Here is a 135714-nt window from a genome sequence, read left to right as displayed (position 1 = left end):
TTAGTGGTGACTATGTGCCAGGCACCACACTACGTAGTGGGGTAACAAATGAATAAGACAAAGTTCCTGTCTTCAAAGAGCTCCTATTTATTTGAGAAGATAGGTGTGTAAACAAAAAAGTTACAACACTTGGGGAACCAGGGTGACTCAGTTGGTTAAGCGTTTGACTCTATTTCAGTTCGGGTCATGATCTTGGGGTCCTGGGATCAACACTCAGAGGGGAGTCTGCTTGAGGACTCTCCCTCTGCCCCTCTCCCCACTTGTGCATCTTTCTAATAGATATTTTTTAAAATTTTATTTATTTGAGAGAAAGAGCACACAAGCAGGGGGAGAAGGAGAAGCAGGCTGCCTACTGAGCAGGGAGCCCAATGCGGGGCTCTATCCCAGGACCCTGGGATCATGACCTGAACTGAAAGCAGATGCTTAACTAACTGAGCCACCCAGATGCCCCATAAATAAATAAATCTTTAAAAAAAAAAAAAAAGTTACAACACTTAACAAGAGCAACAACAGAAGTATGTATATAGTTCCATAGGCTGAATAGAGAAAGACGTGACTGACTTCATGGAAGAAAGATACCTGGGAAGATGTGGCAGGCTGAATAATGGCCCCCAAAGGTACCCACATTCTAATGCTTGGAATTTGCGAATGTTACCTCATAGAGCAAAAGGGACTTTGCAGATATGATTATGGATTTTGAGTTGGGGAGATTATCCTGGATTATCAGGATAGGCACTACCACAGTGCTCATAAAAGAGGGAGGCAGAGGGACATTTGACTACAGAACTGAAAGAAATGTAACCACGGAAGCAAGAGGTTGGAGTGATACCAAGGAATGCAGGCAGCCTCCTGAAGCTAGAAAAGGCAAGAAAATGGATTCATCCCTAGAGTCCTCAGAAGGAACCAGGATTGCTGATACCTTAACTTTAACTCAGTGAAATTGATTTCAGACATCTGGTCTCCAGAACTGTAAGAAAAATAATTTGTGGTGTTTTAAGTCACCAAGTTTGTGGTAATTTGTTGCAGCAGACAAAGGAAACTAATACATAACGTTTCCCAAAGAACAAGACTGAGACCTGTCTGGCCTGGGTTTTAAAGAATGAATAGGAGTTCAACTGGCAGTTAAAGGAGGGAAGAACAGTCCAGAAAAGACTGAACTCTCCTTTTCTCTGACTCTCCAGACTCAGAAGATAGGAATTAGACCATAAAACCCATGATTGTCCACTCCAACTCTTGTGACATATGCCTCACTTTTTAGCAGTAAGAGTTGAAGATTTCCAACGTAGGTGTTATTTTTTTTCCCCTTTCCCTCACCTCTGGCTTTTCACATTGAAATTTAATCTTTGTTGTTACAAAGTTTCTTATATCTGGGAAAGAAGAAAAAACTCTCCAGGGAGAACATTCTTAAGAAAATAAATCTGATAAGGACACTTGTTTATTATTGGATCAAGCTTGGAACAGAGGGTGACAAAACTTCCTCCAAAGCAAGTAAAGGAACTCCTTGTTTTTTGGGACTAAGAGAAATAAAATAGTAAAAATAAAAAGTAAGAGCTCTAAACCAGGTATAATTGAAGAGAGAATAAGTTAATTGACTCAGAACACCATGCACACACACACACACACACACAAACACTCACATAGTTGAGAGAGGGAAGCTGTATTGAAAGCCATAACACATATAATGAGAATTCTAGAAAAATATAGAAAAATATAAAGACAATGATGGTGAAAGTGTCTGAAAACATTAAGAATTTTAAAGTGTGGGGGCGCCTGGGCGGCTCAGTTGGTTGAGCAACTGCCTTCAGCTCAGGTCCAGTCAGTTAAGCGTCTGCCTTCGGCTCAGGTCACGATCCCAGGGTCCTGGGATGGAGCCCCGCCACGTTGGGCTCCCTACAGGGAGCCTGCTTCTCCCTCTCCCTGCTGCTCCCTCTCCTTGTACTCTCTCTCTCTTTCTCTCTGTCAAATAAAATTTTTTAAAAATCTTAAAACAAAAAACAAAAAACAAAGTAATGAACGACCTCATATTTGTAATCCTTTGGCTCTACAGTTTGCTAGGGACAAACAGCAGTAATAGGAAATCTGCCCACCGGAATCCCAGGATCTGCCCACCGGAGTCCCAGGATCGAGTTCTGCAGCGAGCTCCCTGCTCAGTGGGGAGTCTGCTTCTCCCTCTGACCCTCACTCCTCTCATTCTCTCTGTCATTCTCTCTCTCAAAAATAAATAAAATTAAAAAAAAGAATTTTAAAGTGTCGATAAAAGATTTTAGGCCTCAAATTTTAAAAACAAACTCTTAGTACTAATAAAATAAACACATGCTGAAGCATATCATATGGATATTTACAAAATATCAAGGATAAAGAGAAAATGGTAAAAGCTATCAGAGATGTGAGAAAGAAACGGATTACCTATGGAATGACATTCCGTGTAAACTTAGAATTTTATTTCCAGCCAGACTGTCATTAAAGAGTGAAGGCAAAATACATTTTGATATGGCAGAAACAATGAAGGGATTTAAAAAAAAAAAACCTACCCAATCTCACTGAAAGACCTATTTATAAACAAGAATTGATAAAACTGCTTGGGAAAAACTTCCACTTCTGGCCATGATGTTATAACAGGACCAAATTTAGCCAGAACACTGGTTAAAATACATAAAGCAACAGTTTTCAGATATTGGATAGCGGGCAGCACACACAGGATAGGGGCCCCTGAGAGAAGGGAAAGGGAAACAAAGTAAATCCCGTGAGCACCCCAGCTTACTGCCTAGAGTTTTCAGGCCGTTTTGTGGAGAGAGGAAACCCAAACAGAGCCTGACAATATCATTGCATTGAGAAGACAGAGTTGAGAGTTCAGGGAGACCAAAGTGGCTAATATTTCCAGGGCAGAGAACCAGAAAGGATGGAGTTACACAGAAAAATAACTATGGAGCTTTGTAGAAGGATCCTCTCAAGATTTCTTTTGTGAACTGAGCTGAACATACACATGAGGAAACTACCAAGGCTGAGGAAAGAACCATTTGAGAGGAGTAGACAGAACAGTGGAAAGAAAGCCATTTTGGTGAACGGCGGGATTCCGGTGGGCAGATTTCCTATTACTGCTGTTTGTCCCTAGCAAACTGTAGAGCCAAGGGATTACAAATATGAGGTCGTTCATTACTTTGGGTTTTTTTTTTTTTTTTTTAAGATTTTTTAAAAATGTTATTTGACAGAGAGAAAGAGAGAGAGTACAAGGAGAGGGAGCAGCAGGGAGAGGGAGAAGCAGGCTCCCTGCAGGGAGCCCAACGTGGCGGGGCTCCATCCCAGGACCCTGGGATCGTGACCTGAGCCGAAGGCAGACGCTTAACTGACTGAGCCACCCAGGTGCCCCAGTCATTCATTTCTTTGAATGTGAGCCTCAGTTAAGAACGTTTGTCCTCACGATGACTACAAAAAGCTGCAGGGTTTTTCTAAGTAACACTGTGGTTTTCATGGGCCAGTCTGTCAGACTCAACTTGTGTGTCCTCAATCCTCAACAGCCAATATAGCAAGGGTTCTCTTACTAAAGGATTTCGAGGAATCCCTAAGGAATGGGTAAGTATGCCACAGATCCTCCCTGGAAATTACTGTTGCTTTTGCCAACTCTCCCTGCTCCCAAACACTGATGCTCTTGAACTTTGCCATCAGCTCCTACGGGCTCTCCACGTGGTCCCACCCACTGGACCTAGATCTCTTTACTTTATTCCCCAAAGCTTTAACTATTTAACAAGACACAGAGGCACGACATTAAAAACAAAGAGGAGCCCACAGCTGCCGCTAGACGTGGCTGTTCTTCAGATTCCTGATAAGGCCGAGCCGGCTCAGCTGGCCCACTTGTCCCTGCAGGAGCTCCAGGCTCGGCCACTTCTTGGAATCCTGATGCCAGCATTAGGCATGGGGCCAGAGACAATCTTTTCCAGTTCAAGGCCTGCTTATTCCCACTCTAGAATATTTGACTGAGGAACTGTCCTTTTCCTTAGGGAGAAAAACTCACCTCCAACGTTGGCCTGCTTATTAACACAATCCCAGGAGTCATGGACACTTTCCAGACGTTGGATAGTTTGGCTGTACATAACACCATTTTGTGATAGGCTGGTTGTTCAGGCCAGTCTGTTCTCTTATAGGAGGTGCAGAGGTAAGATTCACACACTCCTCAGGGGGGCTCCAGTTTTGTGATCACCTGTGAGCAAACACTTGAATAAAAACATACATAGGTCTCCTAAGAACAAGTAAGGATATTTTTAAGAGACATTCCAGTCTATATTCTTATTTAGGAGGGAAAAATCTCTTTTTTTCTGCAAACACACAGTCCTGCAAAACATTTTATGTTACTAATAAATAAATTAACTCCAGGGGCACCTGGGTGGCTCAGTCGGTCAAGCGGCTGCCTTCAGCTCAAGTCAGGATCCCAACTGGGATCGAGCCCTGCATCGGGCTCCCTGCTGAGTAGTCTGCTTCTCCCTTTGGCTCTCCTGCTCATTACTGCTTGCTCTCTCTCTCTCCCTCTCTCTTTCAAAAAAATACATAAAATCTTAAAAACAAAACAAAACTCCAGCATCTCAGTTTGAAACATCTGAATTTTGGTTATGTCATTTCAAGATTTTCTTTAGGATAAAGGTGGAATGTTTCCTTTATGTATGTGTAGAGGGCTCATTCTGGTGATTTCCAGGAGTAAAGGTGGATGGCTGCAAGATGAATTTATATCTGGCCTTCTAGAAAGACTGCAACTTTAATTTTTTTTCAAAGATTTATTGATTTTAGAGAGAGAGAGAGAGCAGGGGGAGGGGCAGAGGGAAAGAATTCTCAAGCCAACTCCCTGCTGAGCATGGACCCAACTAGGGGCTAGGTCCCACAACCCTGAGATCATCACCTGGGCCAAAACCAAGGGTCGGACACTCAACCAACTGAGACACCCAGGTGCCCCAGAAGACTGCAACTTTAAAATATAACACTTCTTTGACATTAAAAAAAAAAAGTTGCACTTATTGGGCACCTTTTAAAACTAAGGAGTACAAAGAGGAGTATGGGTTGGCCCAGAACCTCAGAAATGGACTCTTTCCCCTCTTTTTCCTAACGACGTTAAAATATTGCATTCCTTCTTTCTTAGCTCTAAATCTTGCCCCACACTTTTTTCCCCTTCCCTGGATCAATCTTTCACCTTTAATCACACACAGGAAAGAATATAGTATCAAAACTATTGAGCTTCTGGGGTACCTGGCTGGCTCAGCCATACATTGTGCAACTCCTGATCTTGGGGTTGTGAGTCTCATGTTGGGTGTAGAGATTGCTTAAAAATAAAATCTTAAAAACACACACACACAACTGCTGAGCTTCCAAAGACAATATCTTATGAATAGTATAATATCATCAGAAACAGGATGTGAAGGAAGTACATAAAGAGTCAAAAACAGAGTTAGGAGCTCTAGGAAAAGCCTGGGGAGGGCAGGGAAGCCCAGAAGGACTGACTTCCCAACTTCTCACCCTCCTCTCATTCTCTCCTCACTTAACATCTTCCATATGCAGGTTGAGTTTCTCTTTTTTTTTTTTTTTTAAGATTTTATTTATTTATTTGACAGAGAGATTGATAGCGAGAGCAGGAACACAAGCAGGGGGAGTGGGAGAGGGAGAAGCAGGCTTCCCGCGGAGCAGGGAGCCTGATGCGGGACTCGATCTCAGGACCCTGGGATCATGACCTGAGCCGAAGGCAGACACTTAACAACTGAGCCACCCAGGCGCCCGCAGACTGAGTTTCTCAATCTGTGGTCGGCCATCCTCTGGGGGTCTTGTATTTTCAAGGCACTATGAATTTTCTATGAGCATCTTAAAACTTTGTGCTTTAAGTTTTATAAGTGTGTTAGCTGATTTGGGATCATCGGGATTAACACTATATTTTGAGTGATCTTGAATTGAACTGGTATCACATTACACTCTGAAGTTAACCTTTTAATTTCAAGGCAATGTTGCTTGGCCTTGGGAGTGGGGTTCAGGGTGGGGAGGGGGTTCCTTGAATCTCTAGGGACCTGCATAAGTATGTCTCAATGGTTCATAATTTCTCATGTTTGGAAAACATGGCTTGAACTACCTTCTCCTGTTTTCTCCTTTCTCTCATGAGGCTAAAAGACACAAAACTGTTGACGAGTATTTGGGGGTGCCTAGGTGGTTCAGTCGGTTAAGCATCTGCCTTCGGCTCAGGGCATGATCCCAGCGTCCTGGGATGGAGCCCTGAGTTGGGCTCCCAGCTGAGCTTGGAGCCTGCTTCTCCCTCTCCCTCTGCCTGTCGCTCCCCTTGCTTGTACTCTCCCTCTCTGTCAAATAAATAAAATCTTTTTAAAAAAATGACTAGTATTTGTTAGTTTATCTTCAATGTCTGACCAATTTGGGAGCTAAGAAAATACAAGCAATCTAGTGATTTTTTAAGATTTTTTTTTTTTTAGATTTTATTTATTTATTTGAGAGAGAGAATGAGAGAGAGAGAGCACGAGAGGGAAGAGGATCAGAGGGAGAAGCAGACTCCCCACTGAGCAGGGAGCCCGATGCGGGACTCGATCCCGGGACTCCAGGATCATGACCCGAGCCGAAGGCAGTCGCTTAACCGACTGAGCCACCCAGGCGCCCCGCAATCTAGTGATTTTTTAAAATAAAGCAAAGGTGATACTGGGATTTAGAATTGTGAATATGTGTAGGAATTGCCAAATGCTTAGTTGTTTTCTATGTACAACAAACCAATCCCATGCCTTTATCTCTTGTTGTTGAATAAACTTGGTACATATTTTAAATATTTTATTTATTTATTTAGAGTGTGCAGGGGAGGGCATGCCTGCGTGAGCAGGGGAGAGGGGCCAAGGGAGAGAGAAAATCTCAAACAAACTCCCTGATGAGCAAAGAACCCCACTCAGAGCTAGAACTCATGACCCTGAGATCATGTCCTGAGCCAAAGTCAAGAGTCAGACGCTTAGGGGCGCCTGTGTGGCTCAGTCGTTAACCGTCTACCTTCAGCTCAGGTCATGATCCCAGAGTCCTGGGATGGAGCCCCGCATCAGGCTCCCTGCTCTGTGGGAAGCCTGCTTCTCCCTCTCCCACTCCCGCTGCTTGTGTTCCCTCTCTCGCTGTCTGTCAAATAAATAAAATCTTAAAAAAAAAAGTCAGTTGCTTAACTGACCGAGCCACCCAGGCACCCCAGCTTGCTATATATTTTAGAGACCATTTTATCATTGGGCCAGCCCCTAAAGTACATGTTCAGGAGCTTCTTCTGTGACTATGTTTGATCAATCACATTTTTGAAGCTCATAGCTTAAAGACTCAGGAAAATCAATCTACTAATATAATGTTTTGGGTTCTTTTTCAGTTAAAATTTTTTTTTGCTGCCTATCAAAGCATGAAATCTTTGTGTCCTTGGAATCATATTTTACTTGTTTGGGGGGAAATGAGGATAGATAGGGAAAGGATAATCTTAATATTCTCTCTTTTCCCATGTCTTTCCCTGAGCCCCCTTACAATCTCCATTTCCCCTCTCTGAGACACCGCCACCTTCCCAGTACCTTGCCTTTTTTTTTTTTTTTAAGATTTTATTTAACAGAAAGAGAACGTGCCTTGAGAGAGCACAGGCAGGGGGAGCAGCAGAGGGAGAAGCAACCCCCTTAAGCAGGGAGTGGTGGGGCTCCAGCCCAAGACCTCATGACCTGAGCTGAAGGCAGATGCTTAACTGACTGAGCTACCCAGGTGCCCCAACCTTGCTTTTTCTTGAGTCATATTTTTTCCACTTTTTTCCTTGTCTATTATTCATTTTGTTTCAGATCATCTATTTTTTTGTAAAATAATTTCAAATAATTTAATGTCATTTGCATCCCATATTTAGCCTGTGTACATGGATACTTAATAAATGGTAGTATGTTGTTGAATAATACAGCATTTATGCAAACTCAGCACTTTATATTCAGTTCCTCTTATCCTTAAAGCAATTGGAAAAAGTAGATATTGTGTGTCTATTTTCCATGAGGAACAAAGCCTGAGAGAGAATAACAATTTGTGAAAGACCACATAGGTTAATATATGCCAAAACTCGTGGTTTTTCTACAATGTCACATTCCATTGTTGGGAGGGGGGGAAGAGGCTGAGTAATTTCATGTTCCTGTTACACTGTCCTGTACAGAGATCTCATCTAGGTTCATTATGACTTACAGGCCTCACTAACATCTTCTACCTTCATAGCCTAACTTCCATCCAGTCTTTTCAATGCTTAGATATCTAGTTGTCACCTTAAATGGAATCCACCATTTTCTCCCCAAACTAGCAAATATACACCCACCCATGCCACACCATTTTCTGTTAATGGCTCTACCAATTTTTGTCATTCAGGGTCAAAAACCTTGGTGTTATTTATTCATTCAATGAAGATACTGAGCACATACAAGAATTGTGCTAGGGATTTTGGGGTATACGATCATTAAGTTTGATAGTTTTTGCCTTTCGTAAAGGCTTTAGGAAAGACAAACAAATGGGGAACCCAAACTAGTATATGGATATTAGAGAAGACTTGGAGGATGACGAAGGTGGGTGGTATGGAGATGTATTTCATAGGTAAAGGCACAGGAGGAGAAAGCATGGCTTTGGAGGAATCCAAAGATGTACTGCTGAAGCACTGAGTTGTAGTGGAAATGGAAAGCGGGAGAGATACGTGAGAATTAGTTCAAGCATGAAGGGTCCGGTAAACTATGTTAAGGAATTTGGACTATCTGAATAGCAGGAGGAAGTATAATTAGTTTTGAATTTTATTTTATTTTTAAATATTTTTTTATTTATTTGACAGAGAGAGCACAAGCAGGCAGAGTAGCAGATAGAGGGAGAGGGAGAAGCAGGTACCCTTCTGAGCAAGGAGCCGGACATGGGGCTCTATTCCTGGGGCTCTATTCCAGGACCCTGGGATCATGACCTGAGTCGAAGGCAGTTGCTTAACCTACTGAGCCACCCAGGCGCCCCTAGCTTTAAATTTTAAAAGAATCAATCTGCTCATAGTTTGGAGGATTTCTCCTTTCTCTTCCATTCCCTGAATCCAATCTTACTATATCCTGTTCATTTCTTATTGTCTCATTTTTCATCTCTATTCCCACTGCCACCACCTTAGTTCCAGCCCTTCTCATCTCATGCTTAGATTAAGAGCCCTTTAACCAGTTAGTCTCCACTTTCTTCCTCCAGTCTCCACTTTCTTCCTCCAATCTATTCTGCACACAAAGACTAGACCAACAGTCCTAAAATGCTACACCAGGATAACAGTGAAGTCCAAGTCACCCACCTTGGCGCTTATGACCATCTCTACCCTATCTAATATTACTACTTAAAATCGCTTTCCGGGGCACCTGGGTGGCTCAGTCGTTGAGCGTCTGCCTTCGGCTCGGGTCTTGATCCCAGGGTCCTGGGATCGAGCCCCGCATCGGGCTCCCTGCTCGGCAGGAAGCCTGCTTCTCCCTCTCCCACTCCCCCTGCTTGTGTTCCCTCTCTCGCTGTGTCTCTCTCTACCAAATAAATAAAATCTTTAAAAAAATAAAATAAAATCGCTTTGCAACGAGGCCAGCCACCTTCCTCAAAAATCCTCCGAAATGCAGTTTACATTCTTTTCTCACCCCTGCAATCTTGTAACATTATTCTCTTCTCCCAGGCATAATGCACTTGTGGGGCATCCTGAGGACGTCCAGCAACAGCTCGTCCTCCTCTCGATTTCTTCTCACCCAGCAGAAACCGTGCCAAACATTTCTGCATTGTATTAACTCGAATGATGTTACAGATTGAGGTTTTCATTTTCTTTTGTCAAAAAAGACTCTCTCTCGTAAGGCCAGGCCAGGTACTTCGTGCGCTGAGAACAAATATTAGTTAACTTTAATAGAGCCGGATCCGGCGGGTTTGCGGAGCCTGAGCGCGCTGTGGGGAGAGGGGACTGATACACTGGAAGATGGATCGGGAGCGCCGGGGCCCACACAAAAGAGCTTCGACCAACACGCGAGAGGCCGGGGTAGGGGAGCGAAGGCAGGGCAGGGGAGCGAGGCACCGCCGGGGAACAGCTACGGACGGCGAGCCGCTTGCAGGGCCGCGGGAGGCAAGCAGCGGCCGTTGGTAGGCGTGACCACGCCAATCTCGCGGGAGCGGCGGTTGGGCGGGCCGTTGTCCCCGCGGGCGGGGCGAGTTGCTAAGGAAATGACTGCCCGCAGCGCCGCGCTGTGCCGCGCCGCGCCGGCCGGGCGGGGTCTGGAGCGGCGCCGTTTCCGCTTCCGCTCCCTCTCTGCTCCCGTCCCGTTACCGCCTCCTGGCCGGCCTCGCGCCTTTCACCGGCACCTTGTGTCGGCCGTGCAGCCGGGCCCGCTCCTGCCACGCGCGCGCCCCCGGGGCTCCGGCTCCGGCACGGGTCGCGCCCCGCTTGCCTGCCCCTGAGGTCGCCGGCCAGCCGCCGCCATGGGTGCCTACCTCTCCCAGCCCAACACGGTGAAGTGCTCCGGGGACGGGGTCGGCGCCTCGCGGCTGCCGCTGCCCTACGGCTTCTCCGCCATGCAAGGCTGGCGCGTCTCCATGGAGGTGAGGCGGGAGAGGCCCAGAGGCGGGCCGCTGCAGGGCGGGAACCTGACGGAGAAAGGGAGCGGGGGGATGGGGTCATCCCCGGGGAAGGGTCCGTATCGGGAGCCTGCAGCTGCAGCTGCGGCGGCAGTTTGACGGGCGGCAGCGAGAGTGGGCCCGGGGCCGAGAGGGAACTGCCGGTGCCTGGGGACCGTGTGCCGGTGGCCAGTTTGGTGGCGAGATCTCGGCCATGTGGGGAAAGGCACCTTCCGCCCACTGACCGCCCTCTCCCCGTGCCTTCGCGCCATCCTCTCCTGCCAGCCCAGCCCTCCAGGCTCATAAACGGTGTGAGGTGTAGTGTGGGAGTGAGGATGAAAAGAGGGGCTATTTATTCATTTACTTTTGCGAGGACGAGGAGAATAGATGGGCATGACTACTTTTTTTTTTTTTTCCTCTTAAATATGTGCTGAGAGGCCTCTTTGGACGAGGAGTTTGACAGTGAAAGGAAGCCTGGGCAAGCAGTCTGTTTCAAATTCTTAAACACCTAGTTGCTTGCCTCTGGGCACCGAATGTTAATTTCAGAGGCTCGACCTGACCTCCAGGAATTGTCAGTCGTTTTATTCTCTTCAGGGCCTTTTACGACCTTTGGAAAACTTCAGTTGTGTCGATCGGTATCATTCCTTTTTTATTCTTGATATTTTTTCCTCGGGATTTTTCTAAAACTTAATCCGCAATTGTCATTTGCCTGTGCTTTTGTGGTTTATAGTTTCCTTGATTTGTGATCATTCCATCATAACCTATAAAGAACTTAACCTATAAAGAATTGATTTTTCTTTTCTAGAAAATTTTTTTCTGGATAAAAGGGAAAGGTGGGAAATTTCTGGATAAAAAGAAGTAGAATTGGGCAAAATGGATGTGAAACTACAAGGGAGAACAGGGAAAACCGTGCAGGAAGGAAAGGGAGAAAGACGTGTGTAAGACATGTCTTTGTGAAGAGTGTTGTGAGATCTAGGCAGAAGGGCCAGGGAAATGCTGTAATTATTTCTGGGATTAAGGGTTTATCTACTTGGTGGGCTTCAGGTAACAGCCTAATACTACTGTCTCCCTTGGGAATTTCTTCAAATCCCTCGCTCCTCCCTGTGGTTAGCTCTGGAATGACAGTATAAACTTAAATGGTTTGTTCTCAGACTCAAATTTTATACCCACAGCTGACTTTAAACAGTTCTGTCATTAGGTATAACATTTGAAGAATGAGGGGAATCCTATAGTTCATCGCATCTAGTTTGGCTCCCGCATTTTATAGCTGGGAAATTGAGGCCCAGAAAGGTTAGGACACTTGTGCCTTGGTGGAAAGAATCTGTGGGATGAAGTTGTTCGAGACACTTACTGGACACTGTTATCATAGTGTGTCAACCTGAAGTATAGCATTCATATTTCAGTGGGGTGCTCAGTATTGAGCTTACTGGGTGCTTGGTAAATATAATTGAGTGTTAGAAATATCTGGATTTAGCTTCAAAAGAAAAACCTTAATGTAAGGCTGGGGTTTGGGTTAGTTGCTAGTTTGGAGAGTCCATTTCTATGGCATTTTCTATAAATATTGTAAGATTTGAGGTGACTCATCTCACAGTAAGGCTTTTCCTTCAGGTTTCTCATTCTTTATTTTCTACTTCTCTGCTATGGTTTTTCTAGGGTTGTTGTTTTGGTTTGGTTTGGTTTGGTTTGGTTTTGGGTACCCTTCTTTTCTAGTTTTCTTTACTAACTTGAGTTGCTTGGATATTTAGTTTTCCAAGTTGTTTGCCCGGTGAGTCTGTTCTGTTTGCTTCTCTGCAGGGTATTTCCCTTTATTTTTGGTTTCTCCTTGGTAATTAGAAAATGACTTTTTTCATCAGCTGTTTGGTTTGTAGAGATCTTGTTAGACTATTCCTTAGATCCTAATCTTCCTTCTGAGAGGTAACCAGTTTGGGTTTTAAAATCTTCCTCTTATGCTGTTTCTCAGTTTACCTTTGTCTGAATGGTTATCTTTAATCAAATCCTCTTGAAGTCCTGCTTGGGATCCTTTTCTGCTGCATCAGTACTTTCCCTTCTGGCTTTGTTTCCTTTCTCTCCAAAGTATAACTTAGTTTCTTTGCTATGGCAAGAAAATAACTATGACTTGTAGGCTCTTGAGTGAATCTTACCTTTTCAGAAAGTGTACACACCTGTTCCTCTTAACCTTTAGGGCTCAATCCCACCTATTTATTAAGTCTGTTGACCTTATTTGCTTGGTCCTAATGATTCCTTTGAGGTAAGTTGATGCCAATACACATTACAGAGGTTGCTAAAATCCTAATGGATGCAGAGATTCAGCCTTAGATAGTACTATTTTACCCCTTCTCTTGAGGCAAGGATGGCAACTATCAATAGCTGGCATTTTATACTTTCTGCCTCTCTCCAGCCCCTCTTGCTGTGGAACCAGGGTGTTTTGAGGAGGGGTAAACAAAATACCACAGTTGATGTTCCCTTCCCTTCTTCCTTCTCCATGGTTTGGAGGGACCCTCAAGCTGGTTGAGGTATGTATTTTGTGGGTTAACAGGTAGGTTGTGGAAGGGTGCCTGAGAAATACATATGGAAAGGCTTTGAGTTTTTGGTGGCTAATGAGAAGTCCAATCTGAAAATGGTTTTAGTTGATGTCTTAAAGGGACATGGGTACTTTTAGTTTTGGGTTATGAGATTCTCTGGAAGTGACAAAACTGCTTTCTTTGGGGAGTTAGGATTTTTTTTTTTTTTAATTCTATGAATTATATTTGCCTTCTTTAAAAAGCAGGATCAATACCAAGGGTATACTTTTGAGTAGGCTAGCTGTTTACTGCCATATAGAAGCTGGCTTATCCGTGGTCATAGAGGTTCATCTAGAATTGAATGTAGATAATGTTAAGCAGAAAATTCTTAAGATACCTACATGACAATTTCAATCATTATGTTAATGGAGCAAAATATAAAATGGGATACTACAAGCTTAAGAGAGGGTGTCTGAAGGCTGAAGAGCATTTATTGTCCGATCCTCAGATTAATGCCTCATCTCTAGATCTTAAAGCACTTTTTACTTACTGAACCAGATCAAAATTCCTTTGTCTAGGATGCAGTTAAGCAACTTCTATAAAAGGGCATTCTTTTCATTTGATAAGCATGCAGTACCTAGTCACAATTCAGAGATAGTACGAAATGATACCAAATGTATATCCATGAATATGGAGAAATTGTTTTCTATTATGCTCTTCCTTTATAAGTTCTTAAGCAACTGGAAGTTAAAATCAAAATTTATTCCTTACGATTTCAAGAATATTTTACATAAATTATTTCTATTGCCCAATCCTATAGCAGATGTTACTACTACTTCTCCTCCCCAACCCTCTATTGGGTTATCATCTTGGAATTGTACTTTGAGAGGTAAGGTAAGGAACTGTACTTTGAATTTGAGTATAGAAGTTTAACAGGTCTGGTTAGTGGTTCTTGCCATTGTAAGCTATTTTTAAAATTATGCTGTCTGAAAGCATAAATCTTTAGAACTGATCTTAAAGCATCGCTGATATATAATGACATGCTTTAAACTGAGTACTGATTTCAGTGGAGTTGTTTTCTGTTTCCCTTTAGATCCTGTTCAAAGATGGAGTCTATCAACTTTTAATTATATGTAGTACCTAAAAATGTATATACAGATTTCTTACTAAACAATTTTATTGAGATATAGTTCATATACCGTATCCATTTAAAGCATACATTTCAGTGGTTAATATATTCAGAGTTGTACAACCATCACCACTATTGATTTTAGAACAGCTTTATCACTCAAGAAGAAAACTTGTAACCATTACCAGTCACTCCCTATCTCCCCTCCTCTAACACCTTGCAACCACCAATTCATATTTTATCTCTATGGATTTACCTATTTTTAACATTTCATAAAAATGGAATTATAAAAATGTCACCTTTTATGTCTGCCTTTTACTAAACAATATTTCCTTTTTTTTTTTTTTAAGATTTTATTTATTAGAGAGCGAGCAAGCGAGCACGACAGGGTAGGAGGATAGAGGGAGAAGGAGAAGCAGATTTCCTGCTGAGCAGGGAGCCCGACATGGGGTTCAATCCAGGACTCCAAGATCATGACCTATATGGAAGGCAGAGGCTTAACTGACTGAGGCACCCCTCTAAACAATATTTCTAAGAGTCATTCATGTTGTAGCATGAATTCTTTTTGATGGCCAAATAATATTCCATTTTATGGATATTTTGTTTATCCATTCATCAGTTAATGGATATTTAGATTTCCACATTTTGGCCATGATGAATAATGATGCTAAGAACATACATTTATAAAATTTTATGTGGAACTAAGCTTTTACTTCTCTTGACTATATTGTAGGAGTGGAATTGCTGGGTCATATAGTAACTCCATGTTTAACATTTTGAGGAGCTGCCTGTTTTCCAAAGTGGTCACACCATTTTGCATTTTTACCAGCAATATGTGAGGGTGTCAGTTTCTCTAAGCCTCCCTACACTTGTTATCTTTTTATTATAACCCTTTTGGTGGGTGTGAAATGGTATCTCATTGTGGGTTTGATTGTATTTCCCTGGTAGCTTATGATGTTTGAGCATCTTTTCTTGTGTTAATTTCCACTTACAGATCTTTGGAGAAATGTCTGTTTAGATCTTTTGTCTGTTTGTGTTGGGTTGTCTTTTTTTTTTTTTTTTTGAGATGTAAGAGTTCTTTATATATTTTGGATACAAGTCCTTTATCAGATAGGATTTGCAAATATTTTCCCCTATTCTTTGGGGTGCCTTTTTGTTTTCTTGTTAGTATCCTTTGAAGCACAAACATTTTTAATTTTGATGAAGTCCAGTTTCTCTATTAAGAGTTTTATAGTTTTAGCTCTTAAATCCATTGTGGGTTAATTTTTGTGAATGGTGTAAGGAAGAGATCCAATTTCTCAGTTTTGTATGTGGATATCTACTTGTCCCAGCACCATTTGTTGAAAAGCCTATTCTTTTCCCTCACTGAATTATCTTGGTATCATTGTTAAGATCATTTGACTATAAATAATGAGGGTTTATTTCTGGACTCATTCCATTCCATTGATCTGTATACTTATGGCCATGCCAGTACCACACTGTCTTGATGACCATTAGCTTTGTGGTAAGTTTTGGAAGTTAGGAAGTGTGAGTTTTCCAACTTTGTTCTTTTTCTTTTTTTCTTTTCTGGGTCCCTTGCATTTCCGTATGAATTTGGGATCAGCTTGTCAATTTCTGTGCAAAAGACACTTGGAATTTTGATAGGGATTGTGCTAAATCTGTAGATCCAGTTGAGTGTTGCTATCTTTAACAATATTAAGTCTGTAGTTTTGGTATCAGGATAATATTGGCCTCAGAATCAGTTGGGAAATGTTGCTTCCTCTTCTATACATTGGAAGAGTTTGTGAAGAATTGGTGTTATTCTTTTAAAAATATTTGGTAAAATTTACCAGTGAAGCCATCAGACTGGGCTATTCTTTGTGGGAGGTTTTGTGTGTGTGTGTGTGTTTTAATTATTTTATGTTAAGTTGTGGTAAAATATATATAACATAAAATCTACCATCTTCACCATTTTAAAATGTACAGCTCAGTACTGTTAAGTACATTCACACTGTTGGGCGACCAATTGCCAGAAGTATTTTCATCTTGCAAAATTGAAACTATCCCAGTTAAACAGCTCCCCATTCCGCCTGCCCTCTGCCCCCGGCCCCTGGAAACCATTCTACTTCCTGTTTCTATGAATTTGACTACCCTAGGTACTTCATAGAAAGACACATTTGTCATTTTGTGACTGACTTCTTTCACTTAGCATAATATCCTCAAGGTTCATCCATGTTATAGCATGTATCAGAATTTCCTTCCTTTTTAAGGCTGAATAGTATCCATTGTATCAATATACCACATTTTGTTTACCCATTCATCTGTTGATGGACACTTAGGTTGTTTCTTCCTTTTGTGTATTGTGGATAAAGTTGCTGTGAACATGGGTATAAAAATATATCTTCAAGACCCTGCTGCTAAGTCCGAGACTAAGGTGTCTGCTGAGGGCCCACTTTCTGGTTCATAGATGTCTGCCTTCTAGCTCTATCTTCAAGGCAAGGGAGCTCTTTGGGGTCTCTTTTGTAAGGGCATAATCTCATTCATGACCTAATTACCGCCCAAACACCCACCTCCAAATAGTATCATGTTGGGGATTACTTTTTTTTTTTTTTTTACACTTCCAGGCGTGGATTTTTATTTTCACAAAGAGACAACAATGCCTTCCCACATACAAGTATTTACAAAACCCAACTGATTGACCAAGCTAGAACCTGTGTTTTTTCCAGTTCTCAACATAGTTGGGAACATGGAAACATTCCCACACAATTCCCAGAAATGGAATTTATCTACCAAACAGTGTAGATTACCTAATAAAAGTGCACTTACCTGCATAACTCAGTCTAAAAACCTCAGTGATACAAACCTCATGACCAAGGTTTCATTAATCTATTTGGGGATTACATTTCAACATATGGATTTTGGGAAACACAAAATACTCTATAGCATTGAAGTAATATATGCATGTAATTTTAAAAGATAGTAATACATGACTTTTTAAAACCAAAAATGTAGTTCCCTTCCCAACTACCTTCAAACTTTTTGTCTTGGTTTGTAAAGATTTAGATAAATTTATGTATATAAATGTAAATGGTTGATCATCCAGTAACACAGGAACATTTGTGGTTGTATTTATAACCTTAGGAGATTGACATCAGGCAGGATAACGAGGATTTTATTAATACAGATCCATTGGTTGCCTAGAAGATCAGAAGGTTCTGTATGATACATGATTTTAAGTAAGGCAAAGCCTAAGGGCCCTGACTCAGGTGACCTGTGTATTCTGAGTCATCTCCTTCAGACTGTCAGCTGTTACTGTGTTATGATACATCTTTAGGTTTAGGGTAGGAAATGAAGGAGGAGGCATCCATGAGGTATTTGTCCTGAGGCAGCTGGGAACTCACCATCATAAATAAACATGGAAGTCCTACTATGTTGCAGAACATAGTTTTAGGCCTCAAAGCTGTGAAGAAATTTAAGACGGTCTTTGCTTTTGAGCTGGTTTACAATATAGTTTTGGACCTAAGACTCTCTTTTCCCCCACGGAATGCTGGATAACAATACAAGATAGTATATACTGAGTAACCATATTATTGGTAAAGACAGTAAATATTAATAGTTTAGAGAGAGGAATGATCATAGAGTATTGGTGTGATTGAGAAAGATCTCTTGGAGGTGGTGAGACTAACTGGACCTTAAGGAGAGAGTATAAATGGGGACAAAAGGAGAGGAGGAAAGTGGAAGGAGAAGAAGAAAAATATGGAGGGAGGGATAGGAGGAAAGACTTTGAGGCTTGCTTACTACTTCGCACGGTGCGGTGGTCAGTGTCAAGAGTGGAGTAGTTTATTTGGGGGAATGGTATGAAAATTAAGAGATCAGGTTATAGAAATGGGTAGGAATGATGATTGAGTGCTTAAATTGCCTGTAAATTGTGCAGAATTAATCTTATATCCAGTAGAATCCATCAAAGCTTTTAGCAATAAAGTGTTACGTTAGGAAGGATAATCTGGCATCTGAATGTATGTAGGCTGGATTACAAGGGCAGAGAGTAGAAGCAGGAAGGAGATAAAATGCTATTAAGAGTAAAGTAATCCAAGGACAAAGTTATAAAGGAAAACTTAGTAGGATTTGGTGATTGGATGGTAGAAGAGAGCCAGGAAGTCAAGGTGGACTGGTATTAAGTGTTGCCTAGGAAAGTTAAGATTCCATGAACAGAAATAAGACCTGTACGGAAGTTCTGATTTTTTTGAAGACTGCTGAGGTTCTGTTTATATATGTTAAGTTTGAAGTGAAGGGACATCCTATAGAAACAGGCAATTGGAACATCACAGAACCAAAGAGAACTTTCAAGAAAGCTGACATGTTTTTCACTATTTAATTATGTACAGTATTTGGGAAAAAATGAAGCCTGCAAAATGACTATTTGGGTTGCTATTATGGTTATTGCCTGCTCTGTGAAGTAAGATCTTGAAGGAAAATGTTTTGAGATTAGAAGTTTAAGAGGAAATATAAATCTAAGAAGGGAGGAAATAATTTTAACCAGTTTCCAATAAATGGTTCAGTACAGGCTTCATTGAATTAAAAGAAGAGGAGAAACAATGCTTTAGAGGCAGAAGTGGAGAGGTTAGGTAAAGCTATAGAGAAATTTTGAGGTAGAATAGAGATGAGGTAGTTCTTGAAATATGACCTTGATCTAAGTAAAGCAAGAGGTTAGCTCATCTGCTAAGAGTGAAAGAAGAGCATTGAGAGGGCTCCTGGGTGGCTCAGTTGTTGGGTGTCTGCCTTTGGCTCAGGTGGGATCGAGGTGGGATCGAGCCCCTCATCGGGCTCCCTGCTCTGCGGGAAGCCTGCTTCTCCCTCTCCCACTCCCCCTGCTTGTGTTCCCTCTCTCGCTGTGTCTCTCTCTGTCAAAAAATAAATAAAATCTTAAAAAAAAAAAAAAAGCATTGAGAACTTGAACAGTGTGGGAAAGGTTTGTGACTGACTGTGGTTAATATATTTAAGCGTCAATGCAGAACATGTGAAAACAAAATGCTGAATGGAATTAGGGTGCACAATCAACATGATTTCATGACATTTTATGACTAGCAATACTTAGTGACTCTGATTCAGGGGTAAAGAAAGCAGTTGGTCGGGTTATACAAGGTTGGATGAGTTTTTCTAGATTGCTAAGAGACAGTGTTGAAATACTTGGCTCTGGCTCAGAAAGGTCAGAGAGAAAGAAAAGCAAGGGTAAAGGTAGGGAGGCTCTGAACAGAGATGCAAAGGGGGAAACTAAAGTACTTAGAGAAGGTAGAACAGTTCCAAGTGATAAAATAGATCCAGATCCAGAGCCTTACCAGGAAGTGGAAGAGAAGGTAATGTGGAGTAGTTCTAGGAACTGAGACCTCAAGGTATAAGATGAATCTTTATGGTAGGCATTCCTCTTTGAGAGTAAGAATAGAGAAGAAAAATGTGAGGTAGGTGCTGAATTTCAGAACAGAATATTTATTATTAAATTCCAGTTTAAAAGGAGTTTTACATCTTTTGCAACTATTGCATCACAGTTCTGTGATAAGGGTAACTAAGGTAGCTATTCTTATTCCATATTATAGAAGAGAAAATGGAGGCACACCAAGAAATAGCTGGCCAGAAATCCTGCAGTATATCGTAGCATGGCCACTTTAGGACAGTTCATAGGTTCATTTTGTCATCCTTATCATTCAAACCAGAACAATATGGCATATTGTACAAAAATTTTTAAAGTTAAAAAATAGAAAATAATTGTTATCCAACTCTTACTCTCCACCCAGACTTCTAGCATATATATACAGTATATAGAGGTGCTTTTTATTTTTTTTCTCCTTTTATCACTTATATTGTGAACACATTTCCAAATGAACACATTCATTCTTTTTTTACTTTTTATTTTTTTAAAGATTTTATTTATTTGAGAGAGGCGGGGGTGGGGGACATGAGCAGGGGCAAGGGCAGAGGGAGAGGGAGAAACAGATTCCCCACTGAGCAGGGAGCCTCGATCCCAGGACCCTGAGGACCCTGAGATCATGACCTGAGCCAAAGGCAGATGTTTAACTGACTGAGCCACCCCCCACATATTCATTTCTAATAGCTGCATTCTATTGGAGGGATGTACCACTTGTAATCTAATTTCTTCATGGAAATTTGGATGTTCATAATTGTTTTTTATTATAAATAATGCTATAGTGAACATTCTTATACGTATCCTTGTACCATTGTCTTTCTTTGTACCTTTGTACTACTTTCATAAAATAAACTTTTGGAAGTCCAATTAGTAGATCAAAGGGCATGCACATTTGAAATTTTTATACATATTACCAAATTGTGCTCCAGGAAGGCTATACTAATTTATATTCTTGTTGGTCAGGCTATGAGAATGTGTTTTTACTTCACTCTTACTATCACTAGTTATTATTAATCTTTTTCATTATTCTAATTTGCACAAAAGGATATTTCCTTGTTTTTAATATTCATTTCTTTGATTGCTCTTTTTTCATATGTTCATATGAAGCTAGATCTGCTTCACATGCTTTTGTGAGGAACACAAAAAAAGATGGTTTGAGTATCGGTGTGGGTTCAAAAGAGATGGTACGGCTGTGATTTAGAGTGGCATATTGCAGGGCAGAGAATGATTGACCTGTTCCACTGGGAAGGAGTGGACAAGTAGACTGCTCTTCCCTCCCCTATCAAAAAGTGGAATTAGTTGGACCAATTTCTCAAATTTTAGTTTTACACTGAGTCTTTTAAAAATATCTAATTTAGGGGCGCCTGGGTGGCTCAGTTGTTAAGCATCTGCCTTCGGCTCAGGTCATGATCTCAGGGTCCTGGGATCGAGCCCCACATCGGGCTCCCTGCTCAGCGGGAAGCCTGCTTCTCCCTCTCCCACTCCCCCTGCTTGTGTTCCCTCTCTCGCTGTGTCTCTCTCTGTCAAATAAATAAATAAAATCTTTAAAAAAAATCTAATTTACTTTTGAAAAAAATAAACATTCCAATGGCTCATCTTGCTCCCATCCCTCTGTACCCTCCTGCTCCCCCTACAGTTAACTGCTTTTCTTTAGTTTTCTGTGTATCCATGTAGTATTACAGTGTGAAAAGACAAATATCTATTCCTGTGCTCCCTCTTCTTACACAAAAGCAGCTTACTAAATATGTCATTCTGTACTTTGCTTTCCTTCTGCACTTTGCTTTCCTTATTTAACAAAATATCTTGGAGCTCTTCCATGGATTTTTTTTTTTTTTTTTTTTTTTTAAGGAGAGCAATACTTGTGGAACTCCAGAATTCACTAAAACAATTTTAATTTGTTACTTAAATGAGTACAAACAGAACTGGGCATAAATTCCATGCCACCAAACCACACTACAAAATTAACAGAATTAAAATCAACATTAATATGACACAACTGTTTTGTTGATACTAATTAGATACAGCATGACTTAGGTAGTGACCGCTGAGGTACAGTTGCTTATGGCCTTAGCAAGCCTGTATCACACTGTCCCATGCCGATTCAGTTCTCCCGCCACTTTTCTGTAATCCAACTCAGTCCTGTTCTACCTTTCCTTTATTCCATAGCACCATCATCTTTCTATAGGAGTTATATCATCATGCTATATGATTTAACTATTTATTGTGTTTATTGTGTATATTCCTTGTGAGAATGTAAGTTTTTTTTATGAAGCGCAGGTCTTCATTTTATTCACTGATATTACCAAACACCCAGAACTGATCCTGGAACATAATGGATACTCAGATATTTGGTGAAGGAATAACAAATGAATTCTTAGGCACATTAAAGTCTGAGAACCACTGGTGGAGGATGCTGAGGCAATAGATAGTCATAAAGGCAGGCCAAAAGGTGCAGAAAGAGGAGAGGTAGGTCCAGTAAGGTCAACTAACCCTGGCTCTGAGGGAAGGGAGGCCAGTGTGGCTGGTGGTGGAGCGATTGGAAGAGGGAGAAGATGACCTTTGGTCTCTGGTGCTCTCCGGGTCCTGGGGATGAGGCTTAGAGGTGGTTGTTGACAGCTTTGTTAGATAGGCTATTGAGGGCCTTTCATGCAGCCCATTAGATTCTGGGACACTTTCTCCGGGAATCAATGAGAGGGAAATACAAAATAGTTATTTTTCCGTTCTCTCGTTTACTACCTTAAAATAGCTTTTGTTTTCTAGATTTGTATAATGAAAGCATAGTCTTATTGCAGGGACAACAGAAGAACCACTGCACTGATTTCCTGAGTAGTGATACAGCTAGAAAAGTTTAAATGCCTGAAAGAGGAAGGAGAACCATTAACTTTCACAAAGATAATCAGTCAAAGTAAATAGCTGATTATATTCTTTTTGTCTGTAGAAAGTACCTGACAGGGAGGTGGCGTTGTGTTCTAAGATGGGGCAGAGGAAGCTGCAGCACAGTCTCACCTGGGTTCAGCATCTTGGCCTGAATTATGGCATAGCCCGGAATATTTGTTCGGGGTGGCAGAGTTTTATTATTAGAAGAATTTGATCAAGCCCAGCCTTGAAACCGCAGTGTTGTTGCAGCAGGACCATTGCAGACTTCTCTTCAGGTGTGCTAATGCCATCAGCAATGAATGATCTCTTCTTTCCAGCGGGGGTAGGAGGTGGGAAGGCTGATTACATGGGGCATTGGAAATTCCAGTTAACAAATACTGAACACAGTGTAGTTTAATAACAGTATTTGTTGGGAAGATTCTTTTGTAAATATATCCTCTGCCTAGCCTGAGGGTAACTTATTGAGTGAGTTAAACTTTGAGAGAAGAGGGGAATAATTGGTTTGTTAGATGGTGCTTTGGGGAAGTAGTGGTATAAGTGTATATAGTTCCACAAATTTTAGTCCTTTCACTTATGTTGTTTTAGGATTCTCCTAGAAACTTGTCAGGCTGGTAATGCCCTCAGGTCTCTCTTTGCTATCTTCCCTAACATTTTTTTCCTTGAAGTTCACTGATTCATAGAATGAGTCTGGAAGTGACTTTAAAGATCCTTTATTCTGGTTCTTCCCATAGTTGCCACAAATCCAAAAGGTCAGGTCTAGAGTTCCAACAGCCAAACATTCTGCCATCTGGACTGAGATCTCCTAGGCTGAGGCTGCTAGACTGCAGAGGTAGTGACCTGATTCATCTCTCTCCCTTCCACCCTCCCCCCTTTCTTTCCTCCCCTACTTCCCTCCCTTGGCCCCTTTCCTTTCTCCCTCCCCTGTACTACTTTTCTTATTTTATCATCCCATTTTCCTTTCTTATTTCTAGGCCATGTAGGTCAGCCAGGGAAGGGTTAGTGAGGTTAAGGCGTGAAGGCGATCCTCACGACCTGAGGTGCACAAGGAAGAACATCCTTTGACCTTCAGAAATGCTAATTATGTTCTCTTTTTCCTAGGATGCTCACAACTGTATTCCTGAGCTGGACAGTGAGACAGCCATGTTTTCTGTCTATGATGGACATGGAGGTAACTTTAGCGGATCATATTGGTGACATTCTTGAACTCCAGTTCCAGACTTTAGGGGGCAAGAACAGGTCCTTTGTTCTTTTCCTTTCCAAGGTTCTGGTCCTAAGATATCATTTCCTTCCCAGTGCTGTTTTCTCTATTTTGCCATTCTACCTTCCTAACAGGATATTGTATTGGTTTATAATCTCACCAGGTCTTGTTTTAATCCAAAAAGCCTCTTCCTGTATTAGAATTTATTTTTTTTCCACTGAGAACTAAGTATACAGGTGAGAAAAGCAAAAAAGGTATATTAATTTAGCACTGCGAAAGTTGATGGTGAAATCTATTTTGTGGATCAGAACTTCCTAAACAATTATCTTTCAGATAGGTTTCAGTTGTATAAAATAGTTATTTCCTCGACCCTTGGGGTTCACTCCAGTAAGGCATATAAATATTATTTCACTTTATATGTGGGAAGCAGTGCTCTGGGTGACCTTACGTTTCTTCTAGGGGAGGAAGTTGCCTTGTACTGTGCCAAATATCTTCCTGATATCATCAAAGATCAGAAGGCCTACAAAGAAGGCAAGCTACAAAAGGTCTGTCTTTTCGTAATGCTCCTTCTCTACTTCTGTAGGCTTTCCCTTGTTTTCTAGTCCTTGGCTTTTTCTGTCTTGTTGCCAGTAAGCTGCTGCTTATTGCATTTCTTAAAGAATTCTATTTCCACTTGGATGTTTTTAGAGCTGCTTCATTAATCTCAGGTCTCTGAACTGTTTTTTATTTATATGAGAGTGTCTCCTTGTATGGTGGATCACACTGTAATTTGCATGCCATCTTTGTACCCAGGTTGTATATAGGCAATTCATGTTGTACCCACTGTACTTTTTCAACTTGCTTCATACTGTTTGGCTTATATACAGGCATTAGAAGATGCCTTCTTGGCTATTGATGCCAAACTGACCACTGAGGAAGTCATTAAGGAGCTGGCACAAATTGCAGGGCGACCCACCGAGGATGAGGATGAAAAAGAAAAAGTAGCTGATGAAGATGATGGTGAGTGTGGCATCCCTTGTTTGAGAGGAAATCAGCATTTTATTTATTTATTTATTTATTAAAGATTTATTTATTTATTTATTTATTTATTTGAAAGAGAGAGAGAGAGAGATAGTGAGCAGGAACACAAGCAGGGGGAGTGGGAGAGGGAGAAGCAGGCTTCCCGCTGAGCAGGAAGCCTGATGCGGGGCTCGATCCCAGGACCCTGGGACCATGACCTGAGCCAAAGGCAGCCGCTTAACGACTGAGCCACCCAGGCGCCCCAGAAATCAGCATTTTAAAGAACTCTTCTTTAATATATATTATGTGTCAATTCGAAGAGAGGATGACTTCTTAGGGACTTGGGGAGTCCTCACATTAAAGAACCCTATGTTCTCCTATACTACATGAGGTTATGAAAGGAGAAAGAATTAACCTTTGTACCTAGTGTCCATAGTTGTAAGCATTTTTTTATATATTATCTATTGTCATTGTGATGGGGTCTCTCTGGTTCCTGTTAATGTTTATGTGACCTTTTTTTTTTTAAGACTTGGAACTGTCATTAAGCCTGGGCTGTAGGCCTAAAACTAGCATTGTGGGCTTCCTGGGTCTTTAGCCATAATGAGGTTTCCAACTTATCAATCAAAAATGAGAGGTGATAAAAGAACTAGTATTCCTTTGACTAAGAATAGGGTGAAAGACCAAGACCAAAGGAAGTCTATGCAGCAGGTATTACTCGAGAAGGAAGCAAAGGGGTGTTCTGAGACTTGATAGGAAGCTTGATAGGAGCCTTAGGAGTGGGCGGTGGTGGGGAAGTTGAAATTCTACCTGCAAGGGTTGTGGAAGTGGGAAGGGGGGCTGATCCCATGAAGAGTCTGGGGTGGGGGTGCTGATTCAGCCTCTTCCCTGCAGTGGACAATGAGGAGGCTGCACTGCTGCATGAAGAGGCCACCATGACTATTGAAGAGCTGCTGACACGCTACGGGCAGAACTGTCACAAGGGTGCTCCCCACAGCAAATCTGGAGCTGGGACAGGCGAGGAACCAGGGTCCCAGGGTCTCAACGGGGAGGCAGGACCTGAGGACCCATCTAGGGAAGCTTCTTCAGAGGAAAATGGTCCCACAGCCAAGGCCCACACAGGCCTTTCCTCCAACTCAGAACGTGGGACTGAGGCAGGCCAAGGTGGTGAGCCTGGCACTCCCACTGGTGAGGCTGGGCCTTCCTGCTCTTCAGCCTCTGACAAGCTGCCTCGAGTTGCTAAGTCCAAGTTCTTTGAGGACAGTGAGGATGAGTCAGATGAGGCAGAGGAGGAAGAGGAAGACAGTGAGGTAAGGGCTTGTGGGAGCAGACAGATGCTGAGTCTGCAGAGAGGGTCTGTTTGGTCACCATGCATAGCTGTTGGCTCTTTTCCTTCTATTTTTTTTTTTAAAGTAATTTCTACACCCAACATGGGGCTTGAACTCAAGACCCCAAGATCAAGAGTCGCATGCTGTCCCGACTAAGCCAACCAGATACCCCGCCTTCTTCTATTTTTAGATCAGCCCCCAAGACCTACTATATTCCAAGATTTTCTTGAATTCATTATTTTCACCAACATAGGAACCATTAGCCTTCGAACCTCTTCCTTTGTTGGTACTATAACAAATAGATCTAGTTCTAGCCTTTCAGAGTCTGTCTCCCAGAGGGAGAACAAGAAGGTGGTGGTTGTTACTTTGGATATTTGGGTATCTCCTTCTCTGGGCCACTTATTTTCTGGCTGTGTTGCCTGGAAGGATAGTAGTTATACCCATCTAGCCTTCTCCCCTCCCCTAGATTTTTCTATCATGATCATATAGTTGTATCTTTCAGTGCTCTCAGAATCTGTGTTCAGTCAGGGCCTCTTGGTTCTGAGTGTGAGTTGGGGGGAGGGGGGCAGGGGGTCATCCCAGTCTCAGCAGCCTGGGATCATCCCTCTGGCAGGAATGCAGTGAGGAAGAGGATGGCTACAGCAGCGAAGAGGCAGAGAATGAGGAGGATGAAGATGACACTGAGGAGGCTGAAGAGGACGAGGAAGAAGAGGAGATGATGGTACCGGGCATGGAAGGCAAGGAGGAGGTATGTAGGGAAGGAGCAGTGAGTCTGGAAAAGCCAAGAGGCACATGTGATTCCCTGATTGTGATTTGGGGACAGGGAATCTCCTTGCTGCCTTAGTACTGAAGTCCTGGTTATGGGGGCATTTATGCTACAAGGGGAACTAGGTCTTTAGGATACAGTTAGCGCAGAATAGAAAGAGAGCATGCTCTAGTCTTTGGAAAGATTAAATCCATGCCTCTCCTGTTAAAGCTCTTTTGGTGGTCCCAGTGAGAGAGAAAGCATAAGCAAATGGTCAGGGGAGCACCAATGAGGAGCTTATGTCCGGAAGCTCCCATGATGCTCCCTTTCTTCCTCTTAAGCCTGGCTCTGACAGCGGTACAACAGCGGTGGTGGCTCTGATACGAGGGAAGCAGCTGATTGTAGCCAATGCAGGAGACTCTCGTTGTGTGGTGTCCGAGGCTGGCAAAGCTTTGGATATGTCCTATGACCACAAACCGGAGGATGAAGTGGAGCTAGCACGCATCAAGAATGCTGGTGGCAAGGTCACCATGGATGGGCGAGTCAACGGGGGCCTCAACCTCTCCAGAGCCATTGGTAAGTGCTAGGAAAGTGTGGGGAAGACTTCTGGGGTCTTATTCTCTCTTCCAGACTACCTGGTAGCAAACTTTAATCTTAATAGTCCCTTGTACCTTTTTCTAAGTCCTTTGGTATCTATGACCTTTGTCTGTAAAATGTGTCCATGAGATAGGTAAGATAGCTGTCATTTTTGGATGATTAAAAAAGGTAGTGACCTACCTAAGGTTTAGCAACCTGAAGATAGGGCTGAAACTAGAAAAACCAGAACTCAGTTTTCCATTCACTTAGATTATGGAACTTTGTAAAGAAGGGAAATGAATGGCAAGGCTCGACCAGCCTCGAGCACAAGTCTTTGCGGAGTGCTTAAAATACTCTTCAACCATTCCTTTACTTCAGGAGACCACTTCTACAAGAGAAATAAGAACTTGCCACCTGAGGAACAGATGATATCAGCCCTTCCTGACATCAAGGTGCTGACTCTCACTGACGACCACGAATTCATGGTCATTGCCTGTGATGGCATATGGTGAGCACCAGTGGAATGCCCTAAAATTCCCTCTTTTATTGCAGCATTACTTGTAGGGTTCTGAGCTGGTTTGGCTTTTTAATCCCTCTGATGGCTGCATTCAGTACTTTTCTCAAACTGCTAGGATTAGAGCCTAGGCAGACATCTTGGTGTCAAAACCCCCAAGCCTAAGGCAGAGCAAAGGACAATCTCCATAGGTGTTTACATTGGTCTTGGGGGCTATCACCTCTCTCTACATTCCTCTCTTTTGCCTTGGTGGGACTAAAGAAGAGTATTGTTTTTGACCTCAGGAATGTGATGAGCAGCCAGGAAGTTATAGACTTTATTCAATCAAAAATCAGCCAGCGTGATGAAAATGGGGAGCTTCGGTTATTGTCATCCATCGTGGAAGAGGTGAGTGCCTGGGTAGAGGAGAGAGGGCATCTGGTTTGCATAGCCAAGGTTTTGTCTTTTGACCTGAGCTAAGACCAGAGCTGGGAAGTGTCAGTAATTACTGATAGATGCCAAACCTGACTAGAAAGTTCCATTTCCTTCATTTCCCTGCCTTATTCTCATGCCTTATGCACTAGCAAGCGGGCTGTTCTGTGACGTCTGTTGCCTGTTCCCCTCCTTCTGCCACTGTCTCAGCAGGGTCAGCCCTCTTCTGGGAGTTTAGGTTCCTAGGAAGGTGTTCAAACCCTGAAGCTGAGCTACCTACCTTGTCCCTTTTGTAGCTGCTGGATCAGTGCCTGGCACCAGACACTTCTGGGGACGGTACAGGGTGTGACAACATGACCTGCATCATCATTTGCTTCAAGCCCCGAAACACAGCAGAGCTTCAGCCAGAGAGTGGCAAGCGGAAACTGGAGGAGGTGCTCTCTTCTGAGGGGGCTGAAGAAAATGGCAACAGTGACAATAAGAAGAAGGCCAAGCGGGACTAATGGTTGTCCAGACCCCTGCCCACCTAGACTGTTTTCTGAGCCCTCTGGACCTGAGACTGAGTTTTGTCTTTTTCCTTTAGCCTTAGCAGTGGTTATGAGGTGTGCAGGGGGAGCTGGGTGGCTTTACTCAGCCCATTCCAAAGAGGGCTCTCCCTCCACACAGCAGCCTGGGAGCCTCTGCTGTCTTCCCCAGCCTCCTCCTTGCTCCTTGGGGCTCATCACCGGTTCTGTGCCTGTGCTCTGTTGTGTTGGAGGGAAGACTGGCGGTTCTGGTTTTTACTCTGTGAACTTTATTTAAGGACATTCTTTTTTATTGGCGGCTCCATGGCCCCCAGCCGCTTGCACCCGCTCTCTGTTGTACACTTTCAATCAACACTTTTTCAGACTAAAGGCCAAAACCTAATTGTGCCAATGGTGTCCTTTTTTCAATAATGCTGTCCTGTCCGGCCCCCCGAGAATTCTCTGGCCCCAGACTTGACCTCTTTGGTGGCGCCTACCAAGCCCCTCAGCGCACTTGTGTGCGTGTGTGTGTGCGCGCGCGCGCTCGCCATGCATGTGTAGGGCAGAGGGGGCCCAGGTATTGCAGTTCCCCGAGCTGCTGGGCAACGTGGCCCAGCGTCGCGGCTCATCCTCCCCCCTCCCCCTCCGGGATCAGGAATAGTTTCCTAGTTCCTCTAGGTAGGGGTAAGGACCCGCTGGGCGGCTCCTAAGACTGAAAGCAGGGCCAGGCCTTCTCCTGCCCTCCTCACCCGCCTGGTTTCTGTCTAGTCTCTGATTGGCTCGCCCGCTTCCTTTCGTCACAATCACTTCCTGGTCACGCTCTGGACGTTTTCGCCGCTTTTGCTGTCCCCAGACTACGCGTCCCGTGTGGCTCTGCGGCAGCGGAAGCGGAAGCGAGGACGGAGGTACCAGCTGGTCTCCGTAGGGGGGGGGTAGGGGGCTCCATGAATGGACGCGGCGGCGGCGGCGGCGGGAGCGGCCTGAGCTGGGCGCCGGGGCCAGGGCCGGGGGCTGCCCGGGGCCCGCGCCGCTGCATGGAGGCGGCCCGCGGGCCCTGAGAGGAAGGGCGGGCGGGCAGGCCGGATTAGGAGGGGCGGGGCCGGGCGGCCGCAGGCCGGAGGCGCGGCGGGCTGGAGCCGGTCACGATGCCCCGAAGGAAGCAGAGCCACCCGCAGCCCGTGAAATGCGAGGGGGTCAAAGGTCAGGGGTCAGGGGCCGCGAGGGGGGAGGAGCGGGGGTGGGGTCAGTGGAGTGGGTTCAGGTCGGGGTGGAGGGGGACTCCTGAGGGATGGGGTGGGCGATCTGGACTCCTAGCTTCCTACCGAGGTACTAAGGGAACCCGAGAGGGTCTGCGAGTTCGGGAAGTACGGGCTGCGAGGGCTAGCTCCCGGGGTGCGGATGATGGGCACGGTTCCTGAGGGAGAATCTACAAGCCCCCTCCCCTCTTCAGTGGATACCGAAGACTCCCTCGACGAAGGACCCGGGGCCCTGGTATTGGAGAGTGATTTGCTACTAGGCCAGGATCTGGAGTTTGAGGAGGAAGAGGAAGAGGAAGAGGAGGAAGGTGACGGCAACAGCGACCAGCTCATGGGCTTCGAGAGAGACTCTGAAGGTGGGTTTGAGGGACTTGATCAAGGATTAGTGGCTCCTGGAACCTCAGCCCTTCAGGAGGCGGGTTAGGGTTTAGTGCCAGTGAGCAAAACACGAAACAGTGCCACAACCTAGGGATGATTTTATTTAGATTTGAGCTGGATTTTTTCACTTGCCTAATGGTCCAATGAGCTCCATCACTTCGTTGAAGTGAAGTTCTGGGGCCTGGTCCGAAGGTGGTATGAACAGGACAGTGGATGAATCACATGGAGCAACTGGTTAAAAGTTAATGCCCTTTTAATAACCTTGTTCTCCTGCCTAGCACATTCCTTATGTGAAGTTTAAGAGGTTCAAGGAAACAATTTCTAATTCAAATTAAGTTATGCCTAATCTAACTACCCTTTCACCTGCAGCATAAACCCTTTCCTATTGAGGTTTTGGTCCCTCCCCGCAAGTATTCTTGCACATTCCTTTTCCCTGTCAATCAAAACATCACCCCATCCTAATTTGCTGCACCACCTACCAACTTATGCCACCTATAAAAGGATGTTTTTGAAAATCATTGAGGGAATCCATGTAAAAGAAAATACGTCTTTTAGGCACATTACTTTGTATCCACTTCACTCCAGATTTTGCCTCACTCTTGACATAGTTTTTATTTTCTAATCAGCTCTGTACTAAAAAGGACCTTACTAACATAGAGCTTAGAATAAGGTCTCAGGCCTCTGCCTTGTGTATTTTTACTTAACTTTCTTATTCCAAGAAACCGCTAATTACATTATTGGTTCATTTAAGCCTGTGGTCCACTGTGAGCCTTTGATCTTTTTCCATGCAGTGGAATTAGGTACAGCTGTCATCACTAGGTTAGTACAGACTCAGAAGCAGATAATTCATACTGAATTTTTAGGATCACTGAAGTGAAGGGTGGAGCCAAGTAAGGGGAGGGGAGATACCACTAAGCGAGTTTGGAGCCTGGTCCTACCCCATGTTGATGTCTCTTCTCATGTCTGTCTTACCAGGAGACTCTCTGGGGGCCAGGCCTGGGCTTCCCTACGGGCTGAGTGATGACGAGTCTGGGGGCGGCCGGCCACTAAGTGCCGAGAGTGAAGTTGAGGAACCAGCCAGGGGTCCAGGGGAGGCCAGGGGTGAGAGGCCAGGCCCAGCCTGCCAGCTGTGTGGGGGGCCGACAGGTGAGGGGCCGTGTTGTGGGGCAGGAGGGCCGGGTGGGGGGCCCCCGCTGCCCCCACGGCTACTATACTCATGCCGCCTCTGCGCCTTCGTGTCCCACTACTCGAGCCACCTGAAGCGGCACATGCAGACACACAGCGGGGAGAAGCCGTTCCGCTGTGGCCGCTGCCCCTACGCCTCAGCCCAGCTCGTCAACCTGACGCGACATACCCGCACCCACACTGGCGAGAAGCCCTACCGCTGTCCCCACTGCCCCTTTGCCTGCAGCAGCCTGGGCAACCTGAGGCGGCATCAGCGCACCCACGCGGGGCCCCCCACTCCTCCCTGCCCGACCTGTGGCTTCCGCTGCTGCGCTCCACGTCCCACCCGGCCTCCCAGTCCCACAGAGCAGGAGGGGGCGGTGCCCCGGCGACCTGAAGGTAAAAAGCCAAAACCCAAAAGAACCTGGGCCGTGGGTGGGTGGCCCTAGGGATACTTGGGATTCATAGCTCAGGTCTCACTGTCCCCACAGATGCTCTGCTGCTTCCGGACTTGAGCCTCCATGTGCCACCAGGTGGTGCCAGTTTCCTGCCGGACTGTGGGCAGCTGCGGGGTGACGGGGAGGGCCTCTGTGGGACTGGATCAGAACCACTGCCAGAGCTGCTGTTCCCTTGGACCTGCCGCAACTGTGGACAGGAGCTGGAGGAGGGGGAGGGTAGCCGGCTGGGAGCCGCCATGTGTGGGCGCTGCATGCGAGGAGAGGCTGGAGGGGGTGCCAGTGGGGGGCCCCAGGGCCCCAGTGACAAAGGCTTTGCCTGTAGCCTCTGCCCCTTTGCCACTCACTATCCCAACCACCTGGCCCGGCACATGAAGACACACAGTGGCGAGAAGCCCTTTCGCTGCGCCCGCTGTCCCTATGCCTCTGCTCATCTGGATAACCTGAAACGGCACCAGCGCGTCCACACAGGAGAGAAGCCCTACAAGTGCCCCCTCTGCCCCTATGCCTGTGGCAACCTGGCCAACCTCAAGCGTCATGGTCGCATCCACTCTGGGGACAAACCTTTTCGGTGTAGCCTTTGCAACTACAGCTGCAATCAGAGCATGAACCTCAAACGCCACATGCTGCGGCACACAGGCGAGAAGCCCTTCCGCTGTGCCACCTGCGCCTACACCACGGGCCACTGGGACAACTACAAACGCCACCAGAAGGTGCACGGCCATGGTGGGGCAGGAGGGCCTGGCCTCTCGGCCTCCGAGGGCTGGGCCCCACCTCACAGCCCCTCCTCTGTGTTGAGCTCTCGGGGCCCGACAGCTTTGAGTGCTGCTGGTAGCCGGGCTCTCCACACGGACTCGCCCTGAACCAGGTCCTTCTCCCTCAGGGCCCTGTGGATTAGCCCTGCCTCTCCTGTACCTTTTATACAGATGGACCGGAAGCCACCTTCTACTTCCTCCCCCGCTGGCCAGGGGCTCCACAGACTAACCTAGGCACTATATGGACCAGCCCAAACCCCATGGGCGAGGGGCCCATATGGACCAGGGGGCCTTCCTTGACTGAGGCACTTCATGAGCTCAGTGAGAAGGGCCCTGCATTCACCTCCACTGCTCCCAGGGGCAGTAGAGGAACTGGCTGGGGGATTGCCCAGCCTCCCACCTGTTTATTTAACTTATTTCAGTGCTTTATAATAAAGGAAACACTAACAAAGCCATGTCTATGCTGAGTTGGCAGTGGCAAGCACAGCTCCACCTCACCCTTAGCACAGCAGTCTGTGCTGTGATGGGGGGGAGCCGGGGCAGTGAAGGGAAACAGAGGTAGGCAGCAATCAGGCTGAGTTTAATGACGGGGAGCTGGGCCAGACCATACACAGACCTCTGCCCATCCCCTTGGCCCATGGCCCCGAGAAGCCAGAAGCAGCCGCAGGGGAAGCTGTGTTTCCTCCCCAAGGCAGGTAGCCATGGTCCCTTGGACTTTGTGCAAAATACTAAATGCTAATTTGGCATTGAGGGCCAGCTCTGAAAAGAGAGAACAATCCTTTGTGCAGCCAGCCCAGGGGGTGGAAGGGAAGGTGGGTTAGGAAGCCCCTGGCCAAGAGAAGAAAGGGGAAGGAAGGAAGGAAGGAAGGAAGGAAAAAAACCCCCCTGGCTTGGGGGATAGAGGCACAGGGCAAGTTTCTGAACATTCCTCTGGGGTAGAGGGCAGACATCTGAGCACTGGAGATCACAGATCCTCATCTCCAATGCCCTCGAAGGCAAAATTGCCGTGGACGTCACTGGCACTGGCATCTGTGCTGGGACTGCCAATCCCCCGCAAGCTCACGGCACTCAGCTTGCTCTGTAACAAAGGCAGGGTTGGGGTCAGAGGGCTTGGGCCTCCCTGAGATCCCCCTACCCATGCCAACCTCACCAACCCTCATGGGAAACTCACTGAGAGTTTGACCGTGGACTCCCGGCTGGCATCGGGTGACTCCTGGGGAAGAGGAGGCAGAGGTGTCAGAGACCTCACTGGGGGAGTTAAAGGCAAGGCTGGCAGCTGGGGTACTGATCAGAAAGTGATACCTACAAGCAGGGGTGGGGACTTCACTGCTTGCTGGCTGTCTGAGCGTCTCAGGGTGCCCCCCACTCGCCGGCGCAGCATCTAGGGATGGAGACGTGAAGTGCTGATAAGAGCAGGATCCCTTTGCAATCCCCACCACTTCCCCTCTCTCTTGGGAGAAGCTTCACACTTAGGACAAGAGGCAGGGAGAGCACAACCACTCAGCTGCTTGGTCCACACCTGTTGCTTACCTTCCTGATGCTGCCACCAGATTTCTTCACCATCAGTTCATCTACCATGGACTGCAAGCAGATACTCATCATGATAGCCTGAGGGCAAGAAGAGAGCTCAGCCTGACCAGAGTGGTCATCCTGAGCCCAACACCCCTAAGGCAAGGGCTCCCACTCACATGGAGTCCTGGAAGCCCTAGACTTGGGTATCTAAGAGACGGTGCAATGGGCTCCAGAGGAGGCCTGAGGGTGGGCTCACACCTGGGGGCTGGTGATGGTGACCCACTGTAGCCGGTCCTTGCTCATGAGGTATTCAAAAGCCAGTTCCAGGTGCACCTCACCCCGGCCCCGGCCTGGGCTGCTTGTGCCTCCACTGGGCAGTGGCACCTGATAGAGAAAGGAGAGTCAGGCTGAGATTGTTCCGGCCAATCTGCCTCCCTCCTTGATCTACTGCAGCCCATTCCTGAAGCTCAAGGCTTGCCAGGCCACTATCCCAAAGGCCTACCCCAACTCACAGAGGAGGTGACCCGCCAGCACCGCATGCGGGTGACCCGGAAGGAGCCTTCGCGGAGCTGCTGGCCGGGCAGGCGGAGCTGGAGGCTGAGCTCACTGTTGCCTGCGCTCACCACCACGGGACAGTCCTTCTCTGGGAAGTCAGCCACACAGGCATCAAAGCGCAAGTAGCCATAGTGCCGCAGTGTCTGTGCCAGCCGCAGGAACTGAAACCCAGTCACCACGTGGGGTGGGTCAGGAGAGGAAGTGGGGTGAGTCAGAAAACAACCCTTGGAAGGAGACAGGGAAGCAGGCTCACCTCCTTCTTGGAGACCTTCTCTTGCAGAGATTTGAGCTGCCGGTGCTGCTCCTTGGTGACCAGAATCCACCCACGCTCAATGTCTGATACTGTCTAAGGTAGAGACAAGGGGTGGGGGGTTTGGTGCTTCCAATCAGAGGTCCAAGGAAAGTGTCCAGTTACCTCTGTCCAGCCTGACCCTTAGCCCCACGCTTGAGCAACCTCTTTGCAATGAATCCTTGACTAAATCAGCTTACAAAGTAGGGACAGTGCCAGGTGCCCTGCTAGTATTCTAGGAACTTTCCCGTGAACTGGGTGTAAAGACATGAAGAGTTTCCTTGGCAGAGTGGGACACCAGTATCTACTTCAGGGGAAGGGTTCTGAGGCAGCTCCAAGCTCACCTGAGCATAAAGCAGGTTCAGGCCAACCCGGTTCTCCATGACATCGTCATCATAGGCAGAGTCCCAATAACTGTGAGGCCAAGGGGTGGAAAGGGGTAATGGGGCTAAGCTGGGGTAAGGCAAGAGAGGTGGAATAGAAAACAGCAATCTGGAACTATCGGGCAAATACGGTGGTATAGTGGGAGGAAGCTTGGGAGGCCTGGTAGAAACACCCAGCGCTACCCCCTTGTCAAGGTTATTCTGTCTCAGCACATGGCCCAGTAATCAATCCAGCACCCTCCCCCTCCTCCAAGCCCAGCCCTGACCTCTTCCTTAGCACAATCTTATACTCTTGACTCCGAAGACTGGTAACAGATACATAAGGCAGCTCAAACTCTTGCAACTTCCGTACAACTATGGGTTAAAGAAAAAAAAAAAAAAGGAAAGGTCATAAGACTCAATTGGGGGGAAAAGTCAGGAGAGGAGCACTGAGGAAATGGCAGATTTGGGGAAGAATTAGCGGGACAAATTCACTACTAGAAGAACAGGGAAACAGTCACGTCCACAGAAACTCACAAGAAAAGGTTCCATCCTCTTTTTCTCGAACTAGAAAGAGACTAAAGTATCCGATCAAGTCATCTGGAAGATCCAGCTTTGCAGCCACAGCCTGGGAATAGGGAAGCAAGTACAGCTCATCATACTGACTGGTTCCAATCACCCCCAAACCTGGGACCCTGGGGTGCGGGGGAGGTGGGGCAGTGAAGTACAAGTGCCTCACCTCTAGGACATCTTCAGTCTGATCTGAAGTTAGCACATTGACCAGAACTTTCTGCCCATTGCTGAGCAGCACTTCCAAGGAAACCTCCTCGGTGGGGACCTGCTGTGTCTCCTGGTGTGAACATACATGAGAATGGAGGCACTGCCTTGTCAACACCTGCCCAGCGTCCAGCTCTGACCCATCCCCAACTCTCTATTTCTAGGTCCTTCTGGTGTCTTTATTTGCAATTGCTTAATTACAGGCTGGGTTTCCTTGATTTCACTGGTACAGCAGAAGCCGCTTCCCATAAAAAAAGGTACCAGGATGACTCTTCCGTAGCCACTGCCTTAAAATGACATGGCCCTACAGGAAAGTCCTTCCCTTAAATCTCGTTCCCACCCAGAGCCTTACCTGTTGTGCCCGACGCAGGAAGCTATTGAAGGTCTCACTGCTCCCAAGCAGCGGGTCTTGCCGAACTGTGGGGACAAGAGAACACTATTCCAGTAACTTAGGACTCCCTCTGGACTTCCCCCCGTTCTGTTCTTGGTAGGTTCCCCCCCTACCCCACTTCCTGGGCTGATGATGGCCTGTCATATCCCCCAGCTGGCCTCACCTCACTCAATGTTTGCATATATTCTTCACCTGCCCCACCCATGGCTGCCATCTAGTTGAGTTCAGTCTACAGAACTAGGGAAATAACAATGATGTTAATCTAAAGCACGTCAGATACAAATTAAGTTCTCCCCACCAATCTAAACTGCTTTAAGACTATGTAGTGTTACACTGGTATTTCCAAACTGTATTAGTATATTGACCAAATTGCTTTGCTGATACCTAGAGCAGCTCAAACTCTTGCAACTTTTTTTCCTAATTAAATAACAGATCAAACAAGAGGCTCCCCAGATGTAGAAATTAATTCAGGCCAGTCTACAGAACCAACTGCTTTGAGTCTCTTCCCATAGCTCTCAACACAGCCTAAAGTTCCCTCCAACCACTCACCAGCTTGCATGTACTTCTCTAACTGCTCTCTCCTCTGTTCTACCTCAGCAGGTGTCAGAGAGAAAAGCTTCTTTGGGGGAAATGCAGGAAGAACATTGGCCCCATACTCCTTCCGAAGCTATGTGGAGAAAGAGATACAACCCTTCATATAAAACATAGCAAATGAGAAGAGGCAATCCACACTCACAATGGGAGTTCTCTTGGGTTCCCCTTCTCTTCCCTCAGCTCCCCCCCTCCCCGCCCTGCAATCTACCCTGGTTATCCAGGAAATCATTCCTTTGGCAGAGGTAGCATACCAGTGGAGCTGTTCCTCTGTCCTAAATATAAGTTCTTTCCTATCTTACTATGTACAAGTCAGCCCCTTCACAGTGTGGCTAAGGTTTGTATAGGGCCAGGGCCTAGGGAATCCTTTGATTATTTAGCAAGACTGTGTCCATTGAACCCTCACCAGAAGCAAAGAACTTTATAAGGAAAATTTATGTTCCCAGTTAAGTACAGCTAAATACATTCAAAAAATGGGTTAAGACTTAAAGGGACTTTGCAGATCAACAAATACATTTTTCTTAGTCTTAGAAACTAAGGCCCAAAGAAATTAGGTAACTGCTCAGGGTTGCACAGCTAGTTATCAGTAGAACCAGGACTCTGTACTGAGTTGAAGAGACCTTGCAACCTGGTCAGGAGAACATAGAAACATTGCATCAGAGATACATAAGGATAACTGAATAGGTAGGCCCACTGAAAGGTGAATGAGTTGTCTGAGAAGGGAAAAGAATTTCAAGTTGCAGCTCAGATGACAGAAAAAAATGTGCTTTGGCAGCAGAGGGGGGAGGTCGGTTTTTCCATGCACAGGCAAAGGCTGAAATAAGACTGGGGACAGGGAAGCAAAAAGGCGGATGTGAGTATAAAGATGAGCAGTTAGAGCCACAGGCAGTAAGCTTCTTAGGGAGTTCCCCAGAAATGTCACTCGATAAGACAAAGTACCAGATCCTCCCCAGTGGCAGTGATTAAAGGGAAACTACACAATCTACGAGGAAGCCAAGAGGGGAAAAATGGAGACACTGATGCCCAGGTGTAGGAAAGATGTAGGAAAGCTGCCTCAAGGGGTGCTGGTCCCACCTGCTCGTGCAGGCCCAGAAGCTGGCTGTAGCGCACCCGGCAATGCAGGACTCCATTCACGTGAATGTTATAGGCCTGAAGACACAAAAGCAGGCATTATAGGGTCGCGATCTGGGCGACCCCCTTGAAAACCCTGGCCAGAAGTCGTCTGGCACAAGCTCCGCCTGAGTAACGCACCGAGATCGTCCGAGGGTTTATTAGTCTGTTTTCCCCAGGGCCAGGTCCTAAAGCAGAAGGATCAGCCGGGGGCAACTCGGGCGCTCACGCCGCAGTCTCCCTCCCCAAGAGGCCAGTGACGCCCACCAGAGCGGCCGCGGCCCAGCCAGAGGGAGACGACGCGGGCGAACAAAGGACCTGCGGGAGCTTGGGCGACCTTTGGACGAATCTGAGACGGGATATAAGCTCCCAGCGAGGCCGTCGGGAATCGGCGGCCTGGGACCAGGCCCCAAGGGTGGCGGCCAGGCCTCGGAGGCCGCTCCGAGAAGGCTCCGGCCCGTTATCCCCGCCCCTGCCCGGCCCGGCTCCGGCCGCTCCTCACCACGTAGGCGGAGCCGCCGCTGTCCCCGCTGCGGGACTCGGTTTCAGGAATGGAAAAGTGCATGTTCCCTGCGGCAGGGCCCAGCTGGGCTCCGGACTGACAGGGCCGCAGCGGCTTTACACGCTCGCCTCCGCCGCTCAGCGCGTCCCCGCTGCCTCACTCGCCATTTTGGGGGTGGGGGGCTGGGATCGGAGGTGGAAAGAGTGGTGGGACGTCCGCTCTGGGCGCAGCCCCCCTGGCATGCTGGGAACTGTAGTCTAAAGGGCAAGAGCCGACTGCCACGCCTGGGAGCTCAAAGCTGAGAGGGCCCTCCTCGGTGCCCGTAGTCCGGGGCAGAGCCCCAGTGCACGTCGGACATTGTAGTCCGCGGAGGGCTGCGCGCCGCGGGTGTCGACCCAGGTGGCGCTGTAGGCCCAGGGACTGCGGCGGGCGGAGCCTAGGACCGAGGGTGATGGCTGCCGTGGCTGTGGCTGTCCGTGAGGGTGAGTGAAGGGCGGGGGCGCACTCACAGGTACGCGAGCCGCCGGGCGCCAGACGGCTGCGGCAGAGCCCTGAGTCCCTCTGGGTCCTGTCGTTCCGTTCCGGCGCCTCTCCGGACTCTGGGGTGCACTGCCTGGGGCGCAGCCCCGCGCCGCGCGTACCGGCTGGCTCCGGCGAGAAGGGTGGGGGGCCCCGCTCGGCTCCCTCCCCCGCCTTCCTTTTGATCCTGCCGCGCATTGCGTCCCCACGCGGGTCCCTGGCTTGTCTCCCGCCTGACGGCGGAGCTGTGGTCATGCCGATCCAGCAGCCAGCCGCGCCGGGTACGAGCCCCTCCAAACCCTCCCGGAGCCTCTCTGGCTCACTTTGTGACCTGTTTTCTGATGCAGACTCGGGGTCTGGGATGAAGGCGGAGCTTTCTACTCGGCCTGGGGTAAGTGAGGGTGCCCTCCCAAAACGCCTGTCAAGCTCTACGCAGGAGGCTGTGTCAGCTTCATTCCGCCCCAGCCTCCATCCCCGTTTCACTTTATTTCTCAGGAAAACCAGATTTTACAGAATTCTTTCAGCCTTAACAGTATGTGACTCTGATCCTGGAGGAGAAGCTTCGGTCTCTATGGGATGTAAGCTTGTAACAGCTAGCTGGTTAGAGTTAGAGAGGATTAGGGGCTTTACCTTGTAGGAATCTTGGAAGGCACCAGTCGTGTTTTTTCGTCTTTGGAATTGTTGGGGAAGAGCAGTATTCTATGTTTGTGTCTCAGGCAGCAGGGAGGGAGATGACCCAAGAAGAGAAGCTGCAGCTTCGGAAGGAAAAGAAACAGCAAAAGAAGAAACGGAAGGAGGAAAAGGGAGCAGAACCAGAAACTGGCTCTGCTGTACCTGCAGTCCAGTGTCAAGGTGCGGAGGCTTTTATAAAAGGCTGGGGTGTGGAACTGGTAGAGGGATGTGTGGGAGAGAAGAGGAGGAGACAGGACAAAGTTGGTTTGAGCAAGAGAAAAGAGAAAAAGTTTAAGATTTTACTTATTTGTTTGTCAGAGAGCGAGCAAGAGCGCACAAGTAGGGAGAGCTGCAGGCAGAGAGAGCAGCAGGTTTCCTGCTGAGCAAGGAGCCCGATGCGGGGCTTGATCCCAGGATCCTGGGATCATGACCTGAGCTGAAGGCAGGCGCTTTAGGGACTGAGCCACCCAGGCGTCCTGCGAGGAAGTTTAGATAAGCAGAGAAGCTTTGGCTGGGGCATAGGTAGATATTACCTGCCTGGAGTTTGGGCACCGCTTCTATATTTCGTAGGCCCAACCAAAGAACTGCCAGGACTAGGCAGTCAGCTGGCTATTGCTGGAGAGAAAGTTCCAACTGGTCGAAGTAAAGCTGAACTTCGTGCTGAACGGCGAGCTAAGCAGGAGGCAGAGCGGGCCCTGAAACAGGCAAGGAAAGGGGAACAAGGAGGACCACCTCCTCGGGCCTGCCCCAGCACAGCTGGAGAAACCCCCTCAGGTACTTTCCCTTCATTTCAAGACTTCTATTTTGATTTTAATTCTTGTGTTAGCTCAGGCTTCCCCATGGTAAAACAGCTCTCCCTTCCCATTTGCCTTGGGACCAAGAGCTCAGAATTCTCCCCTCTACCTCATCCTGTCTTTATTTCTTCTATTCTTTTCTCCCCTGTTTTTCCCCTCCCCTCTGTTCAGTTTTTCTTGATGTCCCTTATGCTTTAAAAGCAGATTTCTCATTATTACCTACACTGTCCTAAAAACATGGTTATTATCTTTTAGGAGTGAAGCGTCTCCCTGAGCACACTCAGGTTGATGACCTCATACTTCTGAGAAGGCTTGCTAAAAAACCAGAGCAACAACAGGTAGGAAGTGGTTTCAGTGTGTGGCCAGAAATTGCCTAAGGGAGATGGGATGGTGGGGGTTGGCGGGGGGAGGGAGGGTGAGGTGATCGAGGCAAAGTGAGACCCTGGAGAATAATGGGAATTTGGGGCAAAGTAACCTCACTGTTTACTTGCTTTCCACTGCTCCTGTTCCCGTTTTGTCAAGGTTCCTACGCGAAACGATTATGGATCCAAAGTCAGTCTTTTCTCCCACCTACCCCAGTACAGCAAACAAAACTCTCTGACTCAGTATATGAGGTAGGATTCTATGAAACTGTCATATAACTTTTAATTTAAGTTCTAGGAGTTTTGGTGACTCAGTATTGAAAGTGACTGGAAATTTGAGATGGGGTCTGTGGGAAGAAGCCTGCACGTAAGGCAAAACTCTAGAGGAAAGGGGGGTGTCTGTGCTAGTGAAGGAAGTTCCTTTTCATCAGGGGCAGGTGGGCAGTAGGTGCTCAAGCTCCCTTGCAAAGTGTGTGACACCACCATCCCATCAGCATCCCATCCTCTGTGATCCACCCAGCCATGGTGCGACTCGGCCTGCAGTACTCCCAGGGCCTGGTCAGTGGCTCCAATGCCCGGTGTATTGCCCTGCTTCGTGCCTTGCAGCAGGTATGCCCCGTCCTGTTCCCTCTGTGGCCGAATCCCACCTTCCCCAACACTACCCCAGCTTCCTCTCACCCAAAGTAATTTCTGGGAGACAGAGGGAATGACTCTACCCTCAGAACACTTTGCTCAGTGAAACTTGCCCTCCCCCCCTTTCAGAGACCTTTATTAAGGGATGTTTTGCTGATCACTGTGTGTACCCTGTAGGTGATTCAGGATTACACAACACCTCCCAATGAAGAACTCTCAAGGGATCTAGTGAATAAACTAAAGCCCTACTTCAGGTAAAGACAACCACTGGAAGTCCGCTCGTACCTCCCCTTGTCCTCTTCTTGTATCCTTTTTCTTGCTCTTTTACCTCTTGTTTCATTTTTCTGTTCTCTGTTTTCTTTTTAAAGAAAACATTTTTAAGCACAAACGTAAGTTGTAGAGTCCCACAAACGTGAGGTATTGTCTTTGTAGCTTCCTGGCTCAGTGCCGCCCCCTGTCAGCAAGCATGTACAACGCCATCAAGTTCCTTAACAAGGAGATCACGGCTGTGAGCAGCTCCAAGCGGGAGGAGGAGGTGATGAATATGAGGAATGAGCAAGGCATGCACCTGAGGGTACAGCTGAGAAGCACATTCAGGACTCCCAGAAGGGACAATGAGGCCATTCTGCCCTGGTCCAGGGTTAAGGAAGTGGTTGGGCTGTCTGACTTGTGCCACCTTTGGGCCCCCATTAAGCCCCCTTTGAGCCCATCGTACGCATACTCAGGCATCTGGTATGATGATCAGAGGAAGATCAGAGGAAGAAATGTGTCCATTTTTTGTTCCCTAAGCATTTTAATCCATTTAGGCCAAATCAGAACTTCGAACAGCCATTGATCGGTATGTGCAAGAGAAGATTGTGCTTGCAGCTCAGGCAATTTCCTCCTTTGCTTGTAAGAAGATCAATAATGAAGATGTGATCCTGGTATATGGATGGTATGGTCCAGACCCTGTGACTGAGAAAATTAGGGGGTGAAACAATCTGAAGAAGGGAGTACCCTTTTGCTCTTTAGTAATGAGCTGGCTGGCTCTCAGTTAGTGACATCTATAACTGAATCCTCGTCTCCATTCACTCCAGCTCATCTCTGGTATCACGAATTCTTCAGGAGGCTTGGGCTAAGGAATTGCGGTTTCGGGTGGTGGTGGTGGACAGTCGGCCACAGCTGGAGGGAAGGCACACACTACGTTCTCTGGTCCGTGCTGGGGTCCCTGCATCCTACCTGCTGATTCCTGCAGCCTCCTATGTGCTCCCAGAGGTGAGGGCAGAGGAGAGGGACTCCAGAGTTGGATGTAAAAGGGTGTAGTGGTATAGACATAATCCTATCTTCCCAAGGTTATGATTATTTAAAAATACCAGAATTTTATAGCCTTGTTTGTATTTAATAGGAAAAATATGCAGCATGTTCTAGCAGTGTTGTTATTGTAAGGACAGTAAACTAGCAGCCACCAAGAGGAAACAGGACAAAAGTAACTTTGGAGTTTCATTTTCTTGTGGGAGGTGCAGTGGGTCAATGGTCAGGTGTTTTCCAAGAAGAACCATCATTAAGTTCTGTTATTGTCTTAATATTGCTGTCCTGAGCAGGAGTGGGGACCCTTTTGGTGCATTAATCACATGCCACATTTTCTCCCCCTCTCCACTGTTCAAAACAAATAGGTTTCTAAGGTGCTATTGGGAGCTCATGCACTCCTGGCCAACGGGTCCGTGATGTCCCGGGTAGGGACAGCGCAGCTGGCCCTGGTGGCACGAGCGCATAATGTGCCAGTGCTGGTCTGCTGTGAAACATACAAGTTCTGTGAGCGTGTGCAGACTGATGCCTTTGTCTCTAATGAGCTAGGTAAGGAGCCCAGGAGGGCAGAAGAGAAGGTTCCAAAGATCTGAGATTTGGGAGGGAGAGAGGGAGGGTAGAACTACAACTTGTTTTCTCAACGGACATAAATGGGTATGTTTCCCATTGCAGGTGACCCTGATGATCTGCTGTGTGAGCGAGGAGAACAGGTGACCCTGGCTAACTGGCAGAACCACCTGTCCCTACGGTTGTTGAATCTAGTCTATGATGTGACCCCCCCGGAACTGGTGGATCTGGTGATCACGGAGCTGGGGATGATTCCTTGCAGTTCTGTACCTGTTGTTCTACGAGTCAAGAGTAGCGACCAGTGAGTGGGGGAACCCAGGGTCAATAAATGACATACTCCCTGCATTCAGCAACTCTGCTGCCTTTGTACCTCTTTTAGTATCGCCATCATTTAGGTTACAGACACTGAGTTAGATATGAGGAGGAATATAGGGACAAATCAGAGAGATATCTTTAGTGTTTTAGGATTGTTAATCTAATACATTGATATGTTAAATTATTTCATATTAGTAAGTAGTATTTTTAGTGTTGAGTACTTATTATGTGTCCGAAACTGCTATAATCCCTTTCTGATCTGTTTAGGAAGGTTAAGATAACTCTATAAAAGGAAATTTTATGAATAAGAAAACTGAGACACAGAGGTTAAGTTACTTGCCAAGGCAACACAGCTAAGGCACAGAGAGGCTGAGTTACTTGTCCAGGGTAATACAGTAACAAAAGCAGCTTGTGATCTCTCAGGCATTACGGATTGAGAGACTGTGCCCCTAACTTTTATGCCATCTGCCATTGAGGAACACTCATCGTGGTGAAAGTAGACGGTATCTGCAGTATGAAAGAAGTTCCACTGGTTGTATGAACAGAGTTCCTAGGAGGGAACCACAGATGATGCCAGGAAACCTAATAAGGTCGGAGAAGACTTCACAGGGAGCATGTGACCTATGAGCATAGGGAGTTTCCTAGTTGGAAAAGAATGGGAAGGCGAATCTGCAGTGGGAATAGCTTGAATGCGAAAACAGTGGCCAATCCAAAGTGTCAAGTGGTGTGGTGAGGCTAGACCCGAGACTTAGATGGAGAGTGAGTGATAAAGAAGCAAAGGTAGGTTGGGCTGGGGCCAGATTGTGAGTCTTAACCATTGTGGTTAGCCTAAAAAAATGGGATAGTCATCTGTTTTGTGTGTACGTGTGTGTGTGTTTTATTGAAAAATTTCAAACAGAAGTAGAGTGAACTATCCTAAGAATCCCCGTCCCAGATACAGTAATTATTAAGACTGGCCACATTTGCTTTCTTTTTCTTTTTTTTACCTTGCTGAAGTTACTTTAGAGGAAATCCCAGATACTATATCATTTCACTCCTACAAACCTCAGTATGTGTCTCTAAAAAATATGGACGCTTACCATGTTATTGTTACACCTATTAAATTCTTAGTATTGTCCAGTCCATAATCAAATTTCCTTGACTGTCTCAAAAACTGGCTTTTTTGCAGTTGGTTTGTTTGAATCAGGACCCAAGCAAATCTGTACATTACATTTGGTTAGTAGGTCTTCAATTTATCATAAGCAATCTCATCAACCTCCCTTCTTTTCTCAGGAGTGACTTGTTCCAGAAATCAAGTTATCATAAAATGTTCCCCACTCTGGATTTGACTGTTGGCTTCCATGATGTGGTATCATTTAACTCATTCCTCTAACCCCTCTATTTGCATTCAACTTTTTGGGCAAGAATACTTAGTAAGTGGTGCTGCGTTTCGTATCGCCTCACATCAGGAGGCAAATAATAGCTGGTTGTCCCATGTTCAGTGATGAGTGGGTCCAGTTTTAAAGTTTAAAATTTTAAAGTTTTTCAACAAATTTTCATTTAGTGGTTTTATAACCACTGGTGGTTATTGCCTGAATTCATTAGGGGATGCAAAATGATTTTTCCCCCTAATTCTATGATTCTCTCCATATTTACTAGCTCGTAATCTTCTAAAAAGAATTCCTTTTCACTGTTTATTCTGAATTAGGGTTCATACTGGAAAGAAAGGATAAATGTTTCTTTCCTTTTATTTGCTAGTTTCCAGGAATTGATCACTACTTACTTCCAGTGCCATACAATGAGTAGTTATGGATTAGTCGGCTTTCTCTCTTTTTTAAAAAAAGGATTATCAACTCATGGATTTTTTATGTATTGAGCATATTAATCATTAAAATTAAGCAGAGGATCCACAGGGTCAGCTCCTTATTTTAGAAAGGTAACTGGTAGAGATGAGAGGCAGGGAACAGAGCAGTTGAAAGATTGCCTGTCAATCAAAATTACAAATGCACCAAAACTTTGGTCCAGCAATTCTGCCTCTAGGAATTTATGCTACCTACTTATATAGTTGCAGATGTTTGAGGTAACAAGATTATTTATAGCAGCATTGTTTATACTTGCAAAAGACTGGAAACCACCTAAATATCCATTAAGAACAAGGGACTGATTCAAATTACAGTTGACCCTTGAACAACATAGGTTTTAACTGTGTGGGTCTGCTTATATATGGAGTTTTTTGTTACAATACAGTATTGTAAATGTATTTTTTCCTCCTTGTGATTTTCTTGCCATTTTCCTTTCTCTAGCTTACTTTATTGTAAGAATACAGGATATAATACATATTGACATACAAAATATGTGTTGACAGTTTATAGACTTCCAGTCAACAGCAGGCTATTTAGTAATTAAGTTTTGGGGGAGAAAAAGTTAATATGCAGATTCTCCACTGCACAGGGGTCAGCACTTCTAACCCCTGTGTTCAGGGGTCAACTATATCTTACATTTATATCATTACTAAGCAGTCATAATAAAGAATGAGGAAGGTTTTTATGTACCGAAATGGAACAATCTCCAAGGTACACTCAGTTAAAAGAAGCCAGATGCAGGACAGTGTGTGTCATTGGTTTGAATTAAAAAGGGAAAGATATATATTCATTTGCTTATGTGTATGAATATATAAAGTATCTTGGATCTGTAACAAGGAACTGATTGTGTGGATGTGGAGACAGGTGGGAGTCTTCACTTCTAAGTCTTAGCTAGCTCCTCCCACGTTTTTCTCAACTGTTTTGTGTAACCAAGGGAGTTTTTTTATTTTTATTTTTTAAAAGATTTTATTTATTTGACAGAGAGATAGCGAGAGCAGGAACACAAGCAGGGGGAGTGGGAGAGGGAGAAGTGGGCTTCCCGCAGAGCGGGTAGCCCGAAGCGGGGCTCAATCCCAGGACCCTGGGATCACGACCTGAGCCGAAGGCAGACGTTTTAACGAGTGAGCCACCCAGGCGCCCCCAAGGGAATTTAATAGGTGAAATTTGGGGGGAAAAGACTGGTTTACTCAACCCTTTCCTGTCCCTATGTATACATCCTGAACTCTCCTAGTTAATATGCGGAGACCTGTAAAGTTTATATGGTTTTAAATGTCTCAGAAAGGGCAGAAATTTGTTACGTTCTTTGTCCACCCGCATCCCATCTCCCAGGGAGGGAGTGGGGCAAGGCCTATGCCCAACCAAGGCCAGGGGCCAAGCTTGAGGCTCATTACAGTGTAGCGTCCCCACGCCAGGCTTCTCTACTGGTTTCCCTTCCGGGTCCTTTTCCCAACCCCGTTTGTGTTTTTGTAGCGCCCATCCTTGGCTTCACGAGTGGCCGCCCGCGGCGGAGGCCCCAGTCATCCTCTGACAGCCGGCGGCTAGGCTTCCTCTGTCAGTCTGTGTCCTCAGCTCGGACGGCGCCGGAGTAGTTACTCTCACTCCAGCCGGGCCCTGTCCGCTACACGGCCGGTAGCCTTGACCGTTAGGCAGGCTTCAGCGGCGACGAGGCCTACGCGCGCCCTACACTCGAGGCTCGCATACAGGCCCCGTGGGAAGCCGCGGGGCGCGACGGCCGTCACCGCGCAGGCGTCAATCTTCCTTTCTTGACACTGCAATTCCCAGAAGGCCACGCAGCGTCCCCGGCGCGGGTAAAGCCCGGGAGCCTCGCCCGCTCCGAAAGGGCGCGGGACTCTCGCCGCACTGCATTATGGAATACATAGTCTGAGAAAACGTGTTCGGGCCAAAGTACCCACGAAACTCACGTGTTTGCCTTGTGCGTTGGCGGTAGGGGGGTGGGGGGAGGGGGTCAATAAAGAGTAGCTACCAGATTTCGTCATAAAACCGCGACCAGACAGGCGGCGCCATCTTCGAACTTGGACTTCCGGAAGGACTTTGGTGAGGGTGAGTGTACCGCAGCGGGGTGAGCGGGGGCCCCACGATTACTCCTCCTCCTCCTTTTCCCATAGCACTAAGAGATTGGGAACCAACTCCCGACCCCGCGGTTCCTTCTCTGCATAGCATCGCGACCTGCAGTCCCCGCGCTGCTACAGAAACTATCACACTCCCCACCTCCTCTGTACTGCAACCAGACATCCCTCATCCCTGCTAATCACGGCTCTTGCCTTCTTCCCCGACGCGGTGCGGTAACACGGCATCCTGTGTCCCGGCCGCGGCGCTGCTTACATTGCATCCCTCGGACTCAGCGAACCTACAGTAGTTCTGAGCCTCAGAAAACTCAGGGCTCGCTCCCAACGCAGGCTAGTGGTGGAAGCTACCCCCACACCCATGACGGAGAAAGGGCAGGCGATCACTCTTAGAGTGGTAGCGGGTTAGCCTCCTCATTCGGCTGTGTCCCAGCCTCTTCCTACATGAGGTTCTTCTAACCTCGGGGTTGTGCCCCGCGCGCTCCAACCCCATTGGCGCAGCCAAGGGCCAGTTATGTTTCCCTTCTGGTGCTTTTATCCCGCGGCAAGTAGGCTGTCTGATGGGGAAGGCGGAGGAGGCGACTTCAGCCCCACCCGTAGTAACTCACTTTGTTAGAGAGGTGTAGTGTGTATGACGAAGCCTGTTCGCCCTAGCGGCATATTGTTAAACTTAAGCCATTCCTGTTCCTTTGGTTACTTTGTGCCATCCCTTCTTATCTAATGTACTATTATTTTCTTAATAGTTTTCTTTAAATTGGTTTGTTTTTCAAGTTTAAGTGCTTTAGTTTCAATCTAAGCAAGACAGATGAAACCGTGGGTTTCATGGGCTAAAGTTTTTTTGTTTTTGTTTTGAGAGAGAGCGCGCGCGCGCGGAGGGGAGTTGGGGGGAGGGGTAGAGGGAGTAGGGAATCTTAAGCTGGCTGCAAGCCCAGCGGGGAGCCGGATTCCAGAGCTCGGTCTCACGACCCTGAGATCACGACCTGAGCAGAAATCAAGAGTCTGAGGCTTAAATGACTGAGCCACCCTGGCGCCCCCATGGGCTAGAGTTTTTCATACAAGTTAAAATAAATACAGTTAAATAAAGTTCATTTTTGTATCACTAAAATCATCCTGCATAGCACCAGCTGCACTATAGGAACACTTTGGGAAACAGTGTATTAGACCAGTGTGTTTAAAGTAATTCCATACTTTAGGAACTGTGTTAACTAATTATTTTCCTTGACTGGGGAAATCCTGGCAGCCTTGAAGCAGTATTGCAAACAAGTTGAGGTGCAGATGTAAACTTATATAAACTCGGGGCGCCTGGATGGCTCAGTTAAGCGGCTGCCTTCGGCTCTGGTCATGGTCCCAGGGTCCTGGGATCGAGCCCCACATCGGGCTCCCTGCTCCGCGGGGAAGCCTCCTTCTCCCTCTCCCACTCCCCCTGCTTGTGTTCCCTCTCTCGCTGTGTCTCTCTGTCAAATAAATAATAAAATCTTAAAAAATATATATAGAGAGAGGCTCCTGGGTGGCTCAGTCGTTGGGCGTCTGCCTTCGCTCGGGTCATGATCTCGGGGTCCTGGGATCGAGCCCCGCATCTGGCTCTCTGCTCCGCGGGGAGCGTGCTTCTCCCTCTCCCACTCCCCCTGCTTGTGAGTTCCCTCTCCCGCTGTCTCTCTGTCAAATAAAATCTTAAAAAAAAAAAAAAAAAAAGAAAGAAACTTCTGTAAACTCTAGCACGAATTTATTAAACATTCCTTCCTTGTGTCTAGAATTTGTATTGTGAAATCATAAATGGAAATTGACCACCATACCCTGCTGCTGCCTTCTACAGGAGTGAATCCTTAAAGGGATTTTTTGCAGCTTGAGAAGTTAGTCGTTAAATCAACAAAGTTTTAATTATTGCACTTAACCATGTACCAGGTTCTAGATTCAATAGTGAATCAGGCAAGATCCTTTTGAAACTTTTTTTTTTTTTAATATTTTATTTATTTGACAGAGAGAGACACAGCTAGAGAGGGAACACAAGCAGGGGGAGTGGGAGAGGGAGAAGCAGGCTTCCCGCTGAGCAGGGAGCCGGATGTAGGGCTCAATCCCAGGACCCTGGGATCATGATCTGAGCCGAAGGCAGATGCTTAACAACTGAGCCACCCAGGCGCCCCAAGATCCTTAGGAAACTTCCAAGTGAGACAGATATGAAGTACATAAATACCCATTTCTCTTATAATAGAATTCCACATGGACTGAAGAGCTACATTTAAGGGCACCTGGGTGGCTCAGTTAAGCGTCTGTCTGCCTTTGGCTCAGGTCATGATCCCCGGTCAGGGTCCCTGCTCAACAGGGAGCCTGTTTCTCCCTCTGCCTGCTGCTCCCCCTGCTTGTGCTCTCTCTCTCTCTCTCAAATGAATAAATAAAATCTTAAAAAAAAAAAAGTTACATTTAAGATTCAAACTAGAAAAAGTATTAGAAGAAAATAGGATATGTTTATATTAGGGTAGGAAATGGCCTTTTAAGACACAAAACAACTCATAAAGGAAAAGATTGAGAAATTTAACTCAGAAAATATAACTTCAGTTTAGCAAGAAACATTATAAACAAAGTTTTTTAAAAAGTAAAAACAAAGTGGGGCGCCTGGGTGGCTCAGTCGGTTGTGTCCAACTCTTGATTTCAGCTTAGGTCATGATCTCGGGGTATTGTCTGGAGCCTCCGGTATGGCTCCAAGCTCAGTGAAGAGTCAGCTTGAGATTCCCTCTCCCTCTTTCTCTGCCCCTCCCCCCCTAAAATAATAAATAAATCTTTTTTAAAAAGTAGAAACAAAGTATTTGCAACAAAAATAACAGCTCCAGGGCGCCTGGGTGGCTCAGTTGGTTGGGCGACTGCCTTCGGCTCAGGTCATGATCCTGGAGTCCCGGGATCGAGTCCCACATCGGGCTACCTGCTCGGCGGGGAGTCTGCTTCTTCCTCTGACCCTCCCCCCTCTCATGTACTCGCTCTCATTCTCTCTCTCTCAAATAAATAAATAAAATCTTTAAAAAAAAAAAATAACAGCTCCACAGATCAATAAAAGACTGATTTGTCCTGTAGAGGTATGGGCAAATTATATGTACAGGCAATTCATTAAAAAATACAGATGTCCCCCCCTCTCTTTCTCTCTCTCTGACAAAGAAATAAATAAAATCTTTTTTAAAAAATGGGGGTCCCTGGGTGGCTCAGTTGGTTAAGTGTCTGACAGCCTTTGGCTTAGGTCATGATCCCAGGGTCCTGGGATCTAGTCCCACATTGGGCTCCTTGCTCAGCAGGAAGCCTGCTTCTCCCTCTGCCTGCTGCTCCCCCTGCTTGTTTGTGCTCATGCTCTCTCTCTCAGACAAAGAAATAAAATCTTTAAAAAAAATGTATATAGATGTTCCAGGCGCCTGGGTGGCACAGTCAGTTAAGTGACTGACTTTTGGTTTCAGCTCAGGTCCTGATTTGAATGTTGGGAGATTGAGCCCCATGTGGTGCTCCACACTGAGCAAGGAGTCTGCTTGAGATTCTCTCTCCCTCTCCCCCTCATGCTTGTGCGCTTGCTCGCTCGCTCTCTCAAATCTTAAAAAAATATATATATATAGATAGCTAGATAGATAGATACATAGATGTCCAACAGATAAAAAGAAGTTGCTAACCTCAATCATTATCAGAACAATGCAAATAAATACAATAGGGAAGAATTCTTTCATGCATTAGATTGGCAAAAATTAAAGACTAGCAAGGGTGTGGTAAAATGGGTACAATTATAATTCTAAGGAACACTTGATAGTAACTAGGAAGAATGAGATATATATATGTGTGTGTGTGTGTGTACTGATGTGGAAAATCTTTTTTTTTTTTTTTTGAGGTGAAAGGTCTCGCATTTATTACCGAACCAACCTACTGGTGTGGAGGTGTAGTCACAGAGAAAATCATTTCCATGATAAGACAAGTCTACGGCCAGGTAGGAAGGATGTTTACAGAATGATAGAACACATGATCTTCACGCAGCTTAATTAAATATGTGTGCCAATTAAGTGTGTCATCTCATGATGGGTGACGCCTTACAGACCCAGCTTGGTTCTCCTCCAGTGCCTCCTCTTGGAGTTGTACCTGATCTTATTACCAGTTTTCATCCGAATCCACTGGGGAATGGGACGATTCTGCTTTTGTTTCTTGGCCAGGAATAGCTTGATTCTGAAAGTCTTGTGAGAAGACATGCTGAGAAGCAGCCAGCCATGCAGAGCAGGATGGCGGCGAAAAAGAGCTGATGTGGAAAATCTTTAAGGCATACATAGAAGTTCTCTTAACTGATACCTATTTAACTAGCTCCCTGTGTTAACTGACATTCCCCGTTTCCTCTGTAGAGTGTACAGACTGATGCCCATGGCACACTGAATGCTTGAAGCCTATAGGCTTTTCTCCTATAGGCCTGGTCATTCTCTCTCCACTGATTGAGTTGAATGCTTGCCAAGAGTCATTGTAATGGTTCTCAACATTTTTTATGTCAGTTAACTTGTCATTATATTTATATAATTGTGATATATGTTTAAATTTTAAAGAAATTTGAGTATGAAAGAATTACTGCTATTAAAACTTTGTTGAAATGTGGCAGAGAAATAGGTACTTTGTTATTCTTTACATTCTACATGTATTTACAAGTATTTTGTGTCAACTACAAGTTTTATAAAAACAATTCTAAAAAAGAAAAGAAAGCAAACCAAGTTGAATGCTTTGGAAAGAAAAAAGAGGTACATTTGCCAAGAAACAAAGAGGCTGCCAAATAGGTGTGAGTGAGACAGCTGTAAAAGATCGAGGAAGATTTTGTAAAAATCTGAAATTTCATTGCACTTAAACTGCCTCTGAAGAAAAGAGAATGTTCCGAGAAAGGTGTGGTCAGTAGCGATTGTGCTGCTGAGAGATCAAGTTAAATGAGACTGAGAAGTGCCCATTGCATTAGTTGACCCAGCAATTATTGATGACTTCAGCCTCAGTGATGAGTTGGAGGGCAATATTCTAGTCAAAATGAAGCAGGGTAATTAAAACATCAAGGGCAGACAGCTCTTTAAAAGTTTGACTGTGAGAGGGAGGAGGAATGTGGGTTGAAGGATTGTTGTGTGTGTGTTAAGATGAGAATTAGAGACATTTACATGCAGTTTGGAAACAACCAATGTAAAAGAAAAGGCTAAACAATTCCAGTGTCCTTAAGAGATGGGGGAGTAGAGCTAGAACACAAGTGGAAGTTGGGCTTAGAAAGTAGATGAGGGGTTCAGATGCAGGGAATGTTAGGCTCCTTGACCAGACATCGAAGTCTGTCCCACATAATGGCTTTGGGTTTTGTTTCGGAAATCAGAGGCAAAATCATCTGCTGAGAACCAGAGGATCAGAGGTTGGGGGTGAGGGAATGTGGGGGCTGACGAGAGAAAGGGTGATTGCTAGCACTCCGGCAGCTTAGATGCATGCGTAGAGAAAAAGGATGGTTGGTTCATCCAGGGCTTAAATTTTGCCAGTCCTGTGGAACAAAAAGACAAGAAAGGAACTTCATACTATCAACAAAAGTCTGATTAAAATAAAGGAATCTAAGGTAGATTGGATGTGGCCAACACCGGGAGAAACTGGAGAAATCAATGATGGTGGCTTGATATGGTTGAAGAATAGATAAAGTGATAGTAGTTGAGCAATCTAGCTATAATGATGGGAGGTTGTGATCAGATAGTAGGATGTCTTTGTGATTTTGGAGGTTAAAAGGATTTGTGAGACAAGGTCCAGTGTATTACAGTGAGTGAGTAGCAATGGGTTAGCTGAATGTTACGGACTTCAAAGGAACAGTTTTTACAAGATAGGGAGGACTGCTGGTCTACAGGTGCATTCGGAGAGGAACTGACAAGACACTGATCCCACCTTCTACAGTGTGGTCAGTGGGATGTGAGAGAAGGAAAAAACCTCCACTTGAGAGCCTGGAAAGCTAGAAATTTCAATTCCTGGAATTTTTTTCCATCCAAGATTTTGAATATGATAGGTCTTGCCAGTCAAATGCTCTCAAATTTGGACCCGAGTTTAGAGAGGAGAGAGGCAGGCCATACATTTTGCCAGTTCAGATTGTGGCAGGGGTATGATTGTTGACCTGGGAGCCGAGAAGGGTCTTCGCTCTTGAGTCAGGTCACTTTCTGATGAGTGCAAGGCAGTTCATGGAGCCATCAGCTGTGGCAGGAACTTCTTGATTTGCAGGTGCCTCCTCATCATGGCGTAGGAGAGGTCCTGTGGTTCTTGAACCAGCAGCTGCTAGACAACTTCCCATTTTGACCAGCCCTTATTCCTAAACTGTCCCTCCTCACCCCCAACCCTCCCAGTGATCCTGCTTGCAGGTGGTTCTCAAACTTGCATGTGCATCCAAATAATCTGAAGGGCTTTGTGAAGACAAAAAGTGCTGGCCCCATCCCAGAGTTTCTGATTCAGTAGGTCTGGGATAGGACTGGAAATCTGCATTTTAACAAATTACCAAGTGATGCTGATGCTGCCAGGACCATGCTTTAGGAACCACTGATGTGAACCATGCATGTAATATCCAGTAGTAAATCCCTTTTAGCTGAACTGGCTAGAGAGGATTCTGTTCTATGTGCTCAACCTTGACCAATAGAGAGGTCAAATAATCATTTTATTCATGTCTTCTCTGTCCTTATCTACTTGATCTGTCAGTGGTTAAAAGAAGTAGTTCTTGGGACGCCTGGGTGGCTCAGTCGGTTAAGCGTCTGCCTTCAGCTCAGGTCATGATCCCAGGGTCCTGGGATCGAGTCCCTGAGCAGGGAGCCCGATTCTCCCTCTCCTCTGCCTGCAGCTCCCCCTGCTTGTGCTCTCTCTCTCTCTCTCTCTCTCTCCTCTCTCTCTGACAAATAAAGTCTTTAAAAAAATAAATTAGTTAAAAAAAAAAAAAGTAGTTCTTGTATTTCCTGAAGATTTTGCTTTGTTTTGATGCTATGTCATTTGATGTCTTAAGAGTTCATGACATTTATCTTTTATATAATTTGAAGTTTTATTTATTATCAAGTATTCCCTTTTTGTCCCATTTAATACTTTTTCCCCTGAATTCAGCTTTGTTGTTAACAAAACTCCTGTTTTTTTTGTGCCTACATTTGCCCTATGTATTTTTATATCTTTTGACTTTTCAACTGTTTGAGTTCCTTTGTTTTAGACATCTCTTTCAAAGGATATAGTTTGGCTTTTAAATCAAATCTTTATTCTTTTTTTTTTTTTTAATGGATGAATTGATCTTTGGTTATTGTTATAGTCATATCTTATGTCATCTTGTAGGTTTTTTCTTTTGTGTTTCTTTTATCTCAGTCTCTTACTCTGTAGCCTTTAAAACAATTCCTTCTGGTTCCTGTGGCCCACTAGGCATTTTGGAAGCAACATCGTATACTACTTTTGGTTCTGTTAAACATCCTTAAGGCATATACAGATCTATGGGGGATTCCTTCCTGAGATTTGAGCTATTTCTCCTTTGTCATAGACAGGCAGATTGTTCTGGCCAAAAACTGGGCCATTGCAGAGTTCTGTGTTGCTCAGCTTTTTGGTTTGGTGTTCAGTGTTTTGTTTATCTCTGTCAGTTTACTTTTGCCCATGGTTGCACAAATGATTTTCTGGGTTTGGAAAAAAAGAATGAAGAGGGGCGCTTGGGTTACTCAGTCGGTTAAGTGACTGACTCATGGTTTTGGCTCAGGTCATGATCTCAGGGTCATGGGATCGGGCCCTGCCTTGGGCTCTGCTTCAGGCTCTGCGCTCAGCAGGAGTCTGCTTGAGACTCTCCCTCTCCTTCTTGCCCCTCCCCTGCTCTGGTGTATGCATGAGTCCTCTCTCTCTCTCTTTTTCTCAAAAAAAAAAAAAAAAAAAGATTCATGACAGTTTTTTAGTCCATTCTTCAATGTGGGAAAGGTCTCTTAATGTGGTAGGATGTTCCTTAATTATCTCCTAGCCATCCACCTCCCCTATTCAAGTAAAAGATTAATGGCAGGGCACTAGAGAACTCTTACTTATTATTAAATAAATCTATTCCTTGACTAGTATTCACAAAGATGGATATTAGCTCTAGGCATCCTCCTTCAATTTGGTCTAAATTTTATGTATCGGCAGCTATTTTTATTTATTTATTAACATATAATTTATTTATTTCAGGGGTACAGTTCTGTGATTCATCAGCCTTACACAACACACAGCGCTCACCACAACACATACCCTCCCCAGTGTCCATCACCCAGCCACCCCTCGGCAGCTATTCTTTGCAGTCTGTTCCTAGGAGGTTTAGGAAGATTTTTTCATCCTCTCTTTTTATTTTTTGAGGGGAAGACGGTGATTCATTTCATTGGGTTTTAAGGAAAGAAGTTGAATAATTGTTCATTCACTGCATTATCCTTACGAATAAACTTAAGAGCTTTAAATTAAACAGGCTGAAGAATATAATGCTTGGCACATAGTAAGCATTTAGTAAATAAATGGTAGCTTTCTTATTATCTGTTTATCGCTAGCTCTGCTAGTGTGTAAGTTCCATGAGGGCAGGGATCTTGTCTGTCTTGCTTATTGTCATGTTACCAGTTCCTAGAACGGTGCCTGACATAGAAGATGCTTAGTAATTGTTGCTATATGAATGAGTGATCAGGGAGTGATTGGGTTTCTGGCTGGGGGTGGGCAGTGGGTGGGATGAGAGGAGAAAAGATAGGAAAGTAGAAAAATCTGAGCCAGTGCAAATACCTTTTGCCTTCTACTCATGTGTATGTCTCTATGCAGGGGCAGCCATTTTAGGGGGTGCTGATGGATACCTGCGGGGTCGGCTGTGTTGCCCTGGGGGAGGCCGGCCCCGTGGGGAACATGACTGTGGTAGTCTCTCCTGGACAAGAGGTGCTAAATCAGCTTGATGTTAAGGCCTCTTCAGAAACAACTAGTGCTGAGGCTTCCATAGAGATGTCTTTACCTACACCTTTGCCTGGATTTGAGGATTCTCTTGATGAGAGGAGGCTCCCTGCAGAACAAGAAAGCCTCTCCAGACTTGAACAGCAAGGTATGTACCTTGTCCTTTCCTATTTTTATCTCCCCATGCTTAGCTTAAGATGAAAGAGAGCAGGGTGAGCTCACAGTATCTTACCGACCTGGGTATGGTATAATCTATTCCACAGAGGTTTGAACTCTTGTCTCATCTCACCCATATTCTTCTCTACAGATCTTTCTTCAGAGATGTCAAAGGTCTCAAAGCCTAGGGCCTCAAAGCCTGGCCGGAAGAGAGGTGGTAGCACACGGAAAGGCCCCAAAAGGCCCCAACAACCTAATCCTCCATCAGCCCCTCTGGTTCCTGGTCTCTTAGATCAATCCAACCCTCTGTCCGCCCCCATGCCTAAGAAACGAGGTCGAAGGTCCAAGGCAGAGCTGCTACTGCTGAAGTTGTCCAAAGACCTAGATCAGCCAGAGTCTCCACCTCCAAAGAGGCCCCCTGAGGACTTTGAGACCCCTCCTGGGGAACGACCCCGCCGAAGGGCTGCCCAAGTGTAAGGATTGTGGGGCGCACCTTGGTGGAGGGCGGTCGGGGTGAAGGGTTGGCGGGGGCAGATGTTGGAGAGCTGAGAGGCTGTGACGAGTTGTCAGATAAGCGGGGGGTAGCGTCTGGGTTCTGGGGACTTGAGCCATCTTCTAGCTCTTACCACAGCAACTTTTTTGTTTGTCCAGGAGATTGCTTTCTGTGCCTTGTATTCTGTCACATTTTTCAGTTTCCTCCAGGTCTTCATTGTGATTTTCCCTGCCCAGTATCTGTTGGTCTCTGTGTGCCCTTCCATTCTTCTCTGGGCTCTTACTGATCTCTAACTGTGGTAGAGTGCAAGTGCCTTGGACTTGGAGTTGGCTGACCTGGGTTCAGATTCCACATATGTGATCTGAGTCCTCTCTTGGCCAAGTCCCTTAACTTCCCTAAATCTCTGGTTCTTTATCAAAGGGGGAGGGGAAATGAATAGCTGCTTCACAGGGTCACTGGGCAGATCCAGTGAGATAATCGGTCAAGTGTCTGGAAAAGTGGGTTCTCAGTTAAGTGTTTGTGAGTATGGCTCTGACTCTGCCCTGTCCCGCAGGGCACTTCTGTACCTTCAGGAACTGGCTGAAGAGCTCTCAACGGCCCTGCCGGCTCCAGTGTCCTGTCCTGAGAGCCCCAAGGTGAGCAGCCCTGCCAAACCGAAGAAAAACCGGCAGCAGGCAGCCTGTCAAGGTGGAGAAGAAGAAGATGACACTGCACGGGATGAAGACTTCGTTCTCCAGGTTGAGGCTGAAGATGGAGATGAAAGCGAGGGCCCAAGTGAGAGCTCCTCTGACCCTGAGCCTGTGGTGCCTCAAAGCACCCCACGAGGATCCACTTCAGGGGTAATCTGAGTGAACAAGAAAGCAAATGGAGAGGTAGAGGGATTGTTAGGGGGGTCTGCAGGGTGCCCTAGCGGAAAGCTTTGGCCTAGTAACTAACTGATGACCAAAATAAGTAAACGAAGAAACGAAAAAACAGCTGAGCAGGCGGGGGCTGGGCATGTAAGTGCATGAGGTTACTCATTCAGCTATCAAGTACCTCCTCTGCACTAGGAAATGCACATGACTAAGACAGCCTCCTGCCTCACAGACTCCACTGTGTGATGAGGGCTTCACCAGGAGGGAACCAAATGCTTTTGGCGTGTCGAGGAGGGCAGTGAACTGCTGGGGCTTCACAGACAAGTGATAGCTGGGCTAGGTCTTGAAAGGTGAACAGGAGTTTGCCAGAGAGAGTGGTTTTCCTGGGAATTCCCAGGACAGGGCACTAAAGCAGGCAGAGCTGTTGAGAGCTCTCAGCAAGTTCCCAAAGGTATAGAAATGCCCTGCGGAACCAGCAGGGGCGGGGGATTAAACTTGAGAGGATGGAAGGACAGACTGGTAGGAGCCAACACAGGTGTTTGTATGTTTATTGAATTGTGGTAAAATACACATAACATAAAATTTGCCATTTAAAAATGTAAATTATTTTGGGGGCGCCGGGGTGGCTCAGTCCATTGAGCATCCAACTCTTGATTTTGGCTCAGGTCATGATCTCACGGTTGTGAGATCAAGCCCCGTGTCAGGCTCCATGCTAGGCGTGGAGCCTGCTTGAGATTCTCTCTCCCCTCTCCCTCTGCTCCCCCCAACCCCCCACAAAAAAATACAACTGAGTGGCATTAGGCCATTCCTAGTGTTGTGCAGCCATCACTGTTACCCATTTCCAAAACATTTTCTTTTCTTTTCTTTTTTAAGATTTTATTTATTTGGGAGAGAGAGAATGAGAGACAGAGAGCATGAGAGGGAGGAGGGTCAGAGGGAGAAGCAGACTCCCCGCTGAGCAGGGAGCCGGATGCGGGACTCGATCCCCGGACTCCGGGGTCATGACCTGAGCCGAAGGCAGTCGCTTAACCAACTGAGCCACCCAGGCGCCCCTTCCAAAACATTTTCATCATCACAGAAACTCTGTGCAACAAAGGTTTTTAAGTAGAAAAATAACGTGATCAGTTAGGACGATAGGTCAGAAGACAGCTTTGGTTATCCAGGTCATGATAGGGAGAGCCTGGATCAGGCTGTGAAGCAAGCCAAGGTGGGGGGCAGGTGCAAGAGACATTTTAGAGAGTTAGCGGCACTTGGCAGTTGCTGGAAAGGAAGGAGTAGGAGTTTCTAGCTTAGATGGTGCTCTTAAGTGCTGGACTTCGGGACAGAGGAACGGTGGGAGCAGGGGAGGAGTGAGGGTGAGCAGGGGAGGTGATGGGCTCATTTTCTGACATGCTGAGTTGGAGGTGCCTGTGTGCCATGAGCTGTCCTACTGGAGATGTCTGGTTGCCAGTCATGTGCATGGACGTGTGCCTTCCTTGTCTCAAGCACAACATTTAAGGGAACACCAAACCCCTCAGTAATCAAGATAAATATTTTGATGCAACATTTTAACAAATAAAGGTAATGCAGGGCGCCTCCGTGGCTCGGGCGGCCAAGCATCTGCCTTAGGCTCAGGTCATGATCCTGGGGTCCTGGGATCAAGCCCCGTGTTGGGCTCCCTGCTCAGTGGGGAGTCTGCTTCTCCCTCTCCCTCTGCCCCTTCCCCCGTTCGTGCTCTCTGTCTCGCACTCTCTCTCTCAAATAAATAAAATCTTAAAAAAAAAATGCAACAAATTTATGGTGAACAAAATATCAAAGTTTTAAATAAAAACAGGAACTGTATTACTGATTTTCCTTTTGCCTTAGGCTCTATAATATGGGTTGGCACCACACTGTAAAAGTCTAGAATTTGTAGGAAAGCTAAAACTGGGTAAAGTTTACATTTACTAAGAAGTCAACGATGGTAGTCAAAGCCGTGGACATGGGATGAGAGTATATGTATAGAGGGCTGAGGAGAAGACAGAGGGACTCTGGGAAACACCATCATTACCCAAACCTGTCAGAGGAGGGAGTGCCGGTGGGGGAATATCAGAGAGGCAGGAAGAATAAGGAGACGCTCTCCCATGGGGCAGGGGTTTCAGGAAGCAAATGGGAGTCCTCTGAACCAAATGCCTTGGAGACACCGAGGAAGGTGAACAGAAAATACGGAACAGGCTTTGCAGTTCTGATGGAGGAGTGGGAGCAGAAGGTGGAGAAGTCACTGTAATGGCAGAAACATCAGTCTTTTAAGATGCTGATAAGTCAGCTAGAGAGGAAGCAGAGCCAAGAAAAGTAGAAGCTGGGACAGCTGCCTTCTGGGGACTTTGTCTTATCTATAAAATTCTCTCCCTTATACTTTTTTCCCATTGGCTCCTCAGAAGCAGAAGCCACACTGCCGGGGAATGGCTCCCAATGGCTTACCAAATCACATCATGGCTCCTGTTTGGAAGTGCCTCCATCTCACCAAGGACCTGTGAGACTTGAGGAAGGGGGCTGGGGATGAGAAGGTGGTGGCGTGCAAAGGACCATCTGGAAGTGGGGCCATGGGAAAGAGGGCACTCCCAGGGCAGGACCCTGAAGACATTCATAGCTAAAAGGCACTGCTCCAAAGGCGAGAGCTCCAGAGCTGTGCTGTCCAACATAGTAGCCTCTGGCTGTGTTTGGCCATTTAAATGTAATTTAAAGTTAATTAAAATTAAAAGTCCAGTTTCTCAGTTACACTAGCCCCATTTCGAATGCCCAGTAGCTACGTGGAGCGAGTGGCTCGTGTATCTGTCAGCACAGATGATAGATCACTTCCATCATTGTAGAAAGGTTTACTGGACAGCGCTGCGCTAGAATTTCTTTTCCTTCATTCATGCTTCTTCTGTTCCTCTAGCCGAGAGCAGAAGCATTCATACTGGGAGTTTGCAGAATGGATTCCGTTGGCCTGGAAGTGGCACTTGTTATCTGAACTGTAAGTTAAAGAGAGATTCTGAAGCTGGGAAGGGGTGACACCCCTAAAGACAGGAGGGTGACAGGGAATCCTGGGATGGGTGAAACTTCCAAACTCACACTGTTGTTTCCCCTGCCACCAGGGAGGCGGCTCCCTACCTGCCCCAGGAAGAAAAGTCTCCACTGTTTTCTGTCCAGCGTGAAGGACTTCCTGAGGACGGCACACTCTACCGAATAAACAGGTGAAGATTGCGTATCTGTTTCTGATTCTAGGAGATAGAAATAGAAAAAATGAATATTGAGAGGGATGACAGATTGGCCCTGTTCTTCCCCTGATGCTGTTCCAGGGGGTCCCAAGGTAGGAGTCCTGGCTAGATCTGGTTAACCCGCTCTAATTTGCAGTGCTCATCACTGCTGGCCAGACTGAGGGAAGTGAGGGAGATGGAGGGCCAGTTTACCAGGTCACATCTGCTCAGATAGACCCAGACAGACTGGCCCTGGAGAGAACACTGTAGTAGACCAGAATGCACAGCCTCTCCTCTTTGAAGGTGAACTAGAGCTAGACAGGCTTTGGAAGGAAAGGAGGCAGATACAGATGGTGGCTCAGGACTGTTCTCACCCATAGACCTTCTTGCTGTTCTGGCCCCTGCTTAGGCCAGTTCATACCGGCGCCAGCTGGAGCTCCCATTCTGTCCTCATTACCTTTTCTTTTTTTTAAAGACTTCATTTTTTGGGAGCAGTTTTAGGTTCACAGCAAAACTAAGAGGAAGGTGCAGAGATCTCCCATATACGCCCGTCCCCTCCTCCACATGCACACATCCTCCCCGGTTATCAACATCCCCCACCAGAGGGCACGTGTGTAACAGTTGATGACCCGCTACTGACGCAGCAGCCCTCGAAGTCCATAAGTTACATTAGGGGTCACTTTCGGTGTTTGCTTTCTGTGGGTTTGGACAAATGTGTAGTGACCTGTCTCTATTGTTAGGATACCATACAGAGTAGTTTCACTGCCCTAAAAATCCTCTGTGCTCTAACCGCTCATCCTGCCCTCCCCTCTAACCCGTCGCTATCACGGATCTTTTGATGTCTTTATAGTTTTGCCTTTTCCAAAATGTCCCATAGTTGGGATCACACAGTGTGTAGCCTTTTGGGGTGGGCTTCTTTCACTTAATGATATGCATTTAAGGTTCCTCCATGCCTTTTCATGGTTTGATAGCTCATTTCTTTTTAGTGCCAAATAATATTCCATTGTTTGGATGTTAATTTATCCATTCACCTACTGAAGTCCTTAATACCTTTTGTTAATTCCTTTCTTCATCCCATCTTCGATTTTTCTTTAGATTTAGCTCAATCACAGCACACCCAGAGCGCTGGGATGTGTCCTTCTTCACGGGGGGGCCCCTCTGGGCTCTGGACTGGTGTCCGGTGCCAGAGGGGGCGGCAGCTTCGCAGTATGTGGCCCTGTTCTCCAGCCCTGACATGAATGAGACGCACGCACTGAGCCAGCTTCATTCGGGTCCTGGGCTGCTCCAAGTCTGGGGCCTTGGGACCTTGCAACAGGAAAGCTGGTGAGGTGGGGCTGGGGCGCTGCCGTGGGAGTGTGGCTGAGGAGGAGATAACCTGGGCAGGGAAGCTGGGGAGGGGAGCTGGGGGGCCTGGATGAGACGGGGCGGAGCACAGGCTCCGGCGGCCCTCGGCCCCTTCTCCCTGCCCATTTGCCCCATATACTTTCTCTCCTCAGTCCTGGCAACAGGGCTCACTTTGTCTATGGGATTGCTTGTGACCACGGCTGCATCTGGGACCTCAAGTTCTGCCCCAGTGGAGCATGGGAACTTCCAGGCACCCCTCGGAAGGTACCTCCGTGTTGGTTGTGGGATGCCTTAGGACTCACAGGCAGAACAGAGAGGCCCTATGAGTTCCCAGAGTTGACAGAGAGCGGAGGATGGAGGCTTCCCAGCAAATCCCTGTCATTTCCAGGGACCAGAACCTCAAAAGTTTTCTAAGAAGCCCTGAAGGCGGCAAGCCTCAGCACAGATCTGGTCTCCCCCTCTAGGCTCCTCTCCTGCCCAGGTTGGGCCTCTTGGCTCTTGCCTGCTCCGACGGGAAGGTGCTGCTGTTCAGTCTGCCCCATCCGGAGGCCCTGCTGGCTCAGCAGTCCCCAGGTGAGTAGCACAGTAGCCCAGGGGGCGTGGTGCTACCATAGCTGGCCTGTCCATCTCTCCTGAAAGTCCTCCCGGCCCAGCTTCTGGGACAGAGCCTCACTTAGCACCCCACTCACTCTGACTTCACACCTCTTGTCCTCAACCTCTCTCTTTAGCAGCCTGCAAGGGGTACTCTCTCCTGCAGTCTTATCACTGGGCTCTTTCAGCCCACTCCCCTTCTCCCCCTTTCCCTGCTCTGTGCTCTCAGGCTCTCCCCTCCTGCTGCCACAGCTGATTGGCTGTGTAAAGAACTGCTAAGGCTGATCTCCCCTGCCATACTCTTCTCCTTCCCCCAGTCCTGTGCTTGACCTCTCCTGGCCTAACTGCCACGTACACATAAACACAGTCTCTTTGTTGGGAAGAGAGGGAGAGAATGTAGAGCTGAAGATGAGCCAGAAGAGGAAGGGGTTAACGAGAGGCATCTCCTGTTTGTCAAATTTGTTTTTCAGCCGTACTGAGTATGTAAGGAAGGGGGCACCCAGGTTTGAGCCCCGAGAAATCCCATATTTGGTGGTCTGGCAGAGGAGTGGGCTGAGGAGCGAATAGGCAGTGAGGAAGTGAAGACAGATGCATGGACAATTCTTTCAAGTAGATTGGCTGTGAAGAACACATAGATGAGGGTGGTGCTGGAGGTGAATAAGGGGGAAAAGAAGGGTTTGGTTTGTGTGTTTGTTTCATTTAGTTAGAAGACTGTAGTGCATGTTTATGTCTGAATATGAGAATGACCCAGTAGGGAGAGAGAAAGTGGATCATTCAGGAGAAAGGAAAGATAACCAAATGAGCGAAGTTCTGGAAAAGGTGAGAGAGGGTGGGGAGGGAGCGGAGTGGAGCAATTAGCCATTCTGATAGGAGGAAGGACACACTCTAGTACAACAGGGGGGAAAAAGAAGATGGGGGCAGGTAGAGGTAGATTCATCAATGTGCTGGAGGAAAGATAGCTGTCAGGGAAGGTCATTGTCAGATCAGGGGGGGCTGATCTAAGAGCAAGGCAGGGCAGGACGTCAGTCCTCTGTTCCCAGAGCATCAGTTACTGCTTTTCTTCCCTCACAGATACAATGAAGCCCGCCATCTATAAGGTGAGTGAGGAATCTGCTACCTTAGCCAAGGCTCCATCTTCTCGAGCCTCCCTTTCTGATTCCACAGTGAGTCTCCTTCTGCCTCTCCCCGTCTGCGGAATTAAACACTGATTTGAGCCTTTGTTGCAAATGGTAAGTATCCCTAACCCTAGTCCCGGCTCTTCTGTCCCTGCAGGTACAATGTGTGGCAACCCTTCAGGTAGGGTCTATGCAAGCTTCGGACCCCTCTGAGTGCGGTCAGTGCCTTAGCCTGGCCTGGATGCCCACCCGGCCCCATCACCACCTGGCTGCTGGCTACTATAATGGTAAAAAAACAAAACTTTATATATGCTTGTTTTTTGGTGGTGGTTTCCTTTTTGGTTCAATGCTGGACATTATGTTTAAGCAATGTAAAAAAAATACAAAGAAGAAAGAAAAAAGTCACTAGAATTTTTCTACTCAGAAAAACATAGTTAAGAACAAATGAACAGGGGCACCTGAGTGGCCCAGTAGGTTAAGCGTCTGCCTTTGGCTCAGTCATGATTTCGAGGTCCTGGGATCGAGCCCTACATTGGGCTCCCTGCTCAGTGGGGAGTCTGCTTCTTCCTCTCCCTCTGCCCCTCCCCCCAGCTCATGCTCTCACTCGCTCGTGCTCTCTCTCAATAAAATCTTTAAAAATAAAAAGAGGGGATGAACATCATTTCATGGAGTTCTCTATGCATATATAAACATAAAAAGATCAGATGGTGAGAGAGAGCATTCTATAGTGATGGGATTATACTATATAAGCTATTTTAAAGATTTTATTTTTAAGTAATCACAGCCAACGTGGGGCTTGAACTCACAACCCCGAGGTCAAGAGTCGCATGCTCCACCGACTGAGCCAGCCAAGTGCCCCTACATAAGCTATTTTAAATGAAAATGTATGAAATTTAATTACAGTTTAATTTTTATAAAAGAGGAAGACTGAATTGAAACTGAGAGATGGTCTAAGCTCCCCATAAATGTTCCTTCACCACAGAGATGTTAGTTCCTTAAAGATACTCTTAAGGTTTAAAAGGGGAGAGAAAAGGATCATAGATAAAGAGGATTCCGGTAGTTGAAGTCCACAGGCGACAATTTCACGGTTAGACCTCCTCAGTAGTCTTGCCCAGGAGGTCAGGAAATTAGCACTCTCACGCTTCTTCCTGTCCTTCTCTGTCTTTTATGTGTGTTTCCTTTGGTGCGGTGATTCTTACATCATCAGGGTGCATCATTCTTGATGCTGTCTTGCTGTCCTAATTCCCCGAGTTACAATTCTGCATTGAAATGATCACACATGTCCACCGGTCTGTCCCTCTCAGTCTGCCCTTGTTGCCACGTGACCGATACGACTCAGCTCGAGTTCGCTGCCAATAAGCTTTTCCAAGAAAGGTTCATAGGTGCTACATTTCCTGAGTTTTTAGCTACAAATAGTTTCCCCAGCTATTGTTTATTAAATTTTTACTGTTGGGGCGCCTGGGTGGCTCGGTCGGTTAAGCATCTGCCTTCGGTTCAGGTCATGATCCCGGGGTCCTGGGATCGAGCTCCGCATCAGGCTCCCTGCTCAGCAAGGAGTCTGCTTCTCCCCCTGCCCCACTCATGCTCTCTCTTTCTCTCTCAAATAAATAAAATCTTTAAAAAAAATAAATTCTTACTGTTCTTTAATTTGTCTTTTATTTTTATCAACGTTATGCTTTTGATACCTTCCTCTGCCAGCCTGGTCAGGGGGCAGCTTGTTTTGGGTCAGCAGAGTTAGTTTCTATTTGTTCATTTGTTTTCTGTTTCTCTGCATCTTGTTGCTTTTGGCTCCTTGCCTGTTCTCTCTTAGAGCAGAGTTGGCAGACGTTTCTCTAAGGGTGCAGATAGTGAATATTTTATGCCTTGTGGGCTGTTTGACCATTGGAACTACTCAGCTCTGCCATTGAGCGATGAAGGTAGCCATACATTAGGTAAACGAATGGGTGTCACTGTTCCAGTCAGACTTTATTTACCAAAGCAGGCAGCAGGCTGTATTGGCCCAAGGGCTGTAGTTCGCCAACCCTTGTCCTAGAGGGTTTATGCTTTTAGAAAAAAAATCCCTTTGGGGTGCCTGAGTGGCTCAGTCATTAAGCGTCTGCCTTTGGTTCAGGTCATGATCCCAGGGTCCTGGGATCGAGCCCCGCATTGGGAAGCCTGCTTCTCCCTCTCCCACTCCCCCTGCTTGTGTTCCCTCTCTCTCTGTGTCTCTGTCTGTCAAATAAATAAATAAAATCTTTAAAAAATAAATAAATAAATCCCTTTGTTTCTATTTAGTAGGGAATAGAGGCTATTGGGTGTATTCAGTCTATCTTTCAACCACAAGTCCCAGACTGAGCTATTTTTTGTTGATGAGAGTTGGAGCTAAAATACCACGGAGGGAATGTTGGCTAGCTAATCATGATCCCTATATCCTTTCATAAGGGGGTCACATCTGAGGGTAAAGGCAAAGGTCCTAGGAGCCCAGAGAAAGATATTAGAGCAAAAGAAGAGAGAACTTGCCTCTAATACCTATACATTCTATCCCTGTCTCAGGCATGGTGGTTTTCTGGAACCTTCCGACTAACTCACCCCTGCAGCGGATACGGCTCTCTGACGGCTCCTTGAAGCTCTACCCCTTCCAGTGTTTCCTAGCCCATGACCAGGCTGTGCGTACCCTTCAGTGGTGCAAAGCTAACAGGTACAGGACAGGAGAGCTGTGGGGTGGGAGGTGAGGCCCGGGAAGGCCGCTGCTCCGAGACTTGCTCAGATTTGATCTTCTCCCTCTTCTGCCCTCTTTCCACAGTCATTTCCTCGTCTCTGCGGGGAGTGACCGCAAAATAAAATTCTGGGACCTTCGACGACCGTATGAACCCATAAACTCTATCAAGCGCTTCTTGAGTACAGAGCTGGCCTGGCTGCTTCCCTACAATGGTGTCACTGTGGCTCAGGACAACTGCTATGCCTCGTACGGCAGGATGCAGATGGGAGGAGCTCTAGGGACAGGCCCTAAGGGTTGGGGTGCAAAGTGTGCCAGATAGTGTGGGGTGAGGAGGGGTGAGAGTTGTTTCATTGAGGTAATTTGAATTCTGGAAGGAATTGGGAAAGGGAAATGAATGCTGTTTTGGAGAAAAGAAAGTTTTATTTTGTCTTTCTCTTACAGTTATGGACTTTGTGGGATTCATTATATTGATGCTGGTTACCTTGGTTTCAAGGCCTATTTCACTGCTCCTCGAAAAGGCACTGTCTGGGTGAGCCTGTCTTCATTACACAGGAAAACGATTCCTTTACTCACCTCCTGGTGGTTGGGAAGAGGCAGTAGTTTTGCATAGAAGTAGATAGATGTATGGTAACTGTATCGTCAGGGATAAATGTTAGGATAAACTTTTTTTTAAATTTATTTAAATTCAACTAATTAACATAAAATGTATTATTAGTTTCAGAGGTAGGGTTCAGTGATTCATCAGTTTTATATAACACCCAGTGCTCATTACATTATGTGCCCTCCTTAATGTCCATCCCCCAGTGACCCCATCCCTCCATCCGATAAACTCATTTTTGTTTTTCTGTGTGTCTTCCACTTCAGACTGTGTGGCTGTTCCCAGCTCACAGAACGGAAACAGTATGAGTGAATGAATGAATGAAAGAAATCTGTCTCTTCTTATTAGAGTCTTTCAGGATCCGACTGGCTTGGGACAATAGCCGCAGGAGATATATCCGGGGAGCTCATTGCAGCCATACTGCCTGATATGGCACTGAACCCAATAAATGTCAAGCGACCTGTAGAGAGAAGATTCGTACGTATATGAATATTTAATGGTAGCACCATCTGTTGGGTCCTAATCCACATGACCTCCTAAGTTAGAACTGTAAATTTGGATTAGGTCTCCCAGACCTGATATTGTCCCTGGAAGTCTTAGCACAAAGTTGTACATCATCTTCCCTACCCTAGTGCATCTGTGCATGTGTTTAAACATACTACCTTCTTCCGTCTTTAAGTCTTTCTTGCCCAAAACCAATTTTCTCTCTCTCCTTTTTTTTTTTTTTTTTTTTTTTTTAAGTAGGCTCCATGCCCAGCGTGGAGCCCAACACAGGGCTTGAACTCACGACCCTGAGATCAAGACCTGAGCTGAGATCAAGAGTCGGACGCTTAACCGACTGAGCCACCCAGGCGCCCCATCAATTTTCTCTTTTATTCTGTCTAGTATTATAGGACCTAATCTCATGGTCTCCTTTCTAGCCTATATATAAAGCAGATCTGATGCCATATCAGGACAGCCCTGAAGGTCGAGACCATTCTTCTACTTCATCTGAGGCCCCCAACCCTCCCAAAGCTCGAACTTACGCTGAAACTGTCAACCATCACTACTTGCTCTTTCAAGACACAGATTTGGTAAATTGAGGCCAGGAGAATGGGTGTGGCATTTTAAAAAAGAAAATTTTAGTCCTGGTACAGTAGGGCATTGTAAGGAGTTGCAGCACAAAGATGCAAGACTGAGAAGCTGGCTTTCTCCCTCCTCCCCAGGGTTCCTTCCACGATCTCCTCCATAGGGAGCCAATGCTGCGCATGCAGGAAGGAGAGGGGCATTCGCAGCTCTGCCTGGACCGGCTGCAGCTAGAGGCTATTCACAAGGTAAAAACCTTGTCTCTCATCTTCTCCACCCTTCTTCACTCTCATTTCCTCCCAGCTCTGAAGCTACGATCAATGAAACGGGGGATGAAAAGGTAGCAGAGGGAAGGAAGGAAGACCGCTCTGGCAACCTGATCCTCCACAGCATGATAGACCTACCTCTTTCCTGCCTCTCTCACCCCATCATGGTCCTATCCTTTCAGATTGTTGCCCTTTTTCTCCCCTTCTTAGAACTAGGATTCACCCTAAAGCACCAACTGTGAACATCTCTCTTGCTTTCAATTCTCTTCTCAGGTCCGCTTCAGCCCAAACCTGGATTCCTATGGATGGCTGGTATCTGGGGGACAGTCTGGGCTGGTTCGGATCCATTTTGTCCGTGGACTCACCTCACCCCTGGGCCACCGTATGCAGCTTGAGAGTCGAGCCCACTTCAGTGCTATGTTCCAGCCGTCCTCCCCAATTAAAGGGCCTGGCTTCCCTCCAACCAGCCATCGCCTTTTGCCCGGTCCCTAGTCGTGGTCCACACAGGACCTTTGGAATGAAATCTGCCAGGAACAAATGGCCCCCCATGCACAGAGCCATAGGAACTGGGGTCTTCATGGATAGTGATGCTGCCAGACCTGGACCTTTAGATCTGCCTTGCCAGGACTCCTTAGATACCTCTCCTTCCACAGACTTCTGTCATCACAGCCCCCTGCGGGCGGGGGGGCTATCCCTCCAGAAACTCTCAAGGCTCCTCAGCCTACAGCTATGGCTCATGAGTAACACTCAGGCCTGACCTAGGCTTGGAAGTCAAATAGCTCATATTGAGCATATTGTGAAGTGGGTAAAGCTAAGTAAAGGTACTGGGTGTTTTTGAGACCACACGTGAGTGGGTGTTTGGAGAACTGGAGGGGGTATCCGCATGAAGGCTCCTATGTGACTATATTCCAGGATCCAGTATTACTGCCTTCTCAACTTCCTCTTTAGAGTAACCAACACACATGCCCAGGAGGGGTGATAGTAATTTATTGGACTGAAGCTGCTTACAGTACTTCTTTAACTGAGGAACACCACAAACACCCTACCAGGAGAACAGTGGCTCAGATCTTACTTGCTCCTGCTTATGAAATATTCCCAATCACTGGTCGTCTGACCCTACTTGAACACTCCTAGGCAGTCATGTTTTAAAAAAATCTTCCTTTATATCAAGTCAAAGAGTATACTTCTATAAATTTCACCATGGGTATTAGGAAATCTAGTCATTTTTCCCTGTGATTGCCTTTTTAAGTATATTTAAAAATAGCTATCATGTGTTTCCCAAGTCTTTTCTTCTGTAGATTAAATATCTTCAGTTACTTTAACCATTCTTTACACGTCATGATTTTTGGTCCTTCATGATACTGTCACATTGTGGACTTATTAAACATGTCTAGCTACTTTATTTCAAATCTTTATATAGGAGGTGTTTAAAACCCAAGTACTGTAATGTATTGTTATATCTTCTCTTGTTAGAGTCCTCTTGCGGGATGCTGCAGACTCATAGGGAGTGCAGTACTGCCTCCTAACCAAAGACAGACCCCAGCAATGAGAAATAGGCAAACCATAGTCTTGGAGTGTATGGGAGTACAATCAAGTTTGGGGGAAGTAGTCAGATGACCTCAGAAAAGAGAGGAAAATACACAGCCAGCTCCAACTGAAGGGAGTGGAGATTAACTTAGTGCCTACCTGGAACAAAACCCACTGGCACTGTGGACTGGTTGGCCAGATACCTGGGAACAGCTTTCTGCCCCTTGGGTGTAGGGAATTTATCGTATGTCAAGAAGATAGGCATCAAGCAGTATGGAAGGCATCTTCCGGTATGGAAGAGGAAATAGAACCTGGAGGCAACCGGACTATTAGCAGCAGAGGGATCACAACACACGTCGGTGCAAAGGACGCAAGTATTGTACCATCCTGTTGTGTTCAAGCTCAGGTTATGCCGGTTTTGTTTTTGAGCTGATAGGGAAGTGCCTTCCATTGCAGAGAAGATTTGCTTCTCCACGGCAGGCCCTTGACATTGCATCATGGAATTCCACCTTCTGTGGCAGAAAAGATGGGACCTGGGGACCCATGCTGTTGAGGCTGTAGGTTGGTGCTGGCAGCCCTGCTCCTGCTCCTGACTCTTAGCCTTGGTCTCTACCTCCAAAAGAAAATCAGGAGAATGCTTTCAGCCCTTGCTTTCTCTACCATAAACCCTTTTCTCTGAAGGCCATTCTACTTCAACCTTCCTTCCCAATATATCCACTTTATACTATCCATGGATTCCTGTACTTTTTTTCCTGTGCCTTTGCTCACACTGTTCCCTCCATCATCTCCACATAAGCCACACTCATCCTTCAAGGCCCCAGCTCAGATTTCACCTTTTACCAAGGAGCTTCCCAGATTTCTCTCTTAAAAATTCTCCCTCCCATGTGTTCTCAAGAGGGAAGGAAGAAAAGAGGATACATGAGTGTTTATTTAAACACTTGATCTATTTCAGGCATTTTGCATATGTTACTTAATCATATGAGGTAGATATTGCCCCATTTTACTTGTAAAGATAAGATTCTGAGAGTTTGAGCAGTCTGAATAAGGTCACTTTACTAAGTGGTGGTGCTGGGATTTGAAAGTAGACAGTCTGACTTCAGAGAACAACTTTCCATCCTACCACATTTGGTCTCCTATTAATTTACTAGTGTAAATTCACTCCTGGCATGGTGTTTTGCATATAGGAGCCTTTAAGTGTGACATCGAAATATCTTGCTTCCTCATTGTGTTTCTCCAGTACCTGTGACAGGATTCTCCCTGTCTTAATCATACAAGAATTGAGTAAGTGGGGGCTAGAGCTTCTGCCTCCCAGATCAGCCGGCTCTGGTTCCACTCAGGTCTATTGACTCACCAGCTGTCAGGACCTGTACTTTCTACGGGTGAACGGTCAGGGCTCGCTGGTGTGAATCAGTGAGATTTAGGGTTAGGGTTAGGGTTACATACCTGAAAGAATCAGGTATGGCTGCTTCCTGTAGTGTGGGTTTCCTGAATATAGTTAAGTGAAGGCTGCCAGCCTGACAAATCTGCCAGGGATCTTATAGTAGTTTCCACCACCCTAGGAAGGCTGTTGCACTATATTGACAAAATTTTAGAATGTTAAAGCTGAAAAGGGATTAAGAAATCACCTAATCTAGTGGTTTCCAAACACTTTTAGTTGTGGATCCCTTTGTTTAAAAGTGGCTCTTTCTAGAAATATATTTAAGCCGAGGTAAAGAAAAACCTGTAGTGATACCTCCCCAAATCATCTCCTTGTAAACCCCTAACACTGAGGAGCCCAGTTTGAAAAACATAGTCTAACAGATGAGGAACCTTAAGTTCAAGTCTAGCGATGACCAAGGTTGTAGAGCCCACTAAGTTACAAAACCAGTACCAAGACCTTCTGAGGTTCTGGAATCCCGTGCTTTCCATGAAGGAGTCCTCTTTACACAGCGTTTCTAAAGGCTACTGTGGACAAAGACTGAACTAGGTGCTACGAGGATGCCAAATACGAACAAGACCCATTTTCACCCATTCAGGAGCTCACAAGGCTAGTGAAGACCCAGGGACACTGAAAAAATAACACGCACTTAACTATGGCTTATAGTTTCCAAGTTGATTTCCGAGACTGAGAAGGGCGTCAGCACCTTGGCCAGTTCCGGGGTGCGGGAGCAGTGAGGGTCTGTTCAGGTTGAAAAGTCCGGGCTTCGGGGAGAGAAGGGGCATGAAGACGCTAGAGGTCGGCCCCAGCTGGGGACTATGGCAGGCGGGGCACCGAGACCCGGCGCGGTCCACTTGGGAAAGGGGTTGCTCACGGACGGACGGCTGAGTGGTTCTCCACAAGTTATTTCGCTCAGTCCACTCCCACTCCAGCCTCGGCTGCCCGCGGGGTGGAAATCCTCGGGGGCAGCCAGGCGGAAGGGGCGGGGCTTGCGGCGGAAGTCCTTCCCGGGTCGGGTCACGTGGGAGGGGCAGGACGCAAACGCAGGTGAGTGCCGGGCGATTCTCCTTTCCTGGCTCAATTCGTCGCGTGCCTGGAGCGTCCAAAGCGTATGAGACCGGTCCAGGCCCAGAGAGGGGCCACACTATTTCTGGTGTGGAGTTGGACTCAGGAAGGATGCGGGCTGGTTCCAACTTAAGAGTGAATGTGGGGACCGACCAGGCTCTGGGTGAAAGCCAGAGCAAACCTGCCCTTATGACTGTCTCGGTACGGAAGTAGGCCCCCCAGGTGGCTCTGCTTCAGAGATGGGGTGGCGGGTGACTGCCACCGAGATTCCGCAGCCGCCTACAGCCTTCCTCTATTACCTGATTGCCTGAGGCGATCCCTGTGACAGGAAGCTGTCCAGGAAGCATCCCTCCTGAGGCCTCTCCCCTCTAGGACATTTTGGAATCGGGTCGGGAAGAGGGAGTGGACACAAGGGAAAGTCAAGTGTCTCTTTAATTGTGGGGAGGGGCAGTGGGGGTGACACCCCCCCCTCCTCTTGGCTTGACAGGAATCATGGCACTCTGGCGGGCATACCAGCGAGCCCTGACCGTTCACCCGTGGAAGGTACAGGTCCTGACAGCTGGTGAGTGAATAGACCTGAGTGGGACCAGAGCCGGCTGATTGGGGAGGCAGAACCTCACCCCACCAAACCTCCCTCATTTTTTGCTTCTACTGAGCCCCCTTGAAAGGTTGGCTCTCTCTCATCCAAAGTTGTCCCCAGTCTTTTGGAGGGTGGGTCCCCAAGGTTGTTCCAAAGGGAAGGGTATACCTAGGTGTAAAGTAGGATCTGAAAGTCCTCAGAGAGCTGAGGAGTCATCCCTTCGGGTTAAAGGCATTCCCCCAGGAGGCCTTAACTTAGAAAGCTAACAGCAAACGCCCCTCTAACATCTTACAGTGTGCAGAATACTTTCAACACATTATCCCATAGGGTCCCCACAAAGATCTGTGAGCTAGGATCCCTTGAGTCCACATTAGATTACACACCTAGTAAGTGTTGGGATCAGGACTCTTACCCCAGTTTATTTTTCTTCATTTGTTTTTTTTTTTATCATGAAATAATATCTTAACATACAAAAGAATGGTTAAGACATGTGTGTACAGTTTAAATAGTATTAAAACTGATTACTCTTGTATCAGCACCCAGCTTGAGAACCCTTGAGCACCTATCCCTAACTCATACAAGCCAAGAAATAACTACTTTCCTGAGTTTTGTTTATACCACTCTTTTGCTTTTCTTACAGTTTTACTACCCATGTATGTATCCCCAAACAATACACTAATCAAGGATTTATGTTTACTCCAAATCCAGTGATTGGATAGCAACCTAACAAAGGTAATCCAGTGACTTACCTGCATTTGCTACCATCTTTATTTTTCACCTTAGCTAAGAAGTGAGGGGATGGCACAGAGATATGTAAGTTTTACAGGGGAGAGGACTAGAAGGTCTGTGACTCTTGGGGCAGTGAAGAGTGATCGGGTTAAGATGGGATCTTGCCTATGTTTAGAGGAAGGGAAGAGGATTCTAGGGTGGACCATGGACTTCTGAGAGGAAGACCGTTGAGAGGAGTGGCAGGCTATGGAAGCCAGGGAGGAACAGCAGGCCTCTTACTGGAACAGCCCCACTTCAGCACTAGAAACTTCACTGGGTGAAGCGCTAGAAACTTCACTGGGTGACTGGCCAAGGGATGGGTGATTTTGCCCTCCCTGGGCCCCTCTCCAACCTCCGTGCCCAACCACCCCATGTCCTGTCCTCAGAGTGTCCGTCAGCCTGCATGACTCACCTGGTTGCGTGTGTGGTGACTCATGCTGGACTGTGGGGCTGCGAAGGGGACTGACACGCTGGGCCCTTTGCCAGCCTCAGACTCCCTCAGGGCCCTTCACTGCTGGAAGGATCCCCCTCATGGCCATCAAGAAGAGAGAGGGAGGGATAGTCCTTGTGTTTCCCTGCCCAAGGTGTGTGCGGGGGACAAGGGGAGGAGCTGTCCTTCAGAGGGGCCCTTGCACAGATATGTGGCCGAACTGGGGTGCTGGTCTGTCGGTGCGAGAGCCCACATCTCTGTGCGGCCCTGAAGCACTTTCTAGGTAGCACTTCTCTCAGACCTCTTCCCTGCTGCTAGTGTATTTGGATCAAACTACGAATAAAGGGAGAAGGTGGGTTTAGCTCTGTTTTTAGATCCTAGCACATTGCTTCCTCCGGCCCCCTGGGATAGCTCCTCACACTGGAAGACCGAATAGAGATTTCAGACTTGGAGTTAGAAGAGCAGGATTCGAATTTCAGAGTCGTAGCCCCCAGTAGCTACCCGAAGAGAGACAAGTAAGTCAGTAAACCTCTTAGAGCCTCAATTTCCTCGTTCAGGAGTTGAGTTGCGTTAGCTGACCTGACAGAGTCAGCATGAGGGTTATCTCTGTGAAAAGGCTTTAGAAGTAAAAATGCTTAATAGACATAAAGGCTTCGGGGCTTGGCCCTTTCCATGAGTGTTGTCAACCCACACACAACAAGCTGTTCTTTTTTTTTAGATTTATTTATTTATTTTTTAGAGAGAGAGAGCACACACAAGCCCACAAGGGGCAGAGGGAGAAGGAGAGAGAATCTCAAGCAGACTCCACGCTCAGCACAGAGTCCGATGCAAAGCTAGATCTCACGCCCTGAGATCACAGCCTGAGCTGAAACCAAGAGTCGGACACTTAACCGACTGTGCCCCCCAGGCGCCCCCAAGCTGTTCTTTTTCTAGTGGTGTTTTGGCTCCATTTGTTCCATTTGCCTTAAATTTGAACATGGGTGATTCTCTCAGCCTTGGTTCTCTAACAGCAGAGCCTGGGGCTTTGGTGCAGGTACTTTGTAAGGGAGTAGGAAGTAGTCCCATGGGGGAGGAGGGAGAGCCGGTATAAGGAAGGTCAGATTGCATACACTGCTTAAGGCACATGGCTGCCCCATCCCTTAAAACTGACTGAGAAGCTCTTTGAAATGCCTCTTAGGACTATAGGGGAGAATAGCCTTTTCTGGAGAAAAGAAACCTTTACCCAGCAGCTCTCATCCCACATTGGTCAAAGGTTTGCCACGTGGGATGTCAACACCTGTGTGCAGTCCCCGGCTAAGGCATCAAGGGCGCAGCCCTGGGTATGACCCAGGCCTGAGGCAGGATTCATCAGGTTGAGCTGCAGGAGTGGCCAGAATAAGGGATAAGTGAATCAGGATCTGAAATGGTTCAAAAGAAGTGTCTGATATGCCTAGTGTTGACCAAGCTAAAGTCAGGAACAGAGCAGCCTGGGAAAAGGTCCACTGTGTGTTCTGCAGAGCCTGAGTCAGCCTTTTCCCGTCCTTTCTGGAGGGCCCTTCCAGTCTCCAGCGGGCCCCGGGCCCAGCTCCATCCATTTTTGGCCAATCTAGTCCTGCTATAGGGGGCAGCCGAGGGGCAGACACTGGTTTCCCTGGAGTCTGACTTCTGCCGGGATGTGAGAGCTCATCGGGCCCTGGAGCGTCCAGTCCAGCCCCGATACCATAGAGCAGGAGACTGCGGCAGGGGTGGGGGGGACGTGCACTGGGGTCCCCATGGTCAGCGGTAGGACTGGCCTTAGAACGGAGCACACTTCCCAGTGCTCTGCCCTGCACTCGAGACTACGGGGTCTTCAAAAGCTGAGTGTAGTCCCTGTTGGTCTGGACTGACATACCTGACAAGCTGTAGAGCCCTCCGTTTTGTCTCATTTTCTAGCAGTAGGACAGCTTCGGGCCAGGAATGGGGAGAGCATTCGGAGCAGTCCCAGAGGATGCACTCTCCCCATCTCTGCTAGGCTTCAGTTGCCTCTGGGGTCTGTCAGAGCCAGCCCCCAGCCCAGGCAGCCTTTTAACTGTGCAGACTTCTGGGGAGGAGTGAGTCAGCAGCACCGCTGGCCCCATGCCAGTAGCTGTACCTGTCACCCCAGGCCTCTGACTCTCAAGGACACACTTCCTGCTCCCCATTCCACCTTGCTGCCCCTCAACCTTTTTTTTTTTTTTTTTTTTGGCAGACACAGCGAGAGCAGGAACACAAGCAGGGGGAGTGGGAGAGGGAGAAGCAGGCTTCCCGCTGAGCAGGGAGCCCGATGCGGGGCTCGATCCCAGGACCCTGGGATCATGACCCGAGCCGAAGGCAGCCGCCTAATGACTGAGCCACCCAGGCGCCCCTTATTTTGCGCTTATTTATAATTATGAAACTTAGGTTAAGACAACATAAATTTTTTTTTTTTAAGATTTAATTTATTTATTTGACAGAGAGAGACACAGTGAGAGAGGGAACACAAGCAGGGGGAGTGGGAGAGGGAGAAGCAGGCTTCCCACCGAGCAGGGAGCCCGATGCGGGGCTCGATCCCAGGACCCTGGGACCATGACCTGAGCCGAAGGCAGACACTTAATGACTGAGCCACCCAGGCGCCCCAGCCCCTCAACCTTCTCATCTTCCATTAGCACTTTATTTTCTTGCAACTATGACCCCATACACAAAAGCCAGGAGAGGAACAAAATGGGAGAAGTAGGGAACTAGAAAGACGGTGTGGAAGTTGGGGCTTTTCCACTAGCGGGCAGGGGGTGGTCCCAAATAGATCGGTGCTTAGGCAGCCTGCCCCCCACCCCCTCCGCTGAATCCGGTGGTGAGTGACGGCATGAGAACTGGCACCTACCCAAGGGCATGATGTCACACCTGCGCCAGCGTCTGCCTGCTGGGCTCCACGCCCAGCCTGGCATTGGGCATCACTGCCCGGCAGCCCCTCACCCTGCCCCATCAGGGCTCGGGCATTACGTCTCCGCAGGTCTCTGGCTCCAACCCCCTGGAAACAAGGCTGAGGCAAGGGGAGCCAGAGCACTGAAAGATCTAGACCAACCATATGTGTCAGGAGGACTCAGTTGGGGCCTGTTTGGGCTCTGGCATTGGGGAAGGTAGAGTGAGGAATCTGAATGTCAGCTCTTCTTGCTCGAACTCACTTGGGCCAGAGATGCGGGCCTGCTCTGTGCTCAGACCAAAGCCTTCAACCGCCCTGGAGGTGCTGCAGGCCCAGCGCCCCGATGATCTATGGGCAGAGGAGGAACCGCGGGGCACGGCTCTGTCTGAAATGGGCAGGGCCCGCGGGGGCTCCAGAGCTACAAGCCCACTCCCTCTCACTGCTGCCCTTCTGCCTGATGAGCATGGTCTGGGGTCCTGGAGTCCGTCTTTCTCAAAGGCTGCTGGCTCCCCGGACTGTGGTTATCATTCCTGCTCTGTCTTCAGCTTGTTGGGTGACTGTTGGCAAGCCACAAAGAGTGAAAACACACACCTCCCTCTCTTTGTGACTGTTGTGACCTAGGAATATTGCTTGCTTGCCCTCCCCACAAGGTGACAAGGAACAGAGAGGGTCACCTCCTGGGCAGCAAAAGACAGGAAGTGCATTAGTCCAAGAAGTGTCTTTGACGCATGGCCTTTGGGGCCTTGTTTGGGCAGGAACGTCCTGCGAATAGAAGCCAGAGGCCTCTTGGTGCCCCTGACCCCTGCGCCCAAGTCTCCGCCCCTTCTGTAGTTCCCGAGCCTCCTGCCCCTGCTTGAGAGAAGGCCTGGGTTCGGCCCCACTCTACTCCTTACCAAGTAACTTCATCTCTCAAAGACATTAAATGGAAGTGTGACCCTACCTCCCAGACCTTTCTTTTTTTTTTTTTTTTTTTTTTCAAGATTTCATTTATTTATTCATGAGAGACAGAGAGAGAGAGAGAGAGAAGCAGGCTCCCAAGGAGCAGGGAGCCCGATGCGGAACTCGATCCCAGGACCCTGGAATCATGACCTGAGCCGAAGGCAGACGCTTAACCATCTGAGCCACCCAGGCGCCCCCTCCCAGACCTTTCATGAGGATTACATGTGTGAGAGCCATTTGTAAGCTGTAAACATTTTGCCAAAGTAGAGTGTCAAACTGTTAGGTCTCTTCATTTAAGAAGCGGCTGCCTTCTGTTACGCCCTCTGCGGGCCTTCTCCAGGTACCCTTGCCTTTATGCATGGCCACGGCAGCAGGCCCTCCCTGGGGGAGGTGAGGCAGGAGGTAGGGAGATGAGTGCCGACGGCGTGGCGCAGGGAGCAAGTCTCCACTTCCACAGGTCCCCACGCCTTGAGCCTGACACGTGAGCCTGTGGGCTACTCACGCCCTTCCTGGAGTGGGCCTGTTGTTTGGGGCAGTACATTTGACATTTTTCCTTGGTTGGTTTTCTGAGCACCTGCCAGGCCCTTGGTTAGGTGTGGCGGGGGATAAGAGAACAAAGATGTCTAGGATTGGGGCGCCTGAGTGGCTCAGTCGGTTGGGCGTCTGCCTTCGGCTCAGGTCATGATTCCAGGGTCCTGGGATCGAGCCCCACATCGGGCCCCCTGCTCAGCGGGGAGTCTGCTTCTCCCTCTGCCCTGCCGCTCCCCCTGCTTGTGCTCTCTCTCTCAAAAAAAAAAAAAAAAAAAAGATGTCTAGGATTCTGTCCTTACCCTCTGGGCGGTTGTGGTTAGCACGTTCTGGGAAGAGCCTCCAGCACTTTGAGTTTCAGGGAGAGGAGAGTCCGGACTGCCATGATGGGTGCCTCTGGGGCCAGCAGCCTGGCTCCCCCATGGCCCCAGCCTTCCCCAGCTGCCTTGGATGTGGCTCCTCGGGGACAGGGCTTTGCGGAGGGTGTGGGGGAAGAGCAGTGAGTTTGCAGCCAGCATGGACGTCAGAGCCAGCTCTGTACCAAGGACTAGGGTTAAAGGATGTGTTTGCCCAGTGCTAATTGAGGGCACAGGGACAGTGGTGGCTGTGGGGCTGGAGAGGGGCTCTCATTACTCAGTGAGACAGACAGGCGAGCCGGAGATCATCTGGTCACTCCCAAGTGACCCTGTGTGTGTGTGTTTGCTGGAAACCATCACACCACTGTAACTGACAGGGGGCTCTGTAAATAGTGACTGTTTCTATCTTGGTTTCTGGGTGTGGGTGTCTGACTAGGGTTGCTTGGGACGGAGTGTCTATGAGTGAGGGAAGGGAAGCGGGTACAAAGACCTGGGGGCTGGGGATGGGAAATGGCTATAATATCTATCGTTCGCTCTGTCTGAGGTTGTGAATGTGGGGGGGGGGAGTCTGGGTTTATCTGATTGTGCTAGGAGGTGACCAGGACTCCTCCTTGTGGGGACTCTTACTGGTTCAACCAGTCATCTTCCTGCCTGGGACCATGTAAGCACTCGTGTTTTAGAAGAAGAATTCTTGCTGTCCTTCACAAAGAGAGACCCCAAGACCAAGGTGAAGGACACTTTCCAGGGACTTGCCTGGAACTGGGGGAAAAACCCCAGGGTTCCTTACCATTCTACACATGATCTATTTACAGTATGGGTCCTGGAAAAATCACTGTGTAGGAAATCAAGCCACCTGGTTCTTGCCTTGATTCTGCCACTTACTGGTTATGTGAGGTCCCAGACCTTCATTTCTATACCTCGAAGATAAGGAGTTTGGATAGAATTATCTGGAAGGCTTTTCCAATTCTGATAGTCCATGGTTCTCAGCCCCAGGCACCTTAGATTCTCCTTTATCTGCAGTCTCTGCCTGTGACTTCTCTTTAGGACTCTGCAGAGTCTGTGGGCCCCAGCCTCGTCAAGGCTGCCCCTCCCAATTTCTAACAGGACGCTCTGAAGCAGCAGTAAAGGACTGGCCATTTGCCCCAGAATTAATCTCTTAGGCTCCAAGTGTCAGAGCCTCATTCAGGGACTTCCTTCCCTCCCTGGAATGGCAGCCCATCTCCAGGAGGTATCCTGACAACCCCCGTGTCCCCTGTGCAGGGTCCCTGATGGGCCTGGGTGACACTATCTCACAGCAGCTGGTGGAGAAGCGAGGTCTGCGGGGACACCAGGCTGGCCGGACCCTGATCATGGTCTCCCTGGGCTGTGGCTTTGTGGTAAGTTCCATCCACAGCCGGGCTGCTGGAGGACTGGACGGTGGTCCTAGTTCCATGTCATTCTTTAGTTTGCCTTGGCCTCTCGTACGTCTAAGCCAACCTCAAGTGTCTGCTTCCACTGGGATTTGGTTTCTAATCCTTGAGAGAAGAGCTTTGTGATGCAAAAGGCAAGCGCTCCCCTCACCGCACACCCTCTGTCCTCCCTGGGGTTTCCTTTCAGGGCCCTGTAGTAGGAGGCTGGTACAGGGTTTTGGACCGCCTCTTCCCCGGCACCACCAAGGTAGATGCACTAAAGAAGATGCTGTTGGATCAGGTGAGCAGAAGGAAAAGGGACTCGGGAAGCATGAGCTGTGCTGGGGGAGGGCGGGGGTTTAGGTGCTCACAGAACTTTAATTTCTCTCCCCTAGGGGGGCTTTGCGCCATGTTTTCTGGGCTGTTTCCTCCCACTGGTAGGAGCACTCAATGGCCTGTCAGTCCAAGACAACTGGGCCAAGCTACGGCGGGTGAGCTGGGCAGGTGGGGGCGGTCTCCGGCTGGCGGCCCGGCAGCCCCAGGGCAGTGAGGCCGGCCTCGTGGGGAGGAGCCAGGTGGGATGCAGCCAGAGCCCCAGGCGGGGAGGAGAGGAGCTGGGGGGGTGGGGGCTGTGGTCGGAGTCTGGTCTTTGAACAGCCGCTGTGTCGGGCGTGCTCTGCAAGCTGGCAGGTGGGCGCTGCGTGGAAGTGAGTGCTCGTGTCAGTTGGTCCCTTTTGTCTCCTCAGGACTATCCTGACGCCCTTGTCACCAACTACTACGTAAGCGCTGATGCCGCAGCTGCCTGTTCTCCTGCTTTCTTGAGTCTGGAAGTGCCCAGGGACGGGGGTCCTCCCGCCAGAGAAGCCCCTCAGTTGGGGTGACTCTCTCGTCCCCAGTGTGGGCACCATACTGAGGGAAGCACTCACCCAGTTGTTCGCCTTGTTCTTGTCTGCAGAAGCTGGAGGAAGACCAGTGAGTGTGGGGGTCAGCGAGGGAGGCAGCCCCCCAACCTTAACCTTCTTTCTCTTGTAGCTCTGGCCTGCTGTGCAGTTAGCCAACTTCTACCTGGTCCCCCTTCATTACAGGTAAGACACATCCTCACCCCACCCTCCAAGGAAGGTGCACGTCACAAACAGCTGGACACAAAGTGATGCTCCTTTCAACCTTGAATCACTTTTGACCCTCCCAGAACCCCGCCCTGAGCAGAGTTCCTCAGACTCTCGAGCATTCTTGTCAGAACTTCTCCTTTAGAGAACCTGTCCCAGAACCTGCCCACTGACCTTTCATCTCCCTGAAGAGGCTCCTGCTCACAGCCCCGTCTCCATCCTGCCTGAGCTCTCACCTTTGACGGCAGAGCTGCAGGGACAGTGCCTGGGGGGCAACAGTCTAGGCAGGACAGGAAGGCAGGCGAAAGAGCCAAGGAGGAACCTAGGCCCGTTAGTCCACTGCGGAGTACTGTTCTACCTTAATAATAAAGGTAGTTGCTGAAACCACAGTAGAAAATATAGTGGAACTCAAGATGAGTAGGTAAAATTGCTGGGGGTGAAGGGGCATTGGGAACAGGGGAAAATACGAAACTCTTCTGAGGGGACTCTGAAGAGCATAGCTTAAAGGAAGACTTGTGGACCAGCTCCTCAACACTAGGGTCCCTGCGATACTCTTTGAAATTAGAGAAAGGTAAATTGACAATAAAGAGAAGGAGGTACTACGTTTCATGGCAGGCAGGACGTTTTTGGAAGATAAAATCTCTTCAGCTGGTAAAGATGCACAGAGACGTGTGTTCGGAAGGAGCCTGCACAGGCGTGAATAAGGGCCACCCTTGGCGACATGAGCATGTTCCGCTCTGAGGCTCTTGTCCCAGAGACAGAGCTCGGGCAGCACCAGAACCCGGCCTGCTTGTCCTCTGGTCCGAGCCGCCCGTCCCTCCCTCAGGGCTGAAGGAAGGAGACCTCGGTATGGACATTCTCGGGGACAAGCCCTCTTTTTCCATAGCACTTGTCCAGCTTCCCCTCCCCCCATGCTTGCTCCTCATTCTCCATCATCCTCACGCCGCCACCGCTGCCCCTGTTCCATAGGTTGGCTGTTGTCCAGTGTGTCGCGGTCATCTGGAACTCCTACCTGTCGTGGAAGGCCCACTGGCTCTAGGCCGGCCTCACCCCGGTGCCTGCGCGGGCGGCGCTGCAGCTTGACCCCAGCGCGGTCCCACGGCCTCCCTGAGTGGGCACGTCGCTTTTCCTGGGGTTCCGTGGCCACTCAGAACTTAGTGGGCGGAGCGCCTGACTCCTTTTGAAATCATTACAACCTTTATAATGGTCTCATCCCACCACATGGCAGGCGCTCCATAAGTACGTACGGCCTCGTCCACTGCAGCTCACACCCGTATCCCCCACTCTTCACAGCTACATCTGCTCTCTAACCTTCCCAGCCCAGCTGGAGCTCCGGCTCTTTGGGGGCCCCAAACCCTTATATGGGGCCTCCGCAGATCTGTTACGTATGTATGTAGTCTGAAACCTGCAGAGCTGATGTGGAGGGCCCAGCAGAAACCTGTGGGGCAGTCAGAATTTCTAGAGCCGGAAAGAAGTCTAGAGACAACCAGTCCTGATCTTCTCCTGCAGATGAGCACACTGAAGTCCACACAAGTGAGGTGACCTGTCCACACCACTGACCAGTGGCAGAGTGGAAACTGGAACTCATGTGCTATAGATGAATGTTGGCGTCCCTGCCAGAATTCATCTGTTGAAAACCTAATGCCCACGGTGATGGCATTAGGCGGTGGGGGCCTTTGGAGATGATTAGGTCATGAGGGATTCGTGCCCTTTTAAAACAGCCCCAGACAGATCCCTCACCCCTCCCACCATGTGGGGACACAAGGAGAAGGTGCTCTCTATGAAAGTTAGGGAGCGGCTTCTCACCCGATACCACATCTACCAGCGCCATGGGCTTGGACCTCCTGGCTTCTAGAACTGTGAGAAATAAATGTTTGCTGTTTATAAGATACTGAGTTGATAGCATTTTTGGTATAGCAGTGTGAAGAGACTAAGACAAGTTCCCTTCCTTCCTACCGCGTGATCTTAACTGAAGGTCAGAGGTACAGTAATACTGCAGCTGTGATTCCCAGAAGAAAAACTAACAGCGAAAATACCAGTTTGGGACAAACTCAGCAGCAGATGGACCTGCCTTTTGTAGTCTGAAAGCACCCAGAGGCCAGAGGCTCTCCAGTGGTGCCTCGGCAGACCGGCCTAGAATTCTGACCACGGGGCTGGAGTAAGACCAGGCATCCCGGCAGTGGGGGGCTGCCTTGCCGCCTCGCTGCCTCTGGGGTGGTACCGGAGCCGGAGCTGGGAGCCCCCTGTGCTCCTGGGTGCCTCCGTTGGCCAAACTGACGGCGGGGACTAGGGACTGGGTCTGATCAGCACAGCCGTCTCCCAATGCCTCTGGCCCCTTCCAGAGGCCAACAGCAGGGTGGGCGCCACCGGCAGCCGTGAGGTCCAGCCTCTCTTCTGTGTGCCACAGAAGCCTGGCCACCTGACTGGTCTGATCTGGGGACTGGGCCTAGTCCCTGCTGGCTGTTGTAAGCAGGTAAAGGACTCGCGTGGCTCCCAGAGCAAGGGTTACGCCCCAGCGGCTTCTCGCTCTCTTGAGGCGGGGGCCGCCTGCAGCGCTGGCCCCAGGACCCAGAGGCAGGTTCTGAGGTGCGCCCCTCCGGGTCTCGCAAGCGGCAGACTTGAGGCTGCGGCCCGCATTGCTTCTACAATCGGTGCATGTTCCTCGCTGACGTCAGTCGGAGCTGTCCTGGAGCTATATAAGGCTGGCGGCGGTCCCGGGACAGACCCCGTGGTCCCCACAGCGCCCTCAGCCCGCCCGAGGGACAGAGAGCGGAGCCCCGTCCTGCGGCGTGCAGACACTCTCCGGCAACCTGTGAGTGGCTCGGAGCATCCGCCCTGACTCCCTCAGCACCAGGACTTGGCGCTCAGCTCAGCCACCACCGCTCGCCCAAGGGGAGAGGGGGAGAGAGGGAGGATCGGGCTGGGCAGCGGCTGGGGCTGGAGGGAAGGCTGTGGGTACCAGGCGGCAGGCGCAGGGGAGCTGGATGCGCGCGGGAAGGGGAGTGGTGCCACCCGCGACTGCCCCGGGCGCACCTCACCCCGCGCTGCCCCTGTGTGTCCAGGGCCGGCGGCACCATGAAGCAGGGGGGACGCGCGGCACTGCTGGTGGCGCTGCTGCTCCTGGCACAGCAGCGCCCGGGGAGCAGCCGGTGGAGCCCGGGGGCGGCGGCGGCCGGGGTCCGGGACCCGAGTCTGCGCTGGAGCCCCGGGGCGCGGAACCAGGACGGCGGGGCCCGCGCGCTGCTCTTGCTGCTGGCCGAGCGCTTCCCGCGCCGCGCGGGGCCCGGCCGGTGGAGATCCCGGACCGCGGGCGAGCGGCCGAGACGGGACGACCCTCCGCTGTCCATTGATCTCACCTTCCACCTGCTGCGGACCCTGCTGGAGCTGGCGCGGACACAGAGCCAGCGGGAGCGCGCCGAGCAGAACCGCATCATATTCGAGTCGGTGGGCAAGTGATCGGCGCGGTCTGCAGCCACGAGAACCTCGACCCCCGTCCCCCACCCCCGGGCCGGGACGTGCGCGACTGGAACTGACCCAGTCCCGCGGGCTAGAGCGGCCCAGGGATGCCCGCAGCACTCTGTACGTCACCAATTTTTAATAAAAGTGCTGAAGAGCCTTTGGCCTCGGTTGTGGGGCGCAGGGAAGCACAGCAGGGTGGGAGCCCGTGGAAAAGTGTGGCCTCCCAGGCCGGCGAGAGGGTACCGGATGCTCCACGAGGACTCCGGCAGAAGGGCTTTCAGCCGGGGGGGGGGGGGGGTCCTGTGCCCCCATCGAACCCCAGGAACTCAAAGTCCTGGTGCCGCCGCCCCACCCCGACCCTCTTCCCTTGGCACTGGGCTCGCGAACCCGTGCTTGGTATCAAGGAGATGCCCCACGGGGGTCATTCCACTTCCGCCCCTCAGATGGTCCCAGATCCGGAGAAGGGCGGGATGGTGATGGGGTCGCCTCCGAAGCCGAGGCTGAGAGTGAGCAGTGAACCGAGCTGCGGGTCTGGACGCATTAGCCCTTTATTGAGCCCCTCCCCCGCGGCGGGGCGCCAAGCTGGGTCGCGCGGCGGTCTCAGCGCAGGTCCTCCGCGACCCCAGCGCCAGGCCCCAGGTGCGCGGGCTCCCCAACAGGGGGCGGGTCAGTGCCCGCCTGTGCCTGGGAAAGAAAGCTCGGTGGGCGGGCGCTCCACGGGAACAAGGCAGCTCCGAACCCAACTCACCCCTTTCCCCCAGCCACGTGCCTTTCCCCTCTACCGCCCGACCCAACCTGGTCTCCCAGAGCCCCCAGGAAAGGCTGGTGGGGAAGAGAGTGTACTTCCGCACGCGCGCTAGGGGGCGCGCCCCCCCGCTGGGGCGGGGACGCACTTCAGGAGCCGAGGCCTGCAGCCATCCGCGGGGCTGCAGGAAGGCGTCACAGAAGAGGGGACCCGAGCGTAGGGCCAGCCCCGCCAGGCCCCTCGGGCCGCACTCACCTTCCGGCCGCTCTTCCTCAGGCCCTGCGCTGCCCTCTTCCCTGTCCAATGCTACCTCCTCATCCTCTTCCTCCCCGGAAGCGCCTAGCCCCAAGGAAGGCCCCGTGAGGTGGGGTCCCTGCTTCTCTGGCCGTGACGCCCCCCCCCCCCCGCGTCCCCTCGGGACGCCCAGTCCCAGCGGCCCGCCGCCCCCTCCCATCCTCACTCCCTCACCCGGCTGGAAGTCGATGGTCCTCAGCATTTCGGCCACGTGCTCCACGCTCACGGTGAACTGCTCCATGCTTTCATAGCCCGGCTCTGGCCGTCCTGCCAGCTCCGCTTTCGACATTGCCCCGACCCTGCGGCGCGGCAGCCGCTCAGCTGGACCGGCCCCAGCACCCTCGACCCCCTGCGCGTGGCGGCGGAGCCCACACAGGCCCTGCCCTGCCCTGCCCGCTCCGCCTACTCACTTATTGATCAGCTCCTTGGCCTGCTGCAGGGAAGAAAGGAGGGTGAGCGTAAGCACCGTGCCAGGCGCTGGCAAAGTCCCATTTCTGGTGCCCACAGTCCTGCGGGGTAGGCGGGGATGCATATCCCGGTTCGTTGACGAGAAAACGGACTCAGGCGGGGTGACCTGCCCAAGGCCGTGGGGCAAGCGGGAGCCAGAGAGGAGACCGGAGCCCAGCCCTCCGGGTGCCGAGGCCCCCACCGCAGCCACTCTGCGGCCCGCCTCCCTCCGCCAGGGCCCACCTGCAGGTACAGCGCCATCTGTGGCTCCTCCATGGACTGGATGGCGGACTCCACGAGCTTGGAGGAGGCTTCCAGGTGGTCTCCATACTGGCGGATGAGGCCCCGGACTCGCTGCAGCTTCCCCTCCTGCTCGCGGGCCAGCGCCTGCAGCAGCTCAGCCTTGCGCTCCTCCAGCACCGAGCACAGGGCCTCGAACCTCTGGTTAAGCAACTGCTTCTGCCTCCGGCTGTTGTCCTGAACGAGGGGAGCAAGGATGAGACCTCTAGCTGGGAGAGCACTCACCTACTTGTTCCACTCCCCACTCCCCACTTAATGGAAGCCACAGACAGCCAAGAAGGAAAATTCCCCACACACAGTGGCCGAGCCACAACTGCAGCCAAGGGCTGCTCATTCCCAGGTCTTTTCAGTAACAGCAATTACAAGGTTTTTTTTAAATTGAGATATAATTGACTTAACATTATATTAGTTTCCAGTGTACAATGTAATGATCCCGTATTTGTAGATATTGTGAAATGATCACAAGTCTAGTTACCACTGTCACTAAATAGTTATATACTTTTTTTCTTGTGAAAACTTTTAAGATTTTCTCTCTTTAGCAAATACAATATTTTAAAGTACTTCAGGGGTATCTCTGGCCCTATTTTTTACTTGTATAATCTCATTTAATTCTCAAAAATATCCAGCGAGGTAGTCATCATATCATTCTCATAATCAGCAAAGCACAGAGAAGTGAAGTAACTGGACCAAAGTCACAGAGCTAGCCAGGGGGCACAGCTGGACTCAAACCTATATCCCACTACTTGTGATTCACCCCCAGGAACCCAGAAATTTCCCCTCCCTCCCATCCCAGGCTCACCTCAATGGTCTGGCACACTTCCTCCATCTGTGTGATCACTGCTTGCACACGGTCGTTGCCCGCGACCAGCATCGCGATGCCATCGCTGAGCTCGCTCTGCCACACAACAGGCCAGCCCTTAGAGCTAGAGGACCCTGTCTAGAGCTGTCCCCCCATCCCAGCCAGGGCCACCTAGGAGAGGACTGCCCCTCTGCCCCACCATCAGAGCAGCCATTCCAGAGATCTAGATGGCTTGGAACCATCCAAGAAGTGTGGAAGCATATTTATGGATTCTGCAAGGAGGTGGAAAGAGGAGGGCCTCCACCACCAAACGAGAAAGACATTTGCCAAATATCCACCAAATGCCAGGCTCTGGGCTGAATGCTTCACCTGTAGATTCATGCCTTCCATCAATTCGGAAAGCTTCTTTGTAATTATCTGTTAGGATTGCCTCTTCTCCATTCTCTTTGTTTTCTCATTCTGTGACTCTGAGGAGACATATGTGCTCATCCTTCTCATCCCCCTGTGCTGCATCCTAGGCTGCTTTTTCAGGCCCACCTTCCTGTTCGCTAATTCTCTCTTCAGAGGACTCTGCCATTTAATTCACTTTTTCAGTGTTTTATTTCAACAACCACATTTTTATTTTTAAAAGCTCTATTTGGCTTTTTGTTAAATCTGCATGTTTGGTAATCTAGTATTGCTGGGGTTTTATTCCATCTTTTTAAGAAAGCATTTTATACACAGTGACTCTCAAGTCTTTAATAATTCCATTATCTGAATTCCTCAGGGGTTTAATCTGTAATTTTTGTTTCTACCGACTTCACTCATGGGGTACACTTCTCTCTGTATCTTCACTTTTGAATTAATATTTTGTTTTTCTTAATCTAAGGAGAACCCAAGGGCCTAAATTGAGGGGGTTTCCCTCTAGGCAGATTCTGCATTCACTTTTGTCAAAAGCCAGGCGGCACTTCTGACCACCTTGGTTCCTGAGATTCCAGTTTAACCTGGGATTCGTGGGGGTCTTCAGGTCAGGTGTCCACATTTCAGGGGTCTGAAGGCATATTCTCATCTCTCTAGCTCAGAAATACTGCCAGCATTTGCCCTCTGATATAGTTTCTATTTTATTTTTTAAAAAGATTTATTTAATTTATGAGAGAGACAGAAAGCAAGATCGTGGGCAGAGGGAAGGGCAGAGGGAGAGGATCTCAAGCAGACTCGGTGCTGAGTGCAGACCCCGACATGCAGCTCGATCTCACAGCCCTGAGATCATGACCTGAGACAAAATAATGAGTCAGACGCTCAACTGACTGAGCCACCCAGGCACCCCACTGATATAAGTTTTAAATTATGTTTTAGGTCAAATGTAGTTGTGTGGTAGTGAGAGGGCCTGGAGAGCACCTCGGCCACCAAACTGAAGTTGCTGGTATCCATTATCTAATTGTATCTTAAAACAACTTTGGAAGTTGGCATTTTCATCCCCATTTTACAAGCGAGGAAAGTCAGGGCCAGAGAGGTCAAGTGACTTAGCCATGGACACACTGAGTCATGCCCAGAACTGGGACAGTAGCCCTGATCTGCCAGCCTTTAAAAACCAAGTGGAGTGAGAGGCTGCAGTTGGAGACCCTGTCCCCTGTCCCCACCTCACCATGCCTGCTCCCTCTGCTGCTTGGTACCTTCTGGCGTTTGTAAATGGTGGGCAGCGGGGCCACCTCACAGTCCTTGTGGGCGCCGAAGACCTTACAGAGAGAGCAGGTGGGCACTTCACAGCTCAGGCAGTAGATGTTGATCTTCTCTTCTTCGTGCTCCTCACACATGAGGTGCTGCTCAGCCTTGGAGTGCAGTGGCCTGGAGGGGAGCGGGTGGGGTGGCAGGAGGGTCAGCGGCCAGGCTGCAGGGAGGTGCATCCCGTGAGTGTGGGGCATCCCAGGGTCCAGGCCTCTGATCTCTAAACTGATCCTCTCAGCCCTTCCCTTTTGGCTGATGAGTTCCCCCGCTGTGTGCCAGGCCCTGCTCCTTAGAGGGACAAGAGGTCCTGAGGGCTCACCGGGAAGACTCCTGCTTGTAAATGTCGATGATGTTCTCCACTAGCAGGTTTCGCTGCAGGCCATAGACACCATGTCTGTCCAGGACAACCTCATGCCTGCAAGATGGGCAGCGGAAACGGCCTCCCGAAGACACGGTGGTGGAGCCCCGGGATTGCCACAGAGGGTTCGAGGCCTGTAGGGACAAGTAACATGAGAGGACAGGTACAGTGAGGCCTGAGGGACCAGGGAGGAGGCAGGGAGGAACGGTCATGAGGGCCGATGTGTAGGAGAATAGCGGAAGGAGAGGCATCAGCTCTTTCCGATGGTGGGGCCCTCCTCCTCTGAGAGCAGCTCAGGTGTGTGGCCATGGAGATCTTCTTTCCCGCTTTTGCCTCATTACTCCTTAAGCATCCCCGCATCTAGAGCCTAACTTTGGTCAAGGCCCAGTCAGGATGGGATTTCCCCAAAGGGGCCCAGCTTGCAGGTGTGGAGAGACACTGGTGTTGACAGGAAGGCTAAGGTTGGAAATAGACTCTGGGTGGTGCAGCCAATATCCTCCTGGGCTCTCATAGGCCACATCTGGGGAGAGGGGGGAGATTCTCTGGAGCGCTTGACAGGGAAACTGAGACAAGTGCTGAACAATGGAGCACACAAGCCACACCATGCTGGGTCATTCTAGGAAACCGTCCTAGAGACCGGGAGTCAGGAGACCTGTGTTCTTGTGCTGCCCCTAACACTGTTCTCCCATGTAAATTTGAGCAAGCGTTCAATCTGTAAAATTAAGGACGAGATTGGATTATTCCTTCTACAATAAATATTGAGTGTGCCAGGTAATTGCAAGGCTGTGGGGATAAGATATGAATAAATGCATCCCTGCCCTATGGACGAGCAAACCGAGCAAAGCGACAACTACATTCAGCAGGCTGGGTGTTATGATAAGAGTAAGAGCAGAAGGAGGATTTACAAGAGATGTTCATCACTTCCACCTCTTAGAGAACTTGCTCCATCCCATCCTAAAAGGGAGAGCCCTGCCATGGCCCAGGCCACAGGTGATTGGCTCAGCATTGAGGAGGTGATCACCTGACCCAAGCGAACCAATCAAATGTTCTCTCCAGGAATTTGGAATGGAGACACAGAGGTGGAGGTGGCTAGACAGTGTGCAGCTTTGAAACTGAAAAGACTTGTGGAGTTGGGCCAAGAACTGACATTGTGGCCACTCGTAGTCTTGTGAAGTGGAAGTGGAAAGCAGGAGGGGTCAGAAAGTGTGAACAGGAAGGCTGGTCTTCAGAGAAGACAGAGGGGTCAACTGTGGATGGCAGGAGAGATAAGAGACTGGCAGAGACTACTTGTTGTTCTTCGATATTTACCTTGTCTTCTTCAATAATAGAACCTCTGAATTTTTAGCAAGACACATGGAATAAAGATTGTGTGTTCAAGCCTCCCTTCTGGCTGGGTGTGACCAGGTGACTGCATTCTGGCCACTGGGATGTAGGTAGCAATGTTTTGTGCCATTTCTAGGAAGTATCTTTAATGGAGGGGCATGCCCTCCTCTTTCCTCCTTCCTGCTGGCTGGAGTGAAGATGCAGTGGCTCAAGTTGTGGCAGCCATGTTGAGCCATGAGGTAGTCACATGATGAGAACGGCAGCAAGATAAAAGGAGTGGGGCTCTGACGAGGCAGTCCTGAACTGCCTACCTATACTTCCACTTGAGAGAAAAACACACGTTTTCACCTTCTTAAGCCATTGCTATTTTGGGTTTTCTGTCACTTATGGCAGAACTTAGTCTTAAATGGCTGGAAGACCATGGACTCGTAGAGGGTAACGGGGAGAATAGTCACCTGTGACTTTGCAAATTTAGATGTATTTCCTGCAGTTGATTTCGATGGAATTCTCCAAATCCTTATGCTGGACATCAGCCGGAGGGCACCTTATTTGTGCAACAACACCCAGAACACATACAAGCGTCCAAGTCCACAGTCTTGTTTGAACCTTTAAAAGCAAGAGGTGTAGGCAAGGCAGGAAAAGTGACCCCTGTGGAGTGGGCAAGCCTACCTTGGTGAGAGTGACTGGTATGTGACAAATGTCACATTTGGGGGGCATTTCTTGTGAATCATAAGAAGTTAACACTTGAGGCCGTCATAAAGCCAAACGGATTAGTTTGAGATTATCCAAGGCTGTGTTTGTGCCTTTGTCCTTCTTGGTAGCTGGAATTGTATAAATACTGCTGAGTTTACTTTAGGGAATGGGTTAAAGTGTAAGATCACTGGGCTTTTGCTTACTTAATACCATTACCTTTCATTATTTAGAATCCAAGTGAGTAAGGAGCTGTTGGGAGAACTGTAAGCCGCAAGTTCCTGGAAGGATCTGACTTCTCTTTGATTTGCTGCTGGCTCAGTGAAGGTTTGAATGGGTAGAAAGGGGGCAATATTCTAAAATCTTAGCCCAGAGCACAAACTCCTGAATGGCCTCTCTCCCCCACCTTCCTCTGCACTGCCCCCTCTTCCTCAATATTCATTATTTAACATTCAACACATGTTTTGAGGGTCTATTACGTGTCAAGCACCATGCTATGGGCTTCCCAGACATTACTGAATTTAACCCTCAAGGATTTCTTGTAAATATAATGGAGGAGATGAACGTTTACGCTCCCCCGAACTTAGACTACAGGAAAAATAGTGACAGTGGCTAATTGGGCACATACTTCATGCCAGGTTTTGCTCTAAGTCCTTTTATTTGTATTAACTCATTTAAACCTCTTATCAACCTTATGAAATAGGCACTACTATTAGTGCCATTTCAAAGACAGGAAATTGTAGCCCAGAGATGTTAAATAAATTGTTCACGGTCATCAGATAATAGGTGACAGAACCAATATTTGAACTCAGGCACTCTGACCCCAGAGCCCATCCTAAAAATCAATATACTACGTTGTCAGGTGCAATAAAATTGAGGCCACCTGAAGAATGATGCCCAGGGCCAATATTCGTCTCTCTGAATCTCAGGTGGAAACAGATTTTTATTAAGGCCAAACATCAACCCTTCACAAAGGAAAGAAACAATGTAAAAGTCATCTGTGCAACTGCGGATTGATGTTATTTGAGCAGAGATAAACAAAATATGACCCATCAAAACCAAAACCTCGTGAAGCAATATAAGGGTCCAGCTTGCAACCAGAATGACCTGTTTGTCTGTGCAAAGGAAAGGAAATAGCTCAAATCTTTGCAAGACTTCCTCCCATGGATCTCCACATGCCCCCAAGAAAGATAATTCCTCAGATTCGGTGTGAAAAATATTCTGAGGCAACATAACCAAATTGAGACATTCAGTTACCTACTAATCCAGGTCATACCCCTCTAATTCACCAAAGAACCAAAGGACCAAACAGAGATTGCAAACCAATGATAACATCCAGCTAGCCAGTTTACATTTAAGTGACAGTGGAAGAAAAGCCAAGGTAAACAGAAGGTTGAGTAAAGAATTCACCCTCAGCCTCAGATGGAACTACCCCTATTCAAAGAGGAGTGATAAGCAGAAAGGATCTAACAGGAGATACAAGCCGAGATATAAAAAAAAAAAAAAAAAAAAAAAAAAGGAAAAAGAAAGCATGACAAGCAAAGGACAGGTGAAGAAGATGCTTTGGAAGAAGAATTGCTCTAAGAAACAATATTTTAATCTGACCTTTTTAAAGAAATAAAGAAAACATAGTCACTTTGATTATAGAAGAGATATAAGTAAAGGGGTCCCTCGGTGGCTCAGCTGGTTAAGCAGCTGCCTCTTACTTTCGGCTCAGGTCATGATCTCAGTGTCATGAGATGGAGCCCCAGCATCAGGCGCTGTACTCAGCGTGGAGTCCACTTGTCTCTCTCCCTCTGCTCCTCACCAACCCCTGCACTCTCTCTCTTAAATAAATAAATAAATAAATAAATAAAATCTTGAAAGAAAAAGAGATATAAGTGATCAAAGCTGGAGAAGAAAAATGAACTGGCAGAATTAAGAAATCATGTAAAATATGTTACCAACATAGAAACAAAATTCACATTTGATACGACAGCAGGAAGTAGAATGCATGACATGGATAGTCAGACTGTGGTGGAAAATGACAGGATCAAAGTAATCAGGACTACATGCGACAATGTGGGTCAACCTTGAGGACACTGTGCTAGGTGAAATCAGCCTGTCACAAAAGGACAAATACTGCATGATCCCTCTTATATGAGGTACCTGAAATTGTCAAATTCATAGAGATAAAAAGTAGAATGTTGGTTGCCAGGGACTGGGGGTGGGGGAGTGGGGAGTTATTTTAATGGGTACAGAGTTTCAGTTTGGAAGGATGAGAAGTTCTGGATATGGTTATACGACAATGTGAATATAGTTAATGCCACTGAGCTACACACTTAAGAATAGTTAAGATGAGGGTGACTGGGTAGCTCAGCTGGTTAAGCGTCTGCCTTTGGCTTGGGTCATGATCCCAGGGTCCTGGGATGGAGTCCCGCTTCAGCTCCCTGCTCAGCAGGGAGCCTGCTTCTGCCTCTCCTTCTACCCCTCCCCTCTGCTTGTGCTCGCTCTCTCATGCCCTCTCTCTCAAATAAATAAAATACTAAAAAAAAGAATAGTTAAAATGATAAATTTACACTATGCATTGTACCACAATATAAAAACGTGGGGTTTTTTTTTAAGATTTATGTATTTATTTGAGAGGGAGAGAGAGAATGAGGAGAGGGGCAAAGAGAGAGAGAATCCCCAAGCAGACTCTCTCCTGAGCGCCAACCCTACCCGGGGCTCAATCCCAGGACCCCCTGGGATCATGACCCCATGAGATCATGACCTGAGCCGAAACCAAGAGTCGGGCACTTAACTGACTAAGCCACCCAGGTGCCCCTAAAAAAAAAGTTTAAAAAAAGCAATCAGAACTTGTTGGGATGTCTGGGCCAAGGGGGGTGGACCAGGAAGCACACTACCTCTTCACCACTTTCCCACCTTGTAAAGACATTTTAGCAGCTCATCCTATCGGCTAATCACTACCATTCTCTTGGGACCCAGGGGTCTGAGAGACAATTGGAATCAGGCAGTCCAACCTAAATCCTTTGTTTGAAGAGCACATTTCTGGGGAACTGGAGAGCTCACTGGCAGGTGGTAGGGAGGGGTCACATCTCTGCCGTTTTTTGCAGTTTGGCTATAGACCCAGTGCTGCTCCCTGGAGCAGGTACCGCAGCCCACCGCAGATTTCCCAGCCATCCACTGGTTCCATAGTCTCCTCCCTCTTCCAAAGCTCAGTTCCTCCTGCCATATCCTACCTGGGGTAGGCTGGCTGGCTTTCCTCTTAACCCTCAGGGCATCCCCTCCTTTCTGTGATTGCCTCAGCAATGTTTTGCCTGCCCAACTCCATATCCCACATCCTTTGCTAGTCAGTCCTGGCATGCATATATATATATGTGCCCTTTTGCACTAGGGCTAAATGGGACTAGTGATGAAATAGTTAAGTTTATCTTTTGGATTTTCCAGGCTCTTTAACTCTTGGCACAGTCATGTTGCTTAGAGGCCCCCTCTGTGTTACCCATGAGCTATCTCAGTGTTTCCCCAAGTATGGTATACATACTGATGACAGGCATGAAGATTTTTGGTGGTATGAGAATGGACATTGAGAATTTCTATGTGTTTATTTTGTGCATATTAGAAAATATAACCAGCCTACATAGCTAGTGATTTTTCAAGGACTTTGTCATTTAGAATGAAGATAAACATTTAAGCTTTAAAAGTGAGTCCTTTTTTTTTAAAAGATTTTATTTATTTATTTATTTATTTATTTATTTATTTATTTATTTATTTATTTGAGGGAGAGAGGGAGAGCACAAGCAGAGGGAAGGGGCAGAGGCAGAGGGAGAAGCAGGCTCCCCACTGAGCAAGAAGCCTGATGCAGGGTTCTATCCCAGGACCCTGGGATCATGACCTGAGTCAAAGGCAGTCGCTTAACCAACTGAGCCACCCAGGTGCCCCTAAAAGTGAGTCCTTTTAAATAGAAATAATCAACCATAGCACAGGTGGTATATAACTATGGCAAAAATCAGGAAGGTGAAATGAGAATGAAGTCTGGGGAGTCGCTCTAACTCTTTCCTGACTCTTTCCTCAATCGAAACCTGTCTGTCTCATGTCCCAAATTTTTTGCAAATGCTGGGTGGTTATTTTGAGAAAGTCATCCGTACTGGATATGTGGATAAAACTGTTACCCCTTCTTGGTAACATTTCTATATTTTAACAGAAGGCATTTAATGTGGCACAATATAGGGAAAGTAGCAATTATCCGAAGATCTGGTTTTGGATTTGCCATTTACGACCTTAGGAAAACAATTTCTCTCAGGGTCTCAGTCTTCTCAGATCTAAAAAGAGGGATCTGTACTTAGCACTTGCTTCTGATGTTCTGTGAGCAATGAGCCTTGGCGGATATAATATGGTTAAGAATTTCAGACACCCTGACCAGTGTGTATTTGCCTGTGAAATGGGGAAGGGAGCTGGTGGTTTTTATAACAACCTCTCCCTCTCACACCACAGAGTCCACCATCTCCCTCTCTTTAACTCTGTGATCCAGTGTCTGTGTCTCTCCCCAGCTGTCCCTGGAGTGCCCTCTCCTTGTCTCATAGAAGTAGTTCCTGAAATCCCATCTCTGAAATAGTCCTAGTGTGTTTAGATGGATTTATACGTTCTATCACTTGTATTATGTATGAGGTTTGAATTTTATATAATACACCTATATTATTTTGGTAATCAAAATAAACAATAATTTTTTTATATAGGAAACATACTGGTTATTTGACAGAAGAGCAATTAAATGAGTTATAACAGAATTATTATGCAATTATCTTTAACAGAGTTCTTTGTAACATGGGGAGATACTCATGTTATGATTTTAGATGAAAAAAAAGCAGGATGTAAATCTATATAGACAGTAGGATCCCAATTTTGAAATGGGTGATGGGATTCCCAGGTGATTTTAAAACCTCTTCTTTGTATTCATATACATTTCCCAAATTTCCCTCCATAGACCCTCAATTACTTTTAAAATGCATTTTTAAAAAAAGTTAAATATTTTTTGCAATAATTGTCATCAAGTGACAGAATTGTGGTTTATTCCTTCCTTTTTCTTTTTTTTAATTTCCAAATTTTGTACAAAGACTTCAGGGTTTGAAAAAAACTTTTTAAAAATGTGGGGCACCTCTTGCCTCAGTTGGTGGAGCATGTGACTCTTGATCTTGGGGTTGTAAGTTTGAGCCCCATGTCAGGTGTGGAGCCTACTTAAAAAAAAATAAAATATTTAAAAATGTAATGCTCAGGGGCATCTGGGTGACTCAGCCAGTTGAGCATCCTACTCTTGGTTTCAGCTCAGGTCATGAGCTCAGGGTCATGAGATCAAGCCCCCTGCCCCTGCCCAGTCAGGCTCAGTGCAGAGTCCGCTTGGGATTCTCTATCACCATCTCCCTCTCTGCTCCTCCCTCTGCTCACACTCACTCTTTCTTTCTCTCTCTCTCTCAAATAAATAAATAAAATAAAATAAAATAAAAAAATGCAATGCTCAGTCCTGACATGAATGGAAAGGGGGCGCTGGAGTGCCATAAAAGCCAAAAAGATAAACCACTAGAAGAACTGTAAAGAACTATGTTGGTTCAAGGGAGGGGATGTTTAAGAAGATACCATTTGAAGACAGGGTAGACAGGCAGCAGATGGTTAGGTAGGAAAGAGTTTTAGGAGACCAGGGAGACTATAGCATTTTAAGTTACAAATGGGGGAGGCATGGGGAGGAGCTAGAAAGGTGGGGTTTTAAATGAAGGGCTTTTGAATTTTATTAATTAATTTTAGAAGATTTATTTATTTATTTGAGAGAAAGAGAGTGGGGGGAAGGGCAGAGGGAGAGATTCCTCAAGCAGACTCCCCGCTGAGTTCAGAGCCTAATGCAGGGTTCAATCTCATGACCCATGAGATCATGACCAGAGCAGAAAGCAAGAGTTGGAGCAGAAGCAAGAGTAGGCTCCACACCTGACATGGGGCTCAAACTCACAACCCCAAGATCAAGAGTCACATGCTCCACCAACTGAGCCAAGAGGTGCCCCACATTTTTAAAAAGTAAGTTTTTTTGCTCCTTAAATATGTATAACCCACTGCGCCACTCAGGTGCCCCTTTTAAATTTTTTTTTTTAATTGTGGCAAAATCACAGAGGGCTTTGAATTCAAGGGTAAGGATCTGAACTTAATTTTGTAGACATGTTTTTTTTCTGAACTAGGAGAGAAAATAAGAGTGAATATTAATCTAAGAGAGGTAATTTGGATAGATGGGAAGGGAAGAGAGAGGTTAAAGGCACAGATAACTGGGAAGCAAGTGCCGTAGTTAAAGCAAGTCACGGGCCCACTCTCAGGTAGTGGCAGCAATCTTGGAAAGACTAGGGATACCAGGGGCACCTGGGTGGCTCAATCGGTTGGGCACCTGCCTTCGGTTTGGGTCATGATTACAGAGTCCTGGGATCGAGCCCCGAGTCGGGCTCTCTGCTTAGAGGGGAGTCTGCTTCTCCCTCTGACCGAGCCCCCTCTCATGCTCGCTCTCTCAAATAAATAAAATCTTAAAAAAAAAAAAAAAAGACTAGGGATGCCAGAGGCAGAATCAGTAGGACTGACCATTCACTTGGACATGGGTGGGTTGTGGGCAGAGGAGAAAGTCAAGCCTGGATACTTGGGAAGATGCTGGTGCCTGTCATGCAGGAGTATTTAACCTGGGGACCATAGCCCCGAAAGATCCTTGACTAAAATTCTGTGAACCTAGATGAGAAAAAAAATCACACCTTGATTTTCATTAACCTCTAGCAGAAATTGGACATTTCCCTCCGTTATAAATGTAGGCAATGAACCACAGTAGTTGTAGTGGTACTTTGTCACCCACAGAAATCACAGGCATTTTCACATCACATTACTGTTGTTGCTCAACTATCCAAAAATAATTTATGCTTATCACTATTTCTAAACTACTTCAAGCCCACTGCTTGAGCTCGTGATTTAATGTGGTAATAGAAGCACATACCTTACTCTATCAAACATGTTCTAATTACTCTGGTAATTATATTCCAGTGCTTCCCAAGTTTTTTTTCATTACTGCTCCTTCCGGGAAACTTTTAAGACATTTTCCCCCCTAATAGTGATCCCTCCCCCATTAAATTTTAGTACCAAAAATCTACAAAAGTGAAACTCCTAGAAGCACAGAGTAGAAAGGTGGGGGTGGTGGGGGGCGGGGGATGAGGAGATGCTGGTCAAAGGACACAAGATTTCCCATCATGAGATGAATTAGTTCTGGGGACCTGATGTACAGCATGGTGACTGGAGTTAGTCATACGATATTGTATACTTGGCAATTGCTAAGAGAGCAGTAGACCACACACACAGTGGTAACCATGTGAGGTGATGGATGTGTTAACTCTCTTGGTTGTGGTGACCGCAATATCAAATCATCATGTTGCACACCTTAAATATGTATAATTTTTGTCAATTATATCTCAATACAGTTGGGGGGGGGATTTTGCCTGAAAGCAAAAACTAAATAAAAATTTAAAAATAAAATCACAATAAAAAATTCTAATACGGCAGATATACTTGGGGCAATATCAGCCTCATTGAGAATGTATGAGAATGTGTGCTGTGTTCTCGTTAAGAATGTATGAGAATGCATGCAATCCAGTTTCTTCATAATCATATTATGCATAATCATTTTATGCATTTAAAAACATTTTTCTGGGGTGCCTGGGTGGCTCAGTCGGTCTGCCTTCAGCTCAGGTCATGATCCCAGGGTTCTGGGATCAAGCCCCGCATCAGGCTCCTTGCTCAGCAAGGGAGCCTGCTTCTCCGTCTCCCTCTACCCCTGCTCATGTGCTCTCTCTCTTGCTCACTCTATCTCTCAAATAAATAAATAAAATCTTTAAAAAAATGAAAATAAAAACATTTTTCTTACATAAACCACAGACATCGCCCTTAGGGTCCACAGGCTTTACAAATTGACAAAGGGGTCCATGGTCCAAAAAGAGATAACTTCCTGCCTTGATTTTAAGTCCTACATGGTCTCACCACAGACAGGAATTTCACTCTAAGGTGTAGATGGCAACATGCTTACTACATCTCCACAGCTGACTGTCTCTATATTGGACTAAAGATCTCTCAGCTGACTAATATCCAGTTAGCAAAATCCCATCTTCTGCTTCTGTTTATCTTTCTATTTCAAGACTAAGAAATAACACTGTATGTTAACTAACTGGAATTAAAAAAATAAAAACCTAAAATAAAAAACACTAAAAAAGGGGCACCTGGGTGCCTCAGTTGGTTAGGCGACTGCCTTCGGCTCAGGTCATGATCCTGGAGTCCCGGAATCAAGTCCCACATTGGGCTCCCTGCTCAGCGGAGAGTCTGCTTCTCCCTGACCCTCTTCCCTCTCGTGCTCTCTGTCTCTCATTCTCTCTTTCTCAAATAAATAAATAAAATCTTTAAAAATAAATAAATAAATAAATAACACTAAAAAAAATGCAAGTTTTTGTAGGTGATTGTGTAGGAGCACAGGGAATAGACCTGCTCTTAACTTGATGAAACTGTATATAATGCATCTTTGAATTAATATCTTCTTTAAGATATAAGTTTTTGTAAACAGTTGTGTAGAGGCATATGGCAAAAGACCTGTACTTTAAAAAAAAAAAAAACAACTAAAAAATAACTGATGGGCTCTTTTGTACACAGAAATGTCTTTGTTCTTTCCTGAGATCTTACATGTTCACAAAAAAGCCAGCCCCATAGAGCAAAATTTCATGTGCCACTGAGGTGATGTGTAAAGGAAATTCCATCACTCTAGGAAACAGAAGACTTAGATTTATGTCCCTTCTCTGTCCCTTTGTGTGTATGTCTATAACTTGTGTCCTGTTCCCCCTGTAAAATGGAAATCACATCCACCCTATTTAACTCAAATGGAATCACGCATGTGAAGGTACTCTGGAAATGAGAAAGCATTGCACAAAGGGTTGTTAACAATCCTAAAAGTTTATGACCACACAGAACCGCAGAACATGAAATAACTGTTCTTTCTTCACTGTGGGAGATAAAATGGAAGAGAGTAAATAAATGGAATTTAATTCTAGGCTGTGGTCAAGGCTATTGTGTGGCATATATGCCATGAGCTGTCTTTTAGGCTGTATGGTGCTTCCTTTTTTTTTTTGTAATGTTCCATAGCCCTGTTCCATCTAGAAAGATGCTCTATGAGTTCAAGGGCGGGGGGGGTTGGAGGCTATCTCCCCCAAATTGATGACCTGGCCAATGATGAATAGTGGACCATGCAGGTCCTCTGAGCCAGACCTTCAGAAAATACTGGAGAAACCATGGGATAATGGTAGCAGAAGACCAGACATTTGGAGAAATGTTGAAGAGCCTTGGATGAATTCAGATGTCGGCAAAAGCTGAGTTGTGGGTGGGAGAGGGATTCTGAGTGGAGGGCTGGCTCTGCCTGACAGAACCTAGCATAGAGCCTGGCACAGGGGGTCTGTGAGAGGAGACTGGCTAGAAGGAAGATCTAAAAGAAGAGTGAGTCAAGTCAGGGCATTGGTAACAGAATAGAAAACGCTTAAAAAATGTAAATCCAGGGGCGCCTGGCTGACCCAGTCGGAAGAGCATGCGACCCTCGATCTCAGGGTTTTGAGTTTGAGCCCCACATTGGGTGTAGAGATTACTAAAAAAATAAATAATTAAAAAAAAAAGGAAATCTATAGTAAGGTTTCTGGAATTTGTGAAATCAGATTGTTAGAATTACAAGGATGTTAAAGATCAATTTAAAGTATCCTTTTAATCTCTATATGTGTAAACAGGCTTGAAGAGGTAAAATAGCCTGACTGACATCACATGGCAAGAAAGGAAGAAGCTGGTGTGACCAGAACCCAGGAGCTAGTCTCGATCTAGGTTTTTTGGGTTCTCCACTAACCAAGTTTCTTCCGTCAAGTAAGCAAGATCCCTAACCCTACTACAAAGTAAATGGCATTCACAAACTTGCAGTGAACCAATTTCTCATAAAGGAGACCCCCCATGGTTGGGCTGGGGAGGTCCAGGCACCCTCAGGAGCAGTGGAAGTGGTCAAGGAGGAAGGCCTCTCCTGATGACCACAGGTCCTCACAATGAACCGATAAGGAACTGGATTCCAGGGTGGAGTGAAACAGAAGTCATCTCTTTCCCGGGCCCTCTTTATTAGAGAAGGTGGCCCCTTTCTTCATATTCCCATATCTGCAAATCTCTCCCTAGATGGACACCTTCCAGAAAAGCTGTTTCTCAACAACCTTCTTCCAAGGCCTTCTGGTTGTCTGTGAAATTACAACACGTTGCAGCGCATAAACAAGTGCCCACAGTGAAGTGGGGGCAGGTATCAGAATAAACCAGAGGCTTTGCTTAAGGGAGTTTAGGGCTGAATAGAGCTTACCGATACAGAAACGCATGGGAAGATGTTTGTGTCAAATTCCCACACCAACAGCTTTCCTCTAGTCAAAGTGCTTGGTGCTGAGTGGGCGCAAGTGTGGAGAAAGAGGGAAGGAGAAATTAGAGGGGGTTAATGTGGTATTTTGGTGTCTTTTCTCTTTAAATTCAAAGTGAGAGAGAGAGAGAGGTATTACAGCTCTAAAGAAACCTAGTTAGGGACGCCTGGCTAAGTTATGTCTGCCTTCGGCTCAGGTCATGATCCCAGGGTCCTGGGATCGAGCCCCCACATCAGGCTCCCTGCTCAGCGGGAAGCCTGCTTCTCCCTCTCCCACTCCCCCTACTTGTGTTCCCTCTCTCACTGTCTCTCTCTGTCAAATAAATAAATAAAATCTTTAAAAAAGAAAGAAAGAAAGAAAGAAACTTAGTTAAATTGTGATGGCAGCTATGTAAAAATATGTGTGGCCACTAGGGCTGAAAGTAATATACAAATGTGAAAATCACTGCGTTGGGGGAGGTAGGATTCTGGATGACTTTCTCCCAAACCCTTAATAATGTTCAACATTGTCAATTAAATGTTCAATTAAACATTTTCAAATTTGCTTCTTGGCTAATTAACCTGATGTTATAAAATCATAATTCTCTAAAATTTTTTTATTAAAAATTGTTATTTTTAAGTAATCTCTACACCCAACGTGGAGCTTGAACTCACAACCCTGAGATTGAACTCACAACCCTGAGATCAAGAGTCACATGCTCTTCTGACTGAGTCAGCCAGGTGCCCCACAGTTTCCTAAAATTCTTGCTTGTTGTCCATCACAGCAGTTTTTAGGGCAGCAAAACACTGGACACCATCTAAATGTTTCAGAGGACTGATTTAAATAGACTGCGGTCCAGTCATAACAATGGAACACTATACAGCCATTTTATTTATTTATTTAGAGCGAGAGTGGGTGGGGGGAGGCAGAGGCAGAGGGAGAGGGAGAAAGAGAATCCCTAGCAGGCTCCAGGCTCAGCCCCACACGGGGTTTTGATCTCACGACCCTGAGATCATGACCGGAGCCAAAATCAAGAGTCAGATGCTTAACTGACTGAGCCACCCAGGTGCCCCTTATGTGGCCATTTTAAAATGAAGACATAGGGGCTCCTGGGTGGCTCAGTTGGTTAAGCGACTGCCTTCGGCTCAGGTCATGATCCTGGAGTCCCGGGATCAAGTCCCACGTCCCACATCGGGCTCCCCGCTCAGCAGGAAGTCTGCTTCTCCCTCTCCCGCTCCCCCCTCTTGTGCTGTCTCTTTCTCTCTCATTCTCTCTCTCAAATAAATAAATAAAATCTTTTAAAAAATTAAAAATAAATAAATAAATAAAATGAAGACCTAGATCTGAACGTGTGGAGATGGAACTGCCGAAAGAGTAAGTGAACAAAGGCAGATGTAAGACGAGTGTAGTTCAAACACACACACACACACACACACACACACACACACACACAAGCGCAGATGTACCTATCCATGGAAAATCTCTGGAAGGATACCCAAGAGAGTTGGAAATGGCTACCTCCATTTGAAGAAGTGCAATGAGGGCCTGAGGTGGCCACTTTTCATGATATAAACTCCTATAGTATTTTTTTTTTAGTGTGTGTGTGTGTGTGTGTGTGTGAGAGAGACTGGTGTAAGTTTTATAAGTTCTATTAACTTTCTAGGCAATGGTCTCAGGGTATTCTTCCTAAGTGGTTTTAAGATAGAGTTACCAAAAGTCCTATTCTTGTTCCCATACTTAGAAAACAGACAATCTGATTATGCCTACAGTTGTCAAAATGTGGAGGCAATGTGCGAAAAAACTAAATATGCTCATCTTTCAGAGGAAGATCTACTGAGATGTATATACCTAAGTGCAGCCAAAGAACTGGGTCAGCCTCCCACCAGGCTGCCCCAAAAAAAGCAGAGCAAGGAAATGAGCTGTTCACTCTTCTCCTGGGGGCGGGGGCGCCAGGGGTGCTCTGCACTTTAAAAGAGACACATCGGTCCAGATCCACAGAACCATCCCAAAGCTCCGGGAATCATGTTGTTTCTTAAATATTATGCATAGATTTCAGCTCAGTTCCGGTTCTCTCTGTGTCCAAACAGTATTTCAGAGCTTCAAGGAACAAAAATGGTGTGACGGGATACAGAGCACCGACTTGAACAAGGGAGGCCATTCAAACATCCTCTAGCCTACATGTAGAGAACCTGTCCCAGGGACCCTCTGCCTGATGATACTATGTGCCTCATACTTTAATATTCTCGTACCTGGGGCCACTTTTTTTTTTTATAGGACAGATTACCTTCGCTTTAAAAACTTCTCTTTGCTTTCATGTATTTCAAGATCTAATGGAAGGATGTTTCACTACAAATTCATGAGAAGGGATGGCAAAATCTTTTTGCCCTTCCCTCCTGGGCATCTCAGCCTGAAGGATGTTCAGAAAGGTACTTAGCCCAAGGGGATACTAAGATGGTGGGCAAGGTGAGGCCTCTAGTACATGACTTGATGTCCAGGATGAATAGACGGAGCAGTCAGCCCTTCCCAGAGAGGGAAAATTACTGGCTCTGAGATATTCTGGAGCCAAACAATGTAATGGCAGGCTTAGAAACATAGAAGAAGAGGAGATAGAGGGGCGGCTGGGTGGCTCAGTCGTTAAGCATCTGCCTTGGGCTCACGTCATGATCCCAGGGTCTTGGGATTGAGCCCCACGTGGGGCTCCCTGCTTAGCGGGGAGTCTGCTTCTCCTTCTCCCTCTGCTGCTCCCCATTTGTGCTCTCTCACTTGCACTCTCTCTCTCAAATAAAATCTTTAAAAAAATGTTAAAAAAAAGAATAGGAGATGGGAATGAGCCTCAACAGGAAGATGGCAGACAGCAAAGGGTAGGTCACAGAGCACAGCTATGGGACAGCCTGACTTAGCCAATGCATTAATTTTTTTCCCAAACATGCTGCCCCGAAGAACGAAAAAAAAAAAAAAAGCATTTTCTTGGTTAGGTTAAAAATCATTTGTGTTCAACACATTTCCTCCTGAATTCTGATACAGTTGAAGAATATGTGTTCATAATGTTCCTTATCACTGCCACGCCTACTAAGCTAGCCAGCTCTGGTCTATTCAGAAATTTTACTTCATTTGCAAGGTGTGTGTGTATGTGCGTGTGTGGGCACGTGTGAGCATGCACTCTTCCACTTACTTTCTCTGATCTTCATTCCAGTGCCACAGGACAAGAAAGAAAACCCATTTATAAACCATTCTAGTATATGCTGCATTTCTTTCTGAAACCAGAAGCTAAAATGACATCTGTGAATTTGATTAGCTATGCTTTGCCCCATGACCTCACATAAACCAAAGCTCATTGCATTTTTCTGCATTCTCTTTACTTAAGTGACCACAGTCCTTTTTAACCAGCAGGCCCCTCTATTGACCAATGTGGAGTGGGGCACAGGTGTGAACTTTAGTTGGGGAGAACTCCCGATCTCCTGCCCACATCTAACTCTGCCCCCAAAGATGGGCACGCTGAGCTTTGCCTCAAATACGAATCGTTTCATCACTGACTTTTCCCACAGGGCTCATTTTGTAATGCTTACCTTATTGATATTTTCTCCCAATCTTCCGCATCATCCTTCAAATCTGAAATTCCAAACTGGAATGCAGAGTCCAGCACAGATTGCCACACCGCCTGGCGTAGGGTCACCTCCCTCCTAGGCTCTAGTTTCTCTGGGGGTCTTCTTTCCCCTGCAGACAGCAGCTATCGAGCTGCGGTCCGTGCACCCATTGGCGGCACTCGCCAGCCTGCCAAGCAGCTGCTGACTCATGCTTACTCTGGGATCTCCTGGGACCCCCAGTCTTCTGCCCTGCCGCCAGGACAGCCCCCACCCACCTCATGGAGCACTCTGGAGTCTCCGCCCCGACCTGATGAGCTGGCCCCCACCAAGGTACGCAGGCCCCCCCGAGCCCCGCCCCCCAGCCCACCTGGAAGACGTCGTTGGCACACTTGCGACACAGGTTGTGCTGGCAGGGCAGGATCACCACCGGTTTGGAGAACATCTCCAGGCAGATGGGGCAGATGAGCTGCTTCTCCAGGTTGTCCATGCTGTGTGCATCCCCTAGCAGCGGCTTGAAACCCACTGTGAAGTTCATCCCCTCAGCGATCGTGCCTGCCCTGGCCTTGGCCCCAGTCCTGGCCTTCCCTCACTGCCTCTGGACCCTTCCTCGTTCACTTCAGACAGTCCGTGGGTTCTTACGTTCCCTTCTACCACTCACTCTTGAAATAGCTCTGCTCTCTCTCCTGTCCCTTCCTCCGACAATTCACCTCGTCCTCAGCTGTTTTCAGACACTTCTCTTTCTCTAGTCTTTGCTCTGTACCCCAGCCAGACACATGGAGTTAGCTTTATCTGTCCCTCCGTCCCTGAGTGACTCTGTCCCTGACAATTTCTCCTTTTGTTCTCCAAATGACTCTTGTTCACTCTATGGGCAGCACTGTGTGTCCCTCCCTTCCCAGAGAGGAGATTAATTTTAACATGGGGGTGGGGAACAAGGGGCATCTGCATGACATTCCAACTCCCAATTTAGCTCATGTAAGGCGAGCCACAGCTGTCACCGAGTGAGTGACCCTGACTCACTCGGGAATGGGTGACTGCCTTACGCAAGAGCAGGGGTGAGCTTCACTGCTCATGGTGAAAGGTAGGTCTGTGAAGGTGTCAAGCTCTCAGGCTCAGAAGGCTCCTGTGAGCCCCTGACCCCCCTAAGCATGCTCTGGCTTGGGCTCTTCTTCCAGGGCGTGACGCAGAATCTAAACTGGCCTGGATGGGGGCACCAGACATGGCTCAGGGTGGCAGGAAAGATCTCACCAGACCTGGGGCCTGGTCAGTGACTCCAAGGTTTAGCCAGTGACCCTCACCCTCTTCCGTTGAATGCTGTGATTCAGAACAGGGGCACCAGAGATTAGAGGGAAAGGGTCTGGTCCAACACTTCTGGTCCATTTTTGTTCTTGCCCAGAACTTTATCTCACCCTAGGAACAGAAGCTAAGGACGCTAGAGCTGGCTGGCAGTTGCACCAGGGCCTGGAACGACCTCATGAGCATGCCTCTGAGAAAGTGTGGGGATTTGGTCCATGAACACATCACTGGAGCCACTCTAAGGACTTTAAATTTGTTAGGAAATCGAGAGAAGTTGAGCTGAGCAGAAAGGACCTGAGTGCCAGGAACCTATTTTGGGCAGCAGGGGAATTGGTCTCCGGGGAAATTTTAGAGCACTGACAAAGTCATAATCACAAGGCTCTGGGAAGCCTCTGCCTCAACTCCACAGTTGTCCTGGACTCCTCCTCTCCAAGGCAGGCTGGTCTCAGATGTGAGCACCAGCCCTCTGTCTTTTTTTCCCACGGGCCTTTTCCTCTATCCCAGGCCTGATTTGTCTTTTGGGGACCCAACAGATGCATTGGATTGGACAAAAGCTCTTTTATTTACTGACATTCCTTAGCACTTCTCCCATTCAGGAGAGAGAAGTTTGAGGAGTTACTCGGCTCTGACCTTGGGTGGATGGGAAATGGTGTGGAGAGGAGAAAACAGGCACTGTGAAGAGGCACAAATGGGGAAAGGGTCTGTAGAAGTATTATCTTTTCCCATCACATGTTTCATGCCCCTGTTAACAAAACATATGGTGATCAGCATGCATAAGATGTGGTAAAAAGGATGGAGGCAAGCAGGCACTGATAGATGAACGTCAGTCAGCCCACAGGACCCACGCTAAGGGGGGCTGTGCTGGGGTACAGTCCAGAGAGAATCCAGAGGTGGGATAACTCCCCCTCCCCCTCCAATGCATTCATGCTTTGTGTGAGTTGACTCATGGTGGCATAGAATGAGTCTGACAATGAGGCTGACAATGTCAAGTGCATGGGCACCAGAAAAAGGTGAGACCAGCCCCAGAAATGTGTGCCGGCGTAGGAATGAGGCTGACGCTAAGTTCTTGGTGCAGCGCTGCCACAAAGGAGGGTCAACTGATATAGCAGCTCTGGGATAGCATCCACCCTGCTCAGTTATCAGGATCTTGGTGGAGATAATGCAAGTGGCTCAGGGCCCCTACCACCTGAAACTGGCCCAAATCCCAAGGTACAGGAAAAAGAATGCTCGGGAAAAGTCTGTCACCACTGCCTGAGACCTCATAAGGGTACGTATGGAAGGGCTGCTGTCTAAACAGATTAAAATTGGGACTGGAGCTAAAAAGAAGAGTGGCTGGGTGACCTTGTATTGGCAGGGTCAGTGATACCATAAGAAGAGGGTCAAATCAGGGTCAATGTCAGGACAGGGCTACTTGCTCCCCTCTTCAACGTGTCCAGTGTGTTGGGCAGCAGAAGGCACCCTCGCTCGGTCAGCACCTGGGGGCAAAAGAGGTTGGCATCTTATTAAGCAGAAGGAATGATGACACAGAATTTAAAGCAAGCCCCCTGTGGGTAAGAATATAAACACCTGAAATCCAGAATATAAGATATAAACTTTCTACTAATGACTCATTGGAAGTTAGTGTATGTTCTTTTCTTATCCTTTGATTATTGCTGCATTTTAGCTTCCATATATACTCACTCCTCTTCATCTTTTAGAAATCATCTTCCCTATCATCTTGTCCTCTTCTAAAATTTCTTTTGTTTCCTATGATGGAATTTGAAAAACACATATACAAATATTTAGTAACAATTTTTCGTCCAGGGGTGAGAAAACCGTTACCTTGCAGTTACATGTCAGTATCACTAGGTGGCACTAGAGTGAACTTCAGTCAAGCCACACTCTCCGTGCTTAGGGTGGGGATGATCTCATCAGACACTTAATCTTCCTTTCGAGTAAAGGCGGTGAACTTCATCTTCAAGTACTGCCTTTTCAAGGCATCCTCCCACCCACTCTTTACCTTAACTCCCACCCCATTCCTTAGCTTAACAGTCATGAGAGGCCAATATTACATTCATTTTTTTTTGAAGATTGTATTTATTTATTCGACAGAGAGAGACACAGCGAGAGAGGGAACACAAGCAGGGGGAGTGGGAGAGGGAGAAGCAGGCTTCCCGCGGAGCAGGGAGCCCAACGCCGGGCTCGATCTCAGGACCCTGGGACCATGACCTGAGCCGAAGGCAGACGCCCAACGACTGAGCCACCCAGGTGCCCAGCCTACTAGATCCACTGTCAGTTGGTGGCATAAGCCGCTCAGAAACCAAGTGTATCCTCTTCTCTTTCTTCACTTGGCCTCAGTACGGGCTTGAGACTCCCGCCCATATTAAGGGCTCAGAGTTTCACCTCCAAGTATCTCTCATTCCCAATCCAGCTCTCACCTCAGGCCCTGTCTACGGCTCTCACCTGCCCTGGGAGGCTGATTCTGTACATCCTGCTGGTATCTTCTGGCAACCTCCTCAGGTGGTGGCTTAAGCGCTCCGCAGCAGAAGCAGCAGCAGCAACAGCAGCAGCAGCAGGTGAGCAGAGCGCACAGGAGGACCAGCGTCTGAAAGGCAGGGAAGAGTGGCCTCGGCCCAGCATTTCCTCCATATCCCACCCCACAAAATGGGACAACAGAAGCAGCTGCACTGGGAGAGAAGGGTCAGCTGTCCAAGAAGAGGAGGGTCATCCCTCCTTCCGTATTCTTTTATTTTTTAAGATTGATTGATTGATTGATTGATTGATTTGCGAGCCAGCACAGAGGGAGAGGGAGCAGGGAGCCTGACGTGGGCCTCGATTCCAGGACCCTGGGATCATGACCTGAGCCGAAGGCGGACATTTGACCAACTGACACACCAGGCGCCTCCCGCCCCTTCCTTATTCTTAAGGGACTAGGAAGAATTGTATACCTTGAACCAGCAACTATTCATCGTAAAATAGTACGTGACGCCTTCTTCGCCAAAGTGATCATATATATATATTCCCAATGAACCATGCCGGTCGTAGATTTTCCGCTTCTTAGGGTCACTCAGTATGGAGTGGGCTGTGTTGATCTCTTTGAATATTTCTGCTGCTTGAGCGTCCCCTGGATTCTTGTCTGGATGATACTTTAAGGCCAGTTTCCTGCCCAGGCAATACCCAAAAGGACGGTGGGGAGAGGATGGTTGGGAAATGGCCGGGGAAGGAGGGTAGGATGAATGACAGGGATAGGTCTCTAGATGTGAAGAAGGCATGCATGAGTGCAAAGAATGGAGGCAAGCAGCCCAAGTCTAAATTCCTTGCCATGCCACAGTGAAAAGGATGATGACCCCATCCAACCCAAAGTGAAGGCTTGAGGATTTAAAAATGGGTCAGAAAGCAAGGTAGAAAGAGAAGGGTTTAAGGCGGGGCGAATTCCAGGGTTTAGTAGGAGGCTGGGTCTGAACCTGTAAGCCTTTTTGATGTCTTCCGGTGAGGCACCTTTCTTAAGCTCCAGCACAGCATAGAGGGTTGTCCCACTTCTGGACAGCTGGTGGGCTGCTTCGTCCAAATGAGCCATGATCTGGGTCAGAGGAGAAGAAGCATTTGTGAGAACCTCCACAGGGTAGGCCATGGAGAAGTGAACTTACACTGAGGAAACTCATTGCCTTCAGGGGCTAGGCAGGTAAAACGAGTACAAAGGGACAAGTATAAGACAACAGTGAGTGGGCTCTGTGACTAGCAGGAGCGTGCAGGTGACCAGAAATGACATCCAAATTTTAAAGAGGAAATATCTCCTCACATTTCCCAGCGTCCTTCAGCTACGCAGCCCTCCAGACACCCCACATCGTGGAGAGGTGCGAGCAAGAGGAGGTCTAAACCATGGGAGGAGAGTGATTTTATCTGGAACTACTAGTACCTTAGGCAAACAGCCCCGGGCCTGTCCAAGCTCACTGCTGGGTTGGAAAGACCAAGGCAGACCAGTCCTTGATCAGGTTGGGTCAGGAACCGGGGAGATGCACAATTCCCACGGGAGACACAATTCAGACCAAACCCTGAGCCACCTAAGAGAAGTCAGGTGTCCCAAAGCCAGGCCGTAGGGCAGTGCCGCAGCTAGGCCAGAGGCGTTCTTCTTCTCCTTAGCCTCCCCTCCCAAACCTCAGAGATGGGCAGCGGGGAGAGCATCAAGGGATGAAAACCGAAGCGAAAGGCATAGCTTTGGGGGGCGACCGGCCAGGGACCAGTGAGCAGGACCCCAGACAGTGGGAGAGACCCTGGGAGGCTGTGGCCCGTAAGAGCCAAGACAACATGCTCAGGAGGGAATGCTCTGGTTCCCGGATGCCCTCTGACTCCGTGTGGACTCCGCGCCCGGCCTGGTGCTCTACCTTTACCTCAGAGCCGCTCTCCTCGCCTGGGCCGGCCTCACACAACCTCCATCTGGGTGTGAAATTTCACACCGCGGGGGGCCAGCGGCCAACTGCGCTTGCGTGCTGCGCCAACACTCCGGGTCGCTTTTTGGCGCCGCCGGAAAATCTGGGAGGTGCGGCTACGTGGGCCCTGGGATTTATTTCGCTCCAGGGCGTAGGGATCAGCCCTGCGCCAGCGGCCGTGCTGCGTTGCCAGCTCTTCCGGTGGGCGTGGCCTGGGACGGGGTCATCCCTTCTCCCGTGGGAGAGGATCGCCAGTCTTGGTGACCCGCAGTGCTCGTCCACTCACCTAAGGAAACGTGTTGGGCTTGCACGCCGGGGTTGTATGAGAGGTACGGCTCCTGCAAGCCTTTCTCAAGAGGTGTATTACCTTCCCAGTCTTCTTTTGCAGAGTTTAGGGGTCTCCACTTTGTCCTTTTTTTCCCCTTCCACCTGGAAACTCCTACACATCCTTAAAGACCCACCTCGAATGTCCTGGGAACCCTTCCTTCTTTCCCCCAGTTGTTCCCATCTTGCTCTGTCAAAGCATTTATTCTATTATATTGTAATTATTAGTTTGCACGTTCCCTTAAATGATAAACGATACCTTGAATTTTCCAAAAGTCACTACTGTTCTTCAAAAACTTCATTTAAATACTAGAATATCATAAGCATGTACCATAATGTATTTATATAATCCAGATCGGATACTTGTTTCTAGCCATTTGATAGTGTAATAACCTTATAACGAAAAATCTTACCTATAAATCTTCAAATAAATCTCTTCCCTGCCCCCTTGAGGTGGATTCCTGGAAGTGTATTATTGGGTCAAGGCGAATTTTTTAGAGGCTCTTGATCCATGTTGCTAACTTTCTTCCCAGAAAGATAACAAAAATGCCAATTTACAGCCCTACCTGCAGGGCTTGAGAGCACCTATCTCCACCTGGGCTGGCTTCCTGTGATTCCAACAGAAGGCAGTGTTTGCACCACTTATAATTTACCACTTTGTAATGTTGGTTTTCTTTATAGAGGAGCACTCAATAGCTCCCATAGCATGTACTTGAAAGAGCTTTAATAGTTCAATAATATTTCTCTGTTACACCTCGTGTGGCTTTTATCACTCTCTTCCCTTTATGACAGTTATTTGTGCACATTTACATTGCCTTCTGGGTGTTAAGTGGTAAATCAATCCTCCATCCCAAGAAATGTGAGCCATCTGAGTAAACTAAGGAGTCCATGTGCAATAGGCACAATGACCAGTGAATTAGCTAACTTATTTCTGTAGATCTGTGGTCACCATAGGGGTGGGGATGAAAAGCTTTGGCATCAACCTCCCAGTTCATAGATTCTGGGTCGGAGGAGTTTATAGGTTAGTCACCTAAAAACAAAGGAGCTGAAGCTGACATTTTTTTCTGTGGTGGTTTGTACTATGATAAATTTCCCAGCTAACTTCCAACTTTCATCACCATCATGGGATGCAGAACTAGCAGAGCAACCCAGGTTGTTTCTTTACTAGCACTGGAAAGACAGAAGAAGGCACTAGAAGTGCAGAACACTTACAATGAATTTCTTACCTCAGTCTACAGGCCCAGCCTGGTCTGGCCCCTGCCTCTCGCTCTAGTCCTGTCAAGCACCACTGTTTTGCTTGCTCGGGTCTCTGCTGCACTGGTTTTCTGTCAGTTCTTTGAAGACACCTGTTCCCTCCCATGTCAAGGGCCTTAGGCCATGCTGCTCCCTCTGCCTGGAGGACTCCTCCTCAGGCTGTCTGCTAGCTGACTTCTCATCCTTCTAGGATCTCAGCTTCATGTCTCCTCAGATAGGCCTTCTAAATTGAGTTCTACTTCTCTCTCTCCAACTCATAACACCCTCACCACGATTTGTGAATAGATGTTTATTTGTGTGTTGATTTGTTTAAGGCTGCCTTCCCCAGTACAAGGTGAACTCTCTGAGGGCAGGGACCTTGTAGCTTTGTTCACCATCTTTCACCTAGTACCTAGAACCGTGTCTGGTTCACAGCAAGTGAATTAATGATTTATTGAATGAGCTACAGCAGAGGGAGCCCTCTGCTGGTCCAATGTAGGCCTAGAGGTTGGGCCCTAGCAAGAATTCCCTAGAGGAACACTTAGCTGGGGAGTTGGAAGATTTGCCCTCCTATGGCCCCGAACAAGAAGAGACATAAGGGGTTAAGAAAAGGCGGTAGGGGAGATAGTAATGGTGATTTGGAGCTCCTTGGTTCTTGTTTGTCTTCGTCTTCCTCCAGTTCCTAACACAGTTCCTGGGATATTGTAGGTGCTCAATGAATGTCGGCTGGATGAATGAATAAGTAAACGTCGTGTGTCTTCCCAGAGGCACTGTAACCTACTAATCTCCTTTGATTCTCCCAGCAGCCATGAGCGATGGTGTGATCACACCCCTGCTTCATAGAAGTGAGCCCAGAGAAGGAGGGCAAATTAGGTTCTTCTCTGAGAAGAGTTAGTAAACATCTTTCACATCTTGCCAGAGGCTCCAGAATGTTATTACTTCTTATCATTGCCCTCTGACATTCTAATTAATTCTAATCATAGTTCCTGGCTCTTGAAATAACCATTATCTTTAAGTCTTCCAAGGCTCTAGTCTAAATGAACGGACACTGCAGCCGGGAAGCTACAGACATGGAAAGAAGGCAGGCAAGTCGGCCTGGCATCCTTTGGCTAGAGGCTCTCCACTTTGCCTTCACCTAGAAACAGACCCTATCTGGCCCTGTTTCTATGCACACAGTCTCTTCTGACACTCAGCACAGTACTAGGAAGAACACACAAGCCCAAAATCAGAAGCCCTAGGCCTTGGTTTTGACCCTGGCTCTAATGAGCCATGTGATCCTGAACAAGTCACTTAATCTCTGAGGCTCTTTTCCCTCTTCTGTAAAAACCTGTGCCATTCCACAGGGTTGATGTCAAAACTAAATTAGATTTGGTTGTAAGAAAAAAATGGAAAAAAATAACTATGCTAAAGAATGATTTCAGGCCAAAACCTTCTCTAGAACCATTTTCCCTCAAGTCACTGATCTTATAGTTTACTATCTCACAGTTTGGTCTCTCCTGGAGAAAATCAAGAAGCATCCCTTATTTACCCACAAACAGCTAAAGTTTTAGTCATATAGCCAGAATACACATATACAGACAGCAGACATTGGCATATTTATACCCAAAATATCATGCTCTTGAGCATATGCAGTGGGAGAGAGAGATCACAATTTGTCATACCCAACCACTAGGTTCTAGAATTGCATAGTTTTCGCGTTGGAAAGGAACTCAGAGGCTTAACTCTCATCTAATGCCTTCGTTGTGTAATTGAGGAAAGTGTGGCCCAGAGAGAAGGAATGACCTGCTCAAAGTCAACCAGTGAGATCCAGACCTAAGTCTTCTAAGTTAAGATTCTATGCTGTGTCTGCTTCTTATACACACCAGCTCCCTTCTCACTCTAAAATTGAGGTCTAGGGGTGCCTGGGTGGCTCAGTCGGTTGGGCATCTGACTCTTGGTTTTGGCAGGTCATGATCTCAGGGTCGTGGGATCTAGCCCCACATTGAGCTCTGTGTTAAGCGGGGAGTCTGCTTGAAGATCCTCTCCCTCTGCTCCTCCCCGACTCATTCAAATCAATCAATCAATCAATCTTTAAAAAAAATAAAGTTGACGGCTAGAGACAGACCAAAGCTGTAATTGATATTTGATATCCACCTCCTTTCATGATGTCAGGTAATGTCCCTCTTTCCCTCCCTCCAGCTGAAGGCGTGCTCACTACCTGTGACAAAACATCACTGGCCCGGTTTGTTTGCCTGTCCTCTCCTGGGCAGACATCTCAGGTGGGAGGGGGAGGGCTTCCAGCCAGAGAGGCTGCTGCATTCCCCTGTCATCTCTGACCTGCAACCCCAGACTGCAGAGCTAAGGGCAGGCTGACAGGGCACAGCTGTCTCACCTGTAAAATGGAAATAATAGAGTGTACCTCTTAGGGTTGTTAAGAGGACGAAATACTTAATTTGAATAGTGCTTGGCACATGGTAAGTGCTATGTTATTGTCATTGTCATCATCATCATCATCATCATCATCATCCTTTCCATCTGGTCACCTCTCAATTTTGTAAAGAGAGAAGTTGCTTTTCCTTTTGTCTCTGGGAAGAAGGAAAACTCAGGATCCTTCCTCTAGGAAGATTTGCAAATTGTCATTAGAATTGTTCCATCCCCTTTCTACATCCTTCTCTCAGCCTCTTAGAACCCCATATCCTTGTTCCCCTACCCAGCACCCTCATGCTGCCCTCTTACTATCCAGAATATCCCTGCCAGTCCTCCCTAAGCAGTTAGAACTCCAAAATTACTTCTCTCACTTCTCCTTTCAATACTTCTTTTTTTTTCTTTTTAAGAGAGAGCACGTGTGCACATGCAAGCGTGAGGTGGGCTGGGGGCGACGCAAGAGCAGAGGGAGAGGGAGAGAGAGAATTTCAAGCAGACTCCATGCTCAACGCCAACCTGAAGCAGGGCTCGATCCCACAACCCTAAGATCATGACCTGAGCCAAAATCAAGAGTCGGACGCTTAACCTACTGAGCCACCCAGGTGTCCATCCTTTCAATATTTCTAATAAAAACTATTACCTCCATAAAATGAGCTCATCCCTAAGGGTTGGTTAGGTGGAAAGCAACCTGATTAAAACACAATAATTCAGGGGTGCCTGGCTGGCTCAGTTGGTGGAACATGCAACTCCTGATCTTGGGTTTGGATGTTCGAGCCCCATGTTGGGTGTAGAGATTACTTAAAATTAAAATCTTTAAAAAACAAAAACAAAAAAACCCACTACAATTCAACTTGTAGTGAGGACGACTATTAATAAATACCTCACTCTCCCCATTCTTACTAACACAAAAGGAATAACTGGCGGAATTTCAGGCAGTGTGATTGAATGAAGTAAAAAAGACCAAGCTGTGTTTTGGGGAAGACTTTGGGCCTTAAATAACTCTTCTCTTTTTCTGTTTACTTTCACTTCTTTTCATTTCTGTGGCTCTGCATTATTCTGGTTCTCCTACATCTCCAATAAGTTTCCTGCCCGCCCCCTCACCCTTTCTGGCTCCTCTTCTTTCTTTCACCTCCTGACTGTGCATTCTGTATGGTTTGGTCTTTAAGCTTCCGCTTGGGCTCTCTCCTCTCCACTTCAGAGATCCAGTCTACACCCACAGCTTCAGATGTCCTAAGTAGGCTTTAGAATCAGTTTAGAGTTATCCACATGCCAGTCTCCCACCGCCTCCAAACCATATTCCCCATACTGTTTGTTCCTCTTGGTTTCTCTATTGATATTAATGTTATGGCTATTTTCAAGGTAATGATGCTCAAAACCCAAACACTACTTGTCTGTGGATTCATTATTTTCTCCCAACTCAGCCCAAAAAGTCTTACTAATTTTTTTTTAATTACTCTTTCATGTGTCCCTTCTTTTCAGCTCCCACCACCTCAAGGCATCCAGTTAAAGGATTTCCATATCACACTGACTGTTGTTCTAGCCTCCTGACTGTTCTCCCTACGGCCAGTCTCATGCTAGATATGGCTACCAGATCAGTGTTTGTAGAGCAGAGCTTCTATCCTTACCACTCCTTTGCTCATGGAATAGAGGATGCAAAACAGCCTTTTAAATCAGGCAGTAAACTCTACAACTTGATACCAACTTAGCCCTCCAAGTGCATTGTCTACTGTTGTCCTAAGGTGACCCTTCCATGACAGACTGGTCTCCCCGCCCCCAAATATTCCTGTTCTTTCTCACCTCTATGCCATTGCTCTTGCACCTTGTGAATTGTCCTTTTTGTTAATCAATTCACTTATTCAACAAATACCTGTTAAACATTGCTATATACCTAGTATCTTGGATACAATGATAATCAAACTCTTCTTTGTGTTCAAGGATTATAGCCTAGTGTGGAGGACAGACATTCATTAATGTCGTCAAGGGGCACCTGGGTGGCTCAGTCGTTAAGCGTCTGCCTTCGGCTCAGGTCATGATCCCAGGGTCCTGGGATCGAGCCCCGCATTGGGCTCCCTGCTCAGCCAGAAGCCTGCTTCTCCCTCTCCCACTCCCCCTGCTTGTGTTCCCTCTCTCGCTGTGTCTCTCTCTGTCAAATAAATAAATAAAATTTTAAAAACAAAAACAAATCATTAATGTCATCAACATATGTTTATTAGGCTTTATCATGTGGCAGACACTATTCCAGGTGCTGGGGATACAGCAGCTTATTAAACAGACAAAAATGTCTGCCATCATGGAGCTTACATTCTGGTGAGAGGAGATAGTATTTTAGGTGGTAATAATGGCTGTGGAGAAACATAAAGCAGGGGATGCAGATAGGGAATCTTTGAGGTGAGATTGCAGTTTTTAAAAGGATAAGCAGAGAGGGCTGGTGAAGGTGATATTTGAGTTAAGACCTAAAGCAGGTCCTCAGGTGAGTCAGGAAGACATCTGATAGAGTGCATTGCATGCAGATGAGTAAATGCAAAGGTCCTAGGGTGGAAGCATGCCTGGTGTGTCATAGGACCTGTACAAAGGCCAGAGGGGCTGGGGACGAAGGTGGGAGTGGTATGGAAAGGAGATCAGAGGGGTCTGTAGGGCTTTGCAGTCCACTGGAAAACCTTTAGCTGGTACTGAGGGACATGGGGAGGTAATGATATCTGGCCTAGTTGCCTAGTCTTTGGATTGAGAATAGATTGTAGGGCAATAAAGGCAGAAGAAGGAAGATAACCAAAGAAGCTACTGCAATAATCAAGAAGACAGATGATGGTGCTTGGGACCAAGGTGGGAGCAGGATTTGCTGCCAGATTGGATGCGGGGTAAAAATTGAGGCATCAGGGTGACTCTAAGGTTTCTGGCTTGAGCAAATGAAAGTATAGAGTCACCATGTTCAGAAATGGGAGGACAGCTGAAAGAAAAGGTTTGGGACGGGGTAACAATCAGGAGCTCAGTTTTAGACCGGTGAAGCTTGAGATGCTTAGTAGATGTTAAGGAGGTGAGGTCAAGCTGACATTTAGGTGTTTGAGTTTGGAGTTCAAGTTGAGAAATCTGGGGTTCATTGTATAGATGTCATTTATTCTTTTTTTTTTAATAGAAAATTTCAAACACAAAGATAGAATAGCACAGTGATCCCCTATCTACCCACCATTGAGCTTCAACACCATTGCTTTCTGCAGTTTCCAGATAGTATTTTAAGCCTTGAGACTGGATGATATCTCCATGGGAGTGAGTGTAGAGAGGTAAGCGAAGAGGGTGACCAAGTCCTGGACCATTCCAGTATTAAAGGGTTGAGAAGATGAGGAGGAACCAGCAAAGGAGACTGAGGATAAGCAAGTCAGTGAAGTAGGAGGAAAACCAGATTATGGTATCCTGGAAGCCAAGTGAAGAAACAAGTAATTCCCAAATGATGATGTAATTAATTACAGTATGATAAATGCTGAGGAAGAAAAATAAGTGTGCAATGAGAATGTGTAACATGAGAACTAACCTAGTCTGGGGATCAGGGAAGGCCTCCTGGAGGAGGTGGTATTTCAGCTCCATCCTCCCTCATCCTCTCTATCTCCAATTAAAATCCTGCTTTCTCCATCTTGCTTCCACGCTGACCACCAGCCCCTTTTTTCCTGGGGTGGCTTTAACGAGGACTATGTGTCAGCCACTAGGGGGCCGTAGGGACACCATGATGAGAAAGATAATTCCCGCCTTCAGAGAGCTTGTATTCTAGTGAGGAGACAGACAAGCAAACCAGTTTGTTTCAGTGTACTAAGTGCCGCCATCACATAATCACTGTAGGCCTTGAGGGCACATAACTCTGCCTGGTGGGGGAGTCAGAAAGGCTTCCTGGAGGAACACGTGAGTGGAGAATGGAGTGGAAATTGGACCCCCTTGTTACCTCTCCCCATACCCTTCAGCCTGGCTTGGACCTTTCCAGTGTTAACCCGTTGCCTGCGGGCTTGGCCTTCAAATCTTGTCTGAGATCCCTAGCCCAGCCTAAATCCTGACTTCAGGGCTGGACTTGGCTCTCTCTTTCTCTCCCAATATGAACTGGTCCAGCCTGGGTTCCCTGAAGCCCCCCTTCTGACCTGCTCTGCCACCCTCTGTTCTGGCACTGATCTGTCCTCCTGAGAACTTCCAGAGATTCCTGCTTCCTTCACCCCTTTGGGATTCAAAGTGGCCTAAGGAATCTCCTTAGGGAAAAGTGATACCTGAGGCAGGACAGGACAGACATTAAGAGCATGTGGGTAAATCAGTAACCAAAGCCTGCAGAATAGAAATATCTTGCAATCAAGTTAAAGCCAGGAGGGGAGGAAATGCATCTATCTTGTTCACCAGGAATTTCCAGTTACCCTAACAAAGTGCATGGCAGGAAATAAGTGTTCAGTAAATGTTGAATGAATAGTTCTTACAAGATTTCAGTTCCCTACAGCCAGCTCTAAGCTGCCCTCCTAACTCCTGCCTAATTTTCCTAGCTCCTAACCAGGTGCAAAATGCCTTCCTCAGACCTGGCATTCAAGAGGATCCTTTGCAAAGATTTTCATAGGACCTCTTGATGGCTCTTTGAGAATCAGGTGCAAGCAGTCTGTTTCGCTGCCAGGCTCTTCTTGCATAAAATTCCAAGCACAAGCAACTGTTGGTATTCTCCCCGTTGGTGCCCTCGGCTTCTGGAGCCAGCACGTTCCAAGGCCCGAGGAAGCCGCGGCGGAGGACAGCCCTGTAATCCATCTGCTCCCACACTTCTTTCCCCTCCCGCCTGCTCGCTCCCTGCCCTGTGGCAGGCGGGCCTGTGCCGGCGTCTGCGCCCCCTCCCGGGAACCCGGGGCTGCTGTCTGCACGCTGTGGACCGACTGCCCAGGAAGGGAAATCCCGGAGGAAGCCATTGTTGTTAAGTCCCCTGTTGTCGTCATCGGCTAAGGCGTGCCTAGAAGCCCCTACCCCGCACAGGGCTCCGCGGTTTCTCCCCGTTCTCGAGCTCGCCTGCCCGCGCCGCTTCGGGCGAGGCTACAGCGTCCCAGCCCTGGAGTGCGCGGGCCTCTCCGCAGCCCAGCTCCAGGGCTCTCAGAATTGGGGAAGCCCCAGGCCCGGTGCGAGCTTCGAAAACCGACGGCGCCTAGCGGGACTTGCCGGGGCCCTGACCTAGGCGGACGGGGCACGAGTTCCACCCCGCTCTACCAAGGACCTACAAGGTGACCTTGGCCGGTGGCTTCCCCTCTCGCTACCTCAGTTTGCACCCCCGCGACCCGAGGAAGGAGCTGAGGCTCCACTCCTCTAGGGGAGGTTGGAGGGAGAGAGGACCCCCACCCTCACTCCCTCGCCCCTCGCCTTGCGTGGGCTTTGGGCTGAGCCTTCTGCGGAGAGTGCCGAATAAAGGCTGGCGCTGGCCCCGGGCGCGGCGTGGGTGGAGACGCGGCGCCGGGGGCTCGCGCAGACCCTTTGGTTCTTCCGTTCCGCACCGTTCCCCAGCGCAGTACGCTCCCTTCGTGCAAGCCGCCCGCAAACCTTGGCAAGGGCCTCACTCTCCCCCGCCTGAGCAGCCAGCCCGCCGCCCAGCTTGCCTAATCCGTTCAAGCCTCACCTCCTCCGCGAAGCTCTCCCGGGTTAACCCCATCTCTTCCAACCACTCTGTCTGGCACGTGCTCCTAGTGTTTGTTTGTTCCGGGTTTTGGGGGGGGGGGAGTGTACACGCAGTCGCAATGTTTGGGATAATAACGTTGGGGCGAAGTGTCTGTCCCCGGAACCCCAAATGAAGGACCCCCAGTGTGTTCCTCAGGAAGGGTGCCCGTGGATGGGTTTCTCTCCTGGACTCACCAACCGCTCCCACCCTCCACGCTTCCCCATCCAAGCTCACTTTTCTCCCTCCTCCTCCAGACCCTCCTCCTCACAGAGTGTCACAGCTTGGAGGGCACAATGCAATCCCCACCCCCATTTCCTTCGACAGTGACGGCAGGTGTGAGGGCCAGAGAGCTTCGAGCATTTGAAGGTTTGACTCCGGGCTCAGCCACCCACTTTGCTGTAAGTCACTCCTTCCCCTGGGTTTTAATTAAAATGAGGCAAAATAAGGTAATGCCCAGCCAGGTGCTAGAGGTTCGGAGGTAAAGAATCACCTGCTGACAAGCTGCAGCCTCCCTCCAAGAACAGTGGGCTTGTGACCAGAGATGTGGCATCGCTCCTTCCTCCTCTCGTTGCCCCAGCCTGTGGCGCGCGCTGTCTTCAGTCGCCAGTGCGGTGCCCTGAACTGGAGAGGGAAAGAAGATGATGTTCCAGTCCCAGCGTTTTATTCACCGGCTGCCTGACCCTAGACGCTTCTTCCTCTGGAACTCAGTTTACTCATCCGAAAAATAGGGATAGTAATGGATTGGAGGAGAACAGGAAGCTTTTGTCACCCAAACTCTCTATAAAAATAAATGATAATGAGCGGTACAGTGCTTGGCAGCAGATTTTGCATGCAAATTCCGACCCCACATCCTCCACAGAGGGGTTTCTGGCCGGGGTCCCTGGAGTTCTCCCGGATGTGTCACTGCTCACCCCACACTCTTTCTGGTTCTCTCGAGCTAGGTAATGGACCCACACCTGTTTCTGCCTCCGTGTGGGGGGCTGGACGACACCCCCCACCCCGTGCAGGCTTGCAAAGGGAGGTGTTCCTTGGGGGAAGGTTGGTCGGGAGGTGCCGAGGCTTGAGGAGCTTGGCTTGGAACCCGCGGGCGGGACTTGGGTGGGGGCGGGGCTGTGGAGATTAGGCGTTCTCTAGAACCCTGCGGCGGCGCAGAGGGCTCCGGTCGCCCCCACCTGGCTCTGGCACTGGGAAATAGGGCTTTGGTTATGGGGGCGGGGCTCCGGGGCGGGGCTTAGGCGTGGGGGAGAGGCCCGGGCACCTGGAGGCGGGGCTTGGGGAGCTCGCCCCACACGGGGCGGGGCTCCAAAGGCCGCGGGATCTGCAGTTCGGACTCCCCGCGCCACAGTCGCTGCAGTTCGCTCGACTCTGGTGGCCCCGCGGCCCTGCGGGGAGTCCGGGGGTCGGCTGGCCGCTCGGACTTGGTGCAGGGCCGGCCCCGCCTCTCCCTTCCTCGGTGGGGCCTAGACGGTCGGGGCCGCGGTGACATGGAGCCCTCTCCTGCCACGGGGGGATCGGAGACCACTCGCCTGGTGAGCCCCCGAGACCGCGGCGGCGCCGGTGGCGGCCTGCGCTTGAAGAGGTAGGACAGACCTGGGCCGGCCCTCAGCCCGGGGGCGCCACCCTCCTGCCATCCGTCCATTTCGTTGTCTCCCCCGGCGTGGCCCCGGCTGGCCGCCCCAGCGCACCGCAACTCCCTCGGCTTCGCGGCGCCCGGCTCTGTCCTCCCCGGCCACCCCGCCAGAACCACCCCCACCCCCGACCCTCCCAGCAGTCCGCTATGCCTCCTCCCGGCCACGCTCTTTTTCTCGGTCCCGCAAAACGGCTCCCCGGCCGGTCCCCCAAGCCTCCGGACCCCTCTGCCGCCCTCGCCGCATCCGACTTCCCCGTGAGCAACTGCCCCTCCGTCGGACCGGAGTCCACGCCAGGTGCCCCGAAGTCTGCATTGCTCCAGCGCCCTGGCGTTGGGAGCATCTCGCCGCGCAGGCTTCGGAGCCCCCGCTGCAGGCCCCTGGCCCTTCCCTCTGTGCGCCCGGGCTCGGGGCGCCCCCTCCAGCCACAGCCAGCTGTGCGCACCCAGGCCGAAGATGGGCCCGGGCTCCACGGCGGTTCTTCCGGGGCCCTGGGGGACGGCGGCCGCTGGGAAGCGAGGGGGTGGCAGGGAAGGAGCAGGTGCGGTCTGGGCGGCAGGGGGTATTCCCGGCTCCGCACAGACGGGGCCGGGGGCGGCGAGGTGTGAAATGAGGCGCGCGGAGCCGCCGGGACAGCGGGCCGGGGGCGGCCGGAGAACCTCCTCCGCGTCCCGCCGGCCTCCCGCGCCCGGCGCCCGCCAGCTCTGTCCGCCTTGTCCCTCGGAGCGGCCGTGCCAGGCCCATCCTGGCCACCTCCGCTGGCCATTTTGTCTGCTGGCTAACCGTCCGTTTGTCTCGGAAATTTGACAGGCTCTCTGGCTTTTTCTCTTCGGCTTTTTCTCTTTCTTCATTTATCCCAATCGTTTTGTTTCCCTCCGAGCACCTTTCCCTTTGTCTCTGATGTGGTGCCTCTGTGTGTTTCTCGCTCTTTCTCTGGGTGGGGGCCGTAAACCTGGGTGGGTGGGGAAGTGGAACAGAAGGGAGGACAGACTTCCCGTCTGACTCCTTCCTGCAGGGGACTGCAGACGTGGGCAGCTGTGGAGGCTCCAGCCGAGGCAGGGGCTTCTCTTCACAGATCCGTTTGACTCTGCTTCAGGCCGCGGTCTCCTCCCCACAGTTCCCCTCTACCCCACTCAATATTACTTGTTGTTTGTTGGGGGTTTCAGAGGGCCAGGGAGAGAAAACTGCTTCTCCTTCTCTCTAAACAGCATGTAGCCCCCCACCCACATATACACCCACCCACACCAACAATGAGCCTTCTTTTTTTTTTTTAATGTATTTTTTAAGAAGTAGGCTCGACGCCCAACGTGGAGCTTGAACTCATGACCCTAAGATTAAGAGTCGCATGCTCTACCAACTGAGCCAGCCAGGCACCCCAACAATGAGGCTTCTTTAGTGCCCAATTCATGCAGAACAAAAGGGAGCAGCCTGTTGATGGGTGGCTACCTTGATGACTGGGTACTCTATGCCTTACAAAAAAGGCATCTTGCCCATTGCCCCAAAGCCACGCAGCCTCTGCTTGCTATCCAGACCCGCATCTCTGACTCCCAGCTCATTTTCATTCTCATATGACCATTAGTCACCAAATCCTGCAGTATTTTCTGAAAGAGGCTCTTCCCTAACCTACCTGCCCCTCCTTTAAAATTCGGTGCAGGGAATCTGTGGCCTGCTCTATTCTGGACCCTTCCATCTCCTCTCCTCTCCCTCTCCCAGACTAATATACATCAGCAAGGTCATCTCAGGGCTGGGGAAAGATATGTGAAATCAATCAGTGTATCTCCCTTGATGTTCCTTTGAGCCCTCGTTTTCCTCCTCAGCCCTTGCCCTGGCTCCTGACACTTAAAACTCCTAGCCACTTATCTTGTCATTGACATCCCATGTGTCTGGAGCCCCCTTCTTCACCTAGGTCTCATGTTAAACATCTCTTCCTCTGTGAAGTTGTCCTCACCCTCATCCCAGGTGGTTACTCCCTCCCCGGTGCTCCAAAGTCCTTCATTTATAATCCTCCTGGCCCCAGCCTCTCCTTGCCTAGTAAGTCATTTGTGACACATCTGTCTCTCCCACTAGACTGGGTTTCCATGCCTGCCACCTGAGTCCCGGGCACCCAACTATGTGTGTATCTAACTGAAGAATGAGGATGGGTTTCAAAGCCACCCTCATCTCTCTGTCTCCTCTGCAGACACACCCAGCATCTCATCATACACATTGAGATTCTAAGTCTTGGAAGAAAATTCCAAGAAATTAATCTACCTGCCAGCACTCCGATCTTCCCTACAAGCACCAAATTTGTCCCCACCTCCCTCACACCTCAATTCACCCACTTGGCAGAGCTTTTCTCAGCCAGAAGGCCCCAGGCCTCCCTCCTCACTTTACTGCTGTGACCATGTTTCTATCTGGAGCCTCTGATTCACTCATGGGTATTCTTGTCACACCTCCATGAGTATTTCTACGACTGTATTTTCTATTTAGGTCTTTTGTTCTATGGAAGGTTCTGGCCTTGCTGGGGTTCAGGTTGGGTAGTTGTGGGGGTGAGAATTGGGCCAGCATGAACCTAAAACTTAGCCTGAGTTCCATCTCTGGCATCCCAGGTGAGGCTCCAGCCCCGTTCATTTATCAAAGGAGGCTTATGGCACCACACAGTTAAGGTGGTCTCCGCTGGGTGCTTCTGATCGGGCCGGAGTCCAGCTAACATGTGGCAACCTTCACCCAGTGCTCCTACCACTGCCTCCCCAGCCACAGCAGTCTGCACTTCGTCCTCCCCATGACAACCCCAGCTCTGGGATCTGGGACCTCAGACTTTTTGGGTCCCACCGTTCCACTCCTCTCTTAAATGGCCACGTTTCAGCTGCATGTCTAGATAGGGAAGGGGAAGGATCTGGAGTGGAGGCACTGGGAGATGGATCTTGGAGGGAGGCCCTAAGGCCAGGATCATGTGCTCACCCTTTGACACCACCTTGCCTTGATATTGCCTCTGCCTGGCATGTTCACCCTGTCTTTACCCAAACCCTCCCCATCCTTCAAGGCCCTTCTCATGGCGCCCCCTTCAGTTTCCCTGACTTCACTCCAATTCATCTTCTCCAAGCCCCGAAAGCACTTTGTTTTATGGCAATAGCTACTTTCTTGCTACAGAGCATAGCACCTAGGTACACCTTTGTCTTGTCCACCGAAAGCTCCCAGAGATCAGCAAGATCCTGCTCATTTTGTGCTCCTTATGGTGCCTATCCATGCATTATGGTGGAATCTACTCTCTACCATGAACTAGCTATGTGGCCCCCCTATGTCCTCTCCCTCTCTGAGCCTCATACTTGTAATTTCTGTAAAAAGCATTAGACTAGACCATCTCTACGGTGCTTTCCAGCTGCGAAATGCTATGGCTCTGTGTATGAAAGGAAAGGGAAGCTGGGGTCTGAGCTGTCTGTTTAGCCTCCATCTCTCGCGTGGCCCTCTGTTCCCGAGGCTCCCAGGTTTGACCGGGCCTTGGGACGGGCAGAGCGAGTGCTGGCCCACGGCTGACAAAGCCCGTCTAGCAGAACGGAGGACCTGGGAGTGAGGAACAGGTCAGCCCGTGGCCCAGCCCCAGGTTGAATGGCGCTGCCTGCCCCAGTCTCTTCACAGAGCCCTCGGAGCCCCTCCCCGAGGAACCCAAACCTGTGGAGATGCCCTTCCACCATTGCCACAGGGACCCCCTGCCACAGCCGGGCCTCACCCCTGAGAGGCTGCAGGCGCAGAGACAGCTCTGTGCTGCCTGTGCCGTGTGCTGTGTTTTCATGGCTGGGGAGGTGGTCGGTAAGTCAGAGAGCGGCTCTGCCAACCCCATCCTCTTGACCCCTGCCTAAGCCACTCTCCACCCAGAGTCCCAGCAGTGTTCCCGGAGGGGGGCGGGGGCAGAGATGCTGAGAAGGGGATGCCTGCAGTGGGGACGTGGGTGCCTAGGACTCAGGAAGTGGGAGAGGGTGGGGGATAGAAGCAGGGGGAATTCAGGGCCACGTCTGGGGCTGAGGGCCGGGCCTGGCTTCTCAGCATTAGCTAGGCTTTTAGAAGTCCTATATTTCTTGACATTAAAATGTGTCATTATAGAAAATCTAGAAAATGTGGATGAGTGAAAAGAAGCCGATAAACCCCTCCTATAATCCCATCACCAGGGAAGAACGCAGTTCACATTTGGGTGCAGGTCCCCCCAGCCTCCTTCCCGGCTTCTACACACGCCACGGTGCTTGCTACTTCCCAACTGGACCCAGACCGCTCACTGCTTTATGCTTGCAGGGGGCTATTTGGCGCACAGCCTGGCCATTATGACCGATGCAGCCCACCTGCTGGCGGATGTGGGCAGCATGATAGGCAGCCTCTTCTCTCTTTGGCTCTCTACCCGTCCAGCCACCCGCACCATGACCTTTGGCTGGCACCGCTCAGGTAAGGCCTTGTGTGGCCCTGTGAGCCTCTCATCTTACCAGAAGGTACCTCCTAGGGTCCCGGGCAGGTGTCTGATAGCTTGTCTCCCCCTGCAGAGACTCTGGGGGCTTTGGCCTCTGTGGTCTCCCTCTGGATGGTCACTGGCATCCTCCTGTACCTGGCCTTCATCCGCCTGCTGCACAGCGACTACCACATCGAGGGGGGTGCCATGCTGCTGACTGCCAGCATCGCGGTCTGTGCCAACCTGCTGTACGTTCCGGTGGAGCGGGCACCATGCGGGACTCAGGGCGAGGGGGGCTTCTCCAGGGTGGGAGAGCCAGCTCTCTCCCCGCGCGACAGGCACGCACACGCACACGCAGTTCTCACCCGTCGCCTGCCCTAGGGCCGCCTGAGGACAGACGGGGGAGAGAGCCGGAATCCAGAGTCAGCAGACATTTACCGAGGGCCTCCTGTGTACCAGCCACCCTGCCGGGGGCTTTCATCAGCACTGTCTCATTTGAGGCCCCCAACCACCCCCGTGAGGTAGACAGTATCGGCCCTAGTATACAGTTAAGGACACAGGACCCGAGAGGTGGCCAGGTGACTTGCTCAGGTGTAAGTAGCAGGGTCAGGATCTGAATCCACGTCTCCAGCACCAAGTACGGTATTTAACCCCCCAGGCTGCACGATCTGTGTCCCTTGGCCAATGTCGTCTCCCTCCTGGGGCTGGGAAAGTAGGGAGAAAATAGGTGGAGAAAGGGCTCCTGGGGAGGTGAGGTGGAGAGATGTGGGAAGAGGGCAGACGAGGCTGGGAACAGGCCACCCGGGCTGAGCTGCTCTGCTTCCCCCTCAGAATGGTGTTTGTGCTGCACCAGGCCGGGCCCCCGCACAGCCATGGGTCTAGGGGGGCGGAGTATGCACCGCTGGAGGAGGGGCCGGGGGAGCCCCTGCCCCTCGGGAACACCAGCGTCCGGGCAGCCTTTGTGCATGTGCTGGGGGACCTCCTGCAGAGCCTTGGGGTACTGGCCGCCTCTGTCCTCATCTACTTCAAGGTACTGTGTACACAGGCCTGCCCCAGGCTTCCTCCCCCAGCTCCACACCCCGGCCCCCTCCTTGCACCCTCGGCCTCCCTCCCCGCCTCCAGCTCCCAGCTCCCCAGAACTCCCTGGGGCATGGTCCCATTCCCCTCAGCAGGGCTCCCAGGAGCCTCTCAGGTCCTGTTTGTCCCAGACACCCCTAGGTCTTCCTCTGGAGGGTTCCTCTTTCCTGGGCTTAGAGGTCTCTTTCTTTACAGCCTCAGTACAAGGCAGCAGACCCCATCAGCACCTTCCTCTTCTCCATCTGTGCCCTTGGATCCACGGCTCCCACCCTCCGAGATGTTCTTCGTGTCCTCATGGAAGGTAAATCAGATGCCACTTCTCCCCACCCGGGGCCCTCTCTGACCTCACTCCAGCTCGGAGCCACCTCTTTTCTCTCAAGAGAGTGTCAGGAGAAGGCCTGGGTCCTGGGGTCTATTGCTGGAAGGAGATTCAGGCACAGGGTGAATTGTGGAGGTTAATGCTGAGCAGTTACAGGATGGGGGAGGTAGAGTCTGGTGAGGGGCCGCCCTTGGGCAGGAGCGGCCTTGGCAGTAAGGCGTGGCTGGTGCTGCTTGCAGGATCCCCCCGAAGTGTGGGCTTTGAGCCCGTGCGGGACACACTGTTGTCAGTGCCAGGAGTCCGGGCAATTCATGAGCTGCACCTGTGGTCCCTTACGCTTACTTACCATGTTGTCTCCGCACACCTGGCCATTGGTGAGTCCACACTGGCCCTAGCCAGTTACCTCCTAGAAATGTTTTCCCCCCACCCCCCACCCCCGCCCCTGCCCCCCCTTCCAAACCTAGGAAGATAGACTGAATTGCTGGGATTGCAATTCCAGCTCTCTTTCTTGATCTGTCTCTGACACACATGTGCATGTTGGAGACAAGGCACCCTGGGCAGGGTGTTCTGGTGGGGGTGGGGATCGCCCTCTCTGAAGTAGTGCAGAGAACCAGCAACCCTTTAAAAGATCACTAGTACCAACAGGTCGAGCAACGGGGCACAGTTAGGTAAGTGGTGACCGTGACGTATGACGGAACTATTCAAACTGATGATGATGAACACTGTGTGGCAACTAGGAAAAATGTTTATGGTATAATGCTAAGAGAAAAAAGCTGAATGTAAAATTATATCTACATTATGATTCAACTATTAAAAATATATATGGTGACTCACAAGCTGACAAAGGATTTTTGAGTTTCTTCCAGATGCAAGAAGCAATCAGAGACATGCAATTTGGATGCCAAAAATATTATACTTTGTGGGATAGTTGATGGTAACTCTAGAGGGACAATGGGAGAAAATATTTAACATCTGGATTGTCTTGGAGAATCGGGTGCTGTGGCTGCTGAAACATACAGCTGTATATGGATAGTCAAAGAGCAGAAGAGAATAGAAAAATAAGAATAGTCTGGCGTGTTAGCGTGGTGGCGTGGTTGATTAGGGGGTGAGTCTCCAACCTTTTCTTTGGCGTTTTATGCTGTTCATACAATACAGAAAGAAAATAAAGCTCCTCACTCAAGCCTGGCTTTAATGCTGTGCAAGCCATAGGGTCCCCATGCACCGGTCCTTATCTTGGCCCCTGCCTGGTTCCCAACTCCCCTGGGAACCTGCTGCCTCTTATCACTCTCCCACAGACTCCACGGCTGACCCTGAAGCTGTCCTGGCTGAAGCCACAGCCCAGCTCCACTCCCGCTTTGGATTCTCCAGCTGCACCCTGCAGGTTGAGCAGTACCAGCCCGAGATGGCCCAGTGCCTGCGCTGCCGGGACCCCCCCCAAGCCTGAGCCGAGGCCCCACCCCCACCCGGCTCAGGCCCGGACTCTCAGTACCTGCCTCCCCGCTCTTGCAGAAGGGACAGAGCTGGGCCCGTACCCCTTCCTCTCTCCCTCCTTCCACCTGCCCACTCCCTAGCCCCCAGCCCCGGTGGGCAAGACCAAAGTGTGGGGGGTGGTGGGGGAGGCAGGGTTCAGGCTGAACGGGAATCAGTCGGTGGGGCTGTGTAGAAGCCCCTTGGTCCCCCCTCCCTGTGGTTTGGGGAGCACAAGCGTCCTTTCCATGCAGTTCATTTGTCTGTGTGGCAGGCTGGCTGTCTGGCTGGGGGCATCTGCCTATCTGTGTGCTGTTGGTGTGCCTATGCCTGGGGGAGGTCAGCAGGGGCCCCCTCCCCACATAGCCCTCGCTCTGTCTATGCAGGAGCCCCAAAGCCCGCACTTCGTGTGTTCGAGCCCTGTGGTTTTGTCTCAGTGTGTGTGTGTGTGTGTGTGTGTGTGTGTGTGTTTCTTGGTGCTGTGGCCCGTGTGTCTCTGTGCCTATGTGGCTGTGCTATGGTCTGAGTCCGCACCATCCATGTGTCCTTTTCGGGGTCTGTCTGTCCATGCCTCTGTTGGTGCTGTGCCCTCGGCTATCCCAGAGAGAGGGAGGACGACTCCGCCGCAGCTCCGCCCAATAAACTTGTGTCTAACTGCCGCTTTCAGTCCCTGTACTGACTCCTCAGGAGGGGGACAGAGTCCCGCAGCCAGAGTGACCTTCCACAGCCCTCCTACCTCCTACCCAGCCCCTCCACCTTCTCTACCCTCCAGTATCCATTCCCGTGTGGGCCAAAACCCACCAGTCCCTTTATTCCCGTCCCCTACTCCACAGCCTGGGTCTCTGGCTCAGGGAGAGCTCCCACATGCCCTGGGCTTGGTTGCAGGAGAAAGTTGGAAGGCAGGGAGCCAAGGGATCCTGGAGAGTCATTCCTAGAGACTCCTGCAGGCCATCGTGGCCTCGGGCTGGTCAGAGGGAAGCCTAGTCCCGTTGGGGGAGAGCGGTTGCACCACATGCCGTTGTGGGCCTGGTTCCCAAGCTGCGGAAGGTGTTAGGGGGAGGGTTCCAACCCTGGCTGACAGCAGCCAACCCCGAGGCCAGTTTTGGCCTGCAGACGCCAAGGACCTCTTTTACCATTATTTCCCCTTTGCCTTAAAGTATCGTGTATTTTGACAGATTTAGTCTTTATAAGCCAAACTTAAAGGATTATCGTTACTATTCAGGGATCCCTTAAACTTAAGGGATTGTGGATTTTCTCTTTTAAGAACTCAAACTCTTCGTGCTTTGATTTTAGAGCTAGTGCTTTGGATCAGCAGGAGTTCACGGGCCTTGCCACCCTAGATGGATACAATTCCAGCCTGAAGCAAAGACGCTGAGCATTTTCATTAGCCTGTGCATACTTCTGCAAGGCTTTCCTCTGCATAATGGAAATAATCTTTATCATAAAATGATATTTTAAAAAGTATTATAAATGCAATATATGCTTGCTTTAAGAGTCCAACAAAGGAAAAGTGTATAAAGTAGAGAGTAAGTGTTTCCCCTTACTACTCCCAGGGGTAACTGCTATTCACAGTTTGGAGTCTCTCTGCCCATATTTTTATGTATGTCCAAACAGTTCTATATAATAACATAGATGGGATCACTTTATAGGTAAGATCATGTAACCTGTTTGGTCTTTTTTTAAAGATTTTATTTATTTATTGGAGAGAGAGAGAGACACAGCGAGAGAGGGAACACAAGCAGGGCGAGTGGGAGAGAGAGAAGCAGGCTTCCCACTGAGCAGGGAGCCCGATGCGGGGCTCGATCCCAGGATCCCCGGGATCATGACCTGAGCCGAAGGCAGACGCTTAATGACTGAGCCACCCAGGCGCCCCATGTAACCTGTTTTTATGATTCAACCATACATCCTGGATGCATCTTCCCATGTCAATACACATAGATCTCATTGCTCTGTGTAAGGTGAGGCTTTTGGACTCACGGAAAATAGGCCTCCCTACTCTGGTCTCCAGCTGCACTCCCCTCCCCCGCAGGCTGGGTGAGTCTCGGCTGGCTGGCTGGCTGGCTGGCTGGCCTCAGTCGAGTCAGGCGTGGGAGGCTGGGCTGAGGTGAAGGGCTGACAGTCCATCACACTCAGTGTGCTGAGGCCGCCCCAGCTGCTCTCCATGCTTTGCTAGTTCCTGATACTTTCTCATTTTACGACTCATTGATTATCGGCCCCAAGTGACAGGATGGGGGTTGGGAAGAGGGAGGAAATGGAGGATGGGGAAAATGAGGATGAGATTTTTCACCCTATGACCAGCCTGAAGCTGCAGCCCACTCTTTATCACAATGCTGGGTCCCTTTGCAGGGGAGGGAACACAGTGTTCAGGGCGGAATGAGACCTCACAAAGATGCAGTCCATCTCCGCCCCACACTCTGGCAAGAGGAGGAAGCGGAAGCTAAGGCTCAGAGAAGGAAAATGACTTCCCCAAGGTCACCCAGCAGGTGACAGGGGCAAGAGCACAGCCAGGGTTGTCACTCCCACTCAGGCCCCTTGGAAGCTCGGGTCCAGTTGAATTTCTCAGGAAACCTTTGTTCAGCTTTTTCAGCAACCTGCTGCCCCTGGCACAGGAGGTCCTGGGGCTCTGGACTCAGGCTTCTGGGTTCTGCCGTGGCCTTCTATTAATACACTGGTCTCTTTAACCTCTCTGCCTTCCTGCTTTCCTAATTATAAAAAGAAGGATCACATAGTACGATGGGTTTGAATGTGTCCGGTAAATAGAGGGCATGTAGGAATAGCTTCTCTTGGGTGGAATCCAGGATGCAGGGGAGAGCTTTCAGGGGACCAGGATGATCCAGCACCCGGCAGGGACAGGGGCCCACATTTACTGAGCTTACACTGGTGCAAGGCACCCTAGACGGTTTTACCAGCACTTTACAGATGGAGAAACTAAGGCATACCTGCCCAAGGTCATGCAGCTAATAACTGTCAGGATTGAGATGCAGATTCAGTTCTGGCTGCTCTAAACCTCCACCCTTTTTACATACCCCCCCACCCCCACGCCCTTCCACCCATCTCCCAGCTTCAGGCTTTGCTCAGTCAGGGACTGGGAAGGACAGAAGGATCAGGAGCATTCTCCCTCATTCATACAGAGCTCTCCGGGGAGTTCAGGAAATCCTTATCTGCAGGAGCTGCCCGCATCCCCCCCATTATCTCCCAACCCACCTCCACTTGCTTATCCAGAAGCTCCTTTCCTCTTGCTGCCCTTCCCTGATGATAAACTATGTGGTGGAGGGTGAGGTGAGGAGAAAGGGCCAGCGGGGAGGGGATGGAAGGGAAGGCCAGAGCAAGAGCAAAGCAGGGGAAGGGCCCATCCATCAGCCCAGCCCTGGCAGCTCTTTACACAGCCGGTTAGCCAGGTGATGGGAGGGGAGAGGGCCGCCTGTGAGGCAGATAGGGACCAGAGAAAGATGGGGTGGACGGGGGGAGCGAGGGACAGGCCGGTCATGCTGAGATGCAGTTGTCGGAGGGTTCGAGAGAGACGTGAGACCGAGGAGCAGACAGAAAAGCCAGAAGAGGGGTGTTTGGCTACGGGAAGGGGGCGTGGGAACATCCGGGCAGAAGGGCAGGCCTCGCCCCCTCGCTGTGGGGCTCACCTAGGGCCAGCTAGCCGGGGCGGGGCTGACCCTCCGAGTCCGGGTCCAAGGGCGAGACCTGAAGACCCAGCGGACCAGGGTAACACCTGTCTGGGGCCAGGAGGAAGCACAGGGTGATAAATTGGTGTCCTCCTCCTTCTGGTGACCCTGCTGCCTTTTCAGGAACTTCAGTGAGCTGGGAGCCCGTCCGGGCCGCCTTTAGCCAGACCGTCCGAGGGGGAGCAGCGCCCCCCTGAGGCCCACGCCATGATAGCAGCAGAGGCGGCCCGAGGCTCCGGAGGATAGCTCCGGACCGAGGCTGGGTGGGAAGAGCCCTCGCCCTGTTCCTGGCAGATTCCCCCCACCCCTGTGTTGAACTGCATTTAGGGAGTTCCCTTTGTACTTGAAGGACTCTTTGTCCCTAACTCTCGGCGTTCCCAGGGCCTCCCCGTCCCTGGTTTGAGCCCCAGGGCCATCCCATCACCACCTGGCCAACACCTTCCAAGGGGTGATGGGCAGTGGGGCAGAGTCTGAGCCGATCATAAATGGTCCTACAAAGTGGGCCCTGTTGCTAGGACCAGCCGGAGAAAGTGGGCGGCGAGATCGCGCAGGAAGGAGGGGCCCAGGGTGGCCAGAGCCTGTGCCTCTCTCCTTCAGCCCCGCACTCCCTGCCCTCTCTCTGCCCCAGGGCCCCTCACGGCTCTCTGGCTACAGCATCCTGAAGCCCTGGGAAGCAGCCCCCTCTGGGCCTGCAGAAGCTCACCCGAGAACGGGTCTCCTCCCTGTCAGGGCTGACCCTCTGCACTAGGCACCAGCGTAGAGGCCATGGTGGCCACCCCAGGAAGGGCACATCTCATGGCCGCTCGTGGGCCATTCCCCTCCTCCCCTCCTGAGCCAGAACTTCCACTCCCTGTGGGAGACTTCCTGGTCAATTCCCAAGTGGGTGCCTCAGGACGGGAGAGAAGGCAAGTGGGGCCATCAACACCGTCTCCCACCCTAGCTTAGTACTATGCTCCTAGGGGGAGGCTGTAGGTTCCTTGAACAAGCCAGTTTCCATTCTTAAAGGGAAACAAAAGCTTCCCAGAATAGAGCAGGAAAGCACTGTGTAGGGGGCTTCCAGGTGCACCCCTTCTGAGTTTTTGTCTCCAGTTTGGTGCTGTGCCCATGGCACCTGGTCCCAGGGATTTCTGCCTGACTTTCTGACCCAAACAGTCTGAACATTCAATCCCACTCTTGTTCTCTTTGGCTCAACCAAGACAGACTATAAATTTTAAAAGGACTGGAGCCAAAAACCTAAGGAGAAACAAAATGGAACCAAACCCAGGAAAGACAAGACAGAGCTCACCAAAACAAGCAGGTTTCAGGCCCTACACTAGCAAACTTGCTTTTCCTTGGCCCAGAGATCGCCTCCCTGTTCCGCTCCATCCTGCCCACCTGCTGCACCAGAGCAGGGTTCAGTTCAGGACTCGGTCACACAGGACTTCTGGGAAGCACAGGGATGGGGTGGGATTGCTCTGCAAATCACACACCCCTGGAGGGAAGAAGGCACTGCTTTCCGCATGTTTGCCTGA

The 135714-nt window shown here is 48.6% G+C and overlaps 11 protein-coding genes across 19 annotated transcripts; 7 read left to right on the top strand and 4 right to left on the bottom strand.

Annotated features, from left to right (window-relative positions):
- Positions 1-10257: 10257 nt before the first annotated feature.
- PPM1G (protein phosphatase, Mg2+/Mn2+ dependent 1G) lies at positions 10258-29169 on the top strand. The gene is made up of 10 exons (XM_045884294.2): positions 10258-10575; positions 23594-23663; positions 24153-24238; positions 24560-24692; positions 25584-25999; positions 26631-26765; positions 27104-27338; positions 27717-27846; positions 28137-28239; positions 28560-29169. Exons 1-10 carry the CDS (start codon positions 10456-10458, stop codon positions 28764-28766), a joined length of 1635 nt encoding a protein of 544 aa, XP_045740250.1. The 5' UTR covers positions 10258-10455; the 3' UTR covers positions 28767-29169.
- Positions 29170-29541: 372 nt separating this feature from the next.
- Positions 29542-33225, top strand: ZNF513 (zinc finger protein 513). Of its 2 annotated transcripts, none has more exons than XM_064571993.1 (4): positions 29542-29671; positions 30217-30378; positions 31376-31963; positions 32056-33225. In XM_064571993.1, exons 2-4 carry the CDS (start codon positions 30354-30356, stop codon positions 32880-32882), a joined length of 1440 nt encoding a protein of 479 aa, XP_064428063.1. In that variant the 5' UTR covers positions 29542-29671; positions 30217-30353; the 3' UTR covers positions 32883-33225. The 2 variants fall into 2 exon arrangements, with proteins under 2 accessions (XP_064428063.1, XP_045740251.1); XM_045884295.3 differs by lacking the exon at positions 29542-29671 and adding an exon at positions 29709-29966.
- A 108-nt stretch (positions 33226-33333) lies between these two features.
- Positions 33334-39076, bottom strand: SNX17 (sorting nexin 17). 3 transcript variants are annotated; one of them, XM_045884297.2, is made up of 15 exons: positions 38864-39073; positions 38326-38400; positions 37210-37327; positions 36622-36686; positions 36232-36342; positions 36030-36120; positions 35780-35867; positions 35475-35544; positions 35095-35187; positions 34799-35002; positions 34545-34670; positions 34305-34382; positions 34081-34155; positions 33946-33987; positions 33334-33852 (listed from the first exon to the last, which is right to left on the bottom strand). In XM_045884297.2, the coding sequence occupies exons 1-15, from the start codon at positions 38924-38926 to the stop codon at positions 33739-33741; spliced, it is 1413 nt and encodes a 470-aa protein (XP_045740253.1). In that variant the 5' UTR covers positions 38927-39073; the 3' UTR covers positions 33334-33738. The 3 variants fall into 3 exon arrangements, with proteins under 3 accessions (XP_045740253.1, XP_064428066.1, XP_064428065.1); XM_064571996.1 differs by lacking the exon at positions 38864-39073 and adding an exon at positions 38503-38818; XM_064571995.1 differs by lacking the exon at positions 36232-36342 and having other exon boundaries at positions 38864-39076.
- Positions 39077-39212: 136 nt separating this feature from the next.
- EIF2B4 (eukaryotic translation initiation factor 2B subunit delta) lies at positions 39213-44047 on the top strand. Of its 3 annotated transcripts, XM_045884293.3 has the most exons (13): positions 39213-39345; positions 39730-39773; positions 40099-40234; positions 40625-40828; positions 41104-41186; positions 41371-41462; positions 41705-41819; positions 42021-42097; positions 42276-42378; positions 42650-42777; positions 42920-43097; positions 43496-43676; positions 43800-44047. In XM_045884293.3, exons 1-13 carry the CDS (start codon positions 39315-39317, stop codon positions 43997-43999), a joined length of 1572 nt encoding a protein of 523 aa, XP_045740249.1. In that variant the 5' UTR covers positions 39213-39314; the 3' UTR covers positions 44000-44047. The 3 variants fall into 3 exon arrangements, with proteins under 3 accessions (XP_045740249.1, XP_064428064.1, XP_045740248.1); XM_064571994.1 differs by lacking the exon at positions 39213-39345 and having other exon boundaries at positions 39384-39773; positions 40637-40828; XM_045884292.2 differs by lacking the exon at positions 39213-39345 and having other exon boundaries at positions 39412-39773.
- Positions 44048-47809: 3762 nt separating this feature from the next.
- Positions 47810-71451, top strand: GTF3C2 (general transcription factor IIIC subunit 2). 2 transcript variants are annotated; one of them, XM_045884287.3, is made up of 20 exons: positions 47868-47911; positions 51788-51883; positions 56698-56968; positions 57128-57449; positions 58023-58308; positions 60720-60814; positions 61220-61297; positions 61419-61517; positions 62616-62843; positions 63017-63128; positions 63329-63437; positions 64527-64552; positions 64728-64857; positions 67103-67247; positions 67353-67514; positions 67710-67797; positions 68215-68343; positions 68787-68939; positions 69072-69179; positions 69471-71451. In XM_045884287.3, exons 3-20 carry the CDS (start codon positions 56722-56724, stop codon positions 69687-69689), a joined length of 2736 nt encoding a protein of 911 aa, XP_045740243.1. In that variant the 5' UTR covers positions 47868-47911; positions 51788-51883; positions 56698-56721; the 3' UTR covers positions 69690-71451. The 2 variants fall into 2 exon arrangements, with proteins under 2 accessions (XP_045740244.1, XP_045740243.1); XM_045884288.3 differs by lacking the exon at positions 51788-51883 and having other exon boundaries at positions 47810-47911.
- Positions 51793-52139, bottom strand: LOC123850920 (large ribosomal subunit protein eL39-like). The gene has a single exon (XM_045884290.3). It carries the CDS (start codon positions 52137-52139, stop codon positions 51984-51986), a length of 156 nt encoding a protein of 51 aa, XP_045740246.1. The 3' UTR covers positions 51793-51983.
- Positions 71452-71574: 123 nt separating the features above from the next.
- Positions 71575-84083, top strand: MPV17 (mitochondrial inner membrane protein MPV17). 2 transcript variants are annotated; one of them, XM_045884281.3, is made up of 8 exons: positions 71575-73188; positions 73694-73768; positions 80961-81076; positions 81297-81389; positions 81484-81579; positions 81835-81867; positions 82121-82173; positions 83164-84083. In XM_045884281.3, exons 1-8 carry the CDS (start codon positions 72960-72962, stop codon positions 83231-83233), a joined length of 765 nt encoding a protein of 254 aa, XP_045740237.2. In that variant the 5' UTR covers positions 71575-72959; the 3' UTR covers positions 83234-84083. The 2 variants fall into 2 exon arrangements, with proteins under 2 accessions (XP_045740237.2, XP_045740238.1); XM_045884282.2 differs by lacking the exon at positions 71575-73188 and adding an exon at positions 73198-73407.
- A 145-nt stretch (positions 84084-84228) lies between these two features.
- Positions 84229-85917, top strand: UCN (urocortin). Its single transcript, XM_045884286.3, has one exon. The coding sequence runs from the start codon at positions 85270-85272 to the stop codon at positions 85648-85650; it is 381 nt and encodes a 126-aa protein (XP_045740242.1). The 5' UTR covers positions 84229-85269; the 3' UTR covers positions 85651-85917.
- A 266-nt stretch (positions 85918-86183) lies between these two features.
- On the bottom strand, positions 86184-107217 carry TRIM54 (tripartite motif containing 54). Of its 2 annotated transcripts, XM_045884279.3 has the most exons (9): positions 106692-107217; positions 90262-90434; positions 89891-90062; positions 88239-88334; positions 87383-87616; positions 87103-87125; positions 86867-86991; positions 86654-86737; positions 86184-86337 (listed from the first exon to the last, which is right to left on the bottom strand). In XM_045884279.3, the coding sequence occupies exons 1-9, from the start codon at positions 106857-106859 to the stop codon at positions 86321-86323; spliced, it is 1092 nt and encodes a 363-aa protein (XP_045740235.1). In that variant the 5' UTR covers positions 106860-107217; the 3' UTR covers positions 86184-86320. The 2 variants fall into 2 exon arrangements, with proteins under 2 accessions (XP_045740235.1, XP_045740236.1); XM_045884280.3 differs by lacking the exon at positions 86654-86737.
- Positions 107218-110030: 2813 nt separating this feature from the next.
- DNAJC5G (DnaJ heat shock protein family (Hsp40) member C5 gamma) lies at positions 110031-111173 on the bottom strand. Its single transcript, XM_064573532.1, has 3 exons — positions 111061-111173; positions 110545-110758; positions 110031-110201 (listed from the first exon to the last, which is right to left on the bottom strand). The coding sequence occupies exons 1-3, from the start codon at positions 111171-111173 to the stop codon at positions 110031-110033; spliced, it is 498 nt and encodes a 165-aa protein (XP_064429602.1).
- Positions 111174-122758: 11585 nt separating this feature from the next.
- On the top strand, positions 122759-131184 carry SLC30A3 (solute carrier family 30 member 3). The gene is made up of 8 exons (XM_045883727.3): positions 122759-123206; positions 126860-127041; positions 127519-127665; positions 127761-127914; positions 128498-128696; positions 128939-129044; positions 129302-129436; positions 130358-131184. Exons 1-8 carry the CDS (start codon positions 123112-123114, stop codon positions 130504-130506), a joined length of 1167 nt encoding a protein of 388 aa, XP_045739683.1. The 5' UTR covers positions 122759-123111; the 3' UTR covers positions 130507-131184.
- Positions 131185-135714: the final 4530 nt, after the last annotated feature.

Source organism: Mirounga angustirostris, unplaced genomic scaffold (assembly GCF_029215605.1).
Source record: "Mirounga angustirostris isolate CCGP_5_RB_7025 unplaced genomic scaffold, mMirAng1.0.hap1 SCAF_10, whole genome shotgun sequence".
Lineage (NCBI taxonomy): Eukaryota > Metazoa > Chordata > Mammalia > Carnivora > Phocidae > Mirounga > Mirounga angustirostris.
This window is presented reverse-complemented; position numbering and strand designations above follow the sequence as displayed.

What these genes read in the sequence shown, in the direction of transcription:
- TRIM54 (XM_045884279.3), bottom strand. Translation starts at nt 106,859, where the DNA reads ATGAACTTCACAGTGGGTTTCAAGCCGCTGCTAGGGGATGCACACAGC. An exon ending in CCATTTACAAACGCCAGAAG is followed by an intron (nt 88,335 to 89,890) that starts GTACCAAGCAGC and finishes GTTGTGTGGCAG; the next exon opens with AGCGAGCTCAGCGATGGCAT. An exon ending in GCCAAGGAGCTGATCAATAA is followed by an intron (nt 86,992 to 87,102) that starts GTGAGTAGGCGG and finishes GCCGCGCCGCAG; the next exon opens with GGTCGGGGCAATGTCGAAAG.
- DNAJC5G (XM_064573532.1), bottom strand. Translation starts at nt 111,173, where the DNA reads ATGGCTCATTTGGACGAAGCAGCCCACCAGCTGTCCAGAAGTGGGACA. An exon ending in GACATCAAAAAGGCTTACAG is followed by an intron (nt 110,759 to 111,060) that starts GTTCAGACCCAG and finishes TTGCCTGGGCAG; the next exon opens with GAAACTGGCCTTAAAGTATC. An exon ending in TGAATAGTTGCTGGTTCAAG is followed by an intron (nt 110,202 to 110,544) that starts GTATACAATTCT and finishes CCTGCCTTTCAG; the next exon opens with ACGCTGGTCCTCCTGTGCGC.
- MPV17 (XM_045884281.3), top strand. Translation starts at nt 72,960, where the DNA reads ATGGCAGGCGGGGCACCGAGACCCGGCGCGGTCCACTTGGGAAAGGGG. An exon ending in GGTACAGGTCCTGACAGCTG is followed by an intron (nt 73,769 to 80,960) that starts GTGAGTGAATAG and finishes TCCCCTGTGCAG; the next exon opens with GGTCCCTGATGGGCCTGGGT. An exon ending in AGAAGATGCTGTTGGATCAG is followed by an intron (nt 81,390 to 81,483) that starts GTGAGCAGAAGG and finishes TCTCTCCCCTAG; the next exon opens with GGGGGCTTTGCGCCATGTTT.
- ZNF513 (XM_045884295.3), top strand. Translation starts at nt 29,912, where the DNA reads ATGCCCCGAAGGAAGCAGAGCCACCCGCAGCCCGTGAAATGCGAGGGG. An exon ending in CTTCGAGAGAGACTCTGAAG is followed by an intron (nt 30,379 to 31,375) that starts GTGGGTTTGAGG and finishes CTGTCTTACCAG; the next exon opens with GAGACTCTCTGGGGGCCAGG. An exon ending in GGTGCCCCGGCGACCTGAAG is followed by an intron (nt 31,964 to 32,055) that starts GTAAAAAGCCAA and finishes CTGTCCCCACAG; the next exon opens with ATGCTCTGCTGCTTCCGGAC.
- SNX17 (XM_045884297.2), bottom strand. Translation starts at nt 38,926, where the DNA reads ATGCACTTTTCCATTCCTGAAACCGAGTCCCGCAGCGGGGACAGCGGC. An exon ending in AGAGGATGGAACCTTTTCTT is followed by an intron (nt 35,868 to 36,029) that starts GTGAGTTTCTGT and finishes TTTAACCCATAG; the next exon opens with TTGTACGGAAGTTGCAAGAG. An exon ending in AAGATTGTGCTAAGGAAGAG is followed by an intron (nt 35,545 to 35,779) that starts GTCAGGGCTGGG and finishes TTGGCCTCACAG; the next exon opens with TTATTGGGACTCTGCCTATG.
- EIF2B4 (XM_045884292.2), top strand. Translation starts at nt 39,636, where the DNA reads ATGCCGATCCAGCAGCCAGCCGCGCCGGGTACGAGCCCCTCCAAACCC. An exon ending in AGCTTTCTACTCGGCCTGGG is followed by an intron (nt 39,774 to 40,098) that starts GTAAGTGAGGGT and finishes TTTGTGTCTCAG; the next exon opens with GCAGCAGGGAGGGAGATGAC. An exon ending in TGCTTCGTGCCTTGCAGCAG is followed by an intron (nt 41,820 to 42,020) that starts GTATGCCCCGTC and finishes TGTACCCTGTAG; the next exon opens with GTGATTCAGGATTACACAAC.
- LOC123850920 (XM_045884290.3), bottom strand. Translation starts at nt 52,139, where the DNA reads ATGTCTTCTCACAAGACTTTCAGAATCAAGCTATTCCTGGCCAAGAAA.
- UCN (XM_045884286.3), top strand. Translation starts at nt 85,270, where the DNA reads ATGAAGCAGGGGGGACGCGCGGCACTGCTGGTGGCGCTGCTGCTCCTG.
- PPM1G (XM_045884294.2), top strand. Translation starts at nt 10,456, where the DNA reads ATGGGTGCCTACCTCTCCCAGCCCAACACGGTGAAGTGCTCCGGGGAC. An exon ending in AAGAAGGCAAGCTACAAAAG is followed by an intron (nt 24,239 to 24,559) that starts GTCTGTCTTTTC and finishes GCTTATATACAG; the next exon opens with GCATTAGAAGATGCCTTCTT. An exon ending in ATTGCCTGTGATGGCATATG is followed by an intron (nt 27,847 to 28,136) that starts GTGAGCACCAGT and finishes TTTTGACCTCAG; the next exon opens with GAATGTGATGAGCAGCCAGG.
- GTF3C2 (XM_045884288.3), top strand. Translation starts at nt 56,722, where the DNA reads ATGGATACCTGCGGGGTCGGCTGTGTTGCCCTGGGGGAGGCCGGCCCC. An exon ending in ACACTCTACCGAATAAACAG is followed by an intron (nt 61,518 to 62,615) that starts GTGAAGATTGCG and finishes ATTTTTCTTTAG; the next exon opens with ATTTAGCTCAATCACAGCAC. An exon ending in TTCCAGGCACCCCTCGGAAG is followed by an intron (nt 63,129 to 63,328) that starts GTACCTCCGTGT and finishes CTCCCCCTCTAG; the next exon opens with GCTCCTCTCCTGCCCAGGTT.
- SLC30A3 (XM_045883727.3), top strand. Translation starts at nt 123,112, where the DNA reads ATGGAGCCCTCTCCTGCCACGGGGGGATCGGAGACCACTCGCCTGGTG. An exon ending in CATGGCTGGGGAGGTGGTCG is followed by an intron (nt 127,042 to 127,518) that starts GTAAGTCAGAGA and finishes TTATGCTTGCAG; the next exon opens with GGGGCTATTTGGCGCACAGC. An exon ending in GCGGTCTGTGCCAACCTGCT is followed by an intron (nt 127,915 to 128,497) that starts GTACGTTCCGGT and finishes CTTCCCCCTCAG; the next exon opens with AATGGTGTTTGTGCTGCACC.